At 38.3% G+C, this 144179-nt stretch overlaps 2 protein-coding genes across 5 annotated transcripts; one reads left to right on the top strand and one right to left on the bottom strand.

The window, feature by feature from the left end:
- Positions 1–47523: 47523 nt before the first annotated feature.
- On the bottom strand, positions 47524–86411 carry FBXO8 (F-box protein 8). Of its 3 annotated transcripts, XM_082656981.1 has the most exons (6): positions 86169–86411; positions 71478–71814; positions 68562–68688; positions 51690–51808; positions 49642–49838; positions 47524–48113 (listed from the first exon to the last, which is right to left on the bottom strand). In XM_082656981.1, exons 2-6 carry the CDS (start codon positions 71804–71806, stop codon positions 47926–47928), a joined length of 960 nt encoding a protein of 319 aa, XP_082513107.1. In that variant the 5' UTR covers positions 71807–71814; positions 86169–86411; the 3' UTR covers positions 47524–47925. The 3 variants fall into 3 exon arrangements, with proteins under 3 accessions (XP_082513107.1, XP_082513108.1, XP_082513109.1); XM_082656982.1 differs by lacking the exons at positions 71478–71814; positions 86169–86411 and adding an exon at positions 65622–65740 and having other exon boundaries at positions 47525–48113; positions 68562–68611; XM_082656983.1 differs by lacking the exons at positions 68562–68688; positions 71478–71814; positions 86169–86411 and adding an exon at positions 57291–57388 and having other exon boundaries at positions 47525–48113.
- Positions 86412–93772: 7361 nt separating this feature from the next.
- On the top strand, positions 93773–106404 carry CEP44 (centrosomal protein 44). Of its 2 annotated transcripts, XM_082657500.1 has the most exons (9): positions 93773–93904; positions 96512–96659; positions 97855–98001; positions 98383–98505; positions 100475–100636; positions 101833–102039; positions 102526–102601; positions 105020–105144; positions 106215–106404. In XM_082657500.1, exons 1-9 carry the CDS (start codon positions 93816–93818, stop codon positions 106218–106220), a joined length of 1083 nt encoding a protein of 360 aa, XP_082513626.1. In that variant the 5' UTR covers positions 93773–93815; the 3' UTR covers positions 106221–106404. The 2 variants fall into 2 exon arrangements, with proteins under 2 accessions (XP_082513626.1, XP_082513625.1); XM_082657499.1 differs by lacking the exon at positions 106215–106404 and having other exon boundaries at positions 105020–105772.
- Positions 106405–144179: the final 37775 nt, after the last annotated feature.

The following is a 144179-nucleotide window of genomic DNA, read 5'->3' as shown; positions in this document are numbered from 1 at the left end:
TATGCAGGAAAAGCAGGTGACTTTCTCCTAAAGTTTCTCTATTGAGCTCTCCTCTTCACCCAAGGCATTAATCCAGGTACAAAGAGGAAGTTGAGAGCGTAACCACCTGATCAGTGAGTTGAGGCTGGCCTGAATGTCTTCTAGAAGGGACCAAGGTGGTGTCATTGATCGCTTTACTTAGAGTTAGGCACCAATTTCCATACCACCTTTTCTAAATGGATTTTTCCCAAGGCAGGGATAACTTCCCACAGTGTGTACATTGTAAGTCAATCATCCCTGTAGGATACCTTTCAAGAAAGAGTCATCTCATTCGGAGAGACCTTTCCCCCCAACTGACGGCTGCATAATCTACTGGTGGTGTTTCTTCAAACCCTTGAAGGACACTTGTGATCACCCTGATGATGCAACTTACCATTTTGGGAGGAGAGAAGCAAGTTAATGCCTGGCTTTTGTACAATAAGTATAAAAGTATTGTTCCCAGTAGTGCATGTGTTGCCCCTGGAAAGAAAGTGTTGTTTGCAATGGTCAGAGCTCTCCAAGTGGAACCTAGGCAGGTCACATAGCACAGGGTGACAGTCCTCCAAGGCAGCCCCAACACATGAAGGGTCGCAATTTTAGATAAAGTGACAGGGAAAGACTGAGAAGTTAGAATAAGGCCTGAACAATGTAAGACTGGAAGAAGCTTTTTGAATATCTGGAGTTGTATCATTCTCTTATTCATGCAGAAACAGAGTGAATAAAAGATTGCTAAAAAATACTTGACTGAAAACTAGGAAATGGGGTTAGAGAGCCAGCATTGCTCCTGACCATTTGTGTAAACTAGGATACAGTCAACTGGAATTTCCTGTTCTCAATGTGATCTACAGAATGAAGGGGATAGACGAGGTACATGTGAAGACCTTCCTGCCTCTGTGATTCCATGCTGATGTACACCTGCAGAAGTCTGTGGCACATATGAGTAAATCTTCAGATCCTCAGCATCAATAATGTCTGTACCTGAGAATCTGGACCCTTCAAGATGACCCCCTTGGCTAAAATGGCTGGTTCCTATCACTATCACCTCATCAAAAGCTGTCAACCCCCACTGATTTATTATTTCTCATAGTAATCTTTGCAATCTGAAAGGACATTTTTTATTTCCCTCAGTAGAACGTAGGCTTCATGAGGGCAGGGATTTTGAGTCTTTTTCGCTTCCATATTCCTAGCAAATAAAATAGTGCCTAACAGATAGATATGTGCTGCATGTTATAGTTTAATTATGAAGATACTTGATATCTCAGATTTCCTACTGAGATGCACGCTTACCTACTTAGAATCCATTTTCAAGTCAAATGAATCCCAAGAGTATTCCCTACCTATAATTTAAATATCACCCATTTCCTGAATTAGAGACATTTTGCTAAAGATAATGTTATTTTTAATCATATTTCTAACTAAAAGAAAACACATAAAGTCATTTGACTGTATTGCTTTCATTGCTTCAAACAAATACACTAATTTTTAAATTTGCTAATACTTTAAAAAAATTACCTGTTTCAGTAAGGTGACTTGAGGAGGAAAACCAGGTTGGATCTCCTAGATAATCTAATGAAATAATATATTAGTTCTTGGGATGATTGAGCTATTGAACAAGGAATTTATTTTAACTATCTACTTGTATTCACATTTTCCCCCTCAGAAAAACATCAGCTTGTTGATTTTGAGAATTAACTCGAATTAACGAATTAACAGATGTCTTCTTTTTATATAAATTTATTTATTTATTTATATTTTATTTTTGGCTGTGTTGGGTCTTTGTTGCTGTGTGCGGACTTTCTCTAGTTGTGGCGAGCGGGGGCTACTCTTCGTTGCGGTGCGTGGGCTTCTCATTGCGGTGGCTTCTCTTCTTGCGGAGCACGGGCTCCAGGCGCACGGGCTTCAGTAGTTGTGGCTCGCGGGCTCAGTAGTTGTGGCACGTGGGCTCAGTAGTTGTGGCTCATGGGCTCAGGAGCACAGGCTCAGTAGTTGTGGCACATGGGCTTAGTTGCTCCGCAGCATGTGGGATCTTCCAGGACCAGGGCTCGAACCCGTGTCCCCTGCATTGGCAGGAGGATTCTTAACCACTGTACTATCAGGGAAGTCCCGAATTAACAGATGTCTTATTCGTTAATTGTGATAACAACATTTATCATTTTTTGATATCTCACAGCTGTTCAATATGTCAAATGGAATAGATTTTTTTCAACTTTCCATAACATGACCGACAAAACAAAATAGAAGTATACAAACAAAAATAAAACTTTGGACAGGCTGTATAATGTGTGGTCAAGAACATAAATTCTGGAATTGTATCATTTGGATTCAGTTCTGACACTAACTCATGATCTTAGAAAAGTTATTTAACCACTAGGAGCTTCACTTTCTCCATATGTAAAAACTGGGGTAATAGTAGTATTAACCAGTTGGGAAAGCCAAAGGAGATAACATTTGCAAAGCATTTATCACAGTATCTGGCAAACAGTAAATTCTCACTAAACCTTTGCTATCATTACCATTTTAAACTTCAGTTGGCTAAACATCTTAATCAAAATCTCTTCTGGCCAGTGTAAGTCTTTAATAAATATTCCACACGTGTTTACCAAGAATCTACTAAGTTAGCGATATCACAGTCATAAATATTCATGATGTTGCTGATACATCCTGTTTTATCCCAGTTCCCCAGAAACAGAGCCCCAGGCCAAAGCAGATGTACTGATGTTTGTTGAGGACTGCAATCCAGAAAGGCAGGCGTGGAGGAGATCAAATACAAACAATGCTGGACACAGCTTCATCGTGAGCTAGTCACCCATTTTCACAAGGTATCTCCAGTGGGCATTTACAAAGCTACTGAGTCTCTACTCAGTCTTTCTTTTAAAATTTATTTTATTGAAGTATAATTGATTTACAGTGTTGTTTTAATTTCTGCTGTACAGCAAAGTAATTCATTTATACATATATATATAATTCTTTATATATATATATATATATATATATATATATATATATATATATACATACACACATTCTTTTTCATATTCTTTTCCATTATGGTTTATCACAGGATGTTGAATATAATTCCCTGTGTTATACAGTAGGCCCTTGTTGTTTATCCATCCTGTATATACTAGTTTGCATCTGCTAATCCCAAACTCCCAATCCATCTCTTCCCCACTGCCCTCCCCCTTGGCCACCGCAAGTCTGTTCTCTATGTCTGTGAGTCTGTTTCTGTTTCGTAGATAAGTTCACTTGTCTACACAGTCTTTTTATGATGGAGGAAGAGAGTAGCATTTATCCACTAACCTTCCCATGGTTCAAAATTTGCCCAAGGTCATTGACACTTATGTGTAGCACATGCATGGGCTCCCAGTGATGCACTGGTGTCTTGCTTCTCAGTAACAGGGAAGCCACAGGGATAGAGCAAGAGGAACCGAGGAAGGAGGGCAAGCTGATGCTTTAGGGGCACATCCATGAACCACACGGGGAAGCAGGGAGCAGCTGCCACTGTAGGCCTATTTGCTTGAAAAGCAGGGACACCTCCTGTCAGAGTCGTGCACAAGCTGACTCTGATACACAAACTAGCTAAGGCAGCTCAGCGTTAAGGAGCTAGGGCTGAACATTCCTAAATGAATCAAATCATGTCTCTTTCCCTTCTAAATTGTCTGGGCCTGGGGTATATCAACTTTCTCTGAATATCTAAAGCACACACCCGTGGACTCTATATGAGCATCTCCATTAGGCTCCAAAAACATCTGCTACTGTAATTAAGCTTCAGTCTTTTCAAATGCCACTTCATTCTCTGGCATGTGAATGAGCAAAATAACAAAAAGTCAAACACAAACCAAAACCAAATTAGCTGAAACCGTCTATAGCCACGCAGCTAGAAAATATGTTATGTGTGAAGAACAAAAACCATGTCAATTATTGTTTTCAAGAGTGATGCTAAAAATTGTTCCTATTAAGTCAAGTGTAGAGAAAAGTATATTTAAGCCTTCCATACAAGTTAATATTTGACACATATTTTACTGAGATACTATGATCCCAAGATATAAACCAGAACTATTTGGGGGTGTATCATATCATTCTCTATCTATAAAGTAGAGAATATCTACTTTACCACAAAGAAAATGTAAAATGATGGGAAATTTTTGAGGTGTATTCTGGTTAAATTTGAATGGAAGGATGGGGGAAGGATGAAGTGGGAGTTTGGGGCTAGTAGATGCAAGTTACCATATATAGAATGGGCCAATAACAAGGTCCTACTGTGAAGCACAGGGAACTATATTCAATATCCTATGATACACCATAATGGAAAAGACTATAAAAAAAGAATGTACATATGTGTGTGTGTGTGTGTGTGTGTGTGTGTGTGTGTGTGTGTATATATATAACTGAATCACTTTGCTGTACAGTAGAAATTAACACAACATTGTAAATCAACTATACTTCAATAAAAATAAATAAATAAAAAATAAAAATTTAAAAAATGTGAATGGAAGTTGGAGGGTAAAAAGGGTGAAAGGGTGAAAAGGTGAAAATAAATAAAAAATAAAAATTTTAAAAATGTGAATGGAAGTTGGAGGGTGAAAGACATGAAGATTTTTAAAAGACAATGCTTAGGCCAGAGGGATTCTGCTTTACTCTGTTAGATCAGCTTCAACCAAAGGTAGATAAGTTGCCACTCTATCGAGGTAAGTTTGATCATAAAATGGACAAAAATAACATCAGTCTTAGGAATTATAAAGAATTAAAGGGAAAGTGGTAGACTAGATAATTTAGGGTAGTTCTCTGCTATGTATTAGGAAAGGTGGGCCAAACATATAAAACATCTGCTTTAAGGCATGGGAGAGCGAACATGTGAGGGAAAAGTTACTGCTTCAGGACCTTGAGGTATAAAAGGGAACCAGAAAAGTGAGCACAGCTCTGTGACCACTTTTCATCTTTTTTTTCTTAATTTGAAAGAGGAAGAATGAGAGAGTGAGAGGTGCTTTTGACAGAACAGAGACAGTCCAGAGCCTGCCAACGGGAGTTCCCAGTTGAATCCCGTCCCTTTTGGTTGGAAGGACCACACCTTCAGGTGATAAGGGTGAAGAATAAGATAAGAGTGAGGGGTGGGGTGTGGCCATTGCTGGATCTACAGCTCAGCTTAAAATCATCTCAATACATGAAATTGGATTAACATGATCCCCACCTCACAAGTGCTCCCGGATGCCTGTTGGAGGGAAAAGTAAATCCTCTCTGGCCATTACAACATTATCTTCTTTTCCAGAATTTTTTTTTTTTTTTTTTGGCTGCACCTCAAGGCATGTGGAACTTCCCTAACCAGGGACCAAACCTGCTCCCCTGGAGTGGAAGTGCAGAATCTTAACCACTAGATCACCAGGGAAGTCCCATTTCCAGAATATTTTAAAAGCAATCTATAAACATGGGCAGGGGTTATGCAGGGAGCAGGCACAGAAAAGTGACACTACTAAGAAATAACAAAAATAAACAATAGAAACAGTCCCACAGGAGCTCCAAATTTGGAGTTAAGCTTATTCTGTTCAAGGACATAAAAGATTAAGACTTCGAATTTTAGCAGAAAACTAAAATCAATTTTTTAAGATAGAAGTTCCAAAATAGCAACAGCAAAACAATTACCAAAGTCAAAATTTCAGTGAGCAGGTTTTATAAACAGTAAACTAAAGATATTGAACAGAGAATTTGTGAACTGAGATGTAGGTCAGAAGAAAATTTTCAGAATGAAGCATGGAGAAACTAAAGAATGAAAAATAAGAAAATAAGAATTATAAAGGGATATAGTATAAAAGCCTAACATAAATGTAGTGGAAGTCCCCAAATAAGAACAGAACGAGAATGGAGAAAATAAGAACAGAACGAGAAGAGAAAATGACTGAGAATGTTTCCAAACTAATGGAATAAATCAAGCCCATATTCAAGAAGCCATCAAAGTTCAAGTAGAAAAAGCTGAAAAGAAATCAGTATCTGTTCACAGCCTGATAAAACTGATGCTGAGAACCAATCCTAAGAGAAATCTTAAAAGCAATTAAAAGAAAAAGGAAGCAACAATGAGACTGACATCTGACAACTGCCTTCTCAGCAGAAGCAATATAAGCAAAAACAAAAAAGCAAACAAAAATCCAGAAAGCTATAAAGTATTTAGATAAAATTTGTTCAAATTAAAATTATATGCATGGCAAAAATACCTTCCAAAACTAAAGATGAAATTAGGACATTTTTCAGAAAACAAAAACTGAGAAAATTTATCTTCTGCAGACTTACATTTAAAATCTTTTTCAGGCTGAATACAATTTACCTCTGAGGGAAACTCAGATATTCAAGAAGAAATAAAGACTACAACCCAATAAATATGAGGATAAATCTAAATGAATTTAGCACCTGAGACTCAGCCATAAGAAAGAACGAAATAATGCCACTTGCAGCAACATGGATGGACCTAGCAATTGTCATACTGAGTGAAATAAGTCAGACAGAGAAAGACAAATATATGATATCGTTTATATGTGGAATCTTAAAAAATGGTACAAATGAACTTATTTACAAAACAGAAATAGAGTCACAGATGTAGAAAACAAACTTATGGTTACTAAGGGGGAAAGCGGGGAGGGGGGAGAGACAAATTGGGAGACTGGGATTGATAAATACACACTACTATGTATAAAATAGATAACTAATAAGGACCTGCTGTATTGCACAGGGAACCCTTCTCAATACTCAATGACCTATATGGGAAAAGAATCTAAAAAAGAGTGGATATATGTATATGTATAACTGATACACTTTGCTGTACAGCAGAAACTAACACAACATTGTAAATCAACTAGACTCCAATAAAAATTATTAAAAAAAAGACAAGAGAAAAAACAAAGACTTCTGTGGTGAATGTCTTTATGCTTTTGCTCTCCAAGAACTAAAAGCTAGAAGCATACATCAGTTTCCATCGTGCGTCTAAGCTGGCACATGTGATCAAGAGTTCCGCTCTCTCACTTGAGTACACTGCTAATAGAGTGGCCACTAGCCACATGTGGCTAGTCTAAATTCAGATAGGTTGTAAATATCAAATGCACACTGGATTTAGAGAGCTTAATTTTTTCAAATATATATATTATTAATATTTGACATTGATTAAACGTTGGGATAATATTATGGATCTATTCGGTTAAATACAATGTTATTGAAATTAATTCCACTGTTTCTTTTTGCTTATTCTAATGTGACTACTAAACCACTACAAATTTCAAAATGATATATATGACTCTCATTCTGTTTTTGTTGGGCAATGCTGCCTGAGAGCATGAATTCCATTACTTCCAAATGGAAAGTTTCCTATCTGATATCTACTCTCTGAAGTCCCTGTATGGAGTTTATTCATAGCAGAGACATAGTAATTCATGAACACTATGACTTCTCCTCTCTAAGATAAAGTCGTTTCTTAAACTTATTTATCACTTTAAGAGCTACCTCCATCCTTCAAACAAGAGTCCTTCACAAACTAGACCTGCTTGCTTGTAAGGATATAGCTGTACACAAATATGCAGATTTGCAGGGGTAGGTGCATCCCCAGCACCACAGAATCTCTCCCTTGAATCGCTATGCCTGGTGGGAGTTAACCATATCCACACTGATGGAAGCTCCAGTCACCTTTGGAATTATAAAACATTCAACCACTAAAAAAGGAAAGCAGTTATGACTTAGGGATGGTTCATGTTTCTTATTTATTACAGTCTCTCGGTAAATACTTCAAGGTTTTGACATGTGAACAGCACATGGGAAATGAAATGAGAAATGAAGACCAGCCCATAAACTGTGACTGTGAGTGTGCCCTGCGCAGAGAAACCAGACACACAGCCCCAGGTGCGTACATACGTAAGGGTATGTATATTACGTATATGCACAAGTCTCCCGTCCTGAATTGGAAAGGACGTTGAATGTGCTCTTCCTCACAGAGTGCTCAGTGATCAGCTGTCTGAGAGGCAGCTTGGTGTCCCTGACATTATCTTTTTTATCTACATTCCAGACTCTGTTCCCTTGGAGGTCAGTGTGTGCCCGAGATAAAGCAGTGATGCTATAGAAATCTTACCAACTCTTTGTGGGAACAGAGTGGTTCTGTGCTTCTTTCAATTCATACCAAACCTGAAGCCAGGGAGATGATGCAATGGGCACATCGTCATCTAAACCTGGTAGAGGAAGAAGTTGAAGGGAGACAAGTGATTGAGAAAACACTTTCATGTGCCCATAAATTAACCCCTGGAAGTATTCCAATGTCATTTCTTCAGACTACGAGTCCTAATATCTGTGCTTCTACTTTGCATGTTAAGGTCCTTCACAACCTGACTCCTGCTGCAGTGACCTCACCACTTCCCCTGGTGGCTTACATCTATTTATTCCATATAAGGAAGCTCAAACCTCACAGCTCAGTAAACCTTCACCTCATAAAAAAATGATTTTTGAAATCCATTTTAAAACAGGGCAGTGGAAAACAGGGAGAAATAATGTCATTCGATCTAGAATAATTTTTTAATTTAATTTAATCCGTTTTTAAAATTTTTATTGGGGTATAGTTGATTTACAATGTTGTGTTAGTTTCTGCTGTACAGCAAAGGGAATCAGTTATACATATGCAAAGAAAGCCAAAGCCAAAGGAGAATTATAGAATAAGTATAACATAGTATCATTATAATATTCTCGTTCTTTTTTTTTTTTTTTTTTGGATTCTTTTCCCATATAGGTCATTACAGAGTATTGAATAGAGTTCCCTGTGCTACACAACAGGTTCTTATTAGTTATCTATTTTATATATAGTAGTGTGTATATGTCAATGCCAATCTCCCAATTTATCCCACCCCCCAGAATAATATTAACAATTCCATTAACATTTATTCAAATGCAATGAGTTTATAAAACAACAAAACAAAACCCCTAGACTATGCATACACTCATCTATTAATATATATATACTTTCATAATTTCTCTCTGAAGATGATATGAGGGATTCAGTGTACACACATGTACACAAATATAGGCACGTACAATATTAATGTTAACCAAAAGGAAAATTTTGCCACTGTATTTGTTAATGTTTTGGAAACAAAATCATATTTAATAGTCACTGGAGATATATTTGCTCTTCTTTTGTTGTTAGAAAATTTCCTCACTAAAATGACTAAAAATGTGAGCCTATGATGAAAAAATAAATGGCACAGTATGCAAAGGGACACCAAATTAAAATCTCAACTTCAGTCATGACGACAAAAACATGTTTCTCGGGCTTCCCTGGTGGCGCAGTTGTTGGGAGTCTGCCTGCCAATGCAGGGGACACGGGTTCGAGCCTTGGTCTGGGAGGGTCCCACATGCCGCGGGGCAACTGGGCCCGTGAGCCACAACTACTGAGCCTGCGCTTCTGGAGCCTGTGCTCCGCAACAAGAGAGGCCGCGACAGTGAGAGGCCCACGCACGGTGATGAAGAGTGGCCCCCCACTCGCCACAACTAGAGAAAGCCCTCGCACGGAAAACGAAGACCCAGCACAGCCAAAAATAAATTAATTAATTAATTTTTTAAAAATTCCTCCATAAAAATACCACTAAACTTTTAAAAAAACAAAACCAAAACAAAACAAAACAAAACATGTTTCTCTTCAAATTTAATTTCCATGAGAAACTATTCTAAATTAAAACCTTCCAGTGCAGTGTCCTTCCATTTTTTGCATTTTTACTACCTAGAGATCAAACAGTTTGACACTGCAAAAATTCTGGTAAGTTAGGAAGAAATGCTGATTGGTTTGTTGGCTGGTGGCCGGGGGAATGTTATGACCGAGTAATTATGTGTTCTGGACAGATGCATTAACCAGGCTTGGGACTGGAGCCACTGGATATTATTTTAGTCATAAGGGTAGAGGAACTGAATCATTTTCAAAGCATTGGCTGGCTGACATTGTCTCACTGATGCCTGTTCCAATGACTCTTTGGCAGTAACTTCCAATGCTGCACTTATGACATGGTAAACAAAAACTACATTAAAGGTTTGCTTTTTAATCATGAAGGAGTTCAGCATTTCCACTAAGCTCTCTTGCTATTCATCAAGTCACATTGAAGGCCAATGCAGATTTTCACAGCCCTGTCTTCCTACGGAAGAATCTTAACAGTGTAACAGGCAGAAAGGCTTAGATTTTTCATAGCAATCAAAAGGCCCATGATCAAACTTCAAAATTGTGATACATTTTTTACGATTGTTCTCAGCTATTAAATAGACTGACAGTTGATGATAACTTTCACTTTTACCAATGACTTATTTCAATTCATAAAATGCCATTCCTTATAAAGCATCTATGTTTAATGATTAGAAAAATATACATAATAAGAAAATCATACAGTCAACATGGTAACTTTCTGCTTCTAGGAAAAGACAGTAAGTCCCATAATAATCAATTGGTTAGCTTTAGGCAACTTTTCTTTTTATGCCATCTAGACTTGAAATTTTACTTTGACATCTGGTACTAACTATACATTTAATAATAATTTAATTGGAATATTTTCATAATGATTATTTTAAAACAATCTTTTTAACATGATTTAAAATAGAAGAATTTTTACTTTTTTTAATGTGTTTGAATTATGAGCGCCTAGTGACATTTCTCTCCAATGTAGCACTACTGAAGTAAAATGCAAATAATAGTCAGGTTTCATAACATTTGAAAGACTTGAATTGTTTTTTCATATCAGCAAATGATTGATTTTGATAGATAGCAAGGCAGGTGATAGATGGATGAATGGATGAATTAGTAGACAGACATAAGTAGGTGAGAGCCATAGATAAAGGTGGGAGTGTTTCATTGGGTTTTGTTTTTTTTTGTTTGTTTGTTTGTTTTTTGTATTTTTAGAATATAATGACTACAAACTTTAAAACTATTAAACAAAAGAAGTATTGGAGGATATTCTCCAAAATCAGATGTGCTTAAAAACATTCTTTGGAGATTCATCATTTTGTTTCAGTTTCATAATATTATTGTGATTTTTAAAATTTTGATTACTCACAAATAATCCACCTGGGGAAAATGAAAAATCACTTGCTGATAGAATTTTTTTCTTTAATTACACATAAAACCTCAGCAAATTATAGTATTCGTGCATATGCTACAGCTAAGTTATATGTCTCAAGTAACTGCAATGGAAATTTCTCAGAAAAATACTTCATGCAATAATTATAAATTAGCAAGGAAATACATTACTGTGATCATTGCAATCATTGTAACCATCTTATTATTTTTATTAACAAATTTCACTATTTAAAATGTTGTTTGTTTGTTTTAAATGAGCTCATCCAGGAAATGCTATTCCCTTTTACTAAAGAGTTATCAAAAGTCTGGAGGCCTCAGTTAATTGGAAGGTACTTAATTAACTTCTTAGGAAAAATTTAGAAAAACTCCCTCCTAAACCATCAAGCAGCTCCAAGAATATGAACTGACTCTTCTTGTTATATCCAGGAAGAATTTACTGAAAGAAAACTTTAAAATATATCTGAAAAGCAAAAGACATAAATGAAACCATGATGATGAAAACTGTATTTCATAGAAAATGGAGAATGCAGAAATAAAAAGGAGACGACTAGGTTGGTGAAGAAAAGGCAGAGGAAAAATCACTAGTTGAAATGTCTTAAGTCAAAATTATACCATGTTCTAAGAAATGGTTGTTTATGATTCAAAAATACAGGATATATCAAAATACAATAAATCTAATTAGATTAAAATTTGAAATATATAACGAAATATTATAATGATACTATGTTATAATTATTCTATAATAAAACATTTTAGTCCATTAGAATTTAACACATAACCAATCTAACAGAAAAGCTTTTACAGGGAAAGAATATGTGCTATAGCCTAACATCAAGAACACACTGTAGAAACATCTCATTTAAAAATTTCTATTTCCTTCTTTGCACTAGGAATCAAACATTTGCATAAAATAAAGGGTTTTTTCTTACTATTTTAATCATTTTAATAAACTTATTTTGCTCTGAATTGTTACTAATTTTACTAATAGTGTTAATTGGTGGACTAAGTAATTGCCAATCATTGGATAAACGAGTAGAATATGAATTAGTGCTATTTTATCATATGTGGCATATTCAATTCCTTTCTGAAAAACAAAAAATCGAAATAGTTTGATAGTGTTGTTTAGGTTGTAAAATTAAAATACATAATGCAACATCTACCACATAACAACTATTTACAAAATATCACAAATAAATAAATCTGTTCTTAATAAATGGGTTTTTGTTTGTTTACAAAGTCTAGTATTCAGGACTTGTTGAACCACTTACTCTTCCCTCATGTATTGCTTTCATTCAGTATATATATTGGATATATGCATTAGTTATGATAATTCCTGTTCAAAAGTTTTTATGTTTTTTGATTTTTAAAAAAGCTATACAATCAGATGTTCACCTAGTTGAAGTATCCCCACCTACCCCCCCAACAAAAAAGGAAAGAAACTTTGAAAAAAAAGTCTTTGAACAAGCAAAGTATAAAATATGGTGAAAATGTTGAAAGGTATTTTATTACCACAGAGTGTAGTAAATGTGAATTTAGCATAGAGTGACCTAAATTAAATACAGAAACTTATACAATATATTCTCTGATGGACCTAATGAAAATACAGTTTTTAAGTAAGATTTTAGAAAGAATATCAAAATTGCATGTTAATGTGAAATGATCCTTCACTAATGATTTCCTTTAAAAAAAAGAAAAGAAACTTTCTATAAAGCCTGAACAAGGCAGAAAAGACACACAGACACACATCTGTCATACGTTTGCTGCTTTATAGTTACTGCTTTAAGAAAGGATGTGAGTTATGAAGTGAGTCCTTTTGTAAACATTCTAATAAACTCTGGGTAAGATATACAAGGCATCAGAACCCTTCAAGCTGCTGTTCTTTAAATAATACTAAGAATTATATGAGAGTCTCCAAGTTCTTTGTATAAATTGCTACACCAACTCAAAACACTAGGCTGCTTTATCATTTTTTCAATCTTTTTAAGAAACCTGCATTATTCTTCCACTTTATAGAGAGGTGAGAACACAGCAGCGAAGAATCTACATTTTATAAGATGCTTTTTGGAGAAAGGTGGTCAGTACATTTAATTTCTGAGCCCTATTTCATTCTCTGTTTTTTCCTCCTAAAACCTCAAGTCTTAAGCTCTATTGAGGGAGATGGCATGGGCACAAGCACATTCTAGGCATTTATTCTTAAGAAAGAGGTTCCTAAGGGGACACAGAAAAGCCAGTTAACCTCTGATTACTTTATTAACCGTAGTCTTCCAAAACTAAAATGAAAAGACACTAGATTTTAAAAGCTCAGAGCGAACAGTAGACTATCTCCTCTTGTTCTCATCTGTCTTTTCTACTGAATACTTCTGAATCAATCACTTAAATCCTTTGGGATTAATTTCCACAAAGGCTGTTTGAAGAACTTATACCCCTTCCTGTCTTCAGACTGTAGTAATGCTAGTTCAACCCTATTCCTAATGACTCTTTCACAGCTTATTCTTATCATTCACTTCCAAACTAAAACCAACTCCTAAAAAAGAAAACGTTAAAAATCTAGTCCACTAATTGAAGAAAAGAATTTTTTTCTTGGTTTCTAAAAATACCTAGGGAAGGCAATGTTAATATTGTAAGAAAATCTGAAGCTAAAAAACTGGACCTAACTCCAGTGAACAAGTTATTATCAAAGTATTGATTGTTAACAAGCTTTCACTGTTTCATGACTAATTACAGTGTTACTAGTTGAAAGCAACAAAGAAATATAAGCATAATGGCGGAAAAAATAAATTTAAAAAACAACAACTAACAGATTTGTTTCTGGGCTCATGTAGAATGTGGAACTGTAATCAACTTCCTAAGACATTCTAATTAGTGTCTACTGTTATTTCGTAAGGATTTATGTTCCTTAAATTTACTGTTACATTGAGTCTGTGAATCTAACATCACGAATTTATTTCTCTTTTCTTCAATAGGAATTCCCTGTGGATAAGTGTGGCTACTGAAAAATTAGATGTTAAGAAAAATAGAGAGAACAAAGAGTCTGAGATGATAGAAGTTAGAAGGATATTTTAATTCTTACTTTCCTTTCTATTAACAACACCCAGAAACTCTGGGACTCACCTTCTTTAACTGATGCTATGGAATATTTATGCGTGCATGACAACAAAATATGTTTCAATAAAAATATATTTGAACGAGCAAAGCAAAATTGCTTTAAGCTTTTGATCTGTCTCATAGCTCACATGGCTGAAAGTCTTTTCCTTTCAACAGTTACATTCAAAAAGTCAAAGATATACAGCTGACGATTCAAGCTGAATGACAGCACGATAAACTATGGTTTCTCCTGAAGATAAAATACATCATAAATCCGTGCAACACTTACCTCATTTTAAATATTACTGTCTCCTTTTATCAGGTAACACTATATGACCTCCCCTTACCTCCCTTCTTCCCATATTTTACATGGGATTTTAATTCTAGGCAATGATCACAACCAGAATTTTTTTAATTAAAATAGGATATATGGCTTTAAAGGCTTAGGTTATCTGATAGACAGATTTAATTAAAAAAAAAAACAAGGGCAGTCTGACTTCTGATGCCGTATAAAATGTGGCAATAATGGAATTATATCTATTTTTAAATGGCAATAGCGCTTTAAACTTAGCTGCAATTTATCACATGATATAAAACGATAGGCAACACGTTTTAATAAAATAGAAACGCATTCACAACTAAATGGCAAAGAGATGTTTTTTGCAGGGAGTGTTATGACAACATAACGTGTAGTTTTTTCTCATTAATGTATCTACTCATGAACTATCGCGACCTTATCAACACCGTATTTCCAGTGAACTGCTTGATTTATACTGTCCGGTCTCCAGCCAGAAGTTATCCTTTCTCTGGATACTCAGGTCTGGATTACACTCCCCGAACTATTCAATGCATTCAGTTACTAGTATAAATGCTGATTATCAGCTGCACAGCTTCACGATCGTGTGCTGCATCCCCCCAGGCCTGTGGAGAGGTGGGCTGTCTTCTCTGGCTGCAGGGGAGAGGAAGGGGGCTCCCCTGGTCAGGAAGGGGGCCCCCAACAGCAGACAGTGGGGTAACCGGGCTGCTTTCTGCCCTTTTCCTTCCACAGCTGCTCCAGAGCAGACGTGAGCACGGCCCTTCCAGTCACCTCCACCTTGTCCATCACTGGGAAACATCCGTCACAAAGACTTTTCCCATTTTCCAGTTGCTCTTATCTGAACCTGGGGTTGGGCATAGAGACCTGTGGACTCAGGCCCCCAAACTACTCCATCTTCTGTGTTCTTTTCCTTCCAGAACACCTCAGACAGAAGCCACGGAATGCACTCTTAACCATATCCTTTCATCAGGAGGGTCATGCCACCGGTAGCTGAGGATTATGTTAATATCACACGTGGAGGGAGATGCCCAAGCTAGCTGAAAATCTCTTTATTGATTTCACCGATCCATTTTAAAATTATTACCTTTTTGTTCCTACGCAAGGACTGCTGACTACGTGAGACCTTTGCATACACCAGTAAGTAATGCATCCTATTTTCATACAATATGAAAAAGAAAGAAAATGCCTTTGATTCCATTCTATAGATTTTAATGGTTTCCATTGAGGGCATGCTCTGTGGGAGATTTGTGTTGATGGATGTCAGAGTGTTTCACACCCCAGGCTCTGTGAACCGTTCGCCTCCCCACTACCTCGAGCTGACATGGGCTTGACAGTGCAGCCTTTACCCTTGCCTCAGAATAAGGCCAGTTAGTGCCAGCATACTCCCCCAAGGGCTTCCCAAACCCATATTCTCGAAGCCCCAACTTTACCCCAAGGGTGAGGCACCCAGTCTTGAACCCTGCCAGCTCTGAACAGCATTATCTCTATGCTATAGTTTTCTTCCCCTTGCCTCAAAAAATCGACGTCCGTCTTCTCCACAAGTAAACATCTCCACCTGGGCTTAATTCCGTCTTCTCTTTTCTCCCCGAGGACTTTGCACCATCAATTATCTGCCCTTGACCTCCCCACGGACCCCTCCCAACGTGTCTTCCAAGACACATGGATCCAACTGGAAAAACAAAATTATTTCGTGTGTTTCTACCACATTCCTCCAGTTATTTTTCCGTTTTTATCCTTTTCACTGCTATAAACTTCCCAAGCACTCATTCTTCTTCTATGGCACATAATCTATACATCATTAATGACTGGTTTCCTGTGTATCTTCACAAAAGATCTATAAACTCTGTACAGGCAGAGATTAAGTTGTCTTGTTCAAGGCTCTACCCTCGATGCCTAATACAGATTCTAGCACATGGTAAGCATTCAAAAACCATTGATTATTTTTTGGATTATTTAACTTTAATAAGTGCTTCTTTTTTCCTCTTACCAATTTCACCGTAAATCTTGAAAATCTGGTTTCCACCCCTCCACTCACGTGAAAATGTACATTCATCAAAAAATACATGGTTTATACTTTCTCAACAGTTACTTACGAATCAATAAAAACAAAAGCATTGTCTCAGCCCTCTCTCTTTATGACCCTCAAGAATCGGAGGTTGATGAGCACCGTCTCTGGGGACCCTCCAGTGCACTGGCTCTCCCTGCATTCCAATCGCTGGGGCTTCATCTCTGTCTCCTTCGTGAACTTTACAAACCCTGGGAATTCCCTGGCGGTCCAGTGGTTAGGAATCCACACTTTCACTGCCGAGAGTCCAGGTTCGATCCCTGGTCGGGGACCTAAGATCCCATAAGCCGCATGACGCAGCCCAAAAAATTCAAAAAATGAACTTTACAAACTCACCCCACTGTTTCCACCACAACCTCCTTGCCTGGGATGTTGTCTTAGACCCCAATCTCCCTCGTGTCAATCCACACTGAACATTATTAGGAGACATTTCCCCTGTTCAAAATTTTCAAAGCTTCTCTCTGCTTGTATTATTAAGTCTAAATTCCTTATCCTGGCATTCAAGGCCCTTCACAATCTGTATCTTAATCTCTCCAACCCAAATTACTTCTAGTCACCCGGGTCTACTTACTAAGACCACAAATATCTTATGTTTTCCTCTGTAGGACTTTCGCTTAATGTCAGTTGAATTCAGAATGCTTCCCCCTCCTTTCAGACTATCCACATAGTATCCATCTTTTAATATTCGGTCCAGATTACTATTTCTTCATTAAGAAGAGTTCATAATTTAAAAATTTCAAGTATAATGGTGTCCATTTGCACCATTGTTTTGGAAACCAACCATGTACTTAAATATCGATTTTCTTTTATTTTTTTAGTTTTGGAATAATTTTGTAATACATGCTCAGTATTCAAAAATCAAGACGTGCAAAAGCATATACCAAAAAAAAAAAAAAAAAAAAAAAGCCTCTCTCTCTCATCCTCATCCTTCAACCAGCTAGGCTCCCTCCTGGAAGTAACCACTGTTGTCAGCTTCTTGTGTAGCCTTCTCGAGATATTTTATTAGAAGCAAATAAAATTCACTGCCTTTTAATATGTTTTACATTTTGTACCAAACAATATGTATCTACTTATCTCCTTTTATAGATATTTAACATCTTATTTACTAATGTATTATCTTCCCGCTTATGGAGACTGTGTGTCTTGGCGTCTTTATACAAAAAAATCTGTCACACAAATATTCCTTGATTGTGCAATTCTTTCTTTCAAGTTTGGGATAGAGTATTCAATGGTAAGACTGAATCTCCACCACCTCCTCCTCAATTAAGGATAAAAATGTAAGCAATAGGGTTTTTTTAAAGACTTCCTCCCCATATGCCGCCATTAAAGGAAAATTAAAGCATGACTAATCACATATGCAGATGTGCATTGTTTTACTGCGATAGTTTAATGCATTCCAGATACAAGCACATATTATCATATTTCCTTTGGTTCTGATACATCTGCTGATACAAAGATTAACAAAATCACTGATTTGCAATGGGTGATTCTGTTTCATTTTAGAAATCTTTCATTCCTGCAGCATTCCGAGTTCACCAAAGGTATGTTTGCATTGAAATTTTTGTTTCAGAATTGCGTCCATCTCCATTTCACATTGCACATATGAGAAATGACATGAAAGCCCACCCACCTTGTTACTGCTTCCTAAGTGCCCTACAGTTTCCTATAATTATACTAAACATTTACACCAAACTGTGAAATGATAAAGCCCCCAAATTTTTAAAATACAGTTATAAAATAATACCTTAGGAGTCAAGCATTGGAATCAAAGAAAGTTTCACTCATAGCTAAACATTGTACCTAGCAGTACTAATTTAAAGCATTACCTAGTACAGAAGAAAGTACATGTTTGTAATCAAATGGTTTGTTTGGTCAATACGGAGACAAAGCAGATAAGCCAGAATCCCTCAGAATCCATTAGGTAAAGAGTCTTTAACTATGGAATTGGCTGTTTTTAATAGATCAAACTGAATAGATAGTTTCAGATACTCACTTTAGTTCACATCATACCAAACAGAAACTTAATGTATACCCCACACATGTCCCTTGAATTACGATATTTCTTTCTGATTAATCTTGTATTCAAATCAATATCCAAGGTTTAAGTATTAATTATAAAGCCCTAATTTTTCTTAGAAAAAAAGTGTCTTGAACCAATAAATAAAATTCTAGTTTTAAAAAATTAATCTAGATTATTTTTATCTACACTAGTACTGAGGCTTTTTAAAATTTGAAATTGTTTTCCTCAGAGCTCTATGGAAAACACTAGCATCTCAGGCCTAAGAATTTTAGTAACTCATTAAATCACATTAAATCACCCTAATTGTAACAGTTCTGGTTCATGTTGTTTTTCTTAATGGCCTATGTCCTTCCCACCTAAATACATACAAATATTCATAAGTTTGCTTTTATTCCTATAGACCTTCTACCTAGGAGAGTCTCCTAAGTATGAAATTCATAATAAGTGATGAAATACTCAGGTGTGAGTGAGATTAAGTGGGATTCAATAATTCTGATCATCCTCAAAATGATTGAGTTTATTTTTTATCCTCAACTTGGATACATTTTGGGTTTTATTTTAGGACTTTTGCCAGCTAAGAAATGAAGTAACATTTAACAATTGAACATAATGCTCAAGTGAGATGTTAAGACACTCTGAACTACTTAGCTTTGATAGGCATGATATATAGCTAGGGAAGTGAGTGTCCCCAAATAATTACGCTGTCTTTGAAAGAGTGGCCTATTTATAAGTCAAACAGCCAATGAGACTGAGGTAGTAGTTGTCAACTTTACAGGAAGTAATTAAAGGAGCAGGATTCTCTTCTTTTACTGGCTGTTTCTGGATTACATAGAGCTTATGAAGACAGACAAGAAAAACGACAGAGGAGCCTAAACAGCCCATCAAACTTTCTACTAAGAAAATTGTTTTTCTCCCCAGATAAACTTTGTAATTAGCAAACACTTACAGTTTTTATTTGATACTCTATCATGATTTTTCTCACACAAAAAATTTGATTTCTACATTTAGCAGAAAACACAGGGATGTTTATTCCTCAAAGGACTCCTTCCCTGTTTCACCAGCATTTTGTAATCTTCTCCATCCTCCCTTCCTTTGGTGGCTTGCCATGGGCATTATGCCTTTGATTTTATGAATGAGGTCCCCAATTGTTTCTGCAGCTGCTATCTGGGCAGTCTGACCTGCTGTGAATGGGGATAACAGAGAAAAGCACCTCCATGACTTTCACAGTGTTTCATTCCCGTGGCTCTCTTCTCAGACTGCGCGTTGTGCTTTTCTCATGTTCATTCCTCACCACAGATGGTGACAATACTAGACCCTGGGTTCAAGGAAATATAAAACTGAACTCTAAAATGGGCAGAAGACCTAAATAGACATTTCTCCAAGGAAGATATACAGATTGCCAACAAACACATGAAAGGATGCTCAACATCATTAATCATTAGAGAAATGCAAATCAAAACTACAATGAGATATCATCTCACACCGGCCAGAATGGCCATCATCAAAAAATCTACAAACAATAAATGCTGGAGAGGGTGTGGAGAAAAGGCAACCCTCTTGCTCTGTTTGTGGGAATGTAAATTGATACAGCCACTATGGAGAACAGTATGGAGGTTCCTTAAAAACCTAAAAATAGAGCTACCATAGGACTCAGCAGTCCCACTACTGGGCATATACCCTGAGAAAACCATAATTCAAAAAGAGTCGTGTACCAAAATGTTCATTGCAGCTCTATTTACAATAGCCAGGACATGGAAGCAACCTAAGTGTCCATCAACAGATGAATGGATAAAGAAGATGTGGCACATATATACAATGGAATATTACTCAGCCATCAAAAGAAACGAAATTGAGTTATTTGTAGTGAGGTGGATGGACCTAGAGTCTGTCATACAGAGTGCCGTAAGTCAGAAAGAGAAAAACAAATACCGTATGCTAACACATATATATGGAATCTGAAAGAAAAAAAAAAGGGTTATGAAGAACCTAGGGGCAAGACAAGAATAAAGACAGAAACCTACTAGAGAATGGACTTGAGGATATGGGCAGGGGGAAGAGTAAGCTGGGACAAAATGAGAGAGTGGCATGGACATATATACACTACCAAACGTAAGGTAGATAGCTAGTGGGAAGCAGCCGCATAGCACAGGGAGATCAGCTCAGTGCTTTGTGACCACCTAGAGGGGTGGGATAGGGAGGGTGGGAGGGAGGGAGACGCAAGAGGGAAGAGATATGGGGACATATGTATATGTATAGCTGATTCACTTTGTTATAAAGCAGAAAGTAACACACCATTGTAAAGCAATTATACTCCAATAAAGATGTTAAAAAGAAAATTTTTTTAAAAAAGGGAACCCTTTCCAGTAGTCGTTGTTTATAAGTATATTTACGAATCTATGACTGTGGAACCTATTCATTCTATACATAGTACGTACACATACAGGATTGTTCACATTCATGGTCGCTGATAATCCTTCTAACTATACAATTTCTCTCTCCTTCCAACCAGCTGTTTCTTATGTCTATGGCTTCCATATCCAACTCAGGCAAAGTAATCATTTTCAAACTGTTCTCCCCAAGAGCCCAGGGAGAAGAAGTGGAAGAGTTGTGAGGGACGGGCTGCTACCAGTCTAGTCGTCAGATTATGGGTCCAGCACCACCCTGTCAACCAGGGCAGTTCTTTTTGAATGTATTTCATGTATTGAGCTTCCAAGTAAAATTCCATTTGGAGAAGGGGTTTCCGTACTAAATTAGAAGGTAACTGAATTTACTCACTACTACAGGTGTCCTCGGGCCAGTTTAGCCCACAGATGGACAATACGTCATTGTCGTTGAAAGGGTCTTTATTAGCAACCTCCCCCAGGACATCTCCCCTTGTGACAAAACTGCCTAGAATCTCTACTTCTAGGCCCACCCTTTTTTTAAGGCATTGAAAACATCAGTTTTAGGGGAACTAGAATAGATTGGCCAGGAGAACACATTAAGTCATCCATTAGCACTTTCATATGTATAAGGTTGTTTATTAATTCATGGGACCTAATGGGGTCTGGAGAAAACCTGGTAAGTTTCAGGGGAGGGGAAAAGAAGGAAAGGATTGGAACCCTGAGCAATAGAGGGCTATGATAGGAAGCCTAGGCTGTGAAAGTTGACGTCTGTGAGCCAAGGAGAGAGGAAGGCTGATGGCTAGTCAGGGAAGGGGGTAGTCTTCACCTGCCCCTCCTTTCCCCACCTCCCCACCCCTGCCTTGGTCAACTGAGCTCCTGTCTCCAAATCAATAGAGTTTTTCTTCTTGTATAAAAGTACTTTATTCTTCTGATCGTGTCAACTATAAAAATGTTTGGTTTAATTGAATTTTATTCTAAAAGGCTTCTGTTGTCACCAATACCAATAATAATGCCTAACATATATTCATCTTGAATTCTGTTACTTTCATAAAGCCTGTCTATTCTTCTCCAAATTCAGGCAAGAAAAGTTCTCAGATCTATGCACAAAGTTTATTATACATACTGATGTTTAGTGCCCCTATTTTTGCACAGGAAGAGACTGATAAATACTCATCTAGTGTACAAAGGTAAGATGTAATGCCATAAATTCCCTAAATTACATTCTCCCTGTAGCAAGGTATGGGCAGAGTCTTTACTTGCACAATTTGTAAAATGAAGGAAGGAAAAGCCTACCGGGTCTAGTTTTTACATTACGTTAAAGTGATAAGTAAAATTGAGTTATAGCCGCGACTCACTCCCTGCAAATTGCTAGCCCACATCTCCAGGCCTGCACTGGAGGACGTTTCCCTGAAGCATACCCCTGTACACACAGTAACGCTTCTGAATTGAGGGTGAGCCGTGGTTAATTCTAATGCCAAGTTTGCAGGCAGCTTAACTGTCCAATGGAAGAGGAAGGTAACAGGATTGTATTTTGCAAAGACTGTGTAAAGTTTCAGTAAAAGTCAACTTCAGATGAGAGTGGAAGTGAAGGAGCGGTGGCAAAGAACTTCAGTGAAATGGAACCAGAACTCTACCGAGAATTTTCTTACCAATTGTCCCCGTATTTGTACATGAAAGTTTCAGATACACCTAGTAATAGCTCCATCTAATCCTTTACAGCTGAAGAAGTGCTTTCACGTGCATTTTCCCTTTTCTGCAGGCTGTAAGCCCTGGACATCAAAGAGTCATCCAGGATGCTACCTGAGGCTAAAGAAGAGCCCTCTGGACCTCAACTTTCTTCAGGCACCACCTGTGGGAAGGGACACCCACCCGGAGCGCCCCAAGGTCCGCGGGGCCCAGGACTGCGCGTGTGTTGGCGTGCACACCATCTCTATGGCAGGTAGCATGGTCAAAGTCCAAGGAACAGCTGTACCTTCCTGCAGGTAAGAGCCCTCTCTTCTGCAAAGTCTACTGTCCATCACATTCAGAAGCCACACCGAAGTCCAAACACCCCTCTAAAGCTCTCAGCGCTACCTACGATGCAGACAGCGATGCCTTGCTGAGTTACCCAGTCCTTTGATGATCAGATAAAATCAAGTCCTGTTCCGCGACGCTGTTTGATGTGCGGCTACATCCAGGGAGCCCTGCCGGTCGTTCACGCCCAGCCTCCCAGTCCCCTGGCATCTGTGAAGGGACGATGGTAGGATGCTCGCGGCAGGCTCTTCCTGAACGTTCTGGGTGTCTTTTTCTAAAGCTCTATTTACATAAGTTACTTCTTCCTTTCATTAAGCAACCAGGATTTATTTTCTCTTCTCTCTGTATCAACCATGCACACACACATTCGGTGCTGGAGAACCAATCAACGTTTTGTGTTCTTATTTATCTTTATTTCTAATGAGGCGAGTTCAAATCAAACAGCAAAGACAGAGAAAATAATCACACAGCTCGAGGAGGGTTTTTTGCCTTTGTTTTTAGTCTTCTCCTTTGTGGATCATTTTCAACTCTCTTCTTCATCAAGGGGCAATTAAATCAGCATCCCTGCCCCCAGAAGGGGGGCAGGCCATAGCCCCAGGCTCAGGCAAAATCGCTAAGGCCCTGAAGCCTGCCTTACCTTGGTAGTAAATGGGCAACTTCCCAGGGGAGACTTTCAGTGGAGAAAGAGAGAGGGATTGAAAGACTTTCCAGCAAAATCAGACACTGCCTGGAAACTTGGTCAGTTCTGGCTGCCCGTGAGGAGATGCTAAGTCTTCCCCAGGCAACACCTCTGTCCCCAGAGAGGAAGAGGCAGTGAGATCCCAGGTAGGTAGAGGGAGAAAACCCCCTCTGTCACTGAGGGACATGACCTGCTTTTTGTCTTGGAGTTGGCCTGGTGTCACTGAAAGTCCATGGGGCCAAGATTCCATAGACGACACTAAAAATATTGAACTGTTGACTCCATGGCTCGAGTCAAGACCAACACTAGTTGAGAAGCAACACCCTTCTCCCACTGCCTCACAGATGGAAGTGGGCTTATCGAGGGGAAAAGCGTAGAGGGTGTTGCTATCTGCTCTGTAACACGGCAGGTACGCGTTGTGGAATGGCTGGGGAAAGAAAGGCAGTGTGACTTGACTTATTATGTAATAGGACTGCACACAGTAAAGAAACCTCTTAGGTGACAAGGAGATAGGTTCCAACCAGATGGCTAGGTCTGTGCCTTATGCTGCTATTCAAAACTACGTCCTCTCAGAGTCCAACCCAAAGTGAGTCCTAATATAAACCTGATCCTCCCCCCTAGAGCGGACGCTCTAGAAAAGGGTTTTGTTGTTGCTGTGTTTTTTAATTGCTGCGTCCGGAACACCTGGACCAGTAGGCATCCAATACATATTTGTTCACTGAGTGGTAGAACAGCAGAAGTGCCCCTCTCTCCCCACCGCCGTGAAACAATGGGATTTACAAACCAAAACCAGTGAAAGAAGGAAGACTCTGGGACTGAAGTGCTCTCTACCCACAGTTTTGGGAAGCAGTGGCCACCCAGGAAGATAAGGTCCTGACTCAACAACACCTTCACCTACTCTTTACAATAAAGGGAAGCAAAATCACACGTGGGAAATGAACACTCGTAACGACCCTTCCTGGGATTCTTGGAGAAAAGCGATCCCGGGAACCGGGGGGCCCAGATGGAAGGCAGCATAAACATCAAACGTATAAACGCAAAACTGCAGACCTTTCAACTACGTAAAGGAAGTGTATTCATTCAAAATACAGCTAACTGGTAAACGCCTTTTGGAAACGGCTCTGGTAAGAGAATTGTTGATCTTGGACCTTCCGGTTTAGACTGTTTCTCAGCTTCCCTCCTGTGGGTCCTTACGGAAAGGGGATCCTCCGTGGCCAACACCAGTGTCCTCTCGGCCGCTCAGAGACCAAACTAGACAGTCTACTCCCTCGACGCAAGGCCCACGGAGATGCCAGATTCGGTTCCCGGCCCCCCGTCGCCATCGTCACAGCCCCTGGCCCCAGCTACTGACCGAGGCCGCGCGCAGCTGCCATGTGTATACAAGAATCTCACCCCAGAGATTGGTTTCCTCTGTTCTTGTGATGCTCTTGGCAGATCATCCACGGTTTCCGCGTCTCTTGGGAGTCTGAACAGACATTTTCTTGATTTCAGACGAGATTGCAGAGTGTTAACTAGCTTGCGCCCTTCCTACACCCTCCCTCTCCTCCTTCCAGCTGCGGTCGCGCGGGGGCGCGGGGGCGCGCGCCCTGGCCGACGCCAGCCTTTTGCATCTTCCACGGGCACAACCTCCTTCAGAACCAGGACGATTCAAACTGCCCGTGGGTTGTGCGCCGCCCGAAGACAGAGGGGCCGGTGCGGCCACATTAGAGCTGCTGCGGACCCAGCGCTACTGTCCCCGGAGTGCGTGCGCCCAGGCCCTGGATCTGCAGCCCGCTTTTCAGACGCCAAGAAAGCCTCCGTTCATTGGAATTCATCCCTTCCACCGGTGGGGAGAGGAACGGGTGGAGCAGAGCCCTCGTGGAGGTGGGCTGCGGGGCACGGGAACTGGGAAATGGGAACTACGCCTCCGCTGACCTTGGGGTACTCGGCTTTGATTTGGGGCGGCGGTGAAGTTGGGTAGTTTCGGTCCTGGAGCTAGTTACGGGCGATCAGCTGGTGCGCGGTTGGGGCAATTCATTAGGCAAGAAACGGATTCGTTGCTTATTATCTATAAACATTCTAACCACAGCAACCAATCATAAAACCGCGGAAGGGCCTGTAAAGTAAGGCAGCAGCAAGCCTCGGTGTGGGCAGTGCGGGCTCAGCCGTCGTTCCTGGAAACGAAGGGTCGATTAGAGAGAGAGAGAGGAAGAGAGACCGAGAGAGAGAGAAGGGGTTTGGGGGGCGTGGAGTCAACAACAAAGCCATTTGTCGGAAAATCACTTCCTAGATTGGGAATCACGATTTTTTCTTTGACTGAACGGGGTAGCAGAAAATTTAGGGTGAGTAGGAAAGGGATGATGAGAGTGAGGAAGAAATAAGGCGTGGAAGGCAGCATTGGGTCATAAGTGGGGTTGATGCCAGCAATAAAAGCTATTGATTAAGTGGGGAGAGCAATTCAGTCTTTGGTTCTTGGTGAAATCGTCACCCACCGGGAAAGCAGCCTAATAATATTTTATGGAGGGAAATTACGTTTCAAACTGGCCTCTTTCTAGTGACAGAAATTCATTTTTGAGTATAGCTGAGATGCTTCTTAAAATTCTCCTTTGGGATAAAGCATTTTCTAATAAGAGTTGGTCTCAAACAATTAAATACCGTTTTAAAGTATGAAGTCTGGTTGTTGTTTTTTTAACCAAATAGCTATTTTGTTTCTTTAGGAATTTTCTTTAGACAAGCTTTAAACTCTCATTGCTTATTTGATATTTTACTGTATTAGAAAGTCATCCGATTTTCATGCTGGTTTTCTAATAACTAATTCAAGTACATTGTTCTCAATCTGATTTAGAACCTATTACTTAGAAATCAAGTCACTGGTAAGTTTCTTAATACAGTTTAACAAATATATTGGTTTGGAAATTTATTAGAAATAAGTTTTAGAAGGTCTAGTGACATACACATATGCCAGAGGTTTCCTACATCTTAGATGATTAAAACTTAATGGAAGTATAACTATCCAAAAAGGGCCATGAATCATACGCAAAAAGCTTGATAAATTATTAAAAACAATACATCTTATGTAACTACCTAGATCAAGAAAAGGATTACCGGAAACCCCAGAAGTCCCCCTCACTTAAAAGAAAAATATTTTAGCTTTTTGTCTGGAGATATGCTATTTTAAAATAGTTGCTCATCACATGCTCAAATTTCTTTTCAGGACCAGTATGGTGGATTCTTTTTTTCTAGGGGATTATCTTCTGGAAAATAAAAATAAAATGCTCTGCACTTTCCTGTGTTGAGGAGGGAACAAAAACAGGCTCCAAAACCATTTTCCCCCCTGGCAAGCCACAGCCCTTCCCCCAGCTTTCCTGAGTCCACACCGGGAGACATAACAAACAAACGATTACATGTTGAAAAACACATCTGAAAACAGAAAGGTCACGTTACCACTGAGTCCTGGGGAACATTAATCTCGTGTTTGGAAAACAGTTGACAGTTGAAGGTTGGGGGTTCTCTCTCTTCTACTGTTGGACTAAAACAGAGAGAGAGAGAGGGAGAGAGAGTCATTTGAATGAGAATAAAAGGGAAGAGATCATCACTGTGGCCTCTTCAGAAATAAATGCTTTGGGGGACTACCAACTTTTCAACACAGATTTAAATGAATGAATGGATGGATGGATGAATAAATACATAAATAAAGCCACAGGGACAAAGAATCTGAAATGGCTCGCCTTTCTCAAAGTGTGGAGGGGTGTGTGTACTTTGCTAAAACAATTAATGCGAATAGTGAGAAATAGTCACGAGAGCGTCAAGCCCAGAACGCCTAAGGGCAGAGTTTGCTGGACGAAAACCAGTCCCTTCCCTAATAGCTTGTGGGAAGGTGAAAGCTGACTGCCTGACCACTCGCCTCGCTCGGCATTTCTCTGCGCGCCCGCGCCCACCCCTGGTCGCCCACCTCCCCAGTCCTCTGGCTCTGCTCGGAATTCCTCTTCGTGGCTTTGATGGGCGCCCGGAAACCACTGCCCGGGGGCCAAAGCGGTGGGGAGGTGAATTGGGTGTCTAGCACCCTGATATCTAAGATCGCCAGACATTCCTCGTATCTGAATTTGTGAAGTAGAATGAGGAAAGATCTGAAGTACATTCCTGGGACGATAACTGGAAATGTCACACTGAAAATTATACTGATCCATTGCAATGACTGCAAATAGTGATTCCCCTTTTACAAGCATCCTTACATCCTGCTATCTCTAAAACAATGAACTTGAGAGGCTGGACGGTGGAGGGACCAGGCAGTGATAGCGGGAATCAAGGGACTTAGGATCAAGCATCAGTTTTCCTAGAGCTTTACGTGACCTTGAGAATGTCACTATAACCTTGATGGGCTCAGGCTTCCCCGTGCACAAAACGATATCTGATGATGCGCTCTCGCGCTCTCTGACTGCTGGACAGCAATCAGGCCCTGGCGTGCTGAGGCGGTCGGTTGCTAGAACCATCTCCCCGCGCCCTTTGCCTGTCCGATAAAGTGCAAGCGCGTATTTGGAGCCCAGGAGACGCGGATGGGAAGTCTGGGGGCAAATACCGCGGGTCGGGGCATTTCGCGCAGAGCCCGGGCAGTGAACCAGCCTAGAGCCGGCGTGGTCAGGACGAGTGAGATAGCTGTGCCCGCTCTGTCCGAGCTGACAGTGATATATGCGCCGGTGACACAAGCTGGCCGTGAACCTGGACGGGGGTTGCGCGGAGTTAAGGCAGCACCGAGCAGCACAGGGCGGAGGGAGATCCTGCAACCCGCACGCCTCTCCCAGGCCTTCACGCCGGTGCTCACAGCTCCAGGGCGCGGAGATGGCAGCTCTTCCTGCTTCGTTCGATTCAGTGTCAAAGCCCTCGGTTCACTGAAGGCATTTCCACTTCTGGACGTGTCGCCCGCGGGCCCCGTGGCTCTGGACCCAGCTCGGGATGCAGGTCCCGCGCCGATGGTCGGAACCAGTCGCCCTAGAGTTCAACGCCAATTGCCTTGATGATGGCGGGCGGGGAGGGTGAGTGGGGAGCGTTTGCCTAGGGGAAGAACTCTCCCTGATCATCTATTTTAAGATGTGAACTCCTGCGGAACCCAACAGCGGCTGTGGCCTTAGCCCCAGCGCCAGGCAAGCAGCCAAACCTCGCTCTCTGTGAAGCAGCGAGACGGTTCCATCCGGTTGCAAATATACTGTTTTTGTTTTTTGTTTTCTGTTTTTTTCTTTTTTTACGGCCACCGTCCACAGCAGCTGCAACACCGAGGCTGGCGGCGGCCTCCCTGGATCATGAAGCGAACGCCTCTGCCGGGCAGGCCTCCAGCGGGGCCGCGGGACACCTGATGAGTTCCTTGGATGCTGGCCTGACCCTTCCCGGTTCCTTTACCAATCCAGGGATTCGAAAATTCATTTTATAACCATCTCCGGACAAAAGCGCGCGACTAAGATTGCCAAGAGTTCAACTGAATTCAGGCACCCATGTTTCGGGGAGATTTTCCCTTGAGACCGGGGCAAGGGGCTGTCCCCCTTTACGAGTCGCCCTATTTCTTCCAACTCTGTGGTCCATTTGGTTCCAGAGAGAGACGTGGACACGGTCTGGAGCCAGACAGGGCGGAAAGTGCGGCTCCTGTCCCTCGCTCAGGTGTGGAATCTCGAACCCACCCCCATCCCCCCCACCCCGTCCCGGATGCAGGGATGCGGGAGAAGCGCGCATCTCCGGGCACCGGTGGGAAGATGGAGAGACCAGAATGCGACGGTTAGGCCTTAATGCTCTTCGGGAAAGAGGTTTGGAATCTTGGAGGAGTTGCGCCCTGCTTCCCTGCTGTGCCTCTTGTTTATAGCGCGCGCGCGCGCGCGCGCACACACACACACACACACACACCACACACACACGACGCACACACCTAGAAGTGGATGGAGAGGGGGCTGGAGAGACACTCCCTCCCCCATCCCCACCCAAACCCCACCGCCGCCACCCCCAGGCGATCAGACTCTCCTAAGGCCACGGGATTTGCCCAGTTCTGGTGGAGGTCACAGAAGATGTTAATGAGAAGATTCAGGAATGGTCCGACGCGGCAAAGCTCAGAAGGAGACAACCCTCCTTCATTCATAAATATTTTACTCTAATGTATTCAAGACCCTAAATGGCTTTTATTCTGTTTGGAGTCTTCGCTGAAAGGGACCTGGTACGGTTCATGCTCGTCAAGCGCCAGAACACAGTTAAAATGAAAGGAAAAAGGCAACTAAAAGAGTGTTTATTCCTGTTTCACCCCTAGGTTTTTCATGACATTTTTTTTTAAAATTCCATATATATGTGTTAGCATACGGTATTTGTCTCTCTCTTTCTGACTTACTTCACTCTGTATGACAGACTCTAGGTCTATCCACCTCATTACAAATAGCTCAATTTCGTCTCTTTTTATGGCTGAGTAATATTCCATTGTATATATGTGCCACATCTTCTTTATCCATTCATCCTTAGAGAATGGACTTGAGGCTATGGGGAGGGGGAAGGGTAAACGGTGACAAAGCGATAAAGAGGCATGGACATATATACACTACCAAAAGTAAGGTAGTTAGCTAGTGGGAAGCAGCCGCATAGCACAGGGAGATCAGCTCGGTCGCTTTGTGACCGCCTGGAGGGGTGGGATAGGGAGGGTGGGAGGGAGGGAGACGCAAGCGGGAAGAGATATGGGAATATATGTATATATATAACTGATTCATTTTGTTGTGAAGCTGAAACTAACATACCATTGTAAAGCAATTATACTCCAATAAAGATGTTAAAAAAAAAAGAGTGTTTAAAAAGATGCACGTAACATTTTAAGATAACCACATACAAAATGCTCACATAATTCTTAAGAGAACAGTTACAATGAAGAAAATCCATCTCTGATTTAGTAAAATGTAGCCCTTTTAGTCGTTTCCACAGTCATTCTAAGCTGATGCTGTTTGATTATACAACTTGACTTTGCAGAAAAAATAGTACCTTTGGCTTTTTAAACATACACAGTTATTTTGAAGCAAAATGTTTTTTAACTATCTGGCACGTACACGAAACGCTAAAAACACGGTCACTGTGTTTTAGAAATTGTCATAATAAGTTCTCCTCTATGAAATCAGAATTTGCCCCATTTAAACCAAGAAATAACAACTAACTCTTTGGTTTCAACAGGTTTTTCTTCTTAATTCCTAGGTGTGGATTGAAAAGTAGTAAATGAATATTTGCAAGAAATCATTAGAAAGCAAGATTAAAATGGTGTATAATCTTCCTAGATTATAAAACATTAACATATTAAAACATAATTTATATACATTTTGTCTCTGCCCATATGAAACTGTCATTTATAAATTTTACACTTTTATGAAACATAATTCACTTATGTTATATGTATTTTACGACAAAACAGAAGTCGTTTAGTTTAAGCACATATTGTATTAATTCTTTTCTTGATTTATTTTTGTCTTTAAAAAACCTCTCTCCCAAATGAGAGGACTTTTTGTTTAAACAGCAACTTATATCAAAATATAAAATCTGAAGGAATTGTCTATTTGAAAGACTTTCAACAACTTTAGAGATATTTGTTGGGTTTTTTTCCCCTCTTTCTTTCTAATTTCCATAACTTCTCTATGTGAATATGTGTTTGTGTGATCGTCACTATCTTTTCCCACATAAGTCATGCATATCAGGCACGAAAAGTTAATTTTGAAACTCTTATTTGTTTTAAAAATGTTACACACTGTGTGTTTGAGGCGAATAAGCTAAATTTAGAATATTTCTAGTCACAATGATAGAGCAAATGCAAGGAATACTATATTATTGATGTTAAAAGACAAAACCTCTCAGGTAGAAAATCAGCTACTTATCTTCTTTTAATTAAAAAAAATATGTACATTGAATTCTTTGGTCAGGCTCTATAAATAATGTGTCCTCAATAGCTTTGATTGTCAGTAGTAATGTTGAGATTATGAGCTAGATTTAAACCAATTAAAGAGAACTTCTGAACAACACAAACATAAAAGGGAAAAGACATCTCCCCCCGCCATACCCACACCCCGAACTTCTATCCCCGATGCAGTAAGAATAATCTTTTTATTCCATTAAAATTGTCACTAACCTTATAATGATAAAAGAATGTTTCCATCTCTTACCTGAAGGAGACTTGTCAGTATAACAGGAACTGAAATTGGGACTGTTTTGTGTTGTCTATTACAGTACAGGGCTCTGTACTGCTTTGCCTCTTTGAAGGCTGAAGTAACAATATATGACTATGGCCTCCTGGGACCTTATGAAAATGAGAGAAATAGCTGGTTCCAATAAATGCTATAGACCTTGACCCTGGGACAGAGATGAGAAAAACAAATTATTTCACGTACACTAAAAAATAATTAAAATGTTATTCTAAACTTTGTTTTCCTTGCATGTGTTATTTTGTATGTACATCTGATGTTATACTCAGTCACCCAAATATGTAAGAAATGATTTTACTTATAAAAATACTGCTTAAACCTTTTCAAGAGGGGCAAAAATCACCTCAGAAAGCAGCTGCATTGCAACTTCCACTTTTAAAGTATGTAACATAAGTGAGTTTTACATAATGAATATACATGCTTTCAGCTAAAAAAGAAAACAAGCTTTGTATCTCAACAATATATTATGAAAACATGTTAAGATATTGTCAACCTAAGATCAGCCTGATTTGAAAACAAAAAGAATAAGTTCTTTTAATGAACTACTAGCATATGTTATATGTATACTTATTTTGCTGATTTCCGAATGGAAATTAATTCTCCTGAGAAAGAAACTTGAGGCGGATTACCTATGAATTTTTTTAGCCTAAATGTTAAGGTACTAAAACATAGTCATATGTTTTGCTTTTTAAAATATTTTCAAAAGACAGTCTGAAAAATCAAAAAGACATTAGAGGAATACTGAATTTAAAAGTTATGATCATTATTCTGCTTTTTTAAATTACCAATCTTTATGCCAGGAGAAATATGTTTAAGAATCATTAACACTTCAGTCTCATTGAAGTAGAAGCATGGAATGTTATTTTGAAAAAGAAAAACATATTTATACATATGCATATGTATTCTTTTTATAAAAAGAGGGCTAAATGGGTTTAATAATTTTTGGTAACAAAAAAGGGAATAAGAAGTATCACAGCCTAAAGCAAGAAGAAAGCCAGTCATGGTTTTTAGTCAAAGGAGAAAGGCCATTTTCCAGGGTAAATTTAGTTTTATTTGGAGCAGTTGGGGTGAAGGAGGGGTAGGTGTTTATATCAAGTTGAAACACCTGGATATCTGTCTACACAGAGCAATGACGTCCAGTGGTAACTGATCCTTTATTAAACAGCTGTCTACTGACGGCTTACTAAGTGCCAGGCACTGTTGCAGGAGCACCAATGCACAAAACAAACAAAATCCTTGCTCTAGGTTGACTCAGGGCAATTCTTCCTGGAGAGTATGGAAATTAATCATTGGATGGGGGGAGGGGAATCTTGTAGTTTTCAGGTTGTCCACTAGGTGGCAAAATGTGAAAAACCGACCGCAACGTGGAGCAAAACTTGGTGCAAAGAAGACAGTATTTTTCTGAAAATCTCATTCATATTTTGTTTAAAATGTCTCGTTTTGAGCACCACGGTTAACGGCGAATGGTCAGAATACATCTTGTGTTCAGTTTACAAAGCATTGCCAGCTGCTTTCCCCAGACTCCCGTCTACAAGATCCCGAAGCTTATCTTAAGAAATTTTGCTCTTTTCCTTCCCATATTTCTCAGTGCCTTCAGGTGGGCGGTGTACAGAAATTTGCCTAAGGATATGAACATCTGGCTTTGCCTAGGGCCCCACGAAGGCTTGGATCAAGTTCATTCAAATTTACATAGATAAATTCAGGCATTAGACTTCAGTTTGCTAACTTGGGGAGTTACTGTCCAAAACACTAACATCTTAGCATAACATTCATGCTGACAAGTACCAAACACATTTGCTAATATATATACACGCATGCAATCATGCATAGATTTTGTATTCAGAGACCCCTTAAGTAAGACCTCACACTTACATTAAAGAAATACAATTAGTTCATTTAATCAGATCTGTTCTTTGGCATAGAATGAAGATATTAGTTCCAAATAAAATCAGATCTGCATTCATTTTTAGATCTTCCAAAGACATGTTTAAAGAATCTTCCGTTCTTAGAAAAATGGTTTATACAGGGTGTAGAAACACTTGTAGAGGGGCTTAAATGAAGAATTCGAGATTTTGCTCTGCTTTTGTACTTCTGTGAAGTCAGGATCTTTGTTTCCAGATGAGTGTTCTTTCGATCTAAAACTGAAATGTTAGAGATAAACATGTCTATGTGGAAAAATGCTCTCTCCAACAAGTCTGTGTGCTCTTTTCCTAAGGACAGAATTAGTAGAACATTCACATTTTAATAAGTGTTGTGGAAAATTTTCTCCTTGCATTTTCACTTTGGCCTTGGGAGTTCTTCATGCATTTGAAATGCATGGATCACAGCAGAATTTATCAGTTTGGTCATCGGGTTTGATAACAGCTGTGAATAAGAAGGAAAGCTTATTTTATACAGAAATTGGAAGTGTGGGTAAGTTTTCTGGCAGATGTGGCTGGTTTTGAGTTCGTGGAGTTCTAGGGTAACTGCTGTTTAAAGGGAAGTGAAAACATGCACGTGAACCTCCGGGTTTTCAATACACACCAGGCACCGATTTATACCTGCTCTGCTTCCCTGGGGGTCCCACAGAAAGTTGAACTGTAACAACTTCATTATTGATCATGATAATTTCATGCAGAAACCATTTGTATAAAATCCATTTGTAGCTCTCAATATAGCCAAGCTAAGGATGTGCTGTGGTATTACTACTGAACAATCTCTTCTTAACGTGCCTTTGCATGGTAACAGGATTTACCTGTCTGAACAAAAGAAGGAATAATTAAAACGTGTTCAAATATATGAAGCGCTCCTCACTGAAGCTGACGGTGAGTTGTAATCCATTCCCACTGACCGCAAAACAAGAAAAAGCCTCGAAGTGAAACATAGGGAGACTGGGGCCCTTATGTTAGAAAAAGGTGGGAAAATTCTAAAGAAATTAAGGTTATAATGTATATATATATATATATGTGTGTATAACTGAATCACTTTACTTTACAGCAGAAATTAATGCAACATTGTAAATCAACTATACTTCAATAAAATAAATACTTTTAAATAAAGAAATTAAGGTTATAAGTCATGGAATGGATTATAATGGGAGCTCACGGAATCTCCTTCTCTTGAGGACTTTATCAGTAAAATTTTATGTCAATAATCTAGGTTTGACTTTTTTGTTTTGTTTTGTTTTTGTTTCTCGCTCTCCCCAACTGTCCACATTAATTCTGCTTTGGATCTCAAGATCTGGGAATACAGCGTTTAATGGTTTTATAATAATTCCATTACAACATTCTTTAATGAATTTATTATAATGAAATTTTATTCTGCATTGCAGTCATTTTAGACTTTTCTCATAGACTTAGAGCCTTTTACTAGAATTTTGCTTTTTATATTTCACAAACAATATTATAACAGGAAGAGTAAACCTTCAAATGAAAATGTTTAAAACACAAAATTCTCAACAAATCAACGTCTTTATGCAACCATATTTTAAACTTATCTTTTTCAATATACAAATATATCCTCTTCATAACTGTAATTATTGTATACATTCTGACTAGGTTTTTTTTTTTACTTAATATTTTATTATAAACAGTCCCCTCTATTCTTAACTAGTTTTTATATTTTTCTAGGTTAGTAGCTAAACACACTTGAATTTCTTTCCTAAACATATTCTTCATCATAGTAAGTGGCACCATCATCTATCCAGTTTTTAAAGCCAAATATCTCGGAGCATTCAATTTTTTTGTATCTCTGCGACCACTGCCCCTTTCCAAGCCTCTGTGACTTTCCATCTGAACAACCTCAAAAATCTGAAAACTGGCCTCCTTACTTTTATTCTTCTTCCAGCCTATTGTCCATTCTTCACACAAGAGTCAGAATGATTGTTTTAAAAACATAAATCACATCACATCACTCCTCTTTCTAAATCCTGCTGTAACACCCCGCTGCACTTGAACAGAACCCCATTGTGTTACTACTGCCTACCAAGATCCACAAGCTATGACCTCTGCCTTCAACCCTAAGACCATTTCCCTCTATGCGTTCTCCTATTCATTCATTCATTCATTCATACATTCCTTAAATATTTACCGACTTTTTCTTATGCTTCAGTGACTTTTTTAGGTGCTTGGAATAGAAAAGTGAATAAAACGTCATCTTCCTTCCTGAAGCTTCCATTCTACGGTACAGGGACCAAACTTGTTCTTGCCTCACAGCCTTTGCATTTGCTGCTCCCTCTGCTTTGGCATACCCTTTTCCAGACCTGCTCAGGGATGGATGGATATATTTGGATAGATACAGATGCGCAAATATGTCACTATAGCCAGTATATCCAGAACTCACTAGCCTGTGACCTCTAAGTAAAGTCACGTTTATGTTCTCAGCCTGCACTTGTGAAGATTAAATGAGTCAGAGAAACATTATCTGTAATTTTGATTTTATTAAGATCATTGCCACATAAATATCTCCATAATCTTTCCAGAGATTTCTGAGACACAGTTCCTTAGGGTTTTGACCAAACTACAAAATGCGCTCCTCTGTAGAGGGATTCTAAGTTACAAAATGCATTTCCAACAAGCTGAAAGATTATTTCCCTCCGGAGCCAGAGCTCTGCTGTGTAGCCTGGTGTAAATACCCCCGGCTTAACGGTGTGGTTTTTATCATGGATGCTGACTGGAAAATAATTTAGAGATGTTTTCGATTGGAAACAAATTTGGACCCATTGGTGCATTGCATCTAAAATGTTTCCCCTGCAAAGTGTTTAAACTTTTATTTTTGCATTTATCACATTGTATTATAGTCACGGGTAGAGCGACCACAATTCCTAGTTTACACCTGTTGTCTTGAGTACCATCTGGTTTAGCATTTTAGCACTCTCAGAAGTGTCCTGGTATAGACAGTAAACTCTAGTCCCCCAGGTTATGAGGCAGGTGCCTGGCTGGAGAAGCTGAGGAGTGCTGGGTGGTCCTAAGCCGAGTGTGGGTCTGTTGGAGAAATTGGTGAGGCTGGTGACCCAGGGATGTCTGGCCGATGTGCATGCAGAGAAGGGCTTTGAGGGGAAACTGACACGCTGGAGGCTGAAGGCAGAATCAGTGGAGGAGAGTCAGGAGGGCCTCAGAGATTATGTCTAAGCCTGTGAGGAGAGAGTTTCTCTTCCCGTTTCTGCTAAGAACACATCATAATCTAAGACAAGGAAACTGCAGGGAAGAGTACCATTTTGGCTAGTTATTTATTTATTTTTAAAGAGGACCATTTTTATTGAATTTGTTACAATATTGCTTTTGTTTTATGTTTTGGTGTTTTGGCTGCGAGGCATGTGAGATCTTAGCTTCCCGACCAGGGATCAAACCTGCACCCCCTGCTTTGGAAGGTGAAGGCTTAACCACTGGACCTCCAGGGAAGTCCCCATTTTGGTTGTTTTAGAGCTTAGTTATGCTTGTATCAGGAACAGCATCCTGGCGGAGGAAATGAGGGCAATGAGACATAACCCGAAGGTACTTTGCAACCCTGAACCTCAGAGAGCTGTGAAAGCAACTCAACCTGGGCTTCTAAGGATTCTGAGAAATAATCAGGTTGGGGATGGAGTAATGGATTTGCGTGGGTCTTAATCATCAGTGCAGGATTTAACTTGGTTTGGGATCATTTTAGTTTTGAGTCCTCCAGTTACAGGGCTAATTGTAGTCTATCCATTAAAAAAAAAAGGCTATTTGATAAATAGAGCCCTTCTTATCCTGGCAGGGACATGGATTGGCAAGAGGAAACTTTTCTGAATAGATAGGACCTTGGTGATTTAGGGAAAGGTTCTTTCCATTGCAACAGGATGCTTTCTTTCTCTATCCAAGGCTTGTTATTAAAGTACTTTGAGATTTTTGGATATTTGAGAACACTTATCAATATCAACTTGCTCATTCAACAAATAGTTATTTAGACCGTACTATTTTCCGTGCCCTGTGTGAAGTGATCATGACAACCTCAGTATATTCCTGTGGTTTCTTCTGTCATGTGTATGCAGAGGACTCTCCTGAAATGTAATCTTAGCATCTATTTCCAATCTCCGCGCTAGATTACATTTCAAACTACCTGCTGAATTCCTTCACATAACTGTCCTGTCTGCACTTTAAATCTACTGACCTAAAGGGGATTCATCCTCTCCCTCTCGTCACCACCTTACCTCCAACCCAAGTCAATTGTCCTGCACTTGTGTTCTCTCTGTTTATAACAGCAACGCCTTCTTCAGACCATTTGGAGTCATTTTTTTAAATTTTATTTTATTTATTTTTTTATACAGCAGGTTCTTATTAGTTATCCATTTTATACATATTAGTGTATATATGTCAATCCCAATCTCCCAATTTATCACACTTAACTCCACCTTTATGGCCAACATTCAGTCTTTCCCCAAGAGGGTTTACTTCCAAAATGCCTCTCAAATCTTTCCTGTATCGTTTCCACTCCAACAGCAATCCTAAAATTCAGATTTCCACCTTATTTCACTTGCCTAATTCCAGTAGCCTCTTCACTGGTTTCCTTATCCTACAATCTGTTGCATTTCTGTTTGACATTTTAGATTGGCTTTAGAAAGTTCTTCCCAAATCACAGATCAGAAATTACATCTTTGTTCATGAACATTTCCAATTGCCTACAAAAATAAAAAGTCCCAACTCTCCATTTTAGCATCTCCTTTGTACAATCTATATTTTCCAGCCCTTTCTTCCACTATGTCATTGCTCAGACCTTACCCTCCAATTCCAGCAGATTATTCACTTCCATGACCTCAGACACTTGTATGTTTCCAGGCTTTTGATTATGCTATTGCCCTACCCGGGAGGACACCTACTGAAATCACATTCCTCCCTTTATACTCAGCTGGTTAGTACTAATTGATCACTCTCCTCTTCCTAAAATACTAGGTTTTGTTTTGTTTTAAGCTCTTTGAACACACTTCTTCTGCTGTACATTATGGTTAGTAATATACCAAATGTACTTGGGGGTCTGCCTCCCCTGATCCCTATAAATGGTCATGTGAACCTCCAAAGCTCACATAGCACCTCCAGACCTCTGCAAAGTTGCAGTGGTAGATATAAAATATTATAGAACTGTATGTGATTACGGTTGCCTTCCTCTCACTGAAGTCTTGGATGACAGGGCACAGTTTTTTCATTTTTGTTCTCTTTCGCCACACCTGGTTAACTCCTTCCTTGCACAAAGTGAGCCATCTTTGAAGACTTACTTAAATATTTATGTTAAAACTTCACTGTCATGTAAAATGTAATGCCCTAAATTTATGTCATATTATAGGTACTTGGGGGCTATAGTAATCTTGAATATGTGAGAAATGAGATTTCTCTGAAATAGAAAAGCACAGAATGCATCAGAATAACTTTAGGAGAGCAGGCCATGCCCGAAATGTGATTGACTATAGTAAGGTTTTAAATAAGTTGATATAATAATAACAAAAGTATTAGAGACATTCTGAGTCGATGACAAGGGAAATTGCTGAGAAGGTCAAAACACTGTTCCACTTAACAGCATAAAATAAAGAGACACACAGCAGCAAATATTGACAATACCTGGTGGCCAGTGACTTCAGTTATCAAAATTTATTTATGCATTTATGTATTTATGTCTATTTATTTATTTATGGCAGTAATCCCATTCAGGAGGGCTCCACCCTAAGACCTAATCACCTGCCAAAGACCTTACCTCTGAATACCATCTCACTGGGGATTAGGTTTCAACATATGAATCTGGGGGGGACACATTCAGTCTATAGCACTAGGAAGTTTGACTTGAACTAGTGTAGCTTGCTCTTTGCTGCCCTTCCTAAAACATCTGTGGCCCCCTCCATCCCATTCTTATCACAAAACCCACGGTAGTCAAAATGCAATTCTGATACGGGTTGGAGTCGTTCTTCAGTCTCAATGATACCCATCTCAGGTTGCCAGCTGCCTGAGAGGTACTTCTTTTGGGGGTATTATAATGCGTGAGTATTATTTTATTAGTGTATTTGTATAAAGCAGAGGAAACTGCTGCTGTTTACCTGGTCTGCCATCTCCATGACGTACACATCCCAGTCTTTGAACAAATACATGCATTTATACACATACACACATTGAAAAAGGCAGGGCCACTAGCTCCAAGCAGTTAATGATGGGGCCCTGGAAGTGGGAGGGGATGGGAGGTGGACAGGGTCCCCCCCTCATGTCCTTTATACTTTTCTTACAATTTTTTCAATTTTACATTTTAAAATTTTAATTTAATTTTTTTTTCAACTTTCAACTGTGCAAAACTCATCTCTATTGAGAGAGAGATGCATTTGGTTATTTTGGTCTGATGCAAAACACAAAGCATTTGATTCTGGTAATTTTCCTTGCTCTGATTCCATGACCATCAATCAACTTTCTGTAGGCTGGTAAAGAGAATGTACTGATCACATTCGGTAAGTCATCACAGTAACATTCCCTTTAGTTCTGGATATAAAAATCAAAGCCACAAATAACCAAATTGAAAAAAAAGAGAGAGAGAGAAAAAAATCACTCAAGCAAAAAATCAATGCCATGAAAAATACATTTTTTTGAGGTGAGTTGATAAAACCAGATTTCTGAGGGGGTAACCAGACCAAGAACACATAGAAATTCAACCTGCTAATAAACACCACCTGCGAGAGCTGTTTGCATGGGCCTCACCTAACCCAACAGGAACTGGGCCTCATGCAAGAGTTTCTCATTGCTCTGGTTCCTTATTGACAATGGCCATAATCTTTTTTGGATGTATCATTTTCTTTGCTCCAGAAAAAAGGAAGGAGATTAATTGAGGGAGGGAGAGAAATATATATATTTTTAATTTATGAAGTCAGTAAGAACAAAAATCTCCAAAGTTAACTAAAATAAATCACTGTGAATTCCTTCGTAAACGCAATTGTCTACATTAGAGAAAAAATATGCAATGCAGCACCCAAACTGCAATAACACGAAAATTCACACACCTTGAAAATAGTGTCTATAGTTTCTGAGAATTTTAGAAATGCAGTAAACTATTCGATGGCCTCAAGATTGCAAATACTCTGGAAGAAACTCACTGCAGGGCAACGTGATAGGTGACAGTGGTGCTGGTATATACACACAGGGACTTATTTTGTTTCTTGTGTTGTCTTCTCGGTAAGAGCAGCAGCCTCGATCAACTGTTCTAGGCCTCTCCACTTTTCTGTGATTTTCTCAGATTTCCTAGCATGGGAACGAAGCCAACAGTCAATGGAAAGCCCAGCTCTGGCTGAGGGTCTTTCTCTTCAGGTTGCGTACATGCACACAGCTCAGAAGAGACCACCATCCTGATACGGTTTAACAGGAAAGCACTCTTTGCTAATTTTTTGCTTTGATAAAAAAAAATTGGCAAATATACATTATGTTACATTTCTACAAAGGTAGTCCTACATTAGTATGGTTTCCTTATGTGGTTAATTAAGCAACAAAGCAAAAATACATATTGTATTTACACCTGATAACTGGCCACATTCAGTAATTTTGTTTTAGCTAATCATACCATTGAACATTTTAAAATGTAATTTCATAAGTACGAAAGAGTGTATTATGTCAGATCACAAATTTATAGCTTATTTTAAAAACTTGATGACAAAATTAGGTCATGCTAATGGTTAAAAAAAAGTATTTTTGAAAGTAAAAAATAATTTTACTTTTTAAAAAAGCTCCACCTTAATTCTTTAAGTAAAAAAAGAAAAACAGCAAGTGAGCGGAGATCTTGGAATTCCTTTCTTGTTTAATTTTTAAAATAATTTAGGGAGAAGGGACATACTGGTAAAGATTTTGTCTTTAAATAGTTTCTTTTGGAAAACATCAACAACTGAAATATTTAAAAAGTGATTAACCACTTGCAAGAGACTGAAAACATCCTAGGTATGTGCATTCCCAAAACATACATTTTCCAATTGAGACTTTTAAACTGTCGATACCCAAGAGACAATGCCATTGACGTGTACCTGGCACTAGTTCTGCCAGTTAATTTTTTCCCCAGAGAGTACTTTTGGGCGACAGAGTGGCGTCCTGGCTTCCCAGGTTGTTGCATTGACAAACTGCAGTGGAGTAAAGTCAAGGGGCCTGACAAAATCTCATTAATCATTTTAAATTAAATCCAACCCTCCTGTCCAACCAGGCCGAGAAGAAAGCCAATTTTTTTTTTTTAAACAAATGAAAATTTCCTCTGTAAAGATTTGGTATCTTTCTCTTGTTGGTCTTTAATTTGATTAGACAAAAATAAAATAAAACAATCCACTTCTCTAAGCTTGAAAACAAAACATTTGTCCAGATATGATTTAACAGATCAGCCAAGTGTCTTTTAAAAATGAAACAAATTTTGAATAAAAATACCTGGAAACATTCTGAGGGGAAGCAATACTAGTTAAATTAGGAACACTATTTATCTTTATTTTCTGAATACTTCAATGAATTTATTTTGTTCTATCTAAAATACATCATCCTTAATAACATTTGAAAGAAGAAATAAGAGAAAAAATCCATTATCCATAATATCTTGGTATACTGTATCCCAGTCTGTTCTTTCCATTCATAGGTTTTTGCTTTGTTTTACATAGTAACCATAATGTGTGTATATATGCAATTTAATCTTCTTTTTAATATTTATCATTATTTATAACTGTTAACTCACATTATTCATAAACATCATGGCATCATAATAACAGGTCATGAGGATGCGTTCTGGTCTACTTGACCAGTGCTTAGCATGCTGTCTGGTACCCCGTGTGTACTCAAACATTGGTTATTTTTTAGAATAGCCCCAGGTTTGGGACATTCCGGTGGTTTCTATCTTTTTCTTTTTTTGAAATTAAAAACAATGACGTGACTAAGAGTGTACGTACTGCCTTTCCTCTATTTGGGATTATTTCCTTAGGATGGCTTCCCAAAGTGGACATATTCACTTACAAATGCTTGTAAACAACTGTAGGCAGTTGAGCTATTAATAGCGATATTAAAGAAAAAGTTCACTTTAAACACAGGAAAAGACTCCAATTAGAATAAATGGGTTATTATTTTAAATATATAGACTTCTGAACAAGCTAACTCTCATTGAGCACCATATTAATAATATTGCCAATCATGTAAGAGATCAGTTTAGAGAAGTAACAAGATCAATGGCTTCAACTCTCAAAATTAAAAAAAAGACAATCAAAGTAGCAGTAATTTATGCAAATATTTGAAATTAGAAGACCCAGAGAAATGAATTTACATCCAGAACAATACATAGGTTGAATCTGTATTCGTTTTTTTAAGAGTTTACTCTAAACATTCTGATTTGTAAATTGTGTACACCAGAAAGGTCTGGTTATATTTTTTTGAAATGCAAATAGTAAAGTCATCTTTCTATATACTTATATATTAGAAACTAAACCAGGGCTAAAATAATTCAGTTAGGTTTACTGAGAAACTGCTTTGGGCCAAGGTCTGTGTTAGGTACTGAGGGAGACATAAGAAGAATAAAATTTCCACCTGCAAGAATTGAGAAAATTGCCCTGGAAGGGAAAGAGTCTGAGGGGACTTTGAAGGACAAATAACATTTCAACAGGCAAAGCGGCGGAGGGGTTACAAGCTTTCCAGAGAGAAAGCACCACAGATGAGATTCGAGAGTGTTAGTTTGAACAGAGTGCGCTTAGAAAAAATCCTGTTGATGATCAATTTGGAGGACTCGTAAAAGTTTTCGAGCATTTTCTCTTTTTCTTTTCTTAAAAAAATATAATCTGTACTGTATTTTAAAAACATAAGTAATGATGGTGTATAGAAAGGATGCACTAGCAGTATGCAGTTGGTATGGTGTGTTCTGGGCTTGAAACAACATGGCCCTTACCGGGAAGGAAGGTGTAGACAGGTCTGAGTTGCAGTGGACCATAAGTTCTCTTGTGGGTTTCCGCAGAGCTCAGATTACACACTGAATAAGGAGGTATTTGGGCAGAGACGATATAAAAGCCATTAGCGCTACTATGATTTTCTAGCCTCAAAGAACTCAGCCCCAAGTGGAAAAGGTAGACTCTCGAAAAGGCCTGAGTGTAGATGAGAAAGGAACAATCTACTTGGGCTGCAGCACATGCAAAGCTCAGCGTCCTTCTTGAAACTTCCCTTCCCTAGCTCTCGGGATGCCATTCTTCTCTGGTCCTTCTACAGTTTTTTTTGTTTGTTTGTTTGTTGTTGTTTTTTGCGGTACGAGGGCCTCTCACTGTTGTGGCCTCTCCAGTTGCGGAGCACAGGCTCCGGACGCACAGGCCCAGCGGCCATGGCTCACGGGCCCAGCCGCTCCGCGGCACGTGGGATCCTCCTGGACCGGGGCAAGAACCCGTGTCCCCTGCATCGGCAGGCGGACTCTCAACCACTGTGCCACCAGGGAAGCCCCCTTCTACAGTTTTAAAGAGCACTCATTTTCTTTCTTCTTTTTCTCTACAAAACCTGAAATGCTGTGTTTCCCAAGTATTTCTTTTTACTCAACATATTCCCTAGAGGAGGTGTCTTTTCCCATGCTTTACCTCGTATAATGACCCCCAAACTTACATATCTAGTCTTATTCTGTACCTGCAATGTTCTATTGATTCTTTCAAATTCAAAACATCCAAAAATTGGAAACATCATCTTTTCTATTTCATCCCATTGGTTGCTTCCCCTAGTAGCTACCTTTGATGATAGGACAACCAGATCCTCATATTAGAAACCCTTCCCCCAAATCACTAAATCCTATCAATTTTCAGTTGTTTTTAAAAATTCATTCCTCCTCTGTAAATCCTCTGCCACTTGCCTAGTTCAGGACTTACAATAGAATCTGACAGGCTGGGAGCAATCCTTGACCTTAAGAAGATCACATTTTGATAAAGAAGTTGGACATGTAGAAAATTAATTAACACCAGTAGTATGTGTGGTAGAGACAGTCTTTGATAGCTTTGACCAAGAAATTAGATTTGAGGTGGATCTTAGGTGATAAGTTGGGGGACTTTAAATATTTACTTGGTTCCACCGGGTCTTAGCTGAGGCAGGTGGGCTCCTTGGTTGCAGTTCGCCGCCTCCTTAGTTGTGGCATGCAAACTCTTAGCTGTGGCATGCATTGTGGGATCTAGTTCCCTGGCCAGGGATCGAACCTGGGCCCCCTGCATTGGGAGCGCGAGTCTTAACCACTGTGCCACCAGGGGGACTTTAGATAGAGGAGGGAGAGGAGGATGCTACAAAAAGAACAGCTTGTAAAAGGCAAAGACAGACCAGACCACATTTGAGGAATGTTGCTGGAGATGAGGCTTTAAAGGTAAGCAGAGGCCATGGGCTTCCCTGGTGGCGCAGTGGTTGTGAGTCCGCCTGCTGATGCAGGGGACACGGGTTCGTGCCCCGGTCCGGGAAGATCCCCACATTTGAGGAATGTTGCTGGAGATGAGGCTTTAAAGGTAAGCAGAGGCCATGGGCTTCCCTGGTGGCGCAGTGGTTGTGAGTCCGCCTGCCGATGCAGGGGACACGGGTTCGTGCCCCGGTCCGGGAAGATCCCACATGCCGCGGAGCGGCTGGGCCCGTGAGCCATGGCCGCTGAGCCTGCGCGTCCGGAGCCTATACTCCGCAACGGGAGAGGCCGCAACAGTGAGAGGCCCGCGTACCGCAAAAAAAAAAAAAAGGTAAGCAGAGGCCATGGGCTTCCCTGGTGGCGCAGTGGTTGAGAGTCCGCCTGCCGATGTAGGGGACACGGGTTCGTGCCCCGGTATGGGAGGATCCCACGTGCCGCGGAGCGGCTGGGCCCGTGAGCCATGGCCGCTGAGCCTGCGCGTCCGGAGCCTGTACTCCACAACGGGAGAGGCCGCAACAGTGAGAGGCCCGCGTACCGCAAAAAAAAAAAAAAAAGGTAAGCAGAGGCCAGATCGTGAAGGGTCTTACATGCCACACTAGGGAGGCTACACTTAATTTTGTAGTGAGAAATGAGACATTGAAAGACTTTCTCTAAACTCTCCCTACTGATCATCTAAGAGCCACCTCAAATATAATGATAATGTGGGTAAATACAAAACAGCTCTTTTTCTTATTTAAAATATATATGACTGTCCACAGCAAATTATACCATTATATTGTGGAGTTTATAACATACGCTATATGTAAGACAGATGACAACTGTAAGATAACCGACAGGGTAAATACACCTCTATGGTTACAAAGTTTATATTTTATATTAAGGGATACAGTGTTAACTGCATATACATTGTGTAAGGTTGCATATCTTGATATGGGTTTGGTTTACACAGGTGTATGCATTTATGAAGACACTGATTAGTACACTTATTAGAATTATTTTGTCATAGAATTCAAAATTATGCACATGTGAAATATATTTAGATATCTGCTTCAGAATCTTAGAAATTGTTTACTACCAGTCTGAAATTCCCTTTGATTTTCAAAAGTTGTTTTGGTTATCTTATGTTTTGTCTTTGAAAATTCTGTAGTACATCGTTCAGTTACAATATCAGGGCTAGATCTGGAAGTCAGGACTACTCACTGTTGTGGCCTCTCCCGTTGCGGAGCACAGGCTCCGGACGCGCAGGCTCAGCGGCCATGGCTCACGGGCCCAGCCGCTCCACAGCATGAGGGATCTTCCCGGACCGGGGCACGAACCCGTGTCCCCTGCATTGGCAGGCGGACTCTCAACCACTGCGCCACCAGGGAAGCCCTACATTGTTCTTTATCATTCCAATGTTAAGTGTTTTAATGATTAAATAGCTGTTAAGATATACATCACACGTTTGCTCTCCATTAAGTGCTAGTTTTCCTCTCATTATCCAATCATGTAACTTCTGTGAAGGCAGAGCCCATGTCCAGGTATCACTAGTACCTGGCACAATGCTTAGCACATGGAAGGCCCTTGATAAATATATACTGAATGAATGAATAAAGACTGTTTACCATCATTCACAATATTCCTTTCCCAACTAATTCTGAACAGAAATCATCAAGATTAGGAGAGGGCCTCCCTAGTGGTGTGGTGGTTAAGCATCCCCCTGCCAATACAGGGGACGCGGGTTCGAGCCTTGGTCCGGGAAGATCCCACGTGCCGCGGAGCAACTAAGCCCATGTGCCACAACTACTGAGCCTGTGCTCTAGAGCCCACGAGCCACAACTACTGAGACCGCATGCTGCAACTACTGAAGCCCGTGTGCCTAGAGCCCGTGTTCCGCAACAAGAGAGGCCACCACAATGAGAAGCCCGCGCACCACAAGGAAGGGTAGCCCCCGCTCACCTCAATTGGAGAAATCCTGTGCACAGCAACGAAGACCCAACACAGCCAAAAATAAATAAATAAAATAAATAAATTTATAAAAAAAAAATTAGGAGAATAGTAAGGTTTGACTACTTCAGATATAAGTTTTAATGACATTTTGTTCTTATGTGTGGAAACAGATTTTAACGTGTTTTGCTATGGTTTAAAGGACTTGAGACTTAACTAACGCAGAAATTTAAAAAATGAAGTGATTAATTTCTGTTATAAAAATAAGTGCCTGTTTTGCGTAGTAACAAATCAATACTCTTTTCAAAGTTCAAAGGAAAGAGAAGCTGGTATTGCTTTCTATTGAAGTCAGATCCAACGTTTATGAAGACAGTAACAATTTCATATCAGAATCAAATAAATTTCAGAACTCAGTTTGAGAGAAAAAGGAAAGGCTTTAGTTAAAATCTTTACAATAAAATAATTATGATTATAAATCTTTTTAGTTAAATATGTACACATTACATGGTATTTTAAAAAAGAATGGAAATGAATAAAGTTTTTCAGGCAAATCTAATGCACAAATATACCATCTTTTTTAGAGTATAATGTCAGTTTAACATTCTTAAACAGCTGTGTCAGACAATGGCTCTGCTTTGTGCAAAACATGATAAGCAAAATTAAGAAAAATTCTGCAAAATTCTTTAGTTCCCCAAGGAAATTACTAAAAAAGAAAAGAGTAAAAGAAAAAAAGGTTGTACACTCAAGCTTGATTGTATACAGAGGCTAGAATGACCAGCACTAATGTAACCCCCATATCCTCTAAATAAGTCCTTGGGTAGTTTTAGTTTGAAGTTAAAAGTTAAAGTCCTAGCAATTGTGCTCTTATGCAGCCACATGGCCAATAAGGTAGATGTTGTCATAAAGGTGCCCCACAAAATCTTCACTAATGTTCTGAGCAGCACGGCGGGTATTTCGAATAAATTCTCTTTTTGACATTTTATTCTTCACATGAGGGCTAGTGAGGTCAATGGAAAGTAGAATCAAAGAGTAGCACAGTACATAGACAGCATCTGGAAGGAAAAAGAAACACCTTGAATTACTGGCTGGTTTTTAAACTGTGGTCTCAAAGGCAAAGCTGTTCATAATTTCTAAAGCTCAAGATTAGATTATAATTAAACATAATTGCCTGGGCCTTCCCCAGTTTGGTGATGAAAGTCCTGTGTCCTAGGAAACTCCTCTCCTGGGCAAACAGGGATGTCGATCATCCTAACTGAACACCAATTCAGTGAGCATTTTCTTCAAATAGTTTAGGAGTTTATAGTAAAAAGTCATTCTAAATTTAAAAATTTCAGAATTGGCTTTATTTGTCTCTTGCTTTCAAATATGATATTCCCATTCAACTACCCATTAAATACATTTGTACTGTCAGTATATCTTCCCATTAAAAAAAAAGTCGGGGGGCTTCCCTGGTGGCGCAGTGGTTGAGAGTCCGCCTGCCGATGCAGGGGACAAGGGTTCGTGCCCCGGTCCGGGAAGATCCCACATGCTGCGGAGCGGCTGGGCCCGTGAGCCATGGCCACTGAGCCTGCACGTCCGGAGCCTGTGCTCCGCAACGGGAGAGGCCACAACAGTGAGAGGCCCGCGTACGGCAAAAAAAAAAAAAAAAAAAAAAAAAAGTCGGATGCTTATTTTCAAATGCTTTTACAAAAACCTAATTTAATTAGAAAGCATTTTTAATGACAATAAAATGTATTAACTTGGTACTAGAAAATAAAACGTAAACATCTCACAAGCTTATTAAATTACCCTTGTCATTTAAGATATGTATTTAAAAGGTCTATGGAATTTACATATTAATCTCAAAAGTAAATCTTTAGGGAAAAAATTGCTAAACTTGAGCCCACGCAACAAAAACTTTCTTCTTTATATTGTTCAGGGCAATAGTTGATGTTTACTGTTAAAACAGTAAGAAACCTCATGATACTTGCTACTAGTACTTGCTACTACTATGGTGTTTATTTTTCAGAATATTGCAGTCTTAATAAAGATTGTCTTGCACAAGCATGCTCAACAAATTTCATATGATAGGAAAAGGCTTTGCAATCTCTGTAGTAAGAGAAGCACAACAAGATTTTTTGATATGAAGAGAGAAATAAATCCATATCACATGAAAAAAATACATAGGTGACTCAGGCTATACCATGCCCATACACACATACACACAAACAGTGAAAACTAGTTGTATTAAAAACAAATTTTAGTAGAAAAATTCTAGGTGTTACCTATGTAATATGTGTATTATTAAAAGCTTTAAAAATAATCTCTCAAGTTTTTGATTAGACTAGTAAAAATATCCAATGCTTAAACAAGAATTTTAAAGAATTTATATACCTAAGTCTAACTTTCCTCCTAAAACAGTATATTTACTACATGTAAATAATAGCTATGACAAACTAGTTATTGCTAGAAGCAATAAGACAAGTATTTGTAACTACAGGAAGCATTCTTCCACATAGTGAGAAAAATATCTCATCTACTACTATTTTTACCTAGAGATGGGACTGGGAGAAGGAAGGAATTCACTATATACATTCTTACCAGGACTAAGGCCAAGTTCCCTCATTAAATCAGGGTTACAAGCACAGAATCTATGTGAGAACTTTGTTATAAGTGTTTCAAGATACTCTCCGCGCTCTTCAGGGGCATGGATGTGACGAAAAAATTCTCTCAGTGCATTGGGCAAGAACTGATTTCTAAAATTATGCAGTGTTACAAGGTCATCCAAGACATCTCTCCTAGTAGAAAAAGAAAAAGGTACAGCTTTAGTTAACTTTTCTCTATTAAAAAAATGATGGGAAAAATCACAGATTATTCATTTTTTGGATGAAAATACTTTGTTGATTACCACATCAGCAATCCTATAAAGTATATGTGTCTTAAAATTTTAAAACATCAAAGTATGATTATTTATAAAATTAAGCAATTTAAAAATCTTCATGAATAGAATAACAAAACAAGGTGAAACTAGAAATTCTAACTATAAAATGAATTTTTCAATATTAAAAATGGTAACTTTTTTCAAGTATCTTCTTGGCTAAATCCAAATGACAAACAGAATTCTTTATTTTTTTAATTATGAAAATAAGGAGACTCTTCACTTTCCATACCAATCCACATCACCAGAGGTAACAATTGTTTATGTAGACTTTTTTTAAGTGTCTACATATACCCTATATTGTTCTAGAATTTGCTTTTGCTTGTTTCATATAGTGTATTGTGAGCAGCTTTCTGTGTCTTTACACAAAGATCTAACTCTTTCATTTAAATGGCTCCACAGTAGCGTATCTTATGGATATAAGAATTCTAATGATATAGATTTAGGTTGTTTACAATTTTATAAATATTTGTGTACATATGTGCATATATACTTATTTTTTATCAATAGCGTTCTAATAGTCACACTTTGTTATAACATGCTTCAATCCTTACTGAACTCAACTGTGATTATATGACCATGATTATAGAAATCTTAATTTCTACCAGTTGCTTATGGCAGGGATAGGCAAACTACAGCTAGTGGGCCAAATACTACAGCCCACTGCCTGTTTTTATAAATAAAGTTTTACTAGAACACAGCTATACTCACTTGTTTCCTTATTGTCTATGTCTGCTTTCATGACACAATGGCATGTGTTATAAGTTATAAGTAGCTGCAATAGAGAGCATATGTCCTTCAAAGCCTAAAATATTCACAGAAATATCTGGTTCTTTAAAGAAAAACTGCTGATCCCTAGGTACCTAGCATTTAAGGACAAAAAGAGTTAATGACACCGTCTTTACATAAGAAATTTCTTTCAATGACCGATATGCTGAACTATAAACCCCTCAAGGACAGGGATTATGTTTTAATCAACTGCATACTGCTACTTCTAGCAAAGTTCCTGGAATATAATAAATACAAATTGTTGTTGAAAAATCCTGAGAAATAAAAAAAAAAAAAAAGAGAGAGAATTACAATGAAAAGACAAACACATTTTTGAGCCATTCTTTAGATTTCTATGAGATCTATAATTTTTAAAATGGTAGTTCGGTGATGTCACATCAAAATATTTTCACAATAGTTTTCTGTCTGTTGATACCCAGAATTCAAGAGTACAAATGAATGACTATCAAGTCAAAACAGCATATGAGGCACTGTCTCGGTAAAGCACGCTATTAAATCACACTTCCGGAATTTTCAAGCTTTTACATGACACTTTTGTGTAGTATGATGCAAATATACACACCTTATAGGGTTTGTGTGTATGAGTACTATTTGTCCATTTGATTTGTATATGGACAATTTCAAAATTCAGAACTTTTAGTTACCAAACACTTAGATTTTATGTCTAGTTTTGGTCTGCTATCACAAAGATGCTGGACTTCCATTTGGCGTCTGTGCTTGGGCTTTTTTTTTTTACCTTTACAATGGTAAATTCCTCATCAGCTCGCAAGAGAAATGATTTGCAAGGTATAGGAATCTTTTTCCTGTCTTCACTCAATTTTGCAACTAGATGAATGCTACGTAGTACAGTTTTTAAGGTAAAACTTAACTCATTAAAAGCAGTATTTAACTCACGTCTGATGAAAAATTAATTTTTTTTTACCTTTCATCAAGATAGATTCTGAGTTTTTTCCAATTTAGTGTTCTTGTACAGAAGATAAACTTTGCTATTTCCTTTGGTGAATCATCTAGGATGCCCTTGGACATAAAGTAGTTCACTCCCTAAGACAGAAAGACAAGTCTACATAAATAAAATCAGTCTTCCTTTGTAAATTTAACAATTAGGCAACAGCAGAACAATAGCTATAGATTCTTTCCAGCATTAATAGACTGTTTATAGCTTTAACATGCAAAATACAAGCTAGAACTTGAACTGAAACTGTTATTTGTGGTTGATAGTTTACATGCAATGAAAAGTAGGAAATTCAAAGTTAAGACTTCTAAGGACATCCTAATTCAATTTTCTGGCTCAGGTCAGTTAAAACTAACTATCCAGAAATATGACCTAAATTGGGGGTGGGGGGAGTGGGGAAGAACAATTACACAGACTTTAAGAATAAGCCTTACAACAAACACTTCAATTGCCTAATGGAAAACATGATTTCTAAAGCTCAGACACATATTCTAACACACTTTTCAAGGAAATAGCTTCTTGAGAAAAAAGCATTCTCCAAATCAAAGACTAACAGGTTTTTTCTGGAAAGAATAATCATTAAATTTACTTAAAGTAAAAGGAGCAGAGTTCCAGACTGGTTTATGGGTTGTATACACTTTGGCTTCAAGCACTGCTATCAATATATTCTGTAAGAATTTAGCTCCAATGCACACTGAGGTTAAACATAATAAGACAAAACAATTTCAGTGTTTTTCATAGGGTTTATCTTTGAATTTCCTTTTCTCTGCATGCAAAGTTTTCCAGAGAAGCATTACCCGTAAGGTTGTACCCTACTTTAGATTTAAACCACCAACAACAAAATAGCAACAAAAAAATCAAACACTGAAACCAATGTTCTCTCATGTATATGAAGGTCACATTCAAATAAATGCCTTATGTGGATTTGAATGTGCAGTTATTGAAATAAAAGCAGGTGTGTTTATTTCAACTCACAGTTATCCAGATACATGCATTCCCATGAATGCTCATGTCTGGATAATAGCACAATGTGTGCAGTTAATTGGTAGAGAAAATGACATATTATATACACACAACATACTGTTTTCACACATAAATTCCTTCCGCATTTCTTCCCTTTACAAACACTTACACAGTGATCAGAAATATTGCATACATTAGGAATTCAAAAAATTGGAAGAATTTTTATAAAAACTCTCATAAATTTTTTATATTACATTTTTTAAGCAATTTGGTACCATGAGGTTATGCTTTTGAAAGGTTATAATAATCTATAAAATGTAATTCAAAGATAAGGTTTTTATATAAAACTAATTTTATGAGGATAACAGGCTATTAGCAATGTTATCAGATTTTCATAAGAATTTGAAAAGTATAAAAACAATCCTAAGGCACTGATTTTAAAAAGCATATAAAGAGCAGAATGTGAGAACGTGAAACTTTGCCAACTCAGTGGTAAGCCATATTTCAGACTGCACCCTGGATACAAGGCTAGAGCACGTAACATGATCAAGATGAAAAGCCAAAGAACTTGTTTGGAATGAGGCGCTCAGCAATTGTCTGAGGGGGCAGGAACGAGAGAAACAGGAATGCTTGTTCCATCCTTTCCTCCATTCGTTTGAACAATCGAGAGTTGACTGTATATTTAATTGATCTACTCTGCAAAATTAAACCAGGTTTTGATTTTTTTTCTAAAACTCCTCCATTTAAAAAGCATAACAACATATTAGAAGTATTACCAGTGCTTAATTTTAATCCAAGTGATTCAAAGACAAAGGAATGTCAATTAAGTAGTAATTAATAGGTTCTTTATTCATGCTTACTTGTAAATCAGTATTTAAGAGACACAAAACTAATTCTAACTTACTTTTTAAAAATTTACAAAATGTAAAAAAAACACTAATGTGATCTGTTAAATAGCATGTAATTCTCTAATTATATGATATATGCCATTGTTAATATGGTTTGATGCTCCTCAGTTGTAAATTAACACTGGCATTTGCCTTATGCAAGCATCATACAATTGTTGGTCATTTCCTTTTTTAACGGAATACATGTTTGAGAATTTAATATGTAACCTCACTTGAGTTCTCCAAAATCAATCAGATGCAGAGGAGTAAGCAGATGGTTTTCAACCCAGTCCTGAAAACTGGCTACACAGGCTTGAAATCAGCCAACACTGCTGGTTTTGAGGAAAGACAGCATCAGTTTCAAGCCCGGGATTCCTTTGGAAAGGAAGATTACTTTAGCAGGGCTTTCAGAGTGAAGAGTAAGGGATGACAAAACAGAAAAGGACATGGGACCGGATTATAATTGTCTTCAATAAGCAAGCTGGCCACCATCCGAATTCCTATCTTGTTTTGTAAAAAGCAATAAAATACGAAAGAAACCATAGCATGACATCTGTTGAATAACTACGTATTTGTTTAATACGTGTATGAGTATTTTTGATTTTTAATAATGTTTTACAAGAATGGTACAGAGGAATCCCTAGATCATATAGCATTAATTATAGGTATTAATCAGAACTAAAACTCTCAGCAGTATATGTGTGTGTTTCTGTGTGTGTACGTGTGTGCATGCACGTGTGTCTCACAGGCAGAGAGGAAATCATGAACATTAATATTAGCCTATATTAACATAGTTTCCAGAAAAAGGAAGGTTTTAGCTCATTATCATCTACATGATTCACTAAAAAGTGTCCAATTCTGGATGTCACATTTTATGGGGCATACTGACAAATTAGAACTATCTGAATAAAGGAAACCAGGGCCTGATTGGATTGTTGGAGGGTCTAGACTTCATGTTATGTGAGGAAGAGTTGAGGGATACAGGGATATTAGGTCTAAAGATGAAGCTATTTAGGAAAGAAGAAAAGATTAAGGCATTAAGACATCTGAAAAGATTAAGACTTATTACATCTGTGTCACAAGGAAAAAGGAATAAACACTGTGTGTGGTTTGAGTGAAGACCTTAAGCTGATGAAAGCTACGGAACGTCTTCCCCAAATAATGCACACTGCCAGGTTTACAGTGATAGACACAAGTAGAAGAGTTTTGCTTTAAGAAACTTTTTAAATAATATCTTTCAAGAGGTCCCTTTCCACAGAGTTATGGGAACTCAAGTCCAAGTAGAAAGCCAGGGGATGAGCAAGGTAAGGAAACTGAGTACAGCCAACTCACTTGAAAAATGTATTCGTATATAGGAGGGAAAAAATGGCAAAATTAAAGCGCAAAAAGATAAGAAAGAGAAGATAACTGGAGCTGCAAGTAGAGAAGAGGAGAGCAGGGGAAAGGAATGAAAACACAGGTGGGGTCTAACATGCTTTCTCAGCCTGGAAGACAGGATAGCGGTACTGGTTTGGAGACAGGTGCTTGAAGAAAATGTTAAAAGACAAAAACAGAGTGCATGTTGGTTTTCTTTTTAGGGAGGATGAGCCATCTGGAGAGAGTTGAAAAAGAGAGCTGGCTTGGCTCCTTGAGTAAAATGGTAAAAATTTCTACCAACAGTGGTGCAGGGTATAACAGGGAATCCACTAGGAATAAAGAAAAGGAGGGCCAAGCAGCAATGAAAACCCAGGAGAAGTTAAGGTGAATTCATCTCATCTCATGCTAAGGTTTTCTTTAATAGAACTCATGCTGTCAGTGATTCAAAGACAAAAAAAATCAAGAAATTCTGTAAAGCATTCTCCATGGATTATGTCACTAAAAATTGTTATGCAAATGACAGCACCAAGACTTAAACACTCCAATTAGAGCGGTAAGCTGTTTAGACACAATGTTTATTTAGGTGGCAAACACAAATAATTCAAGAAAACATATGCAAATAGCTAAAGCCAATATTAAGAAGGAATTCAGAGTGAAGAAAAGGATGTGTTGGAGCTCAGTCCCCTACCTAATGTATCTCTCCATTTGCTTACTATGATAAGAATGGCTCCTTTCACACAGCAATTCCTGTTTTTATATCTACTTTCTTATCTTTTATTATATAAATACCCATGTTTTTCTCTCCTCTTTTAATAAAACCTATTTTTTGAAATCAAATCATTATTATCCACAGTGTGCTTCAAAAGTAAAATCTACCATATATATGTTCAGAACCAAAAAATATGTATTTGGGGACAAAGTGAATTCTAGTAAACTAGGCATGCAAAGTACTGACTTCTGCTGTGAAGCTAAAACTGCTCTTAATAAAAAAGTCTTAATTTTTTTTTTTTTAAAGTGCTGACTACTAGTACTGAAAGTACTGGCAACTGGCCCAGACACTTGGCAGACACACTGTGTAACAGTTGGTATCAATAAAAGAAATCACTAATAAAACAAAACTGACATGCTAGGGAGTACCCTTAATTTGTTTCCCTAAAGAACAACTCAGGAAAGAAATTTAGTTTAAAAAAATTTGCTTTAGCTAGTTTTGTTCAAATTTGCCGTTGTATAAAATGTAAAAATCAAGTATCATGGCTACTGCTGTTCAGGTAATAAATCTGTCCTTTGAACATTATACAATAGAAAGCGAACTGGACACTGCATTTAATTTTCTTTTTAAAAGGACATTTGAAAACTTTTAGAATAACTATCCTTAAATTTTAACAATAAATATTTATAAAACAAAATACTTCAATCTAGATTTCTAATCTATTAATATTCAAGTGTACATTTTAACCACAGTGAAATGAACAATTGAAATGTAACATTTTCGTACTAAAAATACTGTAAAAATAAGATACAATATATATTGTGAAAGCTTTTATTTTAAAATCTTAATTATTTCTAAAAAGTTAGCACATCAGAGTGCAGCCCTCTACAGGTCAGAGTACTCCCATTGTCTTGTTTGAAAATAGCAGCAGCAGTGGTTAAGATGACATCTCTAATACTATTTCTCCTTTTTATAGTGCTAGCAGAATTGCTAATGAAAATGTAAAATCTATTAATTTTTATCCAGTCCAGCAGTTCTCACTCTTCCTATTTAATTAGAGAACATGTGCTCTACAGTTAGAGGAAAAAACACATAGACCTTGAATAGGTGAAATTCTTCTAGGGATACGTATTCTGCAAATTAAAAAAAAAAATCAACACCTTGCTTTTTAGCTGAAGTGAAATAAATGCAGAAGATTACTTAATGAGAAAGTTTAAGACTAGGTATCTATGCTTTTATGCTGTCATTTCATTCTGCCCACTAAGTTTTATCATGCAACTCTCCTATGTATATAACACTGACCTTCAGCACACAACTTCAGAAATGTCACACAATACTTTTATTCATGGTAATTTTATTCATGGGAATTTACTCTAATTATTCCTAATCTAGTCACTAGATTGAAAAAACTAAAGCAAAAACTATGCCCAAGTTTTTTAAGTCATCTACGTAGAAAGATTATTTTATAAGAGTACCCACAACTAAGCTATTCACTGGAAGGTTCTATGTGACTTATAACTAAGAGGAAAAAGGGGGTAATAAATATTGGGAAAGATACGTAAAGATAATGTTGATGTCAGCTTCAAATCTGAGCTGCAGATTTCAGTCTTGTCAGTTCCCTGGGAAGAACAGAGCGCACACGCTGTCCACACTTACATGGAGAAGTGACAGTTGTGGAGAGAAGAGAGAGGGCCCATGTAGCCAGTTCCCTCTGATTCAGTTACTGAAATTGGTCAGAACACCACATTCTATCTGGAGGATAATGAAAAGTCATGAGTATGGACTGAAGTCAGCTTATTCATGGACCTGTTTGCATTGGCAAGACTTTCAGCTTCCAAGAACAATTTATGGAAGGCTGTTCGTACGTGAAAGTGCACAATGCTGAGGAATTGCTAAGAACAGTCACACATACGCCCTAAATTATTTGTAGCTAGAAGATGTCAATAGGAAACTCACAAAAAGGAGGGATAGTTCAAAAAAAAATCAAAAGAAAAATGGAAAATCATCTCTAATGGAGTCCAGGAAAAATGGAGGAGAGGCGTGGGACAGATCTTCTGCTTCTTTTTCATAGGAGAGAAAGCAACGACATCGGACAAAATAACATGAACTTCATCATCTAAGGTTTCAAATAACAATAAAAAGTCCCTATTAATTGGTTCTAATAGCCTCAAACAGAAAACGAGCCATGTCTGTGAGTTCTAACAGTCTCCAAGGAGTCATACCCATAACTGGGCTAGATCACTGCATGAAGATAATGTTACTTGTGATAAATTACTACTAATAATTAAATATAGCAATCATTATTGCAATTAGTATTGACAATTGCTGGTAGGTGATGTAAGCTTCTAGAAAAAGCCCCATCTCTAATCTGTCTGTAAATTAGAAAAACACAGCATCCTAATCAAAATATGGAGATAAAACCTCTATTAGGTTAAGGTATGATAAATAACACTTCAAACTAATGATAAAGTGACACATTTGAGCACAAATGTTAGTTTAGAATTCCCACTTTATAAAAACTACACACAAATATTGCATTTGTAATATGTGCATTTATAGATATACACATACATATCTACATATAAGGCTATTTAAATGACTGACTCTACTTTGATAAATAAATAAAAATTATAATTTTATCATATTACCTAAATTCTAGAATGTACATTTATAAGTATGTTTTAACAGCTCTGAATCAATTTTTAAATAAACAAAATTCTTTTTAAGTGTTCTCCTAACAGAACATATACTTTCAAAAGGAGGTTAAAATTAAAAAATTTTTTAAAAGCCCAAATCTTAATAGTAGACAAGCAGAGAAGTTAGGATTTAAATGGTAGTTTCACTGCCAACACATGTGCATACTTCTTCATGTAATTAAAGTATCTGTTCATCCTACCAGCATTTCAGCCAAGACACATTTTAACTTGAACATAATTTTGGACCTCGATTTATTGCTTAAAATGTCTTCAAGAAGATTAAACCAAACAGTACCACTGAACTAAAAAGTTATTGTATATGCAAAGATTGCTCATCACATGTCAGAAAATGAAATTAAAGGCAAAGTGTATCACCATCTAAAGCTAGAAGATGTTGTTGTGACTGATACATACTTCATGAAGGACCATTACTCAGGTGTCAAATATGTATTTACTATAATCCAAAAGTTCCAGGAGAGGAAGAACCTCCAAGCCTAGAGCAGTGCCTTCTCCTGTGTGTGGTGTGTGTAGCTCTACTTCTATTATAAATATAAGACTACATTTTAGTGAGCACTTAGAAGCACTAAGCATTTAACACATATAATTTCATTAAATTTTCACAACACTACCATGATATAGGTACTATTATTGTCCCCATATTTTTTTTTTGGTCACGCCGTGCAACTTGTGGTATCTTAGTTCCCAACCAGGGATTGAACCTGGGCTCTTGGCAGTGAGAGCTCAGAGTCCTAACCACTGGACTGCCAGAGAATTCCCCTATTGTCCCCATTTTAGAGATGGCGAAACTGAAGCATGGAGAGTGTAAATAATTTGCCCAAGGTCAAAGTCATATAACTAGCAAGTGGAGAGATACTTAACAAGTATCTGTTGAATGAATATTTGAATCTCTCTGTATTAAAGCTTCCAGATGACTTTCAAGAGAAGCTGTAGATTTGTAAGGATTATATAATTCAAATAGGGGAAAAAAGAGAAAATAATAACATAACAAAAGAAAAAAATAACATAAAAACCTATGAGCTGGACCAGTACACTGTAAATGCCTCAAATTATAAACCCCCAAAGGTCGAAGCAACCATTCCAAAAATAAAAAGCAACATGTCATTCTAATGATATATTTAACTGCTAATAAGTGATTCAGAAAGATGTTAAGACTTTGATTATAAAGAAGGCATCTCTAAAAACTTTGATATGAAAGAAAAAAAGGTTACATAATCTTATGGATAAATGTACACTACGATTAGTTGGTCAAAAAATTGCATTTAATGTAGTGTTTCCTTCGAACTTCCATATTTCAAAGCTGTAATTAAATTGATGGATGCGGTACAAGTGATGACATCCAATAATTGAGGAAATATTGTCTTTTCAATTACTGAAAAAAAGCACTCATTGTGACACTGGTAGCAGCAATTTCAAATTCAGGAAAGAGATGTAGGAGAGACAACTACCTTGGACATTAAAGCTGAGAACTTAAATCTAGAAAGTGATGTCAAGTTTCACTGAAAATGTGGTCACATCGATAAAGAAGAACATGGTGGAGGTGCCAAGGTGGTCAGAGAGGGTAAAGTAAGGAAACAAAAGGCAAACAGATTTTTCTTTGAAATGTACTTAAAATATTAATACAATACTGCAAAGTCTCTAGGTACACTTATCTAAATTTGTAACAAAACTCATACAAAGAAAAAATCTTGCTCATTTTAGCATTTCACATTTTTAAATTTGTAGTATGAGGGTTGTGGTGCTAAGATATTACAATTAAAATATTCTAATTTTATTCTTTCCTCTAGACCAAAGTCCTAGATCAGTACATTGTGCACTAATTTCAGTATGCTTTTACCCCAGACAATTTACACTTAAATGAGGTAGCAAATTCGTATTTCCTATCACAGACTTAGGAAAATAGAATCAAAACCCACCAGGTGGTTTGAGTGATGAATAAACTATGGAATACTCCAGGCCTGAATCTTTTTCAATTAGATACAGACTAGCAAGCAGCCTGGGAAAATGATTCTCTTTGAAGCTTCTGAAAGGTTTATACTGAGTCTACCAGTGTCTTTCTATGGACTGATTCTAAACCACATGCTGGAATGCCTCTTGCAGACAAGGAAGGGTAAGGGAGGGTGACCACAGATATAGTATGGTCAGGGCAGAGTGTAAAATAAAGTTGACCTCATAGACACAGGATAAAGTTTTCTTCTTAATCATAAAATCAACACACGACAGATCAGATTGAAACAGACAGAAACATACATCCGTATATACCCACACATACATCATGTTGCCCTGAAGAGAGTTAATGGCCTCTAGTTTAGTATGACTTGACCAGCTGTACCTGGATGAAGGTTATTAACTTATCGAGAGGATAATATTCAGTGTCTGAGAGGCATAATTTTGCCCTTTGACACTAAGGATGATCAAGGTAAAGGGACTTTGCCGATGAACGTGAGTGTTTTAGGTCTTCGGGGTAAATAATCTTTATAGAGGAGAAGCTACATTTGGTGAGGGACTCCTCTCATTGTCAACTAGCTCTTTTTACTCTAAACTCTCATCAGCAATCTAGAGATAAAATTAACTTGCTAATGAGAATTAGCGATGCTTATTTTTATGAACCAATTTTTGTTCAGGATTTCATATCAAACTCCTACGAGTTTGGGTAACAGCAGTGATGATGATGATGATGATGATGATGATGATGCAGCGTTAGGATGTTTTGATTACAAACATAGGAACCTCAATTCAAAAAAAGTACAGGGATTTATTACCTTGTATAAGGAATCCCAAACTACTAAGGCTCCAGGTTTTTAGGCTCACACTTGGCATCATGGGACCCAATTCTTTGCTTCCAATGTGCTATTCTTGGTGTGTTGTTAACAACCTGCATGGCTTCAAGGTGGCCGCAGGTGTTCCTGTCACTGCATCCTTATATACCGATGTCCAGAACTGTGCGTGTGCATATACAGTACTCTTTTGTCACAGGGTCTGTGTCACAGGTCAGAACTGGATTACGTGGATGTCATGGAAGCCAAGGGGAATGGAAGTAACATGATTAGCTTGGGATAATCTATATTTAGCTCTTGAGGAATGAAGCCAGCCTCTCAGCTGGTCCAGATTCTTTATCTAGTGATGGGATTTAAACCCTGCCCCTACAGGACTACTGTGATTTTTCAGCAATAACTTTCACAGTTGAATATAATGGAATTAGAAGAACTCTAGACATCTCCCGAGTTCCACTTGTATCCTTTTGTTTTTCCACACTGTGTAGCAGTAACTATTTCCTTCTGGTAATCAGGCTCAGTCACTTCAACCACAACATAATTATCTACCCTCAAACCTTTTTAATTTTTTCCTTTTGGTCTGTTTGCTCAGTGGCAGGAGGACTAAAATGGCAAGAAGGTAGCCTCCGCCAGCAGTTTGAATTGTTGTGCCTCTGGTGTCAATATTCCTGCCTTGAGTATTAAGGTGTCCAAACCAGCAGAGCCGCAGAAATAAGGGAAGCAAAATCACACATTTTTCAAGTGGCTCACTAGTGAAAATAGTGTTGCTGATGCTTGGATGCCTTCCCAAAGGCCGTTTCACTCCTTCACCGCTTCTACCATATCAGCCACAGTTGCTAAATCATGTTAAGTCTAAGCCAATCACATAACCCTTCTATCCTGTTTTCTACTGGTCTACGGGTGTTCATGTGATTCAGTTCTCGTGAACTGAAGGCTCCCGAAAAGAATTTTTTCTCTCTAATAAGCATAAGGAATTTGAGGAGGGAGTTTCCCCCCTTTCTTTGTGCTGAGGGTACTTTCATATGAGAATGTGATATCTTCAGTAGTGGCAGCTACTTTGTTATCAAGAGAGGGCAAAAGTCAACACACTGAGGTCCCACGATGAGATCACTGTATCACTAAAATAACTCTGGGATACCCATTTTGGGTGTCTTCTGAAGTAAATAAATTTATATGGTTTAAGCCATTATTAGGCTCTTTCTTCTTTCAAGCCAAAAACACCCTAGATGAAACATACAGGGAAGGTGGGTACTATAGGTAGCAGATCATACTGAGTGGAGCAGCCTGGTGCAGGGCACTGAGGACCCAATTATCCCTATATATTTTTTATTTTTTAATTTTTTTAACATCTTTATTGGAGTATAATTGCTTTACAATGGTGTGTTAGTTTCTGCTGTATAACGAAGTGAATCAGCTATACATATACATACATCCCCATATCTCCTCCCTCTTGCATCTCCCTCCCACCCCTCTAGGTGGATACAAAGCACCGAGCTGATCTCCCTGTGCTATGCGGCTGCTTCCCACTAGCTATCTATTTTACATTTGGTAGTGTATATAATAAGTCCATGCTACTCTCTCACTTCGTCCCAGCTTACCCTTCCCGCTCCCCGTGACCTCAAGTCCATTCTCTATGTCTCTGTCTTTATTCTTGTCCTGTCCCTAAGTTCTTCAGAACCATTTTTTTTTTAGATTCCATATATATGTTAGCATACAGTATTTGTTTTTCTCTTTCTGACTTACTTCACTCTGTATGACAGTCTCTAGGTCCATCCACCTCGCTACAAATAACTCAATTTCATTTCCTTTTATGGCTGAGTAATATTCCATTGTATATATGTGCCACATCTTCTTTATCCATTCATTTGTTGTTGGACACTTAGGTTGCTTCCATGTCCTGGCTATTGTAAATAGAGCTGCAATGAACACTGTGGTACATGACTCTTGTTGAATTATGGTTTTCTCAGGGTATATGCCCAATAGTGGGATTGCTGGGTCGTATGGTAGTTCTATTTTCAGTTTTTTAAGGAACCATACTGTTCTCCATAGTGGCTGTATCAATTTAAATTCCCACCAACAGTCCCAAGAGGGTTCCCTTTTCTCCACACCCTCTCCAGCATTTATTATTTGTAGATTTTTTGATGATGGCCATTCTGACCGGTGTGAGGTGATACCTCATTGTAGTTTTGATTTGCATTTCTCTAATGATTAGTGATGTTGAGCATCCTTTCATGTGTTTGTTGGCAGTCTGTATATCTTCTTTGGAGAAATGTCTATTTAGGTCTTCTGCCCATTTTTGGATTGGGTTGTTTGTTTTTTGATATTGAGCTGCATGAGCTGCTTGTATATTTTGGAGATTAATTCTTTGTCAGTTGCTTCATTTGCAAATATTTTTTCCCATTCTGAGTGTTGTCATTTCATCTTGTTTATGGTTTCCTTTGCTGTGCAAAAGCTTTTAAGTTTCATTAGGTCCCATTTGTTTATTTTTGTTTTTATTTCCACTTCTCTAGGAGGTGGGTCAAAAAGGATCTTGCTGTGATTTATGTCATAGAGTGTGCTGCCTATGTTTTCCTCTAAGAGTTTTATAATGTCTGGCCTTACATTTAGGTCCTAGATATATTTTAGTTTATAATATAGCTAAGAACTTAGGCATTCTCTCTTTCTTCATGCTATGAGGCACTGTTCAAAGTACACCCATTTTATTGTCAACCTGGCTCAGGTTCTACTACCTACAGTTTAAGTTTATTCCTGAGAGACTGATCTAATTTCGGTGAAAGATAAAGTCAAATTTCTAGACCTGTAGAACTAAGGATAAAACCTCAAAAGGCTGTACGTTTGCCAAACTAAAAAGCATCTAGCGGCCTGTCAACCTTCCCTGGGAATACTCCTGTGCTTCAGGAGACGTAATAGAGTTAGTGTAGAGAACGAGATACCAAGAATATAATGATGAATGATCTGTTCCAAGTTATTTGACACGGATACTTAATCAATGTCTACATGTAGTTACTTGAATACAATATTGTTATCAGGTTTGTTGTCCTACTCTTACTTTCCAAACTAACGTTTTCCTTAAACATGTTAGACTACAATCAAAATACAGAACATGAATAAAGCTCTTGGTTGTCAAGACTCAACTCTGTTTTATTTTATCTTTTTGTAATTAATACTCTCAGACCAAAGGAAAGAGAACAAATAATTATAGATCCATAGACTTCCAATAAAAAAGAAGATTACAGGTAAAATAAACATCAGGTAGCTGTCAGTGAACAACAGGATATTTCAATCATTCAAGCCAGGTGTCTATTCATTTAAGGACACATATTCATTTACACATAGAAAGACTGCAGATAATCTACACTAGCGTATCTCAGAATGTGTTCCCGGGAATGTTACTTTATATTCCCCCCACCCCACCCACCTGCCAAAAAGACACTATGTCAAATAAACCTGCATAATACGGCATACAATACCCTCCTCTTAGATATTCACAATGTGCATCAGTATATTAGAGGCTTTGACAGGTTATTCTGTAAATGAGTCAACTAATCACAACCTATCATGGTCAAATTTATTAGACTTGGGAAATCCTTTGACTATGTCCATTATCCTGTGGAATAATTATTACAAAGAATACATTTGGGAAATGTGTAAATTCTGATGATATCAGGGTTTTGTATCTCCAGGAACAAAAGTTATTTTTCATCATTGTTTCTATGCTATGAAGTAATGGCAATGAACATTTTGCTGCAGTATACTGGAGCAAAAAGCTAAGCTTTAATATATGAGATACTGTAAAATCTGAGTATAAACACCTGAGTTCTTTTCTATAATGGAGAACACCTCCAAATTTCCTGTTTATATTTTAGCTGGTCCAACAACAAAAAGAAGATGATATCTCAAAAATAGTTTGTGCATACATTTCCATCTAAAACATATGCTTAGGTCAAATTTAAAATGTTTCTTCTAATAGATTCTATTCCAGATCAATCTAATACAATGCATATGATTGTATGCATGTGGGTCTTTCTATATGAACACAGGAAAAATGTGCTTACATAGTTTAAAAAAAGACTTCTTTTACCTGACCCCAATGAGGATATAATTTTAAAAATTTAACAACATATTTATAGAAATATGAATAAAAATAAACCTATAATATAAAGTTAAACCACATTCACTACCAATTTCAGAAACTCCAGTTTTAAAAATAACTATGTCAAGAAAAAGTTTAATACTAAATGGAGCACAGGGAATATAGCTTACTGGTTGATAAGTAAAATTACTTTATTGTAATACTGCTGTGGAATAAAATCACACACGTAACTTGTACATGCAGGGGAAATACAGCCTAATGTAAACAGATGGTTTTTAGCACATTCCTTTACTAGAATGTGGTCACCTGCCACAAAGTACACAAGCTCATGCATAAGATCAAGACTTTACATACAGCTGAGATCACAACGTCATGCATATAACAGCAGCGTGCTAGACAATCGTACCACAAACTGTGCGGAAGTTCTCCCCCACCCCATAAGCCACTGCCAGCAGCTGCTGTGGAGTTTGGTTACCCATATCCGTGACATGAACGATGTCCTTTGGAGAATCTCGTTCCCTGTGGCTGTAAGTATTCTTATTTTTATAATATTTTAATGATGCTTGCTATCAAAATGTTAAGTACAGAACTAGAAATTATGGAAAAGTAGACTTGTTACAATACTGAACAATTATATACATCTTATCTCAGGTACTTAAAATAAACACCACTTACATTTAAACATATCATCAAAAATAATTTACTTCTCAGGCTTAAATGAACCCAAATAACACATCTGATGACAGCGTTCCAGTGAAGGGGGAAAAAAAAATCAACCTCCATAAAGTATTTCCTGACTGCTAGCACTAAAAAATCATGGCAAGAGTCATTCTAAGACCTGGCTAAAGTATGACTCATTGTAGGTAAGTTCTATATAAAAACACCTATTAGAATAATCTTTCAATTATATGTTGGTTGGATAAACAACCAAATTGATATTGATTATTTATTAGTCAATGAAAGCAAGTGTGGAATAGTTATCAAAATACTTCTCATTTCCCTGCACCTACAAGTGTACTTCAATGTCCTTCCATGCCTATTTATGTCCTAAGTATATTCTGGTAAAGAGAGAATTCTATTTTGTTATTAGGCGACAGCTGCTTGCTGAGTTACTGATGTTCCTAAAAGCGTAGAAGCAGAATTCTGGAACCAAAAGTCACTTTGAATGGTTCAGCTCCATGCCGCCTGGCAGCAGTATGTGCCCCTTTCAAAACAGTAAATTCAATACTTCTGGAATGCTCCAGGATATCCTTGAATCAGGCCAGGGAGTAAAGGAAAAAATACAGCCAACTCTCAATAACAATGGTAGGTAGGATGGATAAGTAAAAATCTGAAGATCTAAAAATCTTATTTTAATTAGTAAATTGAATCCCCTCTTTAAATATTTGACTGAAATTTTTTAATATTTTTTTGCCAGATAAAAAGAGGACTTTAATTTTGCCTCTTTTCTCTGCCCCCACCCCCGCCCAAACACTCTAGAGGAGGTGAAGAACTCTATAGTCTGATATATGTAGTTGCAAAGATGGAAACATATTTTGACATCTAGCTTTTCCAATTTAGATATTTAAAACTACCCATATCATATTCTAGTATATAAGGGCCTATCTACAGTTTCATCTTTGCATAATAAGGATGCTTTATAACTTGTTTAAAAATTAGTACTCCTTTAGCGAGGAATGACTACTTACCATAATCAACATGAGCAGTCACATCCAACTTGTCTGACTTTGACAATCTACAACTCAGTACTTACCAAGTTACACTTTCCTTAGAATGTAACATTTGCAAGTGATATGAATTGAAGATGACAGTTTTACTCAACATTGGTGTTAATTCATGACTGGAGCCAGTATGCCTTGATAAACTGGGCATAAGACAGGGCCTGTAATAGCTGCCTTTCCTGATTCCTGCGTATCTGGAGTAAAACGCTGTACTACTCTGCCCCAGTTCTTCTCCAGTAATCATCATTCAATTAACTCAAGATACTGATGTGAAATATTTCTTATTATAACGCTAGTCATATAACTGTTTCAATTAGCAACATCCATATTATATTGGTTTCAAATGTGTAATTTGAACTTTAACTTCTTATAAATCATTCTACTTTCATTAAAAGTATCAGTCTTCTATTCACTGAAAGTAAAAACTGGTGAAAGAGAACAAATATAACATATTTGTTGCTTATAACATATTTGCTTTATAACATATATACTTTGTTGTATTTGGGCTAAGACTTAACTGATGATGTACATGTATTAGTAAACCTTTGTAGCAGTGTTATATTTTTATTCATGTACAAGAAAAATTTAACAGAGAAATATATAATAAGCAAAAGTCAATTTAATTTCAAAATGTCATTTGTATTATTATGTGCATATTTATAAGATCAGTAGTTCTTTAATATGAATTAATATTAATTAAAGAATATTAATATTAAGGTAACTAGGGAGTCCTTAATACCTCTACAACAAATGAAGAACGTTGGTTTTTGAAAAGTAAGTAAATTAACATAACTGCCAGACAAATTTTTCCACAGAAAATGATCCACCCATAAGTATTAGTTCTGAGTGTTACATAATTTCTATTAGATTTCTAAGAGTAAGTCTAGTAGATACTTAAACATTTCTGAAACTCCGAATCTTTCCAGAATATATTAAAATAAGAACAGGGGTAAGGGGGAATCAGAGAAAGAATTGTCTTCACATTTCGATCACTCATATGTTATGTTAAGAAATAATTAAATAATTAATTAATTTCAAACAGTTCTTTTTGCTTCTCCCACTCTCCCTGCTCTCTATTCGTGTTTGCTTATTGTCTTAAGAAAAAAGAATTAAAGAATTAATGCAAAATTATTCAGTTTTATAACAGAATCTATAAGTTGTTTCTATGCCATCATGTATTAGATTGTTAAAGGCATTATTTAAAGACATTCTTATGTGTCACAAGCTAGAAAAATGTCCTTTGTGATTATCTCTGATAAAAATAGCATTGTTAGTAAATGGAAATGATGAAACAAAGAAAATGCTGCAGATAAAGTTTGATGAACATATTTTGTGTTCTCGACTTATAATGTAGTAGTATCTCAACCAAGTCCAGTGGCGGGCTGCATATATGTTATGGAAGCTGCCATACAAAGTGAGCAGGTAGCAAGATTAGAACATGACATGGTAAGGTAAAAAGAAATGACTAAGTCACATAGCAATAACTTCAAATACCAGGCTTTGCAATGATTGAAAAGTCATGTTCAGTGACTTGTAATTTACTTGCAAGTTTATTATGTTGGAAAGCTGCAGCAAGACAACAATAAAGTTCGCAACTGTTACAAATATTCAAATTCTTCACTTACCTCATCTGGGTTAGCATTAAAGGTGAGGCTGCCTTCATCCAGCTGCATGTACAATTTTCTAAAAGAAAATCCTAGAGGTGGGTTCTTATTGTATATGGAACAGTGACCCCAAGTGGATTTACACAACCTGTAAGTAAGATAAAGGCAGACGAGAAAACATGACTATATTGAATTTTTCTAAGTTAAATATGTATATATATGATAAAATAGTGATATGAAATAACATAAAATTGGATTTTACAGCTCTAAAGTATAAAATGTTTACTTTTATACTTGTTTTATTTGTTTACCAGAGTAAGATAGACAAATGTCTTCAATTTAGCAATTTTGACAGCACTTAATAAATGTGAGTTACAAAGATTAGTAATATTTGTGAGTCCTACTGAAGTTAAACATAAATAATGATGATGATAATGATAGCCAACATTTACCAAGTGCTTACTCGATGCCAGGCACTATTTAAAGCATTTTAATAGTATTAGCTTGCTCAGTCTTTACAACAATCCCATGATTTGGTGCTACAGATAAAGAAACAGACACCATAAAAAAGTTGCCCAGGGAAACACAGCCTGATCTGAATCCAAGGAGCTTACTCCTGAGTTTGCAAACAGGCTCCAGACGCGCAGGCTCAGCGGCCATGGCTCACGGGCCCAGCCGCTCCGAGGCATGTAGGATCTTCCCGGACCGGGGCACGAACCCGCGTCCCCTGCATCGGCAGGTGAACTCTCAACCACTGCACCACCAGGGAAGCCCCTGAGTTTGCAATCTTAACCAAGAGTTTAAACAGAATTAAGCAAGAGTGTGCTCTATTGCGAAATATAACCGAATTGGTAGAAGGAGGAAGGTTGCTGGGCAGAGGGAGAAATTATAATGCTATAACTTCAATACTTAAATTGCAACATTAAGTTTAGCAGTTTTTAAGATACTGCTTCAAAACGCTGGTTCTTTACTATCACAGCTATATATGATTGTTTACAAAATCTGTAATACTTAAAATGCTAATGGTTCATACCTCAAAACACACTGTTTCTACACATTGGTATACCTGTTTCCAACTCTGTTTGAGGCATTAGCTACTGGTTGTTATTTGAAAGCTAACGTTTCATCTTATTACAATGCCTGGAAATTCTGGATGTATTCATCCAGAAAGTGAACCATAGTTTCACTTTCTGATATTCATCATTGATTTTTGGCACAAACTTCCTTCTTTTCTCACACACATAGCTTACAAGAAAACAAAAAAGTTACCGTCTCAGCCTGTAACATCAAAATTTCTGAGGATAGTGGGTAAAATATCTAATTTTGTATGGGAATATCTTCTTAATAGTTAATTTATATCCTTGCATTATTTTTACCAACCAAATGAAATCACTGATTTCGTAACAATGAGTTTAGTAACTTGTTTAGAAAATTATCAATATTTTAGCAGTCTCTTTAATCTAGCCCCATAGCTTTCGATTTTATTACTAAGCTACATGAAAGCAACAGAACCTCTCAACATCCAAATTAAAAAAACAAAAAACTAAGCTAGCCTTTAATTTATCACTAAGAAAAAAAAAATCCAAGCATCAGATATATAGGCATAATTATGTGGTAAACACTAAAGGAAGCATTTCTTTTAAAAATGAACAATCCAAATTTAAATCCCAAATGAAAACCACATTCTGATTGAGTTCATATAAGCATAGAAATAAACTCTTCTACAAAGTTCAAATATAGGATCATAAATTAAGTTTGATGGGAATACTAAAGTGTAGAAAAGAGGTTATAAATAAAAGTGAGCCAGTTTTAAAGTACTTTTTTTTTTAAGAAGATGTTGGGGGTAGGAGTTTATTAATTAATTAATTTATTTTTGTTGTGTTGGGTCTTCGTTTCTGTGCGAGGGCTTTCTCTAGTTGTGGTGAGTGGGGGTCACTCGTCCTCGCGGTGTGCGGGCCTCTCACTATCGTGGCCTCTCTTGCTGCGGAGCACAGGCTCCAGATGCGCAGGCTCAGTAGTTGTGGCTCACGGGCCTAGTTGCTCCGCGGCATGTGGGATCCTCCCAGACCAGGGCTCGAACCCGTGTCCCCTGCATTAGCAGGCAGGTTCTCAACCACTGCGCCACCAGGGAAGCCCTAAAGTACTTTTCTTTCCTCTTACACTGAACAATTAAAAATTAATAACTATACTTTAAATATTACTAATAGAATTTCCTCTCACTTCCACAGTAACTTCATTATGACAAGACAAGGGAAGAATAACAAGATGATATTGATGATTTTTAGCTATTTGAAGGTTGAGAAATGAACTACATAATTAATACTATAATTCCGTAGCATCGGGAAGCCTGAGTTAAAAATGTCATTGTTGGTAATACATTTTTACTAAAGTTTGGCTATTTAGATAATTGATTCTCTCCATAGATTTCATTGAAAAATGGTTTTAAAGTCTCAAAAAACTTGTTTTTAGACATGTTTTACTCCGTTCAGAAGTTTCATTTTAAAATAATGAGACTTAAGTAAACTTTGGTAAAGAATGCTAGAAAACCCAAGATTCAATGATTCTTTCATTTTCATGACTCATGTATACAATCTGTTAAGGAGTAACTTAGGTTCCATAGATTCTATTGCACCAAAAGTTCTTAGATTTATAGCTTAAATTTAACCTGGTAAAAGAGCTGCTGAAATTTCTACAGTCTACTTTCACTTCAGCAAGTAGATTATCTCTTTGCTTTCCAATATTTGCCTAATTCATTGAACAAATAGTGGTTAGAAAATATAAAAAGTAGATGAAATATTCACCAGTTAAAGTTTATGCTAACAAGCAGCACCAACCCCCCCAAAACAAACAAACAAACACAAAAAACAAAAATCCCACAACCTGTAGGCAAGATTCTACTTAGAGCTATCTGGATCCAACATGGTGGGCTGAACTTACCCTTGCCAGAGAAGTTCATCATTGGCCAGGTCCTGCCAAACACAGGAAGCTAAGCAGAGGTCAGTTGCATTCAGGTAGGACAAGATGGTAAAGCTTAGCTCGGGAGGCAACATTTCCAAATTAATGAATCCTTCCTGTTCTTTCGATTTCCTTGTCTTCAAAAGATGATATATATCAATGCCCCCTTGGACTTGTTTGCGATGACTGGTGTTAGAAATGCTGCTGGCAGCCATCCTCCTGCCCTGCTCTCTGCTGAGGTAGCCTTGCTCACTGTAGCCTTCCTGCTGTAGCTGCTGGTTTCTGGCGACTCTCCACAGCCCCTGACCCATCTGCAAGCCTGGGAGAAAGCCAGAATGGAGTAAGAAGGCGACATTACAAAAGTAATCCACCTTTCCCTGCGGTACAACAAGTCTACATGAAGCATTCATTTATCAGAATGAACATTGCTCATTAAAGCGTATTAAATGGAGTAGGAAATTACAAATAGTTGGAACATAGTAAGTATGAAACTTGGATGGAGAACTATTTAGTTTGATTATCACCTTTATCTCAGTTTGCTAACCACTTTTAAAGTCCACAGGTGACATAATCATTTTTCACAAGTTAAGATTTAAAAGTTACTGACGTCTTAAAGACTCTTACAAATTATAATTATGTGGACTTATGGGCCAGTAATAAATACAACTCTGATCAGAGCACAGGACTTCACTTAAAAGACCTGTACACCCTGCTTTTTATCACAACCCAGGCTAAGCTAAGCTAGGCCCTTTTAACCAAATTCCCAGATGCATAACAGCTGTGAAACAGGCTTTTCGTTTAATTCTTGCCAGTCTGCTCTTAAGTTGTGGGCTGTAATAAAATGTAACATAGGCCCTGAAGTCTAATTCCGAAACCTTATAAATTAGACACGTAGGACTCCATGATAAAGAGTTCAGTAATGACTATTTGGTTCTGTTGCTGCTTTAAATACAAATCATAATTTAGACTAATTTTCCAGTTCTTCTCCAGGAGCCCTATGGACTCCTCAGAGGTACCTGGGAAAAGGCAGGAGAAGGGATGGGAGTGCTCTAGCCTCTTCTCTCTCCACTTGACCTCCAACCAAAGTAGCTCTACATTTATCTCTTACAAATATCAGACTTCCTCATATACAAATATTTAGAAGACTTTTGGCCTAGACTTTCTATTTCACTTGGTTTTGCAAATAAGTGACTTTTCCTGGGCAAATAAATTCACTGAGAAAAATGAAATCAGGAAGAGCTTTTAACTAACACAAATAATTATTTTCATGATCTCTTTTACAAACAAAATATTCTTGTTTTAAAAGCCCACGTTGACTACTGGGACGTGCGTGTTTTAAAAATTTGGAGGAAGAAATGGATTTTTGTTCAAAATCATTCAAATAAATTTCATAGCGTGACCTAAACTTAAAATATGGTTTTGTTTTAATTGGCTGCTTACAATAAGGAGTAATAATCAAAAAATAAAAAAGCAACCCCTCCCCAAGCCCACTGGTGACCAGAAATTCTGAAAATTATTAGGAATAATTTGAAAATTGAGTCGAATTTCAAAGAATGTCACCGAGTATTTTTTCAGTATTTAAAAAGGCATGTATATTTATTGAATTATTGTCTGTTAGTTGGATAATGGCCACTGTAACAGGCTACTTGTTGATTAAAACAGAAAAAACAGTCCAGGATAATTTTTCACTCTTTGTCCTTACTGTGAACGGCTTGGAAATCCACAAGCTTAAGCTATAAAGAGATGCGGGAGGGAGGATACAGAGAGAAGGAACATATTAATAACTTTTAAATGTGGGGAAATTTGTTTTTGCAAAGAAACCACAAAAGGTAGTAACTTTTCCTCCCTACGACACATACTACCATAATGGTAGCAGTTCCTGAAGTAGTGGTTAAGCTATTAATAATTAAATTCTTATTTTCTATTAGAATGATTGAAATCCCAAACTGACAACACCAAATGCTGGCAAGGATGTGTGAATTCAAAATGGTACAGTCACTTTGGAAGACAGTTTGACAGTTTCTTACAAAAATAAACATACTTTAACGATATGGTCCAGCATTTATGCTCCTTGGTATCTACCCAAATAAGTTGGGAACTCATGTCCACACAAAAGCCTGCACACAAACCTGCAGCTTTAGTCATAATTACCCAAACTTATAAGCAATCAAGTTGCCCTTCAGCAAGTGAATGGATAATTTCCTGTGGTACATCCAGACAATGGAATGTTTAGTGCTAGAAAGAAGTGAGCTACCAAGCCATGAAAAAATATGCAAGAAACTTAAGTGCATATTACTAAGTGAAAGCAGCTGACCTGAAATGCTATGTAATATGTGATTCCAATTATAAGACATTCTAGAAAAGGCAAAACTACAGACAGTAAATTAACACAGAAAAAAATACAGAATATCAACAAAAATTTGTAAGGAGCTATAAGTTTCCTTAATGTTTAAATATGCTATGTCATGTTACAACATAAGTACAACTTAATTTTGACACAAAAGACTCATAAACATTTAAAAAATTTTATCATAGCCATTTCTCTGTTTATCTTAGCAAGAAAATATCTAGAAATTGAATTGATTGCTAAGCTCACCCAGTACATCTGTCGTCATTTTAGATAATTATATTTATTCTTCTCTTTTGCATTTGTAGCACTAAAGGTAAATAATCAAACGTGGTGACTGTGATGTCTGAAGTCTCAAGATTTAAGGCATTTAGTATCAATTTTGTATGTACTTTCCCTACAACATCTTTCTAGGGACATATGGTTAGGCAGCTGTTATTACTCTCAGGGATGTTGCTAGGGGACACAGAATCAGGGTGATTTCCCTAGGCTCTGGACTTTAATGGGGATCACTTAAATAGAGCACTGGATAAAGTGATTCGGAAAGCATCCAGCAGGTAGAAAAGAGGTTAAGCCAACAGCTGGTTCTTAGGATTAAAACAAGTTGATGGGGAGGGTGGAGGTTTGAGGCTCATCTACACGTGATTCAGACAAAGAAAACTGCATTTTCTATTCTTCTACTGCTAAATAAATATTCTTCTATTGCAAGTTACCCTTGCGGGATGTCTTTTTCCCTTTAAAGCAGTTCTTGATACGAAGCATGAACACAGTATGATATATCACTTGAGAAGTATTACTATCATATATTTATCCTTCGGAGAAAGGAAAGGGTGTCGACAGTGTTCCACCCCACTCCCAGTCTTCCTTAGGGTAATAGTGGTGTGGAAGGTGGACAGAACTGTCAGAAAAGTGATAAAACTCTCAAAAAGACAGGAGATCCACTACAGAAGCTGTGAAGCAAGTCACAGAGGGAGCATAGTGCTGTGGACTTTGAAGTTGAACAGACTCGAGTTCAAATCCTGACTTCACTGACGAGCACTTACAGGACCTTGGGGAATCTACTCGACTAGTCTAAGCTTTGGTTTCCTCATATTTAAGGTGATAATTTGCATATAATATAGTGGTAATACATATAGTTCAGAGGGCTGTTGTATTAAACATTACATATAAAGTGCACTTCACAGCTAATAATAAAATGTTGCTCATTTGTTTTGACAAAACCATATTTTCACAGAGTGAAAATGATGAGCATTTCAGTAAAACTTATTGAATGATACTTCAATTATCACATAAAAAAAAGAAATCCATGAGTGAGTCTACACTGATTATCACTAAATATTACATGAAGAAAGGAAAGCTCTTCCTTATAGTAAAATTCTGAATAATGAGTTAGAAAAATCATCATTTAACTACCATCATAGAAAAACTAATTCTTAAGGCAAGAATTATCAGTGGGTGCTGAATCTGGAATTTGATAAAGAATGGAAGATTTACAGAGTCTCAAATATATTACTCATTAATTACAAAAAGAAATTAAGAAATCAGACAATATTTAACCAAGTGTTCAAACTTAACATTTACCAGTAAGAGACAAACGGACATATATGCCTCTCTGGACATGATACCCTGAGAAGGATAGGACATATATGCCTCTCTGGACGTGATACCCTGAGAAGGATATAACAATTATACAGTACTCTGGCCAAAAATATATAACCTTTATCTAATCATGAGGAATATCAGAGAAACCCAAGAGTCTATAAATAATCTTTTTTTTCCTTCAAAATTGCCAATGCTGTGAAGACAAAGAAAGGAATCATCCCAGATTAAAGGACACTGAAAAACATGACATCTAAATGCAGTGTGTGGACTGGATCTTAGCATGAAAAAATAGTGCTAGAAAGGACATTATTGGGATAACTGAAAAACTAGACATACGGGCTGTAGACTGGATAAAAATACTTATATGAATGTCAACTTTTCTGAATTTGATAACTGTACAGCGGTTTTGTCAGAGTATATTCTTGTTCTTTAAGAAAAAAACTGAATTATTGAGGCATAATGTATAAGACAGTCTCAAATGGTTCAGAAAAACAGAAACATCTGTCTCTATACAGAGAGAATGTTAACGCAATGTTGCAAAATGTTTAAAATTGGTGAATCTGGGTAAAAGGTACACACCAGTTATTTTTATTGATCGTACAACCTTTCTGTAAACAGAAATCTCCTGATTGAGGAATCCAAGCATGTGAAACTTGAAAATAACTGAGTTTGATGTGCACTAAGTATAAGAATTACTGCCCTAAGAGCTTAGCATCATACAGACTGAAAACCATCACGGAGATAAATGCTCAGCATCACAGTTTAAGAGTAGTAGGAGACCCCTGTCAAGGCAAACATCAAAATAGTAAGAATTATTCTTGTCAGTTGCGATAGAAAATTTTCTTTTAAAGGCTGAAGAAGTATTTTTAAAGAAAGTAGGGGAAAAAAGTACCCCTTTAACTTTGCATGTGCAGATTTAAGGCTTGGAATTCCTGGCTGTGTTCCCTCCTTCCATACATAATATTATGTGCACAATATTTTTAACATAATATTTAATAATATAAATATTAAACCATAATATTGTTTTTGTACTATAAACCACAATTTATTTAGTACTTACTCTATGCCAAGCATTGTGGAAGTTTTAATACATTATCTCATTTTTGTCCTCAAAACAACCTTCATAGGTAGATATTATTCTAATTTTATAGCTGAAGAAATAGTGACTCAGAGAGGTTAAGCAACTTTGCCCAAGATCTCAGAGCTGGCAAATGGAAAACTTAGGATTCCATCTCAGGTCTATCTGAGTCCAAAGGTTAGTCTTAACCACCAAACCTTATGCCCAGAACTGGCAAAGACGATCCACCATCTGCTTCTTCATCACCAGCTCTCATCTCTTCTCCCTCTGTCACTGCTTATTACCTCCATGCTGCTCCCAGCTGCAGCCTCTCTTTAGGCTACTGTTCTTGTGGAAAGCACATACACTTTGACGTGAAAAAAGATCTGGTTCAGACTCCCACACAGAATCTGTTTAGCTTATAGTCTGTGGTACTCATTTTCCTCACCAGATAAACAGTGAATAAGTCTTATTCCATGGAACTTATAGGGGTTAAGAGAACCTAAGCCACAGGGAATTTATCATAACAGGTAGTTTTGTAGTCACCACTCAGTCCGCTTTAAATGATAACTCTTATTTATTTTGGTTCTCCCATTTCAGAGTGCACCTGGTTATTCTGGACCTAATGATCTGAGTAGTTATAATCCTGGTTCCAAATTCCATTAATTGAGGATCTGTGAATTCGGAGATGCCATTTACCTTCGCTAGGAGAAAAAAATAACAACTAGTAAATATATAAAGTTAGAAGAAACTAACTTTGCTTAGGCTGACACTCTTAGCTTGGCAAATAAGGTCAAGTATTTAGTTATCAGTCAGTGATAACAGAGATACTTTTTGGCAGTTAAGTACTACCATCATCTTTAATCACTATAGACATGTTTCTAGAAATGAAAACTTTAAGACTTCATGGGACGATTCAACATATCAAGAGTCCTTATGGCGGTATCACAAAATAAATCGATTAATAAGAAAGTTCTACTCTAGATCTTTATGACATCTTCACATCCCAGGAACTTGAATTATAAAGAGCTTTATGGATAGAGTGTCAGTTTCTTGGATCTTTGAAATCAATGTTACAACTGTTGAGATCTATATTTTTAAAGCATATTTCTTGATTATAAAATACGAATTAGGGGCTTCCCTGGTGGTGCAGTGGTTAAGAATCTGCCTGCCAATGCAGGGGAGAGGGGTTCGAGCCCTGGTCCGGGAAGATCCCACATGCTGCGAAGCAACGAAGCCTGTGCCCCACAACTACTGAGACTGCGCTCTAGAGCCCGCGAGCCACAAGTACTGAGCCTGCGTGCCACAACTACTGAAGCCCACACGCCTAGAGCCCATGCTCCACAACAAGAGAAGCCACCACAATGAGAAGCCCGTGCACCACAACGAAGAGTAGTCCCCGCTGGCCGCAACTAGAGAAAGCCCACGCACAGCAACAAAGACCCAATGCAGCCAAAGATAAATAATCAATTAATTAATTAATTTAAAGAAATAAATAAAATAAAATACGAATTACTCAAACATATGTTCCTTAAGATGACAATAATTTTGGAACTTAACTATCATACTGTGCTTTATTATTGTTTATTAAAAGAAATAAAAATTTAAAAATATATACAGGTAGTCCTTGCCTTGTACAGTACCAAGCTAACTACTGGCTGACAGTTCCATGGGACTGTGCACAGCAAGGCCACAGTTCTAACACTCATGCATTTCAGTTTACATGGTACTGTGCAGAGTAAGAACTGCCTGTAAGTACTAAGATGGGGGACTAATTCAACACAATAGGCTACATGGAAAAATCCAATACCAAACACAGTGCCTTAGACCTACAAAGCACTCAGTAAATATTTGTTGACTGCAAGAATGGATGAATGGTAAACAATAAGAAAAACTGAATTAGATGAACCTCGACCTAAATATCACATCTTTCAAAAACTCATCAGAATGGATCATAGACTTAAATGTAAAGCATAAAAGAATAAAACTTTTAGAAAAATACAGAGAAGGAAATCTTAGGGATCTATGTCTAGGCAAAGAGAGTTCATCAAAAGTATGATCCATAAAAGTAAAAGTTGATAAAGTCGACCTCATCAATATTAAAACTTTTGCTCTTTGATAGCCCATGTGAAGACAAAAACACAAGCTACAGACTGAGAGAAAATATTTCCAAACCACATATCTGACAAAGGACTAGTATCGAGAATACATAAACAATTTTCAAACTCAAAAGCAAAAAATTAAACAATTCAATTAAAAATGAACATAATATTTACAATAGCCAGGACATGGAAGCAAACTAAGTGTCCATCGACAGATGAATGGATAAAGATGTGGCACATATATACAATGAAATATTACTCAGCCATAAAAAGAAACGAAATTGAGTTATCTGTAGTGAGGTGGATGGACCTAGAGTCTGTCATACAAAGTAAAGTAAGTCAGAAAGAGAAAAACAAATACCCTATGCTAACACATAATATATGGAATCTAAAAAAAAACCTAGGGGCAGGGCAGGAATAAAGATGCAGACATAGAGAACGGACTTGAGGACACGGGGAAGGGGAAGGGTAAGCTGGGACGAAGTGAGAGAGTAGCATTGACATATATACACTACCAAACGTAAGGTAGATAGCTAGTGGAAAGCACCTGCATAGCACAGGGAGATCAGCTCTGTGCTTTTTGTCCACCTAGAGGGGTGGGATAGGGAGGGAGGGAGGGAGAGGCAAGAGGGAAGAGATATGCGGATATATGTATATGTATAGTTGATTCACTTTGTTATACAGCAGAAACTAACATACCATTGTAAAGCAATTATACTCCAATAAAGATGTTAAAAAAGAAAAATTGAACATAAGACATGAACAGATATTTCGCCGAAGAGGACATACAAATGGTACACAATCACATGATAGACGTTCAGCATCATTACCCAGGAGGGAGGTGGGTGTAGTTATAAAAGGGCAGCACCAGGGATCCCGGTGGTGTTTGAACTGTTCAGTGTCTTGACTGTGGTGCTGGATATGTGAATCTGCACAGAATCTCATACACACAGATACACATTTGAGCAAAAATAAACTGGGGAATTCTGAATAAGATAGGCGCAATGTATTAATGTCAATATCCTGGTTGTGATAGTATATAATAGTTATGCAATATGTCACTGCCTAGGGAAACTAGGCAAAGTGTACAAGAGATCTCTTGGTATATTTCTTGCAACTGCATGTGTATCTACAATTAACTGGAAAAAAAAAGGACAGAGTATTGTACACTTAAAATGGGTGAATTTTACGGTATGTAAATGATACCACAATATAGTTTTTCAAAGAACTAGAGATTCTAATAAACACTCTAAAGAAGGTGACCAAGGACACAGCAAGTCTAGTGTCTATGACAAATAGTAACTATTTTAGATTTAAGGATACCCAACTAATTATTAAAAATCTATGACCTATGAATCACCTCTGACTTTGTGGAATGTACTGTATAGATTAAAAGAAGACAGAATCAAGGAATACGAATACTTAAGGATACAGATCTATAATAATGTTTTGACTATTTACCTAGGAAGTATCAATAACTGAGTAACGGTATAAATGCAAAAGGATTGATGTGTGCCTGTTACTTGGTCTAATAAAAAAAAAACCCAGCATAAATGCAAAATACATTAAAGAAAATTGGTTTAACTACTCATTAAAAATCAAAGTACATAAACTAATGTGATTTAATTTGGATTGCTTCAATTCCAATTTTATAATATTTCTGATTTGTGGGAATAATGATCCAATTTGGTAAAAATATTTTAAAAATCAATAAGTTGTTTAATCTCCTTACTACTTAGATATCCTTGTTTCTATGAAAATAACAGCGACAATAATAATAGTACTTTTTTTACACATTGACTGGATAATTTAGAAGTCTGTATTTTTTAATCTAAGTATTTAGGCCTTTTGGTTTTTAAAATTAGTATCTAGCTTTATTATGCTGAGACTAGAGAATGTGGGCTCTATGATGTGTGCTTGAGCGAAATGTGTAGGTTTTCCTGACACTGCTATTTTGGAGAGTGAATTTAAAGTTGGAGTTCCAGTTATGCCATACGCTGTATGACCTCAGATATTTCAAACGAGGTTTCTGATCTTTGGTTACCTACAAAATAGGGGAAATCACTCCTATCTATTTTACAGGATTGCTATACGCCTTAACTGAGATAACATATATAAAAGCATCTTTTAATTGGCAAAGCAGTATGTACGCCCTGACTCATTTCCTTTTTTCTAATGCGAAAATCTGAGAAACAGCTATATTTTTCTGACATATTTTGGATGTACTTTTCTCATTTTTTAAAAAAGAAATACAGTGGTAGTCTAAACAAATCTGTTGTAACATAGCACAAAGGCACTTCCACTTAGGACGCAGCATAGATTAGATTAATTACCAAGAACTCTATCAAGTTAATTATTAACGTTTATGAGAACAATACTTTTCTGTTATTGTAATGTCTTGTTCTCTTTTCAAAAGAGTAGAGTATTTCCACAAAAGAATAATAGAGATTACTTTATTAATACCTGTTGGTATATCTAATATAAAATTATCTTTAAAATATATTAAGCAGCTTTAATCAAAACATCCCTATGTAACAAGTTAAACATCAAATAAAGTACTATTCTAAAAGAACACACTGTACCACTGCTTTTAGCAATTTTATGGCACTAAGCATTCAAATAGCACATGCTGTGGAAACAAATATATGTAATAAAGAATGGATTATGCATCATTTAGATGGATGGATGACATGCAGTGGAAGATGGGAAGAGCACAAAGCAGCCTGGAGGTCTCAGGAAAGCATTCTGCTTTAAACACTTTTGTCTGAAGCAAACGAGATTCCATAAAGTCTCTTCCTGAGCAAGCAGTGTTAAATCACGGGTTTAACATGAATGGCTACTTTATGAGTGACATGAATGAGCTACTTTAAACACTCATTATAAATGGTTAGTTTTTTTCAATATTTCTTAAGTGTCTAAATAGTGGGGTTTACAAATAAGAAATTTCCTATCTCAGATAAAGACCTAAAATGTGTACCAAAAGAATTATCTCTAACATGCAAATTCTATTGCCTTAAAGATGAGGAAATTCACTCATTTATATCTTCTTAGAGATTTTCAATTTTTTTCCAATGAGAAAGTAACAACTAGATTTTTGGTTACTTTAGGTTTTAAAAACCTTTTTAAGTGTTATCATGTGATATTACTCAAAGGCATAAGAACATGGGAGAGTCTATGATAAAATATTTTATACATATATAACCAAATTGGCAGCCCAACATTTACTTCTCTACTTCCAAAAGAGCAGACCACCAAAGTAGTTTAGAACAGACTGAGTAGAGGGGAAAAAAGAAAAGAAAAAACCTGATAACCAATCACACTTCTAACATTGAAAGGCAACAACTGTAGAGAAATGAAGGAAGGGTAAGTCCACAAGGAGGCCTTTTTCAGGAGGGAAATAGCTAAGTACTAAGAGGTCACAGGGTACATTAAAAACATAAAAAAAACAAAACAAACAAAAAAACTCAGTCATTAAATTTAAAGATCTGGTCCTGCAAGAGCAGTTTTTGCTACTAAAAAGCATACCATTGTAGGTTTTTTTTTTAATTCGAAAAAGATTTACAATATTACTTTATTTTCTGAAGGTTTTTTCCTGTTCTTTGATTCTGTAATGAGTGTTACCAAATGGCATCTAAACAAATGTAAACATTAAGATATCATTTAAAATGTAACCAAAAAGCAGAGAATTGGGGGCTTATTTAATTTCACTTATTTCTTCAGCTTCTTTTGCAAGAGATGTTCCACTGTCTGTTTCAACTTTCAAATAAAATAAATTTATTAAATTTCTCACTGGCATTATTTTTAATTACACTGATTCTTTAACTGCACTCTTTACTCAACCCAACTGCAATCAGCAGTGGTCATGGCAGCACATCACAACCTACCTCCTCATGGCACACCACACTCCATGCCCACTGACTGCAAAGCCATTCCTATGAGAGTTGTAGAATTAAAAAACAAAACGATGTGTTTATTAATGCCACTGAACTGTACACTTAAAAATGGCTAAGATGGGGCTTCCCTGGTGGCTCAGTGGTTGAGAGTCCGCCTGACGATGCAGGGGACACGGGTTCGTGCCCCAGTCCGGGAAGATCCCACATGCTGAGGAGCGGCTGGGCCCCTCCGCAACGGGAGAGGCCACAACAGTGAGAGGCCCACGTACCGCAAAAAAAAAAAATCTAAGATGGCAAATTTTATGTTATGTATATTTCACCATAATAAAAAAAAATGGGAAAACAAAACAAAAACTGTAATTCTCACTGAATTGCTTTTACACAAATAAGACAAGGTATTAACATAAAATAAATATTGACAGGAGCCAACAGGAAAGTCAGAAGTGAGATGAGAAAACATCTAACAATGAAAACAGACTGACACAAAGCATGAGCTTGATTCAGGCTCCTTCAACTAGTTGTGAGTAGAGGGCACAATACTCAAAGCCTCACTTTCCTCACCGGTAAAAAGCGGGTTTTGAACTTGATGATCCCTAAGTTCTCTTTTTGCTATAAAATTCTATGATCCTATAAAAATGAGAAAATCCTAAAAAATTAAAATAAAAGGAAGAGGTGACGGAGATGGACGTATGTGTGCCTGTGTATGTGTATTTAGCATCTGTCCTTTCCATCTGTTTCCCCCCATGTCCATGACTTCTACAAATCACTGCTCAGGATGAGCAGATAGGGGCTCTCCAAGCATGGCTCACTTGCTAAAATCTTGTTCCTTCTTTCAAATAGCTTATGAAATCCCCTGCAATCTGCTCTTGCAGAATACATACAAACTGCTGATCACAGAGCTAAATTCCCAAACAGCCTAAACTTGAAAGCAAATATCTTTTCTCATCTCTATCTACATCACAAAAGCACTTGCCCTAAATAGAATATAAACTCATTCAAGTTTCACTGGATAATCTATGTCAATAAATGTCAGTAAAACAAAACCACGAGAAAAAAATAAAGAAATGGAGAACATAAATTTCTAGAAGTGGATGTATTTCATTAAAGTTGTTTTAAAATAGTAAGTAAAATAATTCAATGGAAATGCAACGTGAGTTGATGTATAATTCATAGACTTCATGTTAATGATTTTGACACATTATCATAGGTCAGCCAATGGATTAGCCTCAGTTTCCAAATCTGAATCAAAATGTCGGAAAAAAAGAGAGTTGTATCAATACATAGCAGTTGGTTAAGTAATGAACGATAAAATCATAAATTTGAATGCCTAATTTCAATGCTTTGTGATCAAAGAAAAGGTAATTTCTTGGTAATTCATATTTTTGTATCGTGAAATAAGGAAAATAACTATCTTTTAATTTATGCAATTCTAAGCACAATAAACACACAAAACATTCCCTATTAAACTGATAATAAGTGTAATAAATTACAAGGCATGGTTTAGCTTATCTAGTTATTACCATAAGATATTTTGTGAATGAAGTATTTCAACTGTGTTATTTTAGCAAGCACCTGTTTAAAATCTGGCAGACATCTAAGGGGCCAAAACTAAATTTAGCAGACATCTAAGGGCCCAAAACTGCACTAGTTAATTGGTTGTAACCTACTATAAATGAACTATGTTAACCTGATAGGGAGTACCTATTTAAAAGCCAAATCTACAATTTGAGGATTGACACAGTCGGGCTGGCGTTAAGCACCTGAGGTATAAAAGATGACAACATCTTTCAAACCTGGAAGAAGCATAGGCAAATTTACAGTGGGTCAAGGCCAAAACAGTGTCACAATAAACCCGGAAGCCCGTACCTTTCATTTCCAATAAGCTCATTTGGTTCACTGACAAAAGCTGTGCTGGTGATGTGCGGCCAGGTAATGCTGAAAGAAGGTGGTACCTGACATCTAAAAATGCTTAAAAACAAACACACAAACACATTTCTGTTCTCAGACAGACCTCTCCCACCCCTATTTGCTCTCATACCAACATAGAGACTGCCACATTCTTTCTACACTAGAAAGGCTTACCTCTAGCCTTTCCTAACTTCTTTCCACCTTTAAAGCTATCTTCGCTCATGTTTATTTTGAAACCATTTCAACCATATAAAATGGCAATGGGTAAGGAATACACAGTCTCCAGTTGTGATATGCTCTGTTCACGTACACCTTAAAAACACAAACCTTCCTCTCACACATGTCATTCCTCAAGCAAAGCTTTCCAAGAAAAATAATAAGCCTCTCTTCAGGCATTTAGTAGAAAAAAAAAGACCCGCCCCAGGAAAAAAAAAAAAAACAACTTTCCAAGAAATAAAATCCATGTATAAGTTTGTCTATTTCATTACAATCAGGCATATTTTTGCTCAGTTATTTCTATCTATTAACTCCTAAAAGTTATTAGCCAGGGTGTCTGCGTTAGGCCGCCTCTAAGATGGCTCCCATAGACCCTTGCGTCTTGGGACTCACGCCCTTGTGTAATCCTCTCCACAGTGACTGAGTTGGATTTATTGACTCCTGTCAACAGAATATGGCAGTAGTGATGGAATGCTCCTTCTGAGATTAGCTTATAGAAGACTAGAGAGAGTCTTGGGTGCTCTCTCTTGGATTGCTCACTTGAGCGAAAGTCAGCTGCCATACTGTATACAGTATCTCAGACAAACTGTCAAGTTAACTGGATAAAAATGGTGAGTTTCCTACTCAACCCGAAAAGAGAATAAAATTTATTCTTAATTCTGATATCTGCTCAAGTTTGTGAACCATTTTCTTAGGGGGTAAAAATTCTCCCTATCCCAGAAATATGGTCACCAGCTGCAACATTAAAAAAATATATGGAAAGCTGAAATGGAAAACATAAATTAGCTTCACTTTGCAGTAATAAAGGTCATAATCTATTGATATGGAAATACCTGGGATCCTTGAAAATAAAGACTCCACTTGTTAAAAGAAGTAGATTCAATTATTAAATTACTAAATACATACAGAACCTAAAAACAAAACAAAACCCTTAAACGACTGAGGATTGGGATCCATTTGTGATTTCACCCAATTTTAATAATAATTAAGTGAGCACCCACCATATAAGAAACTAGAGCCTAGTCACAGAGAAACAAGCAAGAGACAAGTTAAGAATCTGCCGAGTTTATAACCAAAGTTTAACAGCTGAAGCAACTGGCAATCCATCGTGACCTTAACTGGATGTGTTTGCATTCACGTTACTGTAAAAAGTATGTTAAGAGCCAAAAACTCTGCCTATGCACCAAAAACACATTCTACTTGGAAAGCAACACCTGGGCTTAGAAGAGCGTAACCTCTGCTGTTTCCCGGCTTTATTTCAGAGTGAAGCCGGCTCCTACCTGGGGTCCCAAGCTGACCTAGGGGTCCCCAGTCACCCAGGAACACAAGGAGCACACCTACTCCCGCCTCCTGACACGGATTCCTCATTTTAATTAGCCAACACCGCTGTCACTCAAGGTGCTTCGCACAGCCATTGGCCCCAAAGTCTCGCTGGTTGGCAAGTTTCTGCCAACTGGAGCACCGGTGGTCATCATTTCCGAGAAGAAAAGTAGGGGTGTACAGGGAAGAGAGGCAAGAACTCTGAAATATCTAGGGTGACACCCTTACCTGAGCGACCTGCGATTCCCCACCGCCGCCGCGACGAATCGGCCTCTGGGCGGGGGCTTTCAGCCAAAAAGAAAATGGCTCAGCCGGGAAGGGGTGCCCAGGCCATGGAGAAGCCGGTTCAAACTTTATTTGTTCACGCTGGTGGAGGTGAGGTCGGGGAGAATTCCAGAAACAGCACCTGATCCCTCCGAATTCAGCGTGCCCCAGGCTGCAGCAGCCTGAGCGGCCGACTCTCCGAGTTTTGACGTTTCCTATTGTTGCCGGAAGTGACGTCCGTATTCGGGGGCGCTTCAAGAAGAAGTATTTTTATCCCCTCGATCTACGATTCGCCACAGAGTCCCGGCCTCTCACTTCGCAGTCCGAGCCCCTCTGAGCCTCAGAACCAGGCAGACTTCGAATCTGCACCTTGGGATCGGACTGGACGTAGAAAAGACTCTCGGCAGGGTCAGTCTTCCCAGGCCTCTGTACGAACGTGCTGTGGAATCTGCAGCGGGGAATCCAGGAGCGCAGGGGAGCCGGCAGCTTGGAAGGTCCTGCCGCGGTGCGTGGCGGGCTTCCACCCGCTGCTCAGAATACAAACGGTCGGCGGGAGAAGCGCGTCCCGGCGTCGGCGTCGGGCCGCAGGGAGTCGTTGCTGGAGGCTGGGCTCCCGGGGCTCTGGGATTGCACATGCTACCACCCCTTCTGCCCGTTGTGCGGGTCCGGAGGCCTTTGGAGCCCGTTCTTTGCTCGGCCGCTGCTGGGTGAGCGCGGGGGTGCAGGCGGGGCTGCGCCCCGGGATGGGCCGGGGTCGCCTCTCTCCGCTGCCCTAACCGAGGCCCCGGCTGGGGCGAGTGACCAGGGCTGCCTTTTCATCCTTTTAAATCAAGTGCAGGGGAGGAGAGCGCTAGACGTACCTTGCCCATGAACCCGACTGGGATATCCTTTTGATAACGAAGAAATGGGAAGAGCTCATCTTCTCAGATCAGGTTGTAACTTAGGGTGGGAAGTCCTAGACGGACCCATTTCTGCTGTTGGAGCCTCTGAGCTCAGGGGCAGTCCGGCTTCTCGGAAATACTGATGAGAAGCAAGAGCTGAGAATAGTTGATGTTTTCCTTGCTTTACATTTCCCTAGTGTTTCAGTGTTTCTCCACTTTCCTACAGGACTGTAGCTTTTTCCCTTACCGTAAAAAACAAAATCAATCTTGAAATTTGGATTCCGGAATTAGGGCTGTAGTAGACTGTTTTTCCAAAAGTATCCACAAACCTTTTAACGGTTTTATATATGAACACAGCAATCCTACAGAGTTATATACTTGACCCTTACTCCCCGTTTTCCCCAATTTTCTCCTCTATTTTTTTTTTTTTTTTTTGCGGTACGCGGGCCTCTCACTGTTGTGGCCTCTCCCGTTGCGGAGCACAGGCTCCGGACGCGCAGGCTCAGCGGCCATGGCTCACGGGCCCAGCCGCTCCGCGGCATGTGGGATCCTCCCGGACCGGGGCACGAGCCCGTGTCCCCTGCATCGGCAGGCGGACTCTCAACCACTGCGCCACCAGGGAAGCCCTCTCCTCTGTTTTTGATAGATAATATTTAGCGTTATGAGCTGTCACAAACTCTTAGCCATCGACCGTCATCTTTACACCAGTCGGTGTAGTTGCTTCATTCTGAACAAAAATCACTGAATTCAATGGCATTCCATTGGGAGGCATCATTTAATGACCTCTAACAACAGTGAGATTCAACTAGATTAAAAATCTTAAAAATGCTATTTTATACCATTTCCACGATGTCTCCTGTAATAAATTCAGTGGGGCAGACCTAACTAGTAGCAGAGAACTCTCTGGAGGAAGCTAGGAAGCAATATTGAGACCATCTTAATGGTTGAATCTGTGCTACAAGCTGAGTGATATATGCTTTTGTCTTTTAATTTCTTTTTATAAGGGTTATAAAGCGAAAATGTTAAGCGATTTCTTAAAAAGTTACTTTTCATGTCTGAAACTACTATGTTAAAATGTGCACAAGTCCTAAATTAGCTTTTTTTTTAATGTCTTAATTTCTAGGGTTTTTTTCAGTTTTGTAATAGAAAAGTAAAGCCTTTCGTGAAAGTGTAGAGCAGTAGCTGTAATTTTTTTCTATAATACTCAAAAATGTTTTAACCCCTTTGTTTTTTTCTATCCTGTTTATCACTTATCTCCTTCACCTACAGATCCCAGCTGTACCTGTATCTTACTCTTCTTCAAAATATTTATTCTGCTGGTACTGAAGAGGATGTGTTCCAGGGACATACTTTGTTGACAGAAATTCCATTACCAAAGGTAGAAATAATGAGATATTGGTATATGTTACAGGACTTAAGAGAAAGGAAGGACGGAAAGATACCATAAAGTGTTAAATGAAACAAAAATTCCATGTACCGCAAAGATGGAACATACATCTGAAAGGATTAAAGGAAGTCTGTGGGAAGAGATAAAAGTTATAGAATGTCTTAGGAGAAAAGGTCCCCCTAGAAGAATTGTGTTACAATATGTGGGTCTGGAACTTAAAACGAGCTAACACCTACTATATTGGCCAGGGGCAACACCCAAGAATATATATCTTTTTGCATTCAACAACCGGATTAGTTCCCACTTTGTCTTTCCCAGGAAAATAAAGGCTGGGAAGTCATCTTCAACCGCTTCCATATGCACATAAATCCCCCAGTTATCCTAAAAGATGTTAAAGAAGGTTTACCCTTCTTGGCCAGTATATTGTAGAATGTAATTTTTAGGATCACTTCCTCTTTTCTCTAGTTCCCTCCCATTTGACACTACTTGAAATTCCCTCTGCCTAAAAATGTGTTTAGTTGAAGTAATTGGTCGGCTGAAAAATATTGACTAAAACCCACACGTGAGCATTTAAAAGTATATTCAATAACGTGTTCTTTACCGTGTTGATAAAGGAGAGGAAGCTTAGAACAGGAAGATTCTATGTTCTTTAAGAGGAGGAAAGGGTACAGAGCTGGGTGGCCAGTGGCTTAAAATAGAAAGCTTACTAAATTTAGGATTTTGCAAATTGCTAGCCCACCTCTGATTATGTGTAGATATAGGGAAGGTGTGCAAGAAGGTGATTTGTATCCTAGGCAGCTGCTGGGATGTTGACTAGGGGGAAATGACCGTACTAACTCTACTCACCTGATTTATGTGTTGTTCTGTTTTGTTTTTAATGTCAGTGAACTCATTTTAGAGGAGCTTCATTCCCAGAGAATTCAATACTCAAGGTATTGTTATATATTATTCTCCTTCTATGAAGTGTCCATGGATAGTTACAAATACTAGCTATTTTTAAGTGCGTTATTGAGCTTTGCCTCACTGGCTGATTGACTTACAGTTTAGAAGCCCTTTGTCTCTTTCTAGCAAAAGTCCTTAACCATTTATTTACCTGTTTAGTTTAGGAAGCTCCCTTGGGAATAACCTTTGAGAATCTAGTGAAAGCCCTACACCATGCAATAAAATGAGTCATTTAAAAATATAATTCCATGGTATCATTTTCTTTGAGATTTAAAAAAATGAACCATTTAATTTAAAATCCCAAATATTGTTCATGTCTTTTGGTGCACATAAATGTACACACGTATTCTGTTATTTGTATTCATTGGCATCATATTCCTGTTTCATGGGCCCTGAGTATGTTAGTAGGTATCACTAATAAGTTTCCCAAAGTAATTGTACTAATTTACCCTTTCACACCATTGTGGTTTGTTTCAAATGCTCTGCAACCTCACATTTTGGATTTACTTTGTGATTTCCTAATGATTAATGAGGTTGCGTATCTTTTCGCATTTACTGTTTTGTAAAGTTCCTGTTCGGATCTCTTTATCATTTTTCTATTGAGTTGTCTTTCTTTTTCTTATTACTTTGTAGGATTTTCTTTTAGCTATGAATCTTTTTGTTGGTTGTATATATTGACAGTATCAACTTCCACTCAGTGGCTTTTCTTTCCACTCTCTTAAGGGTATCTTTTGATGAACAGAAGTTAGTAAGTTTAATGTGGTTCATTTTATCAGTTATAAGACAAGAAATCTTTTTCTGCCTGAAGATCATAAAGATATTCTACTCTGTGATCTCCAGAAAGCCTATTTGTCTTACATTTTACATGTAGATCTTCAACAACAAACCTGGAATTAATTATGAAGGATGTGAGGTACCCTTTACATCAGGGGGTCAGGATTTATTTATCCCATTTGGATATTCAGTTGACACAGTACCATTTCTTGAAAAAGAGCATCCATTTTCCAGGGTTACTCTGCATCAACTTTGTCATAAGTCTAGTGTCATTGTATGCATGGTCTATTTCTGTACGTTATTCCATTCCATTGTTCTGTTTGTAGATATTTTCAATAATTCTAAATTTAACTTTATAATGAGTCTCATTATCCAGTGGTTGAATTTTCCAATTTTGATTTTCTTCAGCATTGTGTTATTTATTGTTTATCTTTTGCATATCTATGCAAATTTTGGAATCAGCTTGTCAATTTCCACCTTTAAAAAACTGCAGGGAGTTTTGGGGAGGGATGGCATGGAGGGAATACATTGAATTATGGATCGACTTACTGAGTCTTTAAATCCTTGCTCAAGATGTAGACCTCTTATTTAGGGCTTCTTTAATTTATCTCAATGAAGTTTTCTGGTTTTTTTGTTTTGAGGTCTTACAGATCCGTTTTAGACTTATTCACATGTTTATGATATTGGAGGCTAGTGAATTATTTACACATATATTTTTTAACATATTTAAACATAATTTAGAAATTATTTGGGTAGTACAGAGAAATACAATTGATACTTGTATATTGGCCTGCTATCCAGCAGCCGTGCTAAATCCATTTGATTTCTTTTGGATTTTTTCAAATACAATTATGTTGTCTGTGACTAATGACATTTTTATTTCTTCGTTTTTAGTCTTTATTCCTTTTATTTCTTTTTCTTGTATTTTTGTACTGTCTAAGACCTCTAGTACAGTATTGAATAGAAATAGTGAGAGTGGATAAGCTTGCCTTTTCCCAGTCTCAGGAAGAAAGCTTTCAATATTTCACCTTTACATATGATGTTTGCAGTAAATTTTTTGTAGATATCCTGCAGATAACTGCAGGCAGTTCCCTTCTATTCCTAACATACGAAGAATTATATCCTAAATGTTGAATTTTATCAAATGCCTGATTTTGTTGTTTTTGCTGTTCAAATTGTTTCAGCTTTGACCACTGGAAGCTGCTTCGTTTGGTTCCTGTGTCCCTATGACATACGTGTGGGATTGGTTTGTTTGTTTTGTGTGTAATTTCTTACTTTCTAGAATTATATAATGCCTCAGGCTCATCTCATATTTCCTGACCCAGTCCTAGAATTGGCCATTTCTCCAGGAATCCAGCATTACACATATTCTGCATCTATATTAAGCTAAACATGAGTTCATACTTGCATGTCTAACTAAACCATGAGGTGTGGCTCATTTCAATCCTGTCCCCTTGCTTATCTGTAAATTCTCACTCCAGCAGTGCGAATCCTGGCTTCTACTAGTTAGCCATCCATTTGCTTAATTGTTTAATTCCAGCATATATGTGGAATTAACTCATATGTACATGGGAAACAACTTTATACACTGGAGTACAGTGTTTCTGTGCAGCTCATTTTGCCTTTAGTCTCACAGGCTCCACTCATTCCCAAAGTTACTTAGCAGCTTTTCCATCCACCCGCTCTGTGAGGTAGCTTTGCACATTACCTGTATGTGACCCTCCCTCTTACCTCTGAATCCTTGCAGCCGTGATCTCTGTAGTTTTTATTGTCTCTACAGTTTTGCCTTTTCCAGAATATCATAAAATGGAAACCAAACAATATGTACCCTTTTCAGACTGGTTCCTTTTACTTAGCAATATGCATTAAGGTTCATTCATGTCTTTTTGTGGCTTCATAGCTCTTTCTTTATTGCTGAATAATGTCCTGTTGTATGGATGTGTTAATTTTTTAAACTCATTTGGCTATTGAAGGACATCCTGACTGCTTACAGTTTTGGGTGATTAGGAGCAGAGCTGCTGTAAACATTTGCGTGCAGGATCTTGTATGTGCATTAAATTTTCAAGTCACTTGGGTAAATAACTCTAAGCACGATTGCTGATTGTATGGTGTTTAGCCTTGTAAGAGTCTGCCAAACTGTCTTCCAAAATGGCTATGTGATGCGCGTTCCCACCCACCAAAAATGAGAGTTCCTGTTGCTCTGTATGCTCATTAGCATTTGGTACTGTCAGTTTTTTGGATTCTAACCATTGTGATAGATATGCAGTGGTATCATTTTTTAAATTTGTAATTACTTAAAGACATTTGATGTTGAGCATCTTATATGCTTATTTGCCATCTGTGTATCTTCTTTAATGAGATTTTCAGATATTGCCCATTTTTAAATTGGGTTGTTTGTTTTCTTACTCTTACATTTAAGAATTCTTTGTATACTTTGGAAACAAGTCTTTTATCCAGTACGTGTTTTATAAATATTCTGTCTGCAGCCTGTCTTTTCATTTTCTTAACAGTGTATTTTGTAGAACAGAAGTTTAATCTTAATGAATTCCAAGTCAATTTTTTTATGGGTTGTGCTGATATTTTCTAAAAACTCATTGCTAAACCTGGGGAATCAGAGGTAGTTGCCTATAGCTGAGCAAGTTGTATGTGTCTGGGGGTGGGGGGTGGGAGGGGAAGCAGAGGGAAAGTAAAAATCTAGGGTTTAGCACCTTCTTATACGGACTTTCAAATAATCGTTCTTATTTCAAGGCCGTGGCCTTACCCTTCAGCCTTTCAGAAGTATCAGGTCCCCTCATTTCTGAACCTGTTGCTGTTGTTGGCTTCCTTCTAAACAGGAGGATGGGATTGACCTACCTTTGCTCTGCTAGGTTGGTTATCACCCATCCATCCGTTTTCCATCTTCCAGAATTTTGTTGACACATCCTTTGTCATGTGGAATCCCCTCTAGTTTTCTTTACCCTGATGAGTATATATGGTTTCTAATCATTTACTTTCATTTTAGTGGTGTTTAGAAAAGGGAATGAAGGTAACATGCATTTAACCAGCTTCCATATTTAACCAGCTGAATTCTGAATTTGTTTTAACTTATCTATTTTTATTTTTTAAGCAAACGATCTGATTTACAACTATGTAAGTTCAGAACCCTGGGAATACTGACCAAATCTGTGCTAAATTTCTTTGTCTCCATTTCTTACTGATTTTTATTATGTACCCTTTATAAGCATCCACAATACTCATTGGTGGAGATTATTTTAGGGTGATATGTCTTCCCAAATTGTACTTTGTTGTACCATTAAGTATTTGGGAGAGTGTCATATAATATCAGACACACTGTTAGAAGATGAACATAAGGCAAACTTATTTTTTTAGTGAAAAAATATTGAGGGGGAAAAGTACACCTGACATTCAGGAATATATGGAAGATACAAAACAGTACTACACCAGTAGGGAAGATGAATTAGGGGAGAAATAGCTAAGATAAATATGGTAAGTGTGTATGAGATTGAACAAAAGATATTAGAGAAGCTTCAAAGATACAAAGAGTTGAGCAGTGTTTCATGGATTTTTTTTTTTTTAGGTGAAAAATTAGATAATTTCCAAAGCTGGAGCTGAATCAAATGTTAAATAATGGCAACAGGTGACTTAAAAAGAAGCTTACGGAACCTAGAACAAGTGCTTCGCTCGCTAAATTATCCTAGAGAGGTGGATTGTGTAGGGTGAGCTACAATATCAAACTTCTTTGTATTATTTTCAGTAATGATGTGAGGTAATGCTTGACATGAGGGGAGTATCTAAATAAAAATCTAGATTTTATCTGGGTCCTTTAAATTTTTTCCTTGAAATGACTAAGAGATTTTTAGAAAGCAGTTAGGAGTTTGTTTCTAAGTAGGAATTAATGAAAAATTCCAACTCAGGAGATTTAAAACAACTTTTAGAAGTAGAAGCACAATATTGTTAGAATCAGGCGTGGTCTCTGTACAACGTTTAATCTCACGGAAGTGTAATGGATTTCATTAGTTCTGTAATTTACCACCCTCGCACACTTAGTTGGGTGGTATTCCTTTTTGATTCGGGAGATTCTAGTTAATAGATTTCTTATGACAATTTATACCATGCTTGAAGATTGTTATTAAGCTATCTCACTTAAACCTTTTGCTTTAGTTTCCACTTTCCAAATGTGACTTACTCGCCTTTGTAGAATGTCACAAGGTACATTTCTTCTCTAATTCTGCCAACCTAATACGGTACTCCCATCATCCTCTTATCGTTTAATACCTCTTTTTCTTCCTCCCTGGGATGGCTTAAATGTTAAATGTTAAATGTTTCGCCCCACTGGTTAAATGTTTCCCCCCACTAGAATGCAGCCTGACATCTGGGGCGTTTTGTTTAGTTCACTGCAGCCCCCCACATCTAGAACTGCCTGGCACATCTTAGAAGCTAATTAGACATTTATTCAATGACTGTGTCGAGGGACAAGTCCAGATTAGGCATATGTTCAAGAAGGGAGGGAAACTGGGTTGGTTTAACGCAGTAGAATCCTAGATAGTCTTGTAAACTAGGGAAAGCTAACCAAGAGAAGGCTGCGAGTGAACGGATACTGAGGAGACTAGGGAAGGTGTAGCTCTGATGACTGTTATTACGAGCATCATATGTGAGAAGCAGAAGGCATTCCCTAGTCTGCTCCCACGGTGTGTACCAGTCATATACTGGTTCCTCAAAACAGGGAAATCTCTACTCTCCAGACTGGCAGGGGCTCAGTCAGTTTGAGTAGCCAAGTTTTCTTCTTCCCACTTTAAGTATTAACATTTTAACAGACATTTTGGATAGGAATAATTCTAAAATATACTGATGATTCTCCTGTCTTCTGAATACAGCTTTCAAACATTTGATTTTCTTATTGACCCAAGAGTATCATTAAGAGCAAGTTTAGATTATCTTATAAGACAGTAATGTCTGCAGGGTTTATTGAGACGGGTAGTGCTACTTGCTGCTGCTTCAGGTTGCGCTCCCCGATCCGACATGCACACATACACGTACAGATACACACTCCGTGTATTTTGATTCTGTATACTTTTTGCCATTTTAAAATTTTTTCCTGACATCTGTTTTTCGTGTTGGCCTGTCAATTTATAATGTCTGTTTCTCTTACTGTTTCTAGTCTAAGTCCTTAGAAACTAGGTAACCAAGATTTTTGAGATTGTTTAATTTAAGAGGTATTAAATGCAGACCTGACTGTTTTCTATTCATAATGTGGATAAAATGGACACATTTTGCTCTAAAAAAGTACTTTTTCAGTTCCTGTTTTGAACTGTCTTACAGAGAGACAAGGTTGCTAGAGCAGTTTTCTCATTGGGTAAATTATAATTTTACCCACGAACATAAAAGAGAAACAATTTATGTTTGTCCTGCAAAAAACAAAATATAATCTTATCATATTTGTTCTCTGCCTTATTGAAAAAAATTGGGCAGGGATGGGGAGATTTATGTATGTGTTTGAATTTTGTGGAAAACAAATGTTCTAAGTAAGTACATTATCGCATCCGTTGAACAAATACTTTCTGTGCCTTGTTGTGAGAGAATCAGTGAAGGCACTTCTTGAGAAACAAGATCTGTGTGTGGAGACAGTTAGACAACGGTACAAGGCAGAGCATCAGGTGTCAGATCCTGAACACCTGGGGAGTCGTTCTGAGAGAGATCCTTGTGGATCAGAAAGATGGCTTCATGGGAGGCTTGAGATTTGACTGATGATTCACAAAGAATGAATGACAGATAACAAGAGTAGGATACCTTTCTGGGCTGGAGGAATTAGCGTAAGCTAATAAGGTAGATTCCAAATGGGCCTGATGTCAGGGGAAGATAGTAAACTGGTCAGCCTGGTCACAGTTGATAGCTTTTCCAGCCCTGTTTTCCTCATCTGTAACTTAGAATTCCTAATATTTTCCCTTTGCAGCTTTGTGATAAAGAGCAAGTGAGGTAATGTGAGAAGTGTTTGCAAAACCGTAAAGCCTCCTTGTGTACTGTAAGACCGTACATTTGCTTTATTAGTAGGAGAAAATGGACTAGATCGAGTAAGGCTAAGCTTTGGAAAATCAATAAATACTGTGGTAAACAGACTGTTGGTACTAAAGAGTTTTTGTTTCATAGTTAATTTGCCTACACTGGTTTAGAGTAGGGGATGGAATCTAAAGGGTCTTGTGCATCACCTAATTATTATGGCTATTGTGTTAAATTATGAGTTTTTGACAGCATTTCTTTTATTTCCCTGATTATCCAACTTTGTGGCATTAAGCTTATTAAAAATCTTTTTCTGTTTTTCCTAACAGTTTGGTAAAGGGAGACACAGCAGCCTCTCTGCCCATCATCAGCTATTCCCTTACCTCATATTCACCTTATGTAGCAGAACTTCTGGTGGACTCCAATGTAGAGCTCATAGCAAAGAATGACTTACGCTTCATAGATACTGTCTACAAGGTACTTTGAATTTATGAAACAATAATTCTTTTAGAAGTCATTGAATGGTTTTCTTAAGATTAATGTTATTATAACTCAAATATATGCTGCATACATAGTTGACAGAGTATTTTCAGATGCATTTATCTCCTGTAAATGCAGTCCCTGTTATAATCAAGATGCAGTTCAAGTTTGCTGTATGTGTCATACTCTAATGAATATGAGGACTGGTAATTGTCACTGGTTATCATTTGCCTTTTTTATATCAAATTTTAGTAAAATTTGGTATACTGGCAGAAGTTAGAGAGAAATGTGGTTTTAGTGAGTAAAGTTTGTGGTTCAGAAAATTGTGAGTTAATTTAGTTGTTTATAAGAAGGGACTACAACTTATGTTGGAACAACTTGTGTTCCTTGAGGTCTGAAACCATGTCTTATTATCTACTCTAGTACCTGCACTTGTACTATATGTATCCTGAACTTAATCTCATGTTTGATTTTTCAGAACCCTACTTTGTATCATTAATTTTTGTTCACGTACTGTGGTTTTCTTAACCTTTTTAAAAAAATAGTAAAGCCCATTTATCAAATCAAATCTTGATTTTTTTCTTTTTTAGGTAGAGTTTGATGAAATGGTAGCCTTTAAATATAGTCTCTGTTTAATCTTCCCTTTCTTTGTCTCTCACCCCAGAAAGCTTCCATGGAAGCCTGAGAGGCACTTCTAGGAAATCCCAGGGTCCACAGAGTAGGTTTTGAAAATTACTGGTTTAATCTGTATCTCTCATTTTATACATGAGAAATCGAAACTCAGTAGCCTACCAACTTGTCTAAAAATCAAGTCATGATTTCTATAAACAAATAGAACTGTGGTTTTCTGATATCTGCTATAGTAATCTTGTTCAGCGAGCTAAGGAGTTTTTTGGGGTTTTTTTTAGTACCTATGAGGATATTTGAACTTTTTATATATTTTTTCATCTCTCTGGACAGCTATCTATACTCTGATACATCCCTAGCTAACTGTTTCCTACCTGTTCTCCTACCTGGTCAGGACTCACAGCACCCCTACAGGTTTCTTTAGTGCCCTATATATAATGGCTTAATCCTCCCCTCTCGCCTCTCAAAAATGGCAGTACATCCCTGACCAGGTGGTCATTTATAATTTTGGATTTTTGAAAGAAATTGCTCCCAATTATTTCATTGATCTGTTTCCTCTTTACAGCTTCTTCGTGATCTATTTAATTATAAACCAATCTTGACGAAAAAGCAGTTTCTCCAATGTGGATTTGCAGAATGGAAAATCCAAATTATATGTGATATTTTGAATTGTGTGATGAAAAAGCACAAGGAGTTGAGTGGTCTTGAGAAGGTAATTTTATTAATAGATTTTAACTTAGGCTAAGTTGCTATATTTTAATGTTAAAAAGTCAATACCCTAGTCAGCAAATTAATGCATAGTGCAATTACTGCACTATTCACAGGTCTGGGTAACCTTACAATGCCTGATGTTTGCTTTAAATACTAGTGACTTGTTTTTGCACATTTGTGACTTGGAGCTACTAGTCCTAAACTAATAGTTCAAACATAATACAGTTTCATCACTTTGTAATTTTCAAGAGACGTGTAGTCTCATTAGACTCGGCATTATTTGGCAGTCACATTTCATATGAAAATTTAAGTGATAGGGGAATTTAATATATACATCATGCTTTCCCACATAATTTATGACATCTTAATACCTTTTTTTTAGGCTCCATCACAACAAAGAAAAAAAATCAGTTCTGCTAAGTCAGAACCTTGTTCAAGCGCTGAGAAGACGTCAACTGAACCTGTGGGCATTGACGTCACTGGCAGGTTTATGACTTCGGGAAAGGTGGGAAAATACAAAGAGAATGCATTGTGTAGTGTTAAGAGTTACCTACCTAGTCAATCCAATGTATAAGGTTCACTTTTCTGACTAGCATCTGGTAAAACATTCTGCTTAGACATTAGAGTGTAAGGATTTTTAACAGAGCATATCACATATTATCTGGGAACATTCCTAAAGTTATAAGAAGAGGGTAGAAACGTACAACTGAACAGCCTTTCTCTTTATATTTCTAATCTTTAATTCTGCCTTTTGTGATCATGAACATTTGCACTTAATTACATACCTAGTCTTCCTAAAGACCCTCCCTTTACTTACAGTGATAGGTCATGATTTACGTACATTCGTATTTCTATACCAGGACTGTGAATTATCCAATGATTGATAGTTCCTTAAATCTATAATCTGGTTTTGGGGTAGTGTTTTGAATATTTTCTCTTTGTTGGTAGATATCTTCCCTGCCCTTGTCTGCTTCAAGCACCTGTGGCTGAATGAGTCCAATGCCTTTAGGGATAGTTTTTCCATCTCCAAGGGAAAATGAAGGCAAAATATTATTTTATAATGGTAAATATACTTTCAGCTGTCTTCCACCTTGGGCAAGCCCTTTGAGATTGAAAGATAGACTACCAGATGAATAACCAATGTGTCATTAGATAAAGGAATGTGAGTATTTTTTGGCTGAAGTAAAATCTAGGGAATTATTTTTCCCCAATTCAAAATATGAGTTATATAAACAGAATCTGTGAAGATATTTATACTTTATGCCATTATAAAAAGTAGTGACATTTAACTGTAAGAAAAAGGCTCTTATGTCAGTAACTTTTAAAAAAAATATGCCTGTTTTGCTCCAGGTGATGAGGGCAATATGAAAAGGAATGTAAGTGTCTTGTATCCTTTCCCAACTAGAATTTGTCTAAACAGGGATTTTCTTACACTGATTTTTTTATATTCATTGTGCTTAGCACAGGATTAGGTCCACTGTAAGGACTTACTAAGTATGAGTTGATAGAACTGGATGCATTTTTCAATCTTCTATTTCAGTATGGGGGCTGAGGGGTGATCTAAATTGTCCTAACAAAGAAAGATAAAAAATTTGAAGACATTAGACTTTTTAATTTTCGTAAGATAAAGTTTCCTTTGTTATCCATCAGAATTTTGTAAATTACATCAAATTCTTAATTCTCAGAAATTTGAATAGTTATTAAAAGTATTCCAGTTTAGAAAAGTTGGAGTAGTAAGTGCATTCCTTTGTTTACATGAAAAACTGAGTCAATACTGAAGCAAGTTGTCTCCTCCCCAGTGCCTTCTCTGGGGTGGTAGTTGTGACTTCTATGTCACATGTGCTGAGTTCATGTTCATACGTGGATTGCCCGTAGAAAAGGAAGTAGGCAGAAGAGTCCTACGTAAATGTGGTTTGACCTGGTGCCCTTACTCTCAGGACTTTCCCTTAGTTTGAATTGTTATTGACAGTCTTATGTTTTGTGGTTTGTTTAATACAAAAAAAAAAATTGTAATGAGTCCTACTCATAAAGCCAGTTCTTGATTATCTACATGTGAATAGTGTGTTAACCTTTTAAAAGTAACTTCTTCTTATGGAACATTTCAAACCTGTACAGAAGTATCCATTCTGTGATTCAGCAATTTGTCGACTCTTTGCTAATCTTGTTTCTTCTTAATTGTAACCACTTTTCCCAACATCTTTTCTCCTAAACCTGAAACCATTTGAAACAAGTCCCAGACATCATTGAATAAATATTTCAATACTTTTGTAAAATATAAGAATGCTTTTTAAAAATCATGACCACAATTGTATCATCACACCTAAAATAATAAGTTTGTAATATTTGGTATATGCATATGTGGTAATTTAAACTTCTGTAAATCTTAAATGGAAGATAGGATGTTTCTTTTGAAAAATTACTACGTGTATTGTGGAGAACAGGGAAGCATCTCTGACATGTTTTTCTCTGTGCAGAAGAAAGCTGTGGTGATCCGGCACCTGTACAATGAAGATGGTCCTAACATTCCTGAAGATACAGTAACAGATGTTAATGAAGCATTTGATATTTGTGACTTAAAGGCTGCTGAAATAAAGATTTCTGAATTACAGGTTCCTGAAATTAAGTGTGAGCAGCAAGTAAGAATCTGGGACTTCTTTAACAGATGCCGATATTTCTTGCTTTGATATACGTGATTATTTCCGCATCTAATCTTTGGAACGTTTCTAGCCTTTTAAATTATTGATCGTGACATGTTACCTTTGTTACCATTACTTAAGAATCAATAAGTCTTACTGAATATAGTTCAAAAGATATTATTTGCTGCTTATATTTAGGGTACTAGGAGAGATGTCATGGGTAATGCAAAGATGAATAAGACATAGGACTTGACTTCAAGGAATTGACAATCTGGTGAGAGATAGAGATATACTACTTTGTTTAGTGAAGGTTCTTTATCACCTCTTCCCCATATTGATGAATGGAAAAAAATGGTGCATTACCACCTTTTCATTTTCCTTTTGGGGCCCTTGCTGTCTTTTGCTCTCTTTCTCGGAATGTCGTTGCTATTACTTTATTGCCACAGACCCCATTATAGTGTCTCGTCTCTACTGCTTCTGTTAAAACTTCTTTTTCTGTCTGTCTTCTATGTCTTGTGACTTCTGTACATCTTGTTATACAGTTGGCATTTAAAAACTACCAGATGGGGCTTCCCTGGTGGCGCAGTGGTTGAGAGTCCGCCTGCCAATGCAGGGGACACGGGTTCGTGCCCCGGTCTGGGAGGATCCCACATGCCGTGGAGCGGCTAGGCCCGTGAGCCATGGCCGCTGAGCCTGCATGTCCGGAGCCTGTGCTCCGCAACGGGAGAGGCCACAACAGTGAGAGGCCCGCGTACCGCAAAAAAAAAAAAAAAAAAACTACCAGATGACCATTAGGCTTACTTCCCGTTTATAGCAAACGGAACAATCTCATTTCTCTGTCATTTCCTCTTAGCTTTCTGCTAGATCTAGTTATAAGAAGCTAGTCACTTATAGTTTTATTGTACAAACTGATACTGTTCTAAGAGCTTTATACAAATTAATCCATTTAATCTTACAAGACCCAAATGAAGTTGGCACTCTTGTCATCTTTTTCTTTTTAGATAAGGAAATTGAGGCATCGGGCATCTCGCATGAGCTAGTTTAAGTGTCCAAGGTGCCTGCTCCAGAAGTAGCGCTCTTAACTCTCATGCTCTCCTGCCTGCTGTAACTATTGAAACAACACGTGGAAATGGGAATACACTGAATTACAGGAATTTTAATCTGTGTAATATTTTTAATCTTTCTAATCATTTTAGGATACAGAAGTCAATCCTGAGATTATTGCACTACAGACTATGCTTGCTGAATGCCAAGAAAAGCTGAAGAAACTGACTTGCATAGAAAGTAGATTAGAATCTTTGGAAGAAAAAATGAAAGGGAAAGTGATGGTGAATGAAAAAACCTGGGCTGATCTTCTAAGTCGTGTCACTCTTCTTGAAACAGAAATGCTTTTATCTAAAAAGGTATTTTCTTCCTTTACATTTATAGAATATCTCAAGATACAATAAAGTAATTCCTTTGTTCATTATTAGTCTCTTATTTGGAATGTTAAATAAGAGAATACTTAGGTAATGGGAAGTGTTCAGTTGGGATGAAGGCCTGTTTAGGAACACCCTGTTTGGTGATGGTTGTTGTGACTATTGCTTTTCTCTTCATCAAATAAGATAATCTGACAAACTTGTAAGCTGAGCTTTTAGAGACAGTTATGTCATTTCTGGTCCTAGTCTGTCTTTCCTTCCTAGAAAGTTAGTAGATTCAAGTTTTCTCTCTCCTTCCACATTTAAGAGATCATTTTTTATATGTAGGGATTTTATGTTTTGCTTGTAAATAAAATAATCAAAAGTAAGTATTTATTATGTCATCTGTATATTTTATGCTTAGCAGTAAGAGCATAAAAATGAGAACATATCTTTTTATTTTATTCTAAATACTAAACCATATCATTCCAGAATGGTGAATATATAGAGTTTAATGAGATGAGTGAAGACTGTGCTTCTAGTAGCGACATGGATAATCTCAATCCGGGTAAGTTCTTGGCGTACTGGAATTGGTGATATGGTAAGGAGTTTTCACAAAAATGTTTTTATAGTATTTGGTCATTTTAATTATCCTCAAACCTTATTTTGTTGGAAATTGCAAAGCTCCTAAGAAAAAAGAAAATATCAGACTTACAGACTATAAGTCAAGGATTGCTAGAAAAGCCAACTTACATGTCTTACATGTAGTAGTTGCATAAATTCCAGTGTACAAAATTGCAGACTTTTAGAGATGTTTTACTCTTTCAATTGCAAAGTGCTTTAGAATAATAAATGGACCTCCAAAGTTTCTAATTTAAACTTAAGTAGTAGCTTTTGCATATGTAAATAATATATGTAAGAGAAAAAAAACACATTTGTCAGTAACCTGTAAAGTGTTACAGACCTCCTGCATTTCAACAGTTCACTGACGGTGATAAAATGAGAAGGACCTAAAATTAGGACAAATCATCTCCGTGTCACTTAACCTTACTAAGCTACTGACATTGTCATTGTGACGGAGCAGCAGGGATAAGATTTCTGAGCTGCTTTTCAGTTAAAGCTTTAATTTTTTTGATTCTTACACTTTTTGAAAAGACAAAGATCTAAATGTTGTCATGTTTGTAATTAAATCATATTTGCAGAAGAGATATTTTGTCCAGTTGAGAATTCATAATGAAGCTAACTTTTCAAATCTGTGGGTGTTTAACCTCATTAAATCTTTCAGCTACTATGTGTATAACAATTTAACAACAACACATTTTAGTGGTAACTACAGGCCTGCACTGTTCCAACTGCGATAGTAAAGCATTTAATTCTCAAAGCAAGATAAGTGCTATTATAACGCATATTTTACAGATGAGGAAAAGAGATTAAATAACTGCCAAAGGCCACACAGCTGTTGAATGGTGGGACATGTTGGAAAAGAGGCAAACTAGCTTTGACGTTTTCTCTTCAACACTACATATTCAGTGCACATGCCAATTTCATTGCACAGAAAACAAGTTCAATAATTAGGTTATTAAATAAAATTATTTGAGACGCTGCTTCTGGCAGTAGATTTATTATAGACTACAAATTTCAGATTTGGTAGAAGTTGACTTTTTTCCATTTATCCTTCATTCATTACTCAACAAATTTCAAAGCTCAACTCTAAGATCCTTGAGAGCAAGAACTTTATCTTACGGTCTGTCTAACATAACGTCTGTGCTTCTGTCACCAGTATCTATCTGTATATGGTAGAAATCAAGTTTTTATGCATTGAAAGAATACTGAAGTCTGCTGTTTGCAAAACATTGCCTTTTCCAAGTTCGATTTCACCTGTTTGGGCTTAGTACTTTTTAAATAACAGGTTACAGAACATATTTTTAACACATTAGTCCTATGCTAGGACTTAAGAGTGATGAGCAGATAGACCACTATCTGAAATGGATTATAGATTATGAATGAGTTGAATACCTAGTCTCAAAAAAATGCATAATCTGACCCTGATCAGTTGAGTCAAATTTATGAAGCCTGACACATTACACCTTACCTCTCCATGCTACCTGGAAGCTGAGGGTTTGAATTCCTTTTGATGTTGAGAGTGACAGTTCACCAGTCTGATCTGAGGATCGTGTTAAGTTGGGAATGCTTTTGGTGAAGTTCATGCCCATTAGTAAGTAGAGGAATGGAGCAAACAGGCAAGAGAAGGAGACAGGAGAGACTGACTCCATGAGAGACCAGAGTCCTCACGTGCTAACACTTTGTTCCCTGATTGAGGTTGTCTGTGTAGGCTTACAGTTAAACTATGTAAACCAGTTTAAATGGGTACCTGATTTTTTTTTTTTTTTGCCTTGTTTTTGCAGCCACATGTACCATGACTAAAAACATAGGGCTTATGAGATTGGTTGGACAGGAACTTGTTTTATCTCTGATGTTCTATATCCAATTCAGTGGTAGGAAAGCCTTGCCATCATTTTGTTGAATAATATCAGGATACTGGAAATGGAAAGTTGTTCAGTTCTTTAATAAATCTGTGAACCTGAATTTTAAGCAATTTTTTTCCATACATATCAACTTAGGGTGGAATGTTTCCTGATTTTTAGGAAGTACATATAGTCAGTTTTAGCAATAGTTGCCACCATTTTAAGAAAAGAATATACACGGATCAGTAGCTTATTTAAAAATACATTAACCTGCATATTCAATTGATTGCTATCATGATAAAGATAATGTTACTTTTTGTGATCTTTATTGACCAGTTTTTAATATCCAGATCTCCATATGCAGGTCATTATCCTAAAAGAATATTAAAAACTCATCTAGACCTATACCAGTAGGCACTTTATATTGAGAGGCTTATGTTTCTTCCCTCTATACATAAAATTTTAGATATTTGACTCTACTATGAAAGGAAAAGGTAACCTAAAAATTAATTTCTCCACAGATAGAAAAAGCAAAGAGGAAAGGCAAGCAAATATTCCTTTGTCCTCTGGTTATCGTATGGTATCATCCGATTCAACTCCCAGAACCTCAACTATTAATTACTGTGGTTTGAAAGAGATTTCTGAGGTAAGAAGAACTGGCAACTACTTAGGTGATTTCCTCTGTAAGGTCAGGATAACAAGCAAGCATTAGATTTAGTTGCAGAAGCCATGGGCAAGAAAAACAGTGAAACTGTAAATCTCAATCTCATAAAAATTCTTTGTGATAAATAAACGGTACTTAATGCAATGTTTTAGACTGTGTTCTATATGTTCACGGTCCATCTCTGATTATGGTTTACTTTGAGAAATGGCCTAAATTTGTTGCTTTTTAAATTAAAGGAAACAACAATCCAAAAAATGGAAAGGATGAAAAAAATGTAAGTAACAGAAAGGGGCAACAGAAATTCATTTCTCTATAGGGAATTGTGTTGGATTACGATATATAAAGAATGTGCATGTGTGTTTCAAACCTTGAAGGTCTCTCAATCAGGTGTGGAATTTCCTTCAAGACTCCAGTGGATAATAAATCCACCTCCAGTTATGTGTTTGTGAGATAAGTCACTGTTTTTGTTTCCAACAAGTGATGTAAAACATTGTTAATGGAATTAATTGGAGATTAAAGAGTGCAGTGATGTTTTTGGTTGATAATCGAGAAGTTATCTATTTTTGATAACTACTTTATCAAAATATTAAATTGTGTATGTAGATGGATGGTTCGGAGACATTTTAAGTATTGTGAAAGTATTGCTAGTCCTTTTCAGAAAATTGTTGGTATGGTAGTACTAAATATGATACTTTTATCTAGTACAAATATGAAATTACATGATTTTTTTAAAGAACAGTTGAAAGAAAATATGAAATGAAATTGTGTAAGATTATCATGCAGCCTACTACTTTAAAAGACTATATATATATTTTTTTTTTGGAAATTGAGATGCGCCGAAATAACTTACGCTTCAAGAATTAAAGACACATAATTGACTCCAGTTGTTTTTCCTCCCCTTCTGGCCATAGTATACTTATTAACAGTAACTACCTATAAATAATCACTGAAATTTATTTAAGGCTCAAAAGCATAACTGCAGCAACCTAGTTCCTATGCCTCACTATGAATTTGTTATTTACTTAATATATTATTTATGTATTATATTCCAGGTTTGAAGAAACTGCAGAGTTACTGAAATGTCCAAATCACTAATTATAGAATTTTCTGCATGAACCTCTCTAGGACTTTGACTCCTGTACATAGAGTTCTCTATACAGTTTTAATATACTGTAATATTTTTATTAGAATTTGAATTCCATTTGGTATATTAGCTTTTTCATTCAATGTTGAATAAATACTTAAATATTTTTGTGCTGTGCTTATACCGCTTTACAGTTTTACTATTCTTAGGAAAACTTAGGTGCCAGTACATTTCTTTTACAGCGTGAAGTCATTCCAGCACTGTATTTTTGTGTTGACATTTGTTGGCAGCGTGCTAAGTAGTTTTTTCAAGTACAGGCTTGAGGACCATGGTTTACATCCTGTTGGAAACACTCCACCTGGGACTTGCATATTGTCTCCAGGAGGCTCTCATACATACCATCTTGCCGTCTGTACTGACGAATATCTTGCAATGAAAAAGTTAAATATGCTCATTGAGATTGAAATACAACAAAAATACAGCTATTTCACGCTCAGTCAAAAGGCAGCAACACGCTTTCAGTTAACGTTGAGGAAGTTAGGTTCTCCTTTTGTATTTGAAAGCAGGTTGGACAATGGTGAAAATGTGCCGGGTATTTTAGTGCTCTACTCTGTAACACATTTTAAGAGCAGCAGCTCAGACCCAGATGGTGGCCATTCCTGTATTACAAGATACACAGTGAGAGTTTTTTTGTTTCTTGTTTTTTTAAATGATGGGAAGTTATATATCTTTCTAGAGAGAGAAAAAGTCTTAGAGGAAGTTAAATTAAAAGAAAAATGAAATTCATTTTAAAATACTAGTAAATTCTCTTATTTATTCCTATGCTTATAAAAATGTAATTTGATATTTGTCACCTATGGAACATTAATAGTAAGTTAAAATTCTAAGTAGAGATAACTTTTAAGAAGGCATTTTTAATATTCTACTACAGGTACATGTATAGTCATCATACTTTAAAATTATGAACTTTTGAAGTTAGCATACAACTTTGACTTTAGTAGTTTCAGTAAATATTTCTAGAATTAATGAATCCAATTAGCTTAGTTTTTTCAATTGTAAAAAATTATGAGTCGAGATTATAAAAGAAACTACTTTGTCCATTAAACTTCTAAAAATTCAGCATCAGCATGGAATTGTAGCACCACCTTGTGGTTTACATGCCCGTATTTTACCTTTTATTAAGATATGTGATTTCCTGTAAAACATAGGATCATATTTTCCCTTTTGAAAAACTCAATTCCAATTTTAAAAAGAAGTGTTTTTGAAATTTTCTCTTTTGTGCAAGAGAGAAGAAAAAATCGTCTTCTTTTCTCACGGTCTCTTTTTCCCCTCCCTCTCCTTTTTCCTTTATGTTAGTGTACACATATACCAATTAGATGATTTTAAACATTTTAAATTTCCTGATATACATTAAGTGTTCCAAGTATAAGTTTCTATTGAAAATACAGTAAAAGATGTCTTATATTATCTAGTGGAAATTTGGAATCCAAATTTTTTTTATACTTTTATCTAACAACTTAAACAGGAACTAATGAAATCAACACATAACGCCACCAGACATTTATACTTACAAAGAATCTCACTGTACTACTTTGACAACGTAATCTTTGGGGAAAAAGAAAGCAAATTTGACTTCACTGAAGTTATTGAAGAGAGAACAATTATTTGTTATTCTAATTCTCTTAGAAATAGTAGAAAAGAAATTTCCCTCTTAGGTAATTAGTAGTTGGTAACCACAGACCAGCCCCTTTTGATTAACTTGAAGGTCTTGAGAAGGTAAGGGAGGGGAGTCCTGGAGAGATTTGGAGCTACATAATTAAACCCGTAGTTAACTGGAATTTTCGCTAACTCCATCCCCTTAATTCTCCCGTAAGTGGGATGAAAGGTAATGTATTATACTGACCGCAAAGGCATCAGCAGCCGGTGTGGCCCTGTTTGTACTGTGCGCTGTGAATACAGCTGCACAGAGGTCAAATAGAAACACTAAGAATGCATAAGGTGAAGTAAGAAGAAGTAAAGTCAACCGTATGAAAATTCTAGGCAAAGCCAAGGACTATTAAGTTGGAAAAAGTAGTTCTATATTTGTTTGTTTTACTTTAACGCTTAGTAATGTAATGTTTTAACGTGTAATACATTCCCTAAAAAATGGAACTTCAAGCCTTTGGAGCTGCATTTCATGCTACTCATTCCTCACAGCTTTACATCATTGACAGGCACTTGGAGAAGCATTAAAGAGAAAAAGAACCTTGTCAATTTTACAAGCTACAGCACTTTTCGAGCTCCTATAACATTATAGATTTAATTTTTACTTTTTAATAATCCCAAGGTTCCCCTAGTGAAAACGTCAGGTTGTTTATACTACTCATTCAAAGAGTGAAGAAAGCGGTAGCGACCCTGAGAACGTGCAGATTTATTGGGGTGGGAGGGGATTTTTTAAAATCCATACTCATTTTATCATGGTTTTTATTTATTTCTAATACATGTAGGAATGGGTACTGTATAGAATGTATGTCTTATTTTTCTCTGAAGTCCACTAAATCACTAATAGAAATTATTCGATTAAAAACATTTTTAATGCAAAGTATTCAACTCAGCATTTTGAAATTAAGAACCAGCGCGCTTATTCAATAAGTATCCCGAATGTATGTTATTTGAATTATACGTTATAGATGGGTGTTAAGAAAAAGGAGAGAATCATAATTTTAGTTACCCAGGAAGGTTGAAAGGTGGGTATTAGAGTGATAGGAAGGCTGAATATTTTGGAACACTAACTGGCGCCTAGTAAGTCCTAATTTGTAGATATAATCCTTCGGTTCACTTAAATTGCTGTGCACTTGGAGTGCAATCAACTTATTAAATCATGGGGCAGAGCTCTTCAATTCGCTTGGTGTTGAAATCCTCAAAGACGTGTCTTGATTGTCTCTGTGGATTGGCCTCTCTTAAATCGTGCTTTTGCACACTTTCTTTTGCTGAGAGTGACTTCCCCTTCCATCTGGAAAATTTCTGCTTATCCTCTAAGACACTGTACCTTCCTTGGAAAGACTTTTCACAATTACAGAAGCCAAATTATATTCTCTCTTTGCTGCTTTATAGTACCTTGTTTATATTTCTTATTTTCACACCAATTACATAGCTCTTACTTGTTTATATGAAGTTAATATCCATTACTTCTGTTTTTGAGGGGTTTGGTTTTCAATCTTTCTTCCAATGTTTATTTCCCTTAGTGCCTAGCATTTGTTCAAAGTAAGTGGTAGTTAATATTTATCTGGTGACCAAATTAATATCAAATTATAATGAAATTATAAATTATAATCAAGGTTTCCTGATAAGTAAGATTTTATCAGGTTGAAACTGTGGTCTGGTCAGTCCTGCTACCTCCTTTCTATGGAAGGAATGTGTTGACAGAGGAAAGATACAATCAGTATACGTTCTAGACAAGGGTTATCATACCTTATATGTATGCTGATGAATACATTTACAATGACGCTTCAAGTGTTTACTAGGTGCCGGTTAGTGTTCCAGGCACTGGCCATAAGCAGAGTACAGGTATAAGCATGATTACTGTTCTCCTCAACTAACAGCTGAGCAGGAGAGACAGATAAGCAGTAACAGTGTCTAGTAAGTTCTAAAAGGGAGCTGTCATGCATCTGAGGAATCTGGGGTAGAGGAAACGGCGTTAACCTGAGTCCTGAAGGATGAGTGATGGGGGCGGGTAGCCAGGGAAGAAGGGGTAAAGCAGAAGGCCTAGCATGAAAAAAAATCAAAGGCCGGAGAGGAAGGCCGCTGGGACGAAGTCCACTAGGGCCGACATGCGGAGTGTAGTGTAGGTGTGGGAGGCGGCAGTACAGTGGCTGAAGATCAGTTTACCCAGGCCCCAGCAGAATATCGACCAGAGTTGGGTTTTTGAAGGATTTGATTTAACGCTTCGGTATGGAGAATGAATGAGAGGTGGCAGGCCTAGAGGGAGAGCAACCATTTAGGAGACTACTGCAGTAATCTAAGAAACGCGGGAAGCGGGACTCCAATTATGATGGCAGAAGAGATGGAGGGACATAATGGGGTTTGGGAGAATGTATTTTTTCCCTTGAAGGCTGTCTTACATAAGAAGCTCAATAAGTCCAATTTAAGGACTGTCCGATTTGGTATCTGCATTGGGGGATGGGGGATGATACCACGCTAATGTTTAGTTTAATACTTTGCCCAATTAGTCCTGGATCTACAATCTTATTAGAAATACAAAATCTTCAGCCTCTCTCCTGACCTACTGAGTCAAATTCTGCATTGCACTGAGAACCCAAAGTAATTTGTAGCGACCTTTCATTTGAGGAACTCTAACTTACATTTACAAAGCTCTTGCTTCATTATCATAATCAATATTTGGTCTGAGCCTTAAATTCAGATTCTTCTGAGTTGCTTTCATCTAAACATGACGTTTTATAGTCCGTGTTCAATATCTTGGACATTTTCCCGTTTGGATGGCTTTAGGCTTTTGAATGCATTCATTGAAATGATTTTTTAAAACTCAGTTGAATTACATATAACTATAACATATAACTATATAACTATGAGTTAAAACATCCTTTCTCTAAAATTAGGTGTAAACTTTATACAAATTAATGTTTGGTGTCTCATCAGCTGTGGTCCCTCACTAAGCATGTGTGGGACATACCAGTATCTTCTGTCTGAAATACCTGCATGTATGCTGAGAAATTCCTAGTTTTTTACCTTAATTATGTTGCTCAAAGTGTAATGGGCAATCTCCTTCTGCATACATAGAAACTTTTCAGTATTATGTCACAGAGTCACCTTTTTGAAATCATAGAAAGTGATTATTAGCGATCTATATTTTGCACGTAAATTTATATTCAGTGATATATGGTCTTACGAATTTTTTTTTTTTTCGGGCGCGCCGCGTGTCTTGCTGGATCTTAGTTCCCCAACCAGTGATCGAGGCTGGGCCCCTGGTAGTGATGAGAGAGCCGAGTGCTAACCGCTGGAACGCCAGGGAAGTCCCTTACAAATGCTTAAAAAAAGAAAAAATGTATTAAGTACGGCCCAATTTGAGAAGTGTTAAAATGAGAGAGGAACAAGATGCAGATTTAGATTTAAGAAACATATTTAGGAAGCAGTCTCAATAGATGGATCGGGCCTGAGGAGAGGAGAGGAAAGGAAGGTGCAAGCCACTAGGAGTTCATCAACTTTACCGTGTCCTCTTACTAGTCTAGGATCTCATTTATGTTTTCAAATTCTGTTAAGTGGTAGTCTGTTGATGTTCAAACTAGAAAACTAAACACCACAGCTGAAGACTTTAATGAGTGTTTGAAAGTTGAAAGCTTCTCGGTATTCCATTATTCTTTTCTCAAATTTGCAACTTTCTGGAATCACTGTGTTCTCCTCTACTTTCCCTCTTCACATACTGCGCTGGCCTTTCCACGACCTTATCCATTCTGTTCCATCCACTTGAAATGCTCCTTACCCACCTCTCTGTCTCCTGCCCTCTGCACCAGGTCTAGCTTACTTCTTCTCATCCCACAGCTTTCAGATCAAACATAACTTCCTTCCGGTCACATCCCCTAATTCCCCAGCATATTTTAGACTCCCTATGACATACTGTTAAAGCACCCTGTAATTCCCCTGCATTTCAATTTGTACATTATTAAAGCCCTTATTTGCAGTTACTGCATGGGGTCTCTCCTCCCTGCTATGTTTCACGTGAGAAGGGATGTGAGTTTTGTTTACTGATGTGTCCTCCATCCCCAGCACAACACCTGCTACATAGGACATTCTGAATTCATTTTGTGGTTTGTTAGATGAACACTTTAAGACCCCCCTAACCGCTCCCCCCCCCGTATTTATATAATATGAAATTAGAGGCAACTTTTACTGATTTCTAAATCTGACATCCTAAATTAATTTCATTAATATCAACTCTTTATTTAGATGCTATATCACATTGCTCTATCTGGTAATATATTTAAATGTGGAAAAAAATATGTAGCATTAATTTCTAAGTTGGTAACTTATAACATAATTTCCCATACTTTAAGCAATAATAATTTTGAGCCTTAATACAGGGAGTTTCTCCTAATAAAGGTGAGCAATTTTTAGGAACTGCCACGTTTTTAAAAGTTTGCATAAAACTATCTAGGTCTCATTTAAAGCACTAAAAGCCAGCGAATTTTTACAGAAAATGAGATTTTTGCTTGCAGCAATACAGCAGACAGGCTATTAAAAAATTTTAAGAACTCCTGCAACAAATCATCAAATATTCTGGAGGAAATACACTAAATACTTATCATAAGAAATTAAAAAGAAATTCCTAAGGACCCAAAGAAGAGGAAGCAGAATTCCAAGTATTAAGCTTGCAGCTGCCCTGAGGTAGTTTGCTGACAGTAGGAACCTAAGGCCTTGAGGGTTTTTTCCTCCTGTTTTTCCCTCAGCCTTACTGTGGAATAATTTACATACAATAAATTCGCCAGTTTACATGCATAATTCAGTGAGTTTTTACAAATACATACGTTCATGTGAAGACCTCCTGAATCAAGATGTAGAACGTTCCCCTCTGCAGCCAGTCCCCCCCCTCCATCCCTGGCCCCTTAACAACCACTGATTTACATGCTGTCATTTTAAGGTTGCCATTTCTAAAATTTCATGTAAATGTAATCTCTACAGTATCTTCCTTTTGAGATTCACCCACGTTGTATTAGTTCATCCCTTTATATTGCTGAGCCATATTTCATTATGTGGAAATACCACAATTTCTTTATGACTCATCAGTTGATGGACATTGGGTTATTTCTGGTTTGGGAATGTTATGAAGAAAGCTGCCGTGGACATTAGGATGCAAGTCTATCTGAACATACACTTTTGCTTCTCTTGGGTAAATAGTAAATACCTAGCAATGGAATGGCTGGGTCATGTGACAGGTTATGTTTAACTCTACGAGGAGCTGCTGCTACACGGTTTTCCAAAGCGGCTGTGCCCTGTTAATTTTCCCAGCAGTCATCTGAGAGTTCCACTTGCTCTGCATGCTCGCCCACACTTGGTTTTGTCAGTCTCTGAATGGGTGTGTGGGGTGAAAGGTGGAAAGTTAAGGCTTAACATTATGTTCTGCCTTGACACCTGGTAAGATTGGGAGGGTCTCACACGGCCCCACCACAAGCTCCCTTCCCCATTCTGCTGCCGCGGAAAAGGTACTCTAGCCAAACGAACCTCCTTATGCGGGGGGGCAGGCACAGTTCCTGCTCGTCCCTGAGTGGCTGCTTTTAGTTCCATGCCAGCCACAGAGTTATTCAAAGAAACCAATCACATCTTCCTGCAGCAACCAGGGGTCACCTCACCCTCATAATGCTACAAAGCATGCTTCTTACAGCCCCCAGCTGGCCACTGTGCCCAAGTGCAACTCCCACATGGCCCTGCTTGGCCTGTAGCATTGTCCTCCCACAGGTGGTGAGTACCTGTAACTTATAAACTGTTCAGAGATCTCACCTGTCCTGTGTTCAGCCATCCCCGTCACCCTACGGTGGGACTCTGCACCTCACCAGTGAATAGTGAATAGGAGGTGACAGTGTATAATGGTATCTCTTGGTGGTGTAAGTTTACATTTCTCTAGCATGTTGAGCATCATGTCCTTATTTGCTATCTGTATATCTGCTTTGGTGAAGGTTTGTTCAGTGCTCTTCCCTATTTTGTGATCTGGGTTGTTTGTCTTCCTATTGAGTTGAAAGAGTCCCTTGTTGAATACACGTGTTGCAAAGATTTTCTCCCACTCTCTGACTTCCCATTCATTTCCCTCACTGTGTACTTTTATTTATTTATTTATTTATTTATTTTTATTTATTTTTTTTTTTGCGTTATGTGGGCCTCTCACTGTCGTGGCCTCTCTCGTTGCGGAGCACAGGCTCCGGACATGCTGGCTCAGCGGCCATGGCTTATGGGCCTAGCCGCTCTGCGGCATGTGGGATCTTCCTGGACCAGGGCACGAACCCGTGTCCCCTGCATCGGCAGGTGGACTCTCAACCACTGCGCCACCAGGGAAGCCCTCACTGTGTACTTTTAAAGAGCAGAAGTTTTAAATTTTAATAACATCCAGTTGATCAACTTATAAGTTGTTGAAAGAGGGGTGTTGAAATTTCCAGCTATGATTGTAGTTGGAAGCCACAAAAAATTCTGATTTTTTTTTGAGTTCCGTCATGTATTTTGAATCTGTTATTAGATGCATAAACATTTTGGACTATTATTTCCTCATGATAAATTGACTCCTTTAACATTATGAAATGGCCCTCTTTATCTCAAATAATTTCTCTCTTCTGAAATCTACTTTGTCTGACGTTAATATAGCCACTCCAGCTTTCTTTCAGGAAGTAGTATTATGGTATTACTCCCAATCTTTTTATTTTTAATATATCTGTGTCTGTATTTGAAGTGGGTTTCCTGAAGATAATATATACTTCAACCTTGCTCTTTCATCCGATCTGAAAATCTCTGGAGTGTTTAGATCATTTACATTTAATTTGATTATGGACGTGGTTGGGTTTAAATCTACCATCTTATTTGTTTTCCTTTTTCCTGTTTGGCCTTAGTTCTTTTTTTAACCTCTTTTTATGCATTATTTTGCATTAATTGAGTATTTTTTGTATTTCTATTTTATCTCTTTTCTTGGCTTATTAAGTACAATATATCTTATATTTATAACGCAGGTGGTTGCTACAGGTTTGCAGTATACATCTTTAACCTACCACGGGCTACCTTCAAGTAATATTATACCACTTCAAGTATAGTATAAGAGCATCGTAACATTATATTTCCATTCCCCCTGAAGCCTTTTTTGTTAAGCATTTTACTTCTACGTATGTTATAGCGCCACAAAACATTGTCATTATTTTTGCTTTAAACATTCCTTTATTTTTTTAAAGAGGTTTCCTATAAGATACTTGAAATTATTCTAAAACTATAGTAATATAACAGTAATTACAATTGTCAAACAGTTGCAATAGTGCAGGGCAGACAAATAGGCTATTGGAGCAGAGTAGAGAGCCTCCTACTGGACTCTACATAAAATAAGGAGTATGACAAATACTGCATTGCTGACTAGTGGGAAAAGGATGGATTAGTCAGTAAATAGTTCTAGGAATACCTGGCTGTCAACGGGGCGGCGGGGGCGGTGGATTAACTTAGAGCCTTATTTTACACCACTCGATCATTTACAGGTAGGTTAAAGACACAAATATGGAAATAGAAATGGAAGTGAGGTCTGTGAGCCACAGCGCCGGCATCACCCACGAGCTAAGTCTGCATTAAAAATACGCATACGAACACTGGGGGAACACTGGCAAAGGAGATGATCTTTGGGGAAATAGTTGTCAACTCAAAATGCACAAGCCATGAAAGAAAACATAAATTTGGTATACTGTACTTGGATTACTGGCTAGAAAGATGGTGGCTTCCTGAAGGGTTGGCTGTTCACGCAGAAGGTAGCCCTCCCTGCGAATACGTCCGCTGGAAGGTGCTTGGAGAGCAGCCCCAGCATCCTGCATCTCCTGCAAAGATGGCTTAACTTAAACTGGCTTAAGCAGGAAAGGGCATTTACTGGCTCATCGGTGTGATGGGTGAAGGGAACCATAGACATGGCAGAGCCCAGAAATCTCACCAAGAAGGAGGAGGAAACAGCTGTGGCCATGCAGCCATTCCAGTCCAGAAGGGGATGAGAATCAGACATTGGGGCTCAGGCCAGCGTGGGCAGCCCCGGTGTGTGTGAAGCAGATGCAGCTGGGGCTCGTGACTGCCTCACCGCCTCCCCTCCACCCCCGACCATCCCACAGGACGTCTGCCCACAAAGCCCAGGTATGTATGCTGAGGAACAACTGTCTAGACCTGTCTGAGGAAATGTTGTCAATATTAGAGGGGTTTAACGGCTCCAAAGCCAACACCCTTTGTGTGTCTCAGAAGATGATTTCGATGTTCATGCGGACAAAACACAGGATGAGTTCAAAGAGGCATGAGTTAGTGCTGGTGGTTCTGGCCTGTCAAGCCAGACCTCCATCCCCAGGGAGCTGTTCAGCTGCTTTATACCAACTGGAGATGCACCTGCAACCTGGAAAGCCTCTTCCACCTCACCCGGCGAGAGATCAAACTGGCAGTCATGGAGAATGGCCATTTCACATCTATATTGTCTACTTTGTCCTTAGCCACACCGCCCACTCTGTGAGCCCTGATCGTCCCCAACAGAGCACGTTAAGTAAATGGTTCCAGTGCTCATATTTCTTCTTTGATGTCGCTTAAAATGTCCACAGTGGAGCCAATGAGATTGCAAAGGTGAGCTGGCTACCTGGATGCCAAGGGTGCAAGGTCAGCTCTGGGGTAGCACTGGCTGAAACCCTCAATTTGCACATCTGGGAGCCAAACAACTGGAGTGGCCGTGCTGGAGAAGGAGAGCAAGTCGTCCGAGACCAAGGCCACCATCCAAGCACCCTGCCACTCCAGAATACTTCCCCATCCTTTCCTTCCTGATAGCAGTGGTGGAGGGGGCCACCACCAGGGTTCTTGGGGGCAAGTAGCTCAACCTCTAAGCTTGGTTTCTCCCCCTGTGCAGGGAAGTTTGGCCCAGGGCGCTGGTCCTCAAACTTGGCACCACGGAACTTTCGGAGGTTCCAGAACTTACTGGAGGGCTTCGGTAGGAAGCATGGAAGTTCTAAGAGGAACCCCAGGGGCTCTGAGCACTCACCCCCCATGACTCCCAGCCTCACTCTCCATTTGTAAGTTTTATTTTTATATGATTTATTCCCATGTGATTTCATCACTGAAATAAGCCATGGGGACCAGAATTCCGTTTTATGAAGATTACCCTGGTGGTGTCTTAGAGGGGAAGTAGAAGAGGACAAAGCTGGAGGGAGGGGTACTGGTTAGGGAACCCCATAGGGTCCAGGAGAGAAACGAGGCTCAAGGTAAAGAAAGAGCATCGGAGATGAAGGGGGAACAAAACAGGAAAAAGAAGGGATGTTTCTGTCAGATAGATGATAGTCACCAGAGGACGTTGACAGTAGTCCCATGGAGTCACTTTAAAGAGCCCTATCTTCAAATGGTTCCAACAGGATTAATAACCTCCAACCTAGAATTTCAGATAAATAAATACATTGACTTGTTGGATGGACTTGTTTATACGCGGTTTATATGAATTTAGTATAATGTCAAGCTCCAACAATGAGTAGCGGGGGCTACTCCTGGTTGTGGTGCGTGGGCTTCTCATTGCGGTGGCTTCTCCCGTTGTGGAGCACGAGCTGTAAGTGCGCGGGCTTCAGTAGTTGTGGCATGAGGGCTCAGTAGTTGTGGCACACAGGCTCTAGAGCTCAGGCTCAGTAGTTGTGGTGCACGGACTTAGTTGCTCTGCACCATGTGGGATCTTCCCGGACCAGGGCTCAAACCCATGTCCCCTGCGTTGGCAGGCGGATTCTTAACCACTGCGCCACCAGGGGAGCCCCAAACTTATTTCTTTACTTCCTTCCTCATGGTAAAGAAGAACTATTCGATACACATTCTTTAACTGTAATATTTTGACACATGTAAAAGATACTATTATACAACTCAAGCTAATTAAATTCTACACAGAAGGTATCAATTGTTCTTAACTTTCCAGGTCCAAACCATCATTTAAGAACAACAAAAAAATTAAAGTGACTTTTAAGATCTGAAGTTATATAGAAAAATTTACAGCGAACCATTAGCATTTAAGGTTAGGATGTAAAGAGTAATGGCAACTATACTTTCCCATTTTATTAGCAAAGTGAATCAGGATGAGTAGGAAAATACACAGGAAATCACTTTGCTCAAACACAAAAAAATTACATTTTAACAAGAGCTGGTCATAAGAATTTTCAGAAAAGTCGCTACCTCTTCCCCTCTTAGTACAGTTTTAGTTGATTTTTAAGTTGTAAAAGCTAAAGTTAAAGGAGACATGTGTTTTTAAATTGTTTTTGGTGTATCTTCAAAGTTATAAAAGTTATAAAGTAGTCAGTGTTAAAATATATTTGGTAGTTTAACAATAACATTTTGCTTCCAGGATAATGTTCTCACACTTTATAGCTTTAAGAATGTACTTTACTCATGGGAACTAAGGCGGTTATGAGAAACTGAAGGGAAAAAGTTCAAAAGGTAGTCCATGACTTTTTTTTTTTAGGTTCTGAAAAAGGATAAGACTGTTTGGATTATGTTGCTCTCTGATTTAGTAAAAAAAAAAAAAAATGCTAATGAATATATGTTAACCTTGAGGTTATCAACATTCTTGCTCCAGATAGATTTATGGTAAAAATAGACTACTGAACTGTCTTGTTAAATTTTAAAAGATGAGTTTGGAGGAGTTACAAATAACATCCTTTACCCTGAGGTCAAAAAGAATATGTAAACTCAAATTTTTTAGATAAGAATACTTATTATAGTTTCAACTTTCATACTTCCTATTAAAATGACTGTGTAAGAATATACAATCTTTTATGGTTTTATTCTGAATATATACCACTCTCCCTTTTTAACAAATTCAAAGTAACACATGTTCATTTTGAAATTTTTTAAAAGTACAAAGTAGAAAAAACCCCACAAAATTAGTGCAAGATCACTAGAGAAATATTCAAACGTTGCCAAAGTAGCCCATCCCTACTTTCCTCCCATCACTGATGAAGTACAGAGAGGTAAAGTGTTATGTACCCAGAATAGTGAAAGGGACAAACATGGGCTGAGGAGGTAGGAATTAAGACGTAGCTCAACAGTGAAAACTAGGAAAAGAGCTGGGCAGGGCAAATAGGACAGTTTTCTGTAGGGTTGGTAGCCTAAGGGCACAGTGTTCACATAAGCTGGGGCAACAAGGAGAAGACAATTGAGTTCCTGTATCTAAGATCCCTGCTCCTGGGTTGATTATATGTTCTAAGCTGCACCATCTCACTGGTTTCAGTGGAGCAGGAGAAAGCAGTGGCAAAGGAAAGAAGGGAAAATTATGGGGGTAGCATCTGCTCATTGTGTGAGCCTGCAGCATCGGCAACACGCTTCATTCTATTAATTGCATCAACCGCATCTTGTAAACACATTTCCAGAGACCACATGTAATGGGCCTTGGGTTCCATTCAGCCCCTTTTTTTTTTTTTTTTTTTTTGCGATACGCGGGCCTCTCACCGCTGTGGCCTCTCCCGCCGCGGAGCACAGGCTCTGGACGCGCAGGCTCAGCGGCCATGGCCCATGGGCCTAGCCGCTGCGCGGCATGTGGGATCCTCCCGGCCCGGGGCACGAACCCGTGTCCCCTGCATCGGCAGGCGGACCCTCAACCACGGCGCCACCAGGGAAGCCCCCAGCCCCTTTTTTGACTCCTCAAATAGTTAACGTATAATTTGTTTTTCACATCATTTTCATCAAATAAAATTCACTTTCATTTTTATGACCATTTTTAAAACAGCAAATATCTCCCCAAGCAGTCTTGGGTTTCAAAGTGGCAGTGATTTTATGTGCTGACGCATTTGAACTGCCAAGGATCTCCCGCGATGTATGCGTTAATGACGACCACTTGGAGTTCTTGTTCAGATGTTTGCTCAAAGCGTAGAGCTACCGTCAGAGAGTGCCTCAGCCTAAAGAAACAATTCTTCCAGTTATGCAGATCCATAAATTCCAACTCAAGCAATGTATTTTGCGGGTAATAAACACAAGTGTGTTCCTAATTGGAGAGAAATAATACTTAGGCTTGGACCTGTTGCCTTCCTGGAACTGAAGTCTAGCACACATGGAGACATTCCTCTCTAAAGAACACAGTCGCTAATAGAAACAAGCAGTCCACCAGGATGTCGAGCCAACACTTCCTGCAGAGGGCAGAGTTCTCTGGAATTTACTGAAAGTGGACACAGAGGACATTTATATTTATAGAAACACTTTAGATAAGACAAGACTTTTAAAAGCCAGAACTCACTTTTAGGGAGATTTCAGAAAAATGTTGTAATCTTTTTTTATTATTAATAGGCATAAAAAGGATTGTTATATTGATATTGACAGAAATTAGGTGATTAATTGAAGATTTTAACTTGAAAGGATGAATTGCCCCAACATTGGTTTAGAATTTTTCATTATATACAGTTCAATCTTGTGGTCTGTCAAATGCCCAATAGCCATTTATCTAGTACACGTACCTTTACAGCTGGATTTCCAAATATGATTATTAAATTCATATGATAGAGTGTCCTGAAAGTAAATATGTCAGCAGGCTTTGCTTTATTTTATGCATTTATTCTGGATGTAACATAACTTGATGTTACGTAACACAGATGATGCTCTAAGACATTTTGCCAGAGCTATTCAAGTACAGCATTGTTTGAGATTGTGGAAGGTGATTTAGAAACACCTGGATTGAGTATTTCTATCCATGCTTTAAATCCTAGAAGGCTTGCAGTTTTATAGTCCTTTCAGGGAAAGACAGGAACTACATTAACACTTGTTAGCATAACAGTTAATATACTTCTGAGAAAGATTTTGTAAAAATTTTGAAAATTATGCCAAAAAATTAAAGGGAAGATTAAAAAGGATTAGTGTTTGATCAGCCTCTGTAGGTTTAGGAATATTTTTTAGAATATATATTTTTAGAAATATTTACAGCTTTTATACTTGGGGGCTTGGGAACATGAAGGCAACATGCGTTGGAACAAAATCCTAAATCTTACATTCAGATGAGCATCATCATTTGTGGTAATATTCATGTAATGGAGCTCAGCGTCCCAGCTAATGTCAAAGCAACAGTCGATGAGATTATTGTATTCAAGTTGCTCTGTGTGGTCCACTTGGAACCTCTGTCTCTTTGATAGTATTTGGACGCTCTCCTCTCTCCCTCCCTTACACCTAATCGGTCCAGTGGGACGCCACACAAGACAAAAAGCTCACGTAATTTGATAGAACAGGAGCTGATAGATTAGTAGGGAGAAGAACCATCACGTTTCTTCCTCTCTGAACCAGCAACATATTTGTATCAACAGCCGTGGTCTGGACAAGCGCCTCCACCTTTCTTGTCAAGAAGGGTAATTTTCAGCCAGTGTAGTAGGAGGGCTACACTGTAGCTCATGATGTAAATATTTTTTCAAAGTGGGAAGTTTCATAGGCTATGAAATAACATATTAGCCACATGAAGTGTCAGACTTTTGAAAAAGTCCCCTCTCCTACAAGCTAAAGATTATGATAATAACAGTAACTCTAATCATGGCTAACCTATCTGAGTACTCACTCTGACCGGCCAGAGTGGATTATATATATTATTTCATTAAATCTCCCAAGAATAGATAACCAATAAGGACTTACTGTATAGCACGGGGAACTCTACTCACTACTCTGTAATGACCTGTATGGGAATAGAATCTGACGCACTTTGCTGTACAGCAGAAACTAACACAACATTGTAAATCAACTAAACTCCAATAAAAAAAATTCATTAATAAAAATAAATAAATCTCCCAATAGTCCTATTAGGTAGGTAACTTGTGTTATCCCATTTCACTGCTGAGCTATCTTATCTGTTGTGATTAACAAACTCCCTCCAAAATTATCGGCTGAAACTGTCAACCCTGAATGTGATTCTGTGGATAGTGATTTAGGCAGGGCTTCGCTGGCTGATTCTTGGTCTTGACCTGGTCTAGGTGATCTGGCAGAGCTGTGAACTTGTGATCACAAGTCACTTTGAGGCTTCCTAGTCTAGAAGGGCCTTAGCTGAGACAACAGGGCTCTTCTCTAGCCTAGAAACCCAGGCTTGTTCATGGGATGCCCTCCAGATTCTAAAAGCTGCGGAGTGGAAACTCCAAGACCTCCCGGGGCCCAGGCTTGGAACTAGCTCAGCCTCATTTCTAGTGCATTCTGTTGGTCAACGCAGGTCACAAAGCCTGCCAGGTTTCAAAGTTTGGGGGGAAAGACTCCACGTCTTGGAAGGAGCTTCACTGTGACTAGTTTTGCATTCTACTGCTGTTTCTGAGTCTGAGAGATGTGTCGCGACTTGCCAAAGATCACACAAGTTAGTAAGTGACTTTCATACACTGCAGGGGGGCTCTGTACGCCACCTTGGGAAACAGTTTGGCATTTTCTGAGTTGTTTGTCTTCTTGTTATTAAATTGTAAGAGTTCTTTCTATATTCTGGATACAAGTTTTTCGTCTGACATATGTGTCATGTATATTTTCTCTCAGTTTTTGGCTTTCCTTTATTTTCTTAATAGCGTTTTTTTTTTTTTAAGAGCAAACGTTTTTCATTTTAATGAAGTCTAATTTACCAATTATTTTCTTTCATGTGTTGTGCCTTTGGTGTTCTGCTTAAGAATGTGTGAATGAGAAGTGTAGCCCTAGAAGTCTAAGGGTATAGCTTGAAGCGGTCCAAGTGTTTTATCTAAAAACGAATTTCGGGGAGTTCCCTGGTGGCACAGTGGTTAAGAACGCGCCTGCCAATGCAGGGGACACGGGTTCGAGCCCTGGTCTGGGAAAATCCCACATGCCACGGAGCGACTAAGCCCGTGCGCCACAACTACTGAAGCCCGCGCGCCTAGAGCCCATGCTCCGCAACAAGAGAAGCCACCGCAATAAGAAGCCCACGCACCACAGTGAAGAGTAGCCCCTGCCCGCTGCAACTAGAGAAAAGCCCGCGCTCAGCAACAAAGACCCAAAGCAGACGTAAATAAATAAGTAAACGAATTTTGCATTCTACTTAATAAAGTAATCTTACTTGCCTTCACATAAAAATAATGCCTCACGTAAGAGACGGCTTATCTAATGCTCCAGGATAGAAACCCACATTTATTCCATGGCACATACTGCACATCTTCAGAACATAAGCACTCTAGGTGCCTCAGCAACTAACAACATTATCATTCATAACAAGTTCTAGTACAAATAAAAGCGATAAGGCTACAAATAAAAGGAGAAATTGCCATATATATATATATTTGTATACACACACACACATATAATAAACTCTGCGTTAACCTTTTACCATCATTGACTGTATTATTAGCTTTCCATATAGATTCAACTATTTAACTGCTTATATATGTCTAAGCTACTAAAAATCCTTCCTGAATGAATAGCAGATGAACAACTGAATGTAAATGAAAACAGATGCTTCAAAGAAAAGGATCCAGAATTGTCATCAACTCTTCACAGTCACTCCATGTTTTCTCTAACAAGCACATATGCCCACAGCACATTGCCAAACTCTATTGACGTCTTCCAAAATTTCTGTACGAAATTATGATTATGATCTCATAGAGTTCAGGACTTTTGGCTAAAGAGCCTGCCTCCCCAGGATGTTTTTTTCAAAGAAGTTGGTACCCCCAGGAGTGCTGGGGGAGGGAAGCACACACAGGTATTGGAGGATGTCCCTAACCTAAAGCCTGCTGTATGATCTCAGAATCTCCAGTTTGACTTCTTTCAAATCTGAGAATCTGGAGTCGCGCCAGATCTAGAGACACAAGGCAAGCAGAAAAGGAAACCCACTGACCCTGTATTTAGTATCCACATTCTTGTGCCTTTAAAGTATGTATTTTCAAATGTAACCTATTGAAATATCAATAGTCCTCTGAATATACAGATACTAGCACAATAAATGCATTCATGCTGTATAAGAAACGATGGGTTCTTACACACCATAAAACACAAAATAACGTAAAAAAAATAGTTGCTGCTCTAGAGGTATTTGCTTTAGACTTAAAGTCTGTTTAAATGTGTGTATAAAATATGTTTAAGAAGTGATAATAGGACGAAGTGAGAGAGTGGCATGGACTTATATATACTACCAAATGTAAAATAGATAGCTAGTGGGAAGCAGCCGCATAGCACAGGGAGATCAGCTCGTTGCTTTGTGACCACCTAGAAGGGTGGGATAGGGAGGGTAGGGGGGAGATGCAAGAGGGAGGGGATATGGGGATATATGTATATTTATAACTGATTCACTTTGTTATAAAGCAGAAACAAGCACAACATTGTAAAGCAATTATACTCCAATAAAGATGTTAAAAAAGAAAAGTGATAATAGATTAGGTGGTCAATTACTGAATGTGGCAGCTAGGACTAAGGAACATTACCGAGTTTTTGTCCTCATTGGACAAATCCTAGAAGACAGAAAATTCAGTTTATACCTCATTTCTGCGCACACATCAGAGTTAACTGCGAAAAAAATCTCATGGGTCTATAGCCCTGATTCCATCTATCTCTTTTGTCTGACTCCTTTTCTGACAAAAACTGTTGATTTTCAAAGGTGCCTTAGGACAGGAAAGATGTGTTCAGACACGTGTGCACACGCAGATGGTGGGGTAAGGGGGTTGTTGGTGAAGGAAGCGTGGGCTTGTGAGAAGCATCCGTCATATTTTTCTTTTTTGCATAGAAGCAGATACATGTGTTAAAATATATGCCTATGATAACAACTGCTAAAATTATGGTTCGTTTTGATAGAAAGACGTCCTGCTCAAAATCTGATTTCAGGCAACTATTCAGCAAGCAGGATCGGAATAACTATCTTATCTGTACTTTTTATGTGCATAGTTTCTGACAGGTTGTGCTAGGTATAGTAAGCCTTTACTAGCGCTGTACAGAATGTATCACAACTTGTGACTTGAATAAGAACAAGTTATTCAAACTTGCTTTGCTCTGTTATTCAAAGTATTTGAAACTTCAGAGTGCTCATTCCGTCCTTTGCAATGATTCCTGGCTTCATCTTATTTATGCCATTGGCCCTAGAATCAAGCAGCTCACCAGATTTGCAATAAAGTTATTCAAGTTTATGTATTATGTAAGAATATATTATCATTGCATAAAATCTTAAAGCACCAGATTTCTTGGAAAAATGCCCATGAATTTAAAAGCAGTAGTTTTAAAATTATGTATATTTGGAAATATCCTTAATTCTGAAAGAATGCACCGCATAAACTGCTAGATTTTTTTGAATATTAAAATTTACTTTGCTTTTTCTCAGTTTAAAATATAATAAATAGTTCTACCTCCCAAAGACAATGTCTTTTAATACAAGTTCCCTTCTAAGCTTTTTTTTGGATACGCTTTTACATAATTGGGACCATACTCTCTATAGTTTCTATCCTACATTTTTTTTAACATCTTTATTGGAGTATAATTGCTTTACAATGGTGTGTTATTTTCTGCTTTATAACAAAGTGAATCAGTTATACATATACATATGTCCCCATATCTCTTCCCTCTTGTGTCTCCCTCCCACCCTCCCTATCCCACCCCTCTAGGTGGTCACAAAGCACTGAGCTGATCTCCCTGTGCTATGTGGCTGCTTCCCACTAGCTATCTATTTTACACTTGGTAGTGTATATATGTCCATGCCACTCTCTCAGTTCATCCCAGCTTACCCTTCCCCCTCTGCATGTCCTCAAGTCCATTCTCCAGTAGGTCTGAGTCTTTATTCCCATCTTGCCCCTAGGTTCTTCATGACCATTTCTTTTTTTTTTTTTTTTTTTTTAGATTCCGTATATATGTGTTAGCATACGGTATTTGTCTTTCTCTTTCTGACTTACTTCACTCTGTATGACAGACTCTAGGTCCATCCACCTCACTACAAATAATTCAATTTCGTTTCTTTTGATGGCTGAGTAATCTATCCTACATTTTAAACTTAAACATAAGCTTTTCTTATACTATGACCAAAACTTCACGTGTAGACATCTAACCAGTGACTGTGCCATAATTACATCAGTTGAACTCACAATAGTGCACGTTTAAGTTTGCTATTTTAAAAATGCTCTTGTGGTCACCTCATTACATGAAACTTTCACAAATTTCAGATTATTTCTTTTTCGAGTGTCAGTCAGGGCTCACCCAGAGAAGCAGAAGCAGTAGGAGATGTATGCTAAGAGACAGAGTGCAAGGAGCTGGCTCACCTCGTGGAGGCCTGCGAGGCAAGCATGGAATCTCAGGGCAGGACGTTCGGAAGAGCCGGCCGGCACCCTCTGGGTTGGCCTGAAACTGCCGTCCGTCCACAAGCAGAATTGCTTCTTCTGAGAAGCCTCAGCCGCATTTCAGGACTTTTAGCTGATTGAGTAAGGCCTACTCAAGATATCTAGGATAATCTCTTTTACTCACAGTCGACTGAGTTTTTGCTTTAATCACATCTAAAAAAACTACCTTCATAGCAGATAAGTGTTCATGAATAACTGGGACTGTCGCTTAGCGAAGTTGACCCACCAAAAGACCATCAGGGTTAAATTTTCAGAAGTAGAATTACTGAGTCAAAGGGAATGGAATTTTTTTTTTAAAAATCTGATACAAATATTTAAATCCCTTTTCTAAAGGGTGGTCACAATTTTCTGTACTTTGCCACTCTATCCCTGCATTTTCTTGGGGTAGGTACCAGACTGCCTACCCTACGATACTCTGAATCAATAACATAATCGAGAGGGCCCCTAAAATAAAAAAAGCACTCGGGTCTCAAGATGAACACAAGGTTTCCTGGCTGTAAGTATCTAGGAGCTAAAGATCTGCTTTCCCAGGACAGTTATTCTGCCCTGAGCCCTGTATGAGCCTCACTGAGCAGCTGCCAGACCTACTTATAGGTGGGAATATAGATTCCTATTTATTATTTACTCTTTATTGGGAATGTGTTAGGCATTTTGAGGGGAGATAGAAGTGCTTACCCTGTCCTCAAAAAGTCTAAAGTCAAGGCTAAGTTTTAAATAAATATTTGATGTTATTATATCCATGTTAAACTTCATTTTCATAGATTTCTCTGGGAAATGGGGCTAATCATGTCTTTAAACTCTACATAACTATAAATAAAAGGCAGACCTTTCTGAAGCCTCTTGCTGTTTCAGTAGATCTATGTAAAGGTCCATATTATTTTATCTTTGAAAACTTATCATTAGGCAGAGGTTAGTAGACTGATTAATTGGGTGGATTTGGGGATGAGGTTTTTTAGTTGAATTCTTACTTTTATTATGTACTTTTTTTTAAAACCTGGACAAATAACTTAATCTCCCAAAGGCTCAGTTTTCTCACTTGTAAAATGGAGATAATATTCTCTCGTGTGGTTGTATGAGGTTTAAATGCGCCAATACATGTAAAATGTTTGGCATATGTGCTGGCACACGATGTGCATGTGTGCTTGCGTGTGTATGACTGATCTCCCCTCTGTATCTTCTACTTTCTTTCGGTCCTCCACCCACCACACCAACATTTCAAGCAATTTAGAGCAGGACAGAAAAGTGCAACTGGCTTGAAAATCATTCTTTTATTTCTTCAAAGGCTCAAACCTTCCGAGAATTTAGGTTTCGAAGGAAGCAGGAAGTGAGGTCGGGGCAGGGGCGGGGGGAGAGGTTGTAATTTGAAGACAGAGATAGATTGCCTTGAAAAAACATAAAGGAACACATGCTCCTCCAGAGGACACAGAAGGTCCCCAAGCAGAGGGAGAGGAGGAGGGGGCTGTGAATCCTGAGAGCAGAGGGGTCTGCATGCTTCAGGGCAGAGCCTGAAAAGCTGGGAAGACCCCCCAAGAGGAGGGGCCTCACAGAGCCTCGGGCAGGGGGGCCTGGACAGGATCACAGTGGACTCCTAAGGATGAGGAAGAATAGTAAAGATCGGCCAGAGCTAAAGGAGGCACACCGACAGGCTCAGGGGATCACTCTTGTCATTGGGAGGATGGTCGCAGATGGCCAGAGCCTGTAATATCATTTCACGTGACCCCAGAACCAGAGCAGTACTCTGGATGGGGCAGGGAAAGACTCTCAGAAGGACCAGTAAGTTTCACAATAGCCCAGTGGGGCTTGGAAACTGAAATTAAGTTGATTTATTAAAAAAAATAATGAAAATAAATAGAGCAGGTGCAACTCAGCTGGTAACATGAGATTCACATCCAATACTTACTCAAAAAGTGTCATCAGTGACAATTATTTAGCTCTTACTGATATGGAAGAAAGAGGAAAACGGAACATCCTCTGGCTGACATCTCTTAATACTTCCTGCCTACTTGTGGGCCTTGCTTGACCAGTTGTAGCCAATCTCAAGAATTTTGGACCTTTCCTTTCCATTGGCATCTGCCTGCAAACAGGCTAAAAATTCCTCTTATCCTTAAACAACCACCACCAATTTCTCTCGATCCAAACATTCCACCAAGTTCGTGTAACCTCCCTTCTCTTCACTATCACGTTTCTCAGGAGTGCAGCCACACTTGGTGTGCCCACGTTCTGAACTTCCATGCACCCCTCAACTGATTACAGTTGGGCTTCTTCTCTCCCCGTTGAGGGAAACTACTTTCACTAGGAAGATAATGAATGATCTCCGGCTGCCAAATCTAAGATTTGTTCTGTATTCCATTTAATCTTTTTTTTTATCCTATTTAATCTTTGAGCAGCGTCAGACACTGTGTGCCTTCCTAAATGTCAAAAAGATTTGTTTTTTTCAAAAGACTTTATATATTTTTTAGAGCAGCTTAAGGCTTACAACAAAATTGAGAGGGAAGTACAGAGATTCCCATGTACCCCCCGCCCCACACATGCACGGTCTCCCCTGTTATCAACAGCCTTCACCATATGGTACATTTTACCAAGGATGGCCCTACATAGACATGTCGTAATCACCCAAAGTCCGTAGTTGACCTTAGGATCCACTCTGTGGGTTGTACATTCTATGGTTTGCATAAATGTCTAGTGAAATGTATCCATCATTATAATATCAGATAGGGTACTTTCACTGCCCTAAAAAAGATTTGTTTTTTAATCCAGCATTGTACAGGATGTTTTTTAAATTATCTATAAAGCAATATTGCTCGGGGACTTCCCTGGCGGTCCAGTGGTTGGGACTTCGCCTTCCAGTGCAGGGGGTGCAGGTTTGATCCCTAGTCGGGCAGCTAAGATCCCACATGCCTCACAGCCAAAAAACCAAAACGCAAAACGGAAGCCATATTGTAACAAATTCAATAAAGACTTTAAAAATGGTCCACATCAAAAAATATCTTAAAAAAAAAAAAGCAATATTGCTGGAAATAGAAGTCACAGTATCCCTCCTTCTTGAGACCTGCTCCAGTGTTTTATATTCTATGCTTCTGTTAATGCCTCTATTATGCTCCTGTTCTCCTGGGCTAAGACTTACTTTGTCCTTCCTCATTTCTTTCTTTATGGCGACTCTCAAATCCAAGAGGATGTCCAATCCTATTGCTTCTACCTAAGACATATTTCTTTGCCATTCTTCTTTATTTAAGTTTCTACCAGGATAGGAAGCTCTCGGGAGTTCCCTGGTGATCTAGTGGTTAGGATCCGACACAATCACTGCCATGGCCAGGTTCAGTCCCTGGTCAGGGAACTGAGATTTTTGTTCATCTCCCAATTAGAATATTTAGTAATCCCATATTGATTTTCCCATTACCAGATTTTCATACTTGGGCAATACGCCACACAGTAAACCAAAGCCAATGATACACATGTCTCTCCATTCATAGTGCTCTGTGGTCTGTCGTTGTGGTCGTTCCATCGCCCTCAGGATGCAATCAGAACACCTGATCTCAGTGTTACATGGCAGGGTGGTCCCTGGCTCTGCAGAATTAGCAAAGTCTTGCCTCACCCCCCTCCTCACCTCCAATCCAAACGCCCCATCTAACCCCCCACCTCCCACCGACCTACCGAAAGCAAAACTCTCAGTTCCCCTGCCCTGTGATGGATCAAGCCCTCCTCTAGGTGATTCAGATTCAAGTGAAAGCTGCAGAGGCACTGCCTGGGCAGGCTGGGAGAAGGGCCTTTTGCTCTGGCTCCTCGCAGACTTGGCAGCCTCTCTTGCATTTGTATCTGCCATGCACTGTATACTCTTCTCTCATTGACTGTCTCATCCTGTAAATGCCAGCCTGCAGCGCTGCTCTTCCTGACTGGAACACCACACTTGCATTTTTCTTGCTTCTTGGAAAACTGCTGTTATTTCTTCAATTCCCATCTCAAATGCCGTGAGGATTCCGACCTTGCCCTGTCCTCCAACCGCGTTTTATCTGCATCTCTGTAATAGCATTTACCATGTTACATTTTAATTTATTTTTATAATATTTTCCGCCAAAGCCTGTGTGCTCTGTACATACACAGACCATTTTGTTTTTTGTCTTTTTTACCCTTGTGGCCTAGCTTACCATTTTCTGTTTTTCTCTTCTTTTTTTGCTTCCTCTTTACACACAGGATTTAAGACAGTCGGGAAAATATCTTTGAAATGAAATGTTTCTACTCGGTACGGTAATGGTAACCAAGAAACCTGGCCACTATTACAACCTTGTGAAGGTCTTTATCACATATCAGAGGAATCCATTTCCTATTTGGGCCACTTGAGTAATAAAAGGACAGTAATTTTTTGAGTGGCAGCCTGATTCCTCCCACATTCTTGCCAAATGTTTTTTTCTAGTCCTGCTTTATCCCTGAATCCCAGAGGCCCCTTGATACAACTTCCTGTGTGACCCCAAGTTTCTGACAACAAGGAAAATAATATTTCCCAGTGATTTCTCTCTACTGTTCAAAAATCCTATTGCTTTAGCTGCAGCTATTTTAATTCCCTTTCCTGGTTTTTTTGTTTGTTTGTGTGTTTTGTCTTGTTTTAAATCTGATTTCTGTTCTCAGGTGAGGGGACACTGTGGGTGAAGAGAAGGAATTGAGCAAAGGAGGCCTTACTGCCCCACCTCAGGGTTTGGAGTCTGTTTGGTGACCTCTTTCCTCAAAACACGGCCCTCCCCCATTTCTCAGATTTAATTCCTTAAGATGAAAATTTGGGGAAAAAAGAAAAAAGAAAAGAGGCAACTTTAGTTGTGAAAATACATCAGTTTTCACAAAATGGGAGCTGAGATTTGCTATTTGCAGGTTAGCTGGGGGGTGGCTTCGCCAATACTAGTGATTCATTGTAAATGTCTCCATGTTCCTATAGCTTGATGTTAAACTGTTCAGTCAATTACTGTATCAAAGCACCTAATTTAATTCAGTAGCTTAAAAACTTAATGCAGTTTCAACTGGTAATTGAACTTTTACAGAGAAAATCATGTGCCTTGTTTCCAAGAAATGAAATTAAAGAATTAAGTCAAAATAGATGATATCAATTATCAATAAAGCAGGTTGGAATTTTTTGATTAATATCTAACAAAAAAAATAAGCTAATAATTCTTGAGTGATCTTTTTATTTCATCACTGGGTAGTGGATATTCCTTGATTACTTCCACAGATTCATTTTATAGGACATGGAGGAAAACACATCTGCAAAGGCAGAAGCAGAGTGACTCCTTAAATGCAATCTTCACCGTCATTGAAAGTGACAGATTTTTGACAAAACTCAGGGTTCGCTCTGAGCTATTATAGCAGTTTATTTTCCAACAGCAAGTCATTCCGACCCGATACATGGTTAGTGTGGACTTTTAGCTCATGAGCTAAATCTTCGAAACCCCTGACTGTTCAATGCACTTACTTCAAGTTGGGAAACCTCAGGGTCACCTGCTGTGATTTCCTACGGAAAAGAAACAGAACTGTTGCAATACTTTGAACTCCAGATGAGTGAGAGACATAAAACTGATGTGTTTCTGATGTTCCATTTCAAGATAATAACAGGGGATCTGTTCTTAAAGAAATACATAAAACCGAAGCTATTGGAGCCACAGCAGCTGGGAAGAGGACGCATTTGGAGATAGCTGGAGGTACTGATTAAGATCAGTACTGATCACCACACCAAATGTCAGCTCCTCATGTGTCTGGACCTGCCAGGGTGGCCCCTGAGGCCGGATAGCACAGTACTTCTTTCCCGGCAGACTCTGAAGCATCCTCTTCCGTCTGTCAAAGGCAGACAGAACCGCATCCCACAACAGCTCTTCACTTGAGTTCCTTGCCTCCCCCAGTGGCCAATAGTTGTTAACCAGTTATCATAAATGTGACTTCTCTCAGCAGATTCAAATGTTTGCCCCAAATTTTGCCTATTCTCTTGGTGTATCTATTTTTTTTTTAATTTTTAAAATTTATTTACTTATTTATTTATTTTTGGTTGTATTGGGTCTTCGTTGCAGCGCGTGGGCTTCTCATTGCGGTGGCTTCTCGTTGTGGAGCACGGCCTCTAGGTGCGCGGGCTTCAGTAGTTGTGGCACGCGGGCTCAGTAGTTGTGGTGCATGGACTTAGTTGCTCCGTGGCATGTGGGATCTTTCCGGACCAGGGCTCGAACCCGTGTGCCCTGCCTTGGCAGGCGGATTCCTAACCACTGCGCCACCAGGGAAGTCCCTGGTGTATCTATTATGATTATTCTGATGCAGGAGAAGAATCAGCCTCATTCCTAACCTTAAAAAATAGAGGTAGGAATTAGGCTAAGACGGTCTGCATGGGAAGCACAGAAGACGGCAGCTTCTCTTTTCCCGGAGAAGCCTTGTTCATGGCTGTCTTTTCCAGCCTTGGAAAGAGGTCATCAAAGTCAGTGATGAACGTCAGCCCAGAATCCTGCTCTGACTCGTTTCCTCCCAGTGGTGCTCTGAGAGGGGCGCGTTCCCCAGACAAAGCGCACACCCTGGGGAAAAGGCAATGATGCTGGCAGGAGGCTGAGCTCTGCTTCCTGTGTGTGAGGTGGGGCTGAATGTTTCTAATCAACAGCCTTTCTCCGTTTTCATCACTTGCTCTGCAACCCTCGCAGTTTAGCTCAGAAAATCAGATGAGGGTAAGAGAGCTCCTTGTGGTCTTTTTGTAAGCATCGGGGTGGCCCAGGTGTCGTCCGATGCCCTGCGGCATGATGGAGAAGGTACACGTCCTCTGCTGATGAACAACCTCCCCACGAGGAAGACTTAGTGGCAAGTGTTCACTGATGAGATGTCTGGAGTCAAAATTATGGAAACTGGCCACAGTTAAAAATGATAAGCTAGGGACTTCCCTGGCGAGCCAGTGGTGAAGACTCCGGGCTTCCACTGCAGGGGCTGAAAGCCCCATCCCTGGTCAGGGAACTAAGATCCTACGTGCTGGGAGGTGCAGCCAAAAAAAAAAAAAAGACCCAGGTAGATAATCCATCTGTTTTGGCCTTTGTTTTAGAAAAAAGTTACTCAGAGAACTGCCCATTCCTCTCCTTCATAGCTGGTCAAAGATTTGGGGTTGATTCTGATCGACTTTGACTAATTCTTATCACTGTTTCAGGGAAGATGAGGCCAGATTGGCTTAAATGAATGAAAAAGTGTTTGTATTTTTAGGAGTTAAACCCCTTGTGCTTTAATTTGTTCATTTATTCATTCAGCGCATTTTAAGTAATCATCAGCTATGTCCCAGGTACTCTGGCGGGCACCAGGGATGCTCTTTCTAGAGAAGCTGAGCATTATTTTGATAATCATAGTGATGAACTCGGAAGCTCGCTTTACTTCTCTGAGCTGCACATCAATCAAGGAAATTATTGTGAAGACAAATTGGTCTAACCCAACCAACGCAGAACGTTTTTGTGGCTATGGGAGCATATGACAGGATTTAGGGAAAAATTATTACTAAATAATGAGGATTCACATTCCTTGGGGGTAAGTTGATAACACAATGAAACATGAATGTAAGAGTATGAGATAGACATACTCCTCCATTTGGACTCAAGATCAACTCATTCTGATTCATTCAACCAACGACTTTGGTTGAATATTAAGCCTATAGAGGAAAACTGAGGCGTTTTCTTTAGTAATTTCACTAAAATAAGATTGCTACTTACTTCACTATTCCAGAAATATTTTTTGAGAAAACAATTGTGCGAGAAGATTACAGTCTAGTAGTGGAATATGTCTAAACCAGTAAGTGCACTACAGGTTCTCAGTTACTGAGCCCAGGAGGGTAGAGGAAAAGTTTTTCCTTCCCTACACTTGCTAAGGATTAAATGGGATAAACTGTTGAGAAGTCATGCGTCCCATTCTAATGATTTTCAACATCACCACACCAAATGTCTTTCATTCAAATACAGACGTAACATAATCCAGTTAGGAAATATTATCCTAACATTTGGTCCAGAATTCTTCTCTATGAGCCCTTTCTGCTCAGAAAACAAGTTCATAAATGCTGGGAGTACTCCAGCTGGTGACCTCAGAGGCCAGGGAGGTTGCTAGGCATGAGGTAAGGGAAGAATGTGCTGTTTCCTAGCGAGAAGGACAGGGTCGGGGGAGAGGGAGTAAAGAGGTGGGCAGAAGAGGAGAGACAAGCCAGCCAAACAGAGGAGCAGGTGCTGCAGAGAAAAAGCCAGGAGAGAAACTTCTGGTGCTGAGCAGTAAAAATGGGCCTGGAGAACAGGGCAATATAATAAGTGATGTGTTTTTGTCCCCCAACCTTTCCGATCATCAGTAAAATCACATGTTTACAAATGCTTTGGTTCAAATTTTGAGGCAGACAATACAGGAGCAGTTTGATATCCAGGTCAATAGGAGGGGGCACCCAGTCAGCCTGTGTGGAACAAGAGCCCAGGAAGCCATGAGAGAGCAAATGTCCAGACATTCGCCAACGGTCATAGAATGACTTTGGACTTCTTCAACAAGTGGAAATGTAGGGTTCAAGTCCAGGTTTACCCAGCTCACCAAGGGTCAGATGAACTCCCACATGGCACATGACTTACACCAATTTATAAAGACACCAGGAAAGAGTCACATTGGTTCGAAGTTGGCTCCATTACCGGGCAGTTATTTTTAACATCTAATCGAAAACCTTCCCCTTAAACCAATCGTATTCCAGATCTTCTTTGTTCACCTACGCTACCTCAGCTTGACCTTTCCTAAGTCAAATACATCCCTGTGGATCTATGATTCTCGCCTACGTGGTCTTCAGAACAGAAAAGTAAAATTGCTCTACCAGGGATCACGATGATATAATATTCTCTAAATGGAGATGCCTTATAAAACTATTTTTGCAGCATTCTCACACAGGTATTTTTAAAGTTATAATTCGCCGGTCTGTTCTTTGCCACTTCAACTATAAAGTCAAGTGTTGTCATTTTAAAAAATTTTATTCAGGGAAAACTTTTCTTCCTGCATCCAGTGATGTTCTGTCTTTTATTTAGCCTGCTTTCCTCCCTTCTTCTCTGAGATCTCCCCGCTGAATTTTGCTCCAGGCTCCTGATTCCTCATCTGACAGTCTTTGTAATTAGAATTGGAGGTGTGGGAGAAGCTCACATTCAGAGCAATTCCAGACTGAGCCAGCTGCAACAGTGTAAGTCTTAACTGTCGTGAGCAACCTTCACCCGTGGACAGTCCTGTGATGATATTGCAGTAAAACGCCCACACGCCCTTGGTTGAAGCTGGTCCCTTCTCTTGCTTTACGAGCTATTTTCAAAATGCCAAAGACAAACAATACCCCTTCATCCCACAGAAAAACAGCAATCTTGGATCCAATTCCTACATCCCTTCTCCCTCCAAATTGGTTATGATCACGCTTCCTCAGGTCCATAAACTATATTTAGGTGGAAAAGAAAAAGAGAGACGGGCTGTCACTGATCAAAGGAAACAGATGCACGGGCATTTCAGGTCACTCCCAAAGTGTTTCAGGACAGTTCAGTTTGCACTGCGCCACTGAGTGAATTCTCTTTCCTGCTCCCATGTTGAAAATGGTTCAGCTTCAGGGAGCCATTCCAGTCTTGGCTATGTTACTGGGACTTTCTTTTGAAAAGACGTGGACATGATCCTGAAAATAAATAAATAAATAACAATGCTAAAACTTCTTGTCTTCAAAATACTAAATACACAACAAATTAATCCATAGGAAAAAGTACAGTGTTATTATGATTTTTCAAAAAAAAGTTAATAGACTAGGATGGAGAGAGTGATGTTATAAGGTCAAGAGGAGACGTTGATTTCCAAGTTGAATCTACTTACTTATTGCAAGAATACGAACAACTTTTTTTTTTCAATCCAAACTTGCTAAGCCACTTATGCTTTTGTTGCAGCGACTGCTCCCCTGAGCGGGCTATGGCTTTGCTTACAATGAGTTCCGTTGGCTTCTCTGAGACCGCTTGCTTCTCTGGACGAGGGAGGTATTTGCCATCAGTGAGGTGGGCTGAATCAGCAAGATGTCACTCTATTTGCTGAAAATCGGTGCATTGTCAGGAGGCAGCGGTGGTGGGAGCAGTGAGTGATTTGACTCACCTTAGGATGTTACCAGAGGTTCCAAGCACTTGCAGACAAGCAGCCTGTGCTACCTTTCTTTCAAAATAATGATATATTTAAAAAATACTATTATGTATTAGGTCATTATCTTCATGAGAAGTAAGTATCCACAGTGCTTGAAGGCACCATACAGAATTTTCTTTGTCGATGATTAATTCTCACGTATGCTAATTAAGTTGATCAAACTCTGCTGCGCTTCTGTAGCTGGAGATTTCCTTAATCTGTGTTTCTCTCTCTTAGGAGAGCAGAGAAACTTCATTTGCATGAGTTTTGCACAAAGTTGGTCCTGTCTTTAAAAACTAGGTCAATAGAGTTGCTGGAGTTGAAATTCCCCAGCCCTCCAGCCACATTTGGGCTTGATGGATATGAACCTGGTTAGTCTCATAAGCCTCTGGGAGCTGTAGCTTCCCTCCCTTTTCTATTTTGAATGGCCTACTTTTGCCTGTGAACTGTAAGGTGCAATCTAGCATAATGACTGCTTTTATTGCTTTTTAACCCTAGTAGCCACCACAGTACTTTCTATAAACATCAGGGCTCCAGAAACACTTGATATTATTGATAACAGTAAATGATGATAACCAGTATTTTATTATTTTATTTTTTTAACATCTTTATTGGAGTATAATTGCTTTACAATGGTGTGTTAGTTTCTGCTGTATAACAAAGTGAATCAACTATACGTATACATATATCCCCATATCCCCTCCCTCTTGCGTCTCCCTCCCTCCCACCCTCCCTAACCCACTCCTCTAGGTTGTCACAAAGCACCGAGCTGATCTCCCTGTCCTATGCAGCTGCTTCCCACTAGCTATCTATTTTACATTTGGTGGTGTATATATGTCCATGCCTCTCTCTCACTTCGTCCCAACTTACCCTTCCCCCTCCCCGTGTCCTCAAGTCCATTCTCTACGTCTGCGTCTTTATTCCTGTCCTGCCCCTAGGTTCTTCAGAACCACTTTTTTTTTTTTAATTCCATATATATGTGTTAGCATATGGTATTTGTTTTTCTCTTTCTGACTTACTTCACTCTGTATGACAGACTCTAGGTCCATCCGCCTCACTACAAATAACTCAATTTTGTTTCTTTCTAAGACTGAGTAATATTCCATTGTATATATGTGCCACATCTTCTTTATCCATTCATCTGTCGATGGACAGACAGTTAGGTTGCTTCCATGTCCTGGCTAGTGTAAACAGTGCTGCAATGAACTTTGTGGTACATGACTCTTTTTGAATTATGGTTTTCTCAGGGTATATGCCCAGTAGTGGGATTGCTGGGTCGTATGGTAGCTCTATTTTTAGTTTTTTAAGGAACCTCCATACTAGTTTCCATAGTGGCTGTATCCATTTACATTCCCACCAACAGTGCAAGACAGTTCCCTTTTCTCCACACCCTCTCCAGCATTTATTGTTTGCAGGTTTTTTGCTGATGGCCATTCTGACCGGTGTGAGGTGATACCTCATTGTGACAACCAGTATTTTAAATCTTAGGAGTAGTCTTTACTAAAGCAGTAACTGACCATGGTAATACAATCTCCTGCTACTGTAGCTCATTTGTTCCTTGCAACCATCCCATTTTACAAGGAAGAAATGAACTTAGAGTAGGGAAACTGCTTTACAGCTCATCCTGAAAGCTAGATTTGACTCATGCCATTACTAGAATAATCACTTTTTATGTCAGATCTGATTCATGATAGCTGACATTGATTGCATTCCTAATATGTCAAACGCTGTTCTAAGTGTTTCACATGTATTAATTCAGCCTCACAGCAGCACAAGGAGAGACGTGGATTATTACTTATATTTCAAAGATGAAAAACGCAGAAATTGAAAGGTTTAGTTGCTGGGGCCCCGGGGTCCTGTGGCTGGTAAAGGGCCTCTCCAGGATTTAAACTATGGAAGCCATTGCAAAGCCCTGCTCTCTGCTGTTTGGTTGTACAGCTTTTCATTTAAAATTAGGTTTTAATTCAGCTGGCGAGGTTAAGATTACATAAGATTCCATTCCTCATTTTGAATAATTTTCTGTGTATTCCTAGCCAAGGTCATTTAATGTTATTGAGCTTCATTTTGATTTTTATCAAATTGTCTCTTTTCATTTTTTTCGTATTAGTTTCACCAAAAGATTGCGCTTGGGAGTCCTCATGTAATATATTTAACTATAAAGCAAAATAAAAGTCCTATGTTATACACAAACTGACTGATTTTTGACAAAGGTGCAGAAATAATTCCATGGAGGAAGGATATTCTTTTCAGCAAATGATGCTGGAGCAATCGAACATGCTAAAAAGTGAAGCTCAACTTAAACTTCACACCTTATTCAAAAATGAACTCAGGGCTTCCCTGGTGGCGCAGTGGTTGAGAATCTGCCTGCCAATGCAGGCGACACGGGTTCGGGCCCTGGTCTGGGAAGATCCCACATGCCGCGGAGCGGCTGGGCCCGTGAGCCACAACTACTGAGCCTGCGCGTCTGGAGCCTGTGCTCCGCAACAAGAGCGGCCGCGACAGTGAGGGGCCTCCGCACCGCGATGAAGAGTGGCCCCAGCTTGCCACAACTAGAGAAAGCCCTTGCACAGAAACAAAGACCCAACACAGCCATAAATAAATAAATAAATTTAAATCATATGGGCTTCTAAGAAGACCTCTGCTTAAAAAAAAAAAAAAAAAAAAACTCAAAATGGATCAGAGATTTAAATATAAAATGTTAGAATATAAAACATTTAGAAAAAAAAGCGGGGGGAATATCTTCAGGACACAGGGCTGGGCAGGGCCCTTGGACATAACATCAAAAGCATGATACATAAAAATTATTTGCGAAACTGGACTTCATCAAAATAAAAATATTTTGCTCCGTGAAAGACCCTGTTAATAGAATGAAAAGACAAGCTACACACTGGTAGGTAATATTTTCAAACTGCATATCTGACAAAGGAATTACATCTAGAATATACAAAGAACTTTCAAGTCAGCAGCAAAAAAAACAGAAAAAAGTTAGAAAATGGGCAAAAGATATAAACAGATATTTCACAAAGAGAAGATGTACATAGCATGTAAGCACACGAAAAGAAATTTGGCATCGTTAGCTACTAGGGAAATGTCTCAAAGCCACAACGAGACATCACTATACACCTATCAGTATGTAAAATAAAACACAGTACTAAGACCAAATGCTGGGCAGAATGCCGAGAACCTGAATTTCTCACGCACTGATGGTAGGGATCTAAAATGGTACAACCACTCCGAAAAGAGTTTGGCAGTTTTTCCATGGAAATCTATATGCTATTATTGCAACATCACGTGAATCTCTATCCCATGACAAAAAGTTAAAGAAGCCACACGTTCAACATAGTAAGATGGGAATGGGCCATCACTGCATTCATTATCTTCTTGCAGTGGTAAACATGATATTGTTGATAATAATGTACATATAATAGACATGAGTTTTCTTTTTAAAGTTTTTATCTCTAGTTGTTTCAGATTAAAATATCTAAAACATTCTAGCAATTTAAGGGGAAGAATCCTTTTAAACTGCTAGTCACGGCTTGCTGCACCAGAGATGTTTTATTTGAAAAAATTCAGAGGCACCACTAGATGGCAGTAGAGGTTCGTATTTTTGTTCCCTTGGTTTTTGTTTTTTGGGTGGGTGGGATGGGGGGAGGCGGAGAAAATAAGGGACAAATTTGGTTCTGCTCTCAGACCCAAATAAAAACAATATCTGTAATGATAGACATTATTGGTGATTAGCAAGGTTTAAGCTGCAAATACAATCATTAAAAAAAAATCAATATTGGTGTAAGATAAATAAAACCTGCAATAAATAACACACACTGTGAAAGACCATGGGCAGAGTACACTTTGTAAAATAAATCTTGGACTAACAGCCTGGATGAAAATGAACAATTTTAGAGAAAAAAAAGTTTGGCATTGAGCTCTGTAATGGCAATTGGGATTTCCTGGTTCAAAATCTTAATGGCTTTCAGAAATTTTAAGCAACTCTTTTATTTCTGCCTCTTCCTACTAATAACTACACAATATTCAGCTGCTCATCATTTCTTTTTAATTTAATTTATTAAAATTTTTTATTTTATATTGGAGTATAGTGGATTAGCTACTATGTTGTGTTAATTTCAGGTGTACAGCAAAGTGATTCCGCTGTACACATACATACATTTCAGATATTCTTTTTCAGATTCTTTTTCCATTTAGTTTATTACAGAACACTGAGTAGAGTTCCCTGTGCTCTGCAGTAGGTCCTTGTTGATTATCTATTTTATATATACAGTGGTGCATGTATGCTAATCCTAAAATCCTAAATTATCCCCCCGTCCCATCATTTCTAAACTGCGAAAGTCTTCCTTTTTTAGATTACAGATTAAAGCCATATGAGGCAGAAGAACAAAATTCTGCTGTTTTTCTGATATCACATTTCAAAATACTCAATATCTTTTCGTCTTGATAAAGCTGAGAGAAAATCTCTATATCATTTGCTGGATTTTCTGTGAAATTTACTTGCTAGAGACAAATTGAAACACTGACTTAATATCAAGTTTCAAGGGATGGGGCAGTGCCGTGGGGAAGAGGGGGCAGAGGGGACCCCTGACCTGTCCATCCTGGTCTTTAATTAAAGGCTTTGTAGGTTTAAAAAAAAAAGAAAGAGAGAGAGAGAGAGAGAGATCCTATGCTTTTCTTCCTAGAGGTTAATTGATGGGGTTAACCCATTCATGCCTCTCATTCTAACTATATATTGTCATCAAGAATACTTCTAAGAGGACATCCCTGGTGGTCCAGTGGGTAAGACTCTGTGCTCCCAGTTCAGGGGGTCCAGGTTCAATCCCTGGTCGGGGAACCAGATCTCACATGCATGCCTCAACAATGATCTCTTGCGCTGCAACTAAGACCTGGCGCAGCCAAAATAAATAAGTAAAAAAAAAATTTTTTTTTAAAGCATATTTCTGGGCTTCCCTGGTAGCGCAGTGGTTGAGAGTCCGCCTGCCGATGCAGGGGACACGGGTTCGTGCCCCGGTCCGGGAGGATCCCACATGCCGCGGAGCGGCTGGGCCCGTGAGCCATGGCCACTGAGCCTGCGCGTCCGGAGCCTGTGCTCCGCAACGGGAGAGGCCACAACAGTGAGAGGCCCACGTACCGCAAAAAAAAAAAAAAGGATATTTCTGAGGTATTTATTAGCATATGTTACTATTCTCCTGTGTCACCTTAATGTCAGATGAAGTGAAACAATGTGTATTATGTCTGGGGCTCTCTGTGTAGGAGAGACACATTCAAAATCTTGATGGAATATTCACGGAAGTGTCAAAGCAAATTTCCACATGAGTCAGGCATCAGAACAATTTTTACAAACAAATGGTGCAGCTTTTAGTCTGCCTGCTACAATGTCACCTAAACCTTATGGATGCTAGGTGATGAAGGAGTGAAATTTCTATAATGAGACATCCACAGTGAGACTGGGATGGTAACAAAGGACAGCGCCATCGTGGGGTTGGAGTGTGAAAGCGCCAGGAAAGAAAGGGCTGGTGGTATTCCCACCCCAGAGCAGGTGATCAGTATATCCTATTGTCTGTGAACCTGGGTGAGATCAGATGATGCTAATTCATGGTAGATTCTCAACACAGTAGATTGTTTAAAAATAAAGAGGTATTCTTAATGCCTCAGTAGAGAGAAATATCTAACATTCTCTCATTTACTTTATCCACATCAGCAAACCTTAAGAATTCTGATTTTCATGACATAGTGGTACTTCTGTATACCCACCTTTGGTATAAATAGCAAAACAAGCCTTCCAAGGAATGTGGGTGTCTGTAAGGTCTATATTTCAGTAGAAGAATAAGATTTTTTATTTTCTCTTTAGTTCTGTAAGTCAATAATAAAATAGTTAATTCTTGAATAATATGAGTAAGTTTCCTACAACTGTTTGATAATGAGATGAATGAAGCATTTAAAATGTCATCAGCCCTTCAACGTTTATCAGTTTTCTACTTTTTCTTTAGCTTTGATAACAAACAGCATCTTGGATTTTGATATTAGAATGTTTCCTGAAGAAAATTCTACTGAGGCAAATGCATAGAGATCAATAATTAATAGTGATTCTTACAAATCCACTGGGCTGTATACTTTTTATCATGTCTCCCCTCAGTTTTATTTTTCTCAAAAACGTGACACAGTCTAAGGCACTTGATAATCTTGCATAAAATGTATTTTTCAATTCTCTTCACTGTACTGTCTCCAATCCTTTCAATCCCTGCATTTTTCTGTTTTTTCTTTGCTGATGATGTTTCCACTTGAAAAATCTATCCTTGATCCGAGTGAATCTCTTGGAGGATATATGTAATACAGATAGCAACAGACAGGCATTCAGAGAATTTGGCCCTGGAGCTCAGAATCTCGGTGTTGTATTTTATGAAGATGAATATATATCCAACTTGTCAGAGTTAAATGTCATCACATTGAGATAAAACTTTGACCTTACCCAGTTGATTGGAAGTTGAATTTTGTTTCTTGAAGTGGGTCTCTAGAACCTCCTAGCAACAGCTCTTGAGTGACTTGTTTTTTAATACTCTTAGGAAAAGCACCAGGGGGATAGATTAATGTTTTATTATAGGAGTGCATTTGGTTCATGTGCTCAGCATTGATACCCAAAGCAGCACAGTCCTGAGAAATTGCCTGAATATTTGTAGGAAAGAAATTGTCCACTGCATCATAAAGAAGAGGCTTTTTGGAACAAATCTCACTGCAAATTTCAATACTTTACGCTTTAAAATAGTGAGAGATAAGTCACAGTGCTCTCCTCCAAGCATGCCCACACAGTGACCTGACTGCTACCACTTGTGGTTTACATGGAAACTTTCTTTAATTGCTCAGATCGGGTTTTGAGCAGCATTACACTCAACCTCGTCTCTGCCTCCTCGGCAGGGTAGCAAGACGTAGATACTGCATTTTTATGAATGCCAACATTAAACCAGAGAGTTAGAAGGTGCTGGGGTCGATGGTTCCCAACCCTTGAGAAGCATTTGGCTATACATACCAAAGTGCTATTTACTTCTGTGAGCAGGCGATTAATCTGTGCTACCCAATTCACAACTGAGTGGAAATCAGGGAAGGTAGGAAAAAAAAGGAAGAAAGAAAGAAAGATCTACAACTGTTTCAATACCTAGTACATGATTGGCGCTGTCTAGGCACTATAAAACCCTTTTTGATCATCAAATCTTTACAACCCTATGATGTAAATTTCTTTTTACACACAAGGAAGCGGGAATTCAGAAAGGTGATATGACTTAAGTTCACATAGCTTGGAGCAGGTAGAGCACGGTTTTAAACCCTGATTTGTCTGCCTCAAGACCTAGTGCTTTTTGGAACCCTTGTGCACTGTTGGTGGGAATGTAAACTGGTGCAGCCACCATGGGAAACAGTGTGCAAATACTTCAGAAAGCTAAAAATAGAACTAACATGTGATCCAGCCATCCCTCTTTGGGGTACATATCCAAAGGAAATTAAATCAGTATCTGAAAGAGATATCTGCACTCCCAAGTTCATTGCAGCAGTATTCACAATAGCCAGTGTGTGAAAACAACTGTGTCTACTGACAGATGAACGAATAAAGATAGTGTGGTATAAGAAAACGTATCTGAAGTACTTAGTATAGTATTCCTCAGGAAGTAAATTACTGCCTTTTCTGTAGTGCACTGATTTTGAGGTATTTGTTGTGTTAAAAAACGAAACCCAACCGAGTACATTTGAAGATCTAATTAGCTTTATCCAACGGTTCATGGATCAGGGAGCATCCCATCTAACAAGCAAAAGGGAGTTCTGAGGAGCTGTACAAAATGGAAGGCTTT

This window comes from Grampus griseus, assembly GCF_964374135.1.
Source record: "Grampus griseus genome assembly, chromosome: 6".
Classification (NCBI taxonomy): Eukaryota; Metazoa; Chordata; class Mammalia; order Artiodactyla; family Delphinidae; genus Grampus; species Grampus griseus.
The sequence above is the reverse complement of the archived record's forward strand: the minus strand, read 5'-3'. Positions and strand labels throughout refer to the sequence as shown.

Excerpts from the sequence above, each read along its gene's own strand:
- CEP44 (XM_082657499.1), top strand. The coding sequence starts at position 93,816 with ATGGCAACAGGTGACTTAAAAAGAAGCTTACGGAACCTAGAACAAGTG. Across the intron at positions 98,002-98,382 it reads AGTTGAGTGGTCTTGAGAAG|GCTCCATCACAACAAAGAAA; the intron begins GTAATTTTATTA and ends CCTTTTTTTTAG. Across the intron at positions 102,602-105,019 it reads CATGGATAATCTCAATCCGG|ATAGAAAAAGCAAAGAGGAA; the intron begins GTAAGTTCTTGG and ends ATTTCTCCACAG.
- FBXO8 (XM_082656981.1), bottom strand. The coding sequence starts at position 71,806 with ATGGGTCAGGGGCTGTGGAGAGTCGCCAGAAACCAGCAGCTACAGCAG. Across the intron at positions 68,689-71,477 it reads GATGAACTTCTCTGGCAAGG|GTTGTGTAAATCCACTTGGG; the intron begins GTAAGTTCAGCC and ends TCTTACTTACAG. Across the intron at positions 48,114-49,641 it reads GGAACTTGGCCTTAGTCCTG|ATGCTGTCTATGTACTGTGC; the intron begins GTAAGAATGTAT and ends TTTTCCTTCCAG.